Genomic DNA, 139,836 nt, shown 5'->3' with positions numbered 1-139,836 from the left:
GAAAAACACCGGAAAACTAACGGAAAACACTATGTTATACTGAATACCGGAAAAACATTAAATACCGGAAAACACACTAAATACCGGAAAATATCCTAAATAGGTAACCCGGAGACTGGCACCCTAAATAGGTAACCTGGATTCTGGGTTAGGGTTAGGGTTAGTTTCCGGTTTATAGTATAGCCCTTCTCCGGGTTACCTATTTAGGGTGTTTTCCGGTATTTAGTGTGTTTTCCGGTATTTAGTGTTTTTCCAGTGTTTTCCGGTATTCAGTATAACATGGTGTTTTCCGTTAGCTTTCCGGTTGTTTTTCAAGTGTTTTCCGGGATATAGTAGAGCCCTTTAATTTTTATGGGGAACTCTTTGGTTAAGAAGATGGAGCGATTGTTCTGGGCATTCATTTCAGTGAACATCTAAACAAAGAGTGAAATAAAATCCTTTTTTGTGAAATTTTAAATTATTGCTGTTCACTTTGCTGTACAGGCTGTCCTACTTAATTTGAATAAACAGTTTATTTCATCTGTTTTCAGATAAATAAGAGCTTTGGGTTGATATCCGTACTCCAGAAGAAAATAAATAGGGATAAATTTAAGAAGCTTATTATCAAGATCTTGTTTGAGTATTACCAAGCAATTAATTAACCATCAGTACTGATTTTTGCATTATCTGTCAGATTTTGTTTTACATGTTTTGTACAAATTTTCATCACTGATTTGCCAGAATTTGGTAGGCCAGTACTAGAAATTAACACCTCCCCCTTCCCTGTGTACCTATGCCACTAGCCTTAATAATTTATAGGCTTAATGAAAAACAATATTCTACTGATCATACCATCATAATCTGGATCTGTATTTTCATCTCTGCTTCCACTTCTTTCCTAAAAACAATAAAAATTATTTTTAAAAATCAGTTTTATGTCATAAATGATATCTATAAATCTATAAGTCTTTAAACTTGATTATTATATATTCTTTTGAATTTTTAAGTACTCTAAAATTTTAAACTCAAATTTATCACCTTACATGCCTCTACTTTTCGTGTTATTTCCGCTTCTGAAAGATAAAATTTAGAGATAGGTTGCCAGGCAACAAAACATACACCCATAGCAGCTAAATCATCCAAACGGTTGACAAGAGTTGTCACATAATTATTATTTTGTAGGTAATTGGGCGCATTTACAAGACTTTCATACAGATCAGATTATAATTTTCGTCGTTCGAGGGTTCACATGGTTCAACAAAATAAAACAAGGGCCTTATCTCCGGAAATTAAAATGAAATGGGGTTTAACGTCCTACTGTTCTGCTCCAACTGTGTGCTATGAGGGAAATTTTACCCAGGCAGCGGCACTATGGCCTACTCTTATATCGATTTCCAACTGCCAAGGGATCTTTTACATGCACGCCAATGTAAACGCGGGCCTGAGTTTTTTTACCTATCCGAATGACTAGACAACTGTCAGGCCCTCCGCCCTGCACCACTGACAGGGGGAAACCAGGCTGGAACTCTCAATGAACTTTCTCGGCCAATGCAGGGATCGAACACGCGACCGTAAGGCTAGCGAGCCAGCGTCTCACTCACTTAGCCACCATGGCTCCCCCTCAACTCTGGAAGTAATTGACAGACACTGTTGAAATTCATTTTACTAATTTAAACAATGCATAGAAACATCATACAGATAGGATGATAACTTTTGTCCTTCGAACTTTCACAAGGTTCAACAAAAACAAGGGCCATAATTCTAGAAGTAATTAACGGAAATTGCTGAAATTCGATAGGGTTCTTCGTTTCACTAATTTAAATCATGTGTGACCAAGTGATAAAATCACAAATTAAGAGTCTTGCTTGGTCCAGTCGATTGTCACAAGTTGCCTCACTTTCATGTGTCTGCCATTTTATTATCGAACAAACTTGTAGCAACAGTTTTTTGAACGCCCAGTCAGAGGTGATTTAATAATGTTTATTTCATATATTCCATTTACTTTTAATACTATTAATTGACATCTATACATGTAGATTTATATTTGTAGTGCAAATACTTTAATATAAGGTCAATATATTGTCATTTACTGAAAGAAGCACTCGACTAATGTACCACGCTGCTCACAATCTTTGACCTATTTGTTGATTGGTAATAGTTTGTATGACAATTGTTGTCTTCTACTGTGATATTAGACAGTATTTTATTTATCCTAAAGTTATATGTAACAAGTGGTTGCCATGCAAGATACGCCCACATTTTGCAAGAGATGGACAGAGAACGAGCTAAAAAAATGATGTGATTTTTTGTACAAACAGGGGCCATAATCCAGGAAGATATGGTCTGATATGGACGAATATCGAAGAAACCGAGATCTTTGGGTTATGAACATACATTTCAAGTTTCATCAAAATCGGATAAAAATTGTGACCTCTAGAGCGTCCACAACCTTCGTATTACATACATACTTTTACACAATTTGTGTACAAAGAGAGGTCATTTTGTTGACAGAGGATGAGCCGAAAACGTGATTTTTCGTACAATCAGGGCCATAATTCAGGACATTACGGTCTGATATGCGTGAATATCGAAAGGAACCAAGATCTTTGGGTTATAAACAAACATTTCAAATTTCATCAAAATCAGATAAGCTAAAAACAAAAACGATTTTTTGTACAATCAGGAGCAATAATCCAGAAAGTTATGACCTGAAATATGCAAATATCAAAAGTGACTGAGATCTTTGGGATATAAAGATATGTTTTGAGTTTCATCAAAATCGGATAAAAATTGTGACCTCTAGAGGGTCCACAACCTACGTAATACGCACTCCTACAAAATCTGCGTACAAAGAGCGGCCATTTTGTCGAGCAGTTTCATTTCGATTTTATAGAATTTCAAATTCAACCTTCATTATGGTGGAATGGTGGTATATTTAAACGTTTTTTAAAATCGGAAAAAAATTGTGACCTCGAGAGAATCCGCAAGCTAAAAATGCGATTTTTCGAACAATCAGGGGCCATAATCCAGGAAGTTAAGTTCGGGTATCCGCAATTATCAAAAGGAACCAAGATCTTAGTGTGTAATGGTGATATATTCACACGTTTTATTTAAATCGGATAAAAATTGTGACCTCAACAGGGACTACACGCTAAAAACGTGATATTTTGTTCAATCAAGGGCCATAATTCAGGAAGTTACGATCCGATATGCGCGAATATCGAAGGGAACCAAGATCTTTGTGTTATAAACAAACATTTCAAATTTCATTGAAATCGGATCAAAATTGTGACCTCTAGAGGATCCACAACCTTGACTTACCAGATGTTTACACTATTTGCGTACGAGGGGCGGCCATTTTGCCCGGCAGTTTTGGCTTGATTTTCACGAAATTCGAACTCAAGCATCATTACAGTGTAATGGTGATATATTCAAACGGATAATAATTGTGACCTCGAGAGGGACCACAAGCTAAAAACGTGATTTTTCGTAAAAACAGGGGCCATAATTCAGTAAGTTATGATTTGATATGTACGAAAATGAAAAGGAACCAAGATATTTGGGTTATAAACATGCATTTCAAGTTTCATCAAAATCAGATGAAAATTGTGACCTCCAGAGGGTCCACAACCCCGATACACAATATTTTGACACTATTTGCAAACGAGGGGCGGCCATTTTGTCCTTTAGTTTCGGTCCGATTTTTACGAAATTCGAACTTAACCATCCTTAGGGTGTAACGGTGATATATTCACACGTTTTTTTTTAAATCGGATAAAAATTGAGACCTCTATTGGGTCCACAAGCTAAAAACACGATTTTTCGTACAATCAGGGGGCATAATTCAGGAAGTTATGGTCCGATATGCGCGAATAACGAAAGGAACCGAGATCTGTGAGTTATAAACATAATTCAGGAAGTTATGGTCCGATATGCGCGAATAACGTCAGGAACCGAGATCTGTGAGTTATAAACATACATTTCAAGTTTAAACGAAATCGGATAAAATTTGCGACCTCTATTGTGTTCACAAGCTAAAAACGTGATTTTTCGTACAATCAGGGGCCATAATCCATGAAGTTACAGTTTGATACATGTCAATATTGAAAGGAACTGAGATCTTAGGGTGATAAACCTATATTTCAAGTTTCATTGAAATCGGATAAAAATTGTTACCTGTAGAGTGTTCACAAACAATTGTGGAAGGACGGACGGACAAGGGCGACAACAATATATGTCCACATGAAAATGTGGACGTATAAAAATTGTGACCTCTGTAGGGTCCACAAGCCAAAAATACGATTTTTTGTACAATCAGGGTCCATAATCCATGAAGTTACGTCCGATACATGCCAATATCGAAATGAACCGAGATCTTAGGGAGATAAACATATATTTCAAGTTTAGTTAAAATCGGATAAAAATTGTGACCTGTAGAGTATCCACAAACAATGTGGACAGACGGACGGACGGACAGGGGCGACGACAATATATGTCCACATGAAAATGTGGGCATATAAAAACATATTATGAAAGCCATGCATTTTATGATTAGGGGAGACAACTCTTCTATGACCCCTGTTTCATCATTAGCCATGTGTTTGGGATTTGTAGTATACAGGCTTAAATAGACTGGTTACCGGTGTGCATGTCATATAGTTACTTGTTGAGTGTAATTCTTTATATTTAATTAAATCTCTAAATAGTCAATTAATTATTAATACTATAATGGTGTTAGGCTTTTGACTTTATCTACATGTAAATGTCACAGAGTTTTCAAGTAATATACAGGGACATGAGGCATGTGCAGCAATTAATGTTTGTCAGCCTTTCCTTCACATTGTTGGATTATGTGAATATTTGTTAACAATTTAAGGACTTTGGTTGACTGAGTGGTCTGACACATGAGCTTTGGATCGTAGGGTCTGTCAATGACGATCCCACACTTTTAGGATCCCACACTTGTATGTGACAGGATTGGGGTCGCCTGCCTAACCTTGCGGGTCTTATCAAGTAATTTCGGTTCCTACCATTGCTAAGATCCCCTATATGCAGGTGGATATGTGCATGTCCCCGAATGGCCTAGCTATGTTGAGTGGTTGTTGGCCCAATCTCTCTCTCTGTCAACTTAATGTAACAAATTCATTAACGTTTGCCTTTTTTGTACTTTCAGGGTTGTTACCTCCACCTTTTTTTTTGTTATATCATAATTCATTTTGTGGAAAATTAAATCTTATCTTATTGGCAAGAATTACAACATAGTTATTGTTGTTTCCTCTTGGTAACACATGCATAACTTTTGTCATTAAAGCATTCACAAGAACCAACAAAGTTAAACAAGGGCCATAACTCTAGAAGTAATTAACGGAAATTGCTGAAATTCAATCAGTTTCTTTGTTTCACTAATTTAAATGATGCACATAAATTTCAGACAGATCGGATGATAACTTTTGTCATTCACAAGGTTCAACAAAGTGAAACAAGGGCCTTAACTCTAAAGGTAATTAACAGAAATTGCTGAAATTCAATAAGCTTCTTCATTTCACTAATTTAAATGATCAAACTCTGTCATGGTTTTGAAGTACCTGTTTTATCACTGTCCATCACTTAGAATCAAAGTTATCTTGTCTCAAAGCAATGACCAATAAAATTGCTTAGCTCTACTTAGCTTTAGTGGGAAATGGTAATCAAATGGCTTATCGGATCGCTCTGCTTCCCTGAGTAGAAAATACGTTAGCCCAGTTTTGAGATGATTTACTAAGATCAGATATTTTGGGCGGTGATTTTAGTCTATTTGCACACGGTATTGCACAATATATTTTCTGTATTTACACGTCTCATCCAAGGATAGCTTATTTTCTATAAAGGTCTAAATTCATCAAGAAACTGTAGATGAACAGATGGATGGACATGTGGGTGTATAAAATTATTATTACTCAAGCATCATAAGAGTTTACTTACTAGACAGTTTTTTATCCTGAAAAGTAAACAATTATTTTATGTAAATTTACTGTAAACTGTTGTTACCTCTCAGGTTGTCCCCAAAAATATCTAAAATTATAAAAGAATCTATCTCATGAAGTTATGTGTTGGTGTGCAAATAGATTTCACATAAAATTAATATTATCAAGTCTTAACTCGCACATAGCTAGAAATTTCCATGCATAAATCCAGCAGGTCTATACAAAATACAAGAATTTGTCTAATTTGGAGGATTTTTTCTTTGTGAGTATAAAGTCTTTGAACTTTCGTTTTTGTTTGTTTAGTTAGGACTACATATCTTAAGAACCTAAGAAAAAATTTATATTTGTACATTTTATCCTGAACGTTTGTTGTTATGGAATTGGGGAAATATATTAAGAGTTGCTGGCAGACATTGCTGTAACAATTACAAAGTTTAACCAGCGGCTGCCAGGCAGCATAGGCCCACATTTTGCAAGAGATGGATTGAGAACAAGCTAAACAAAAAGCGATTTTTCGTAAAATCAATGGTCATGAACTTACGATCCGATATGCACGAATACCGACAGGAATCATGATCTTTGGGGTATAAAGATATATTTAAAGTTTCATCTAAATCCGATCAACATTGTGACTTCTAGAGGGTCCACAACCTTGATATACCATATATTTACACTATTTGCTTAAGAAGACCGACCATTTTGTCCGGCAGTTTTGGTCCAATTTTCACGAAATTTGAATTCAACTATCATTTGGGTGTAACGGTGATATATTTAAACCTTTTTTTTTAAATCGGATAAAAATTGTGACCTCTAGAGGGACCACAAGCTAAAAACAGGACTTTTCGTACAATCAAGATCAAGGGCCATAATTCAGGAAGTTATGATCCGATATGCGTGAATATTGAATGGGACCAAGATCTTTGGGTTATAAATATATATATCAAGTTTCATCAAAATTGGATCAAAATTGTGACCTCTAGGTGGTCCATAACCTTGATATACCATATATTTACACTATTTGCGTACAAGGGGCGGCCATTTTGTCCGGCAATTTGGTCCGATTTTCACGAAATTCAAACTCAAGCATCATTACAGTGTAATGGTGATATATTCAAAGGGTTTTTTTTTAAATCGGATAATAATTATGACCTCTAGAGGGATGACAAGCTAAAAGCGCGATTTTTCGTACAATCAGGGATCATAATTCAGGAAGTTACCATCCGATATGTGCGAATATAGAAAGGAACCAAGATCTTTGGGATATAAACATGCATTCCATCCAAGTTTCATCATAATAGGATGAAAATTGTGACCTCTTGAACTCAACCATCATTAGGGTGTAACAGTGATATACTAAGACGTTTTTTTTTAATCAGATAAAAATTGTGACCTCTAGAGAGACAACAAGCTATAAATGCGATTTTTTGTACAATCAGGGGCCATAATTCAGGAAGTTACGATCCAATATGCGTGAATATCGAAAGGAAACAAGATATTTGGGTTATAAACATGCATTTCAAGTTTCATCAAAATTGGATCAAAATTGTGACCTCTAGAGTGTCCACAAGCTAAAAAAAAAAAACATGATTTTTCGTACAATCAGGGGTCATAATCCATGAAATTATGGTCCCATACATGCCAATATCAAAAGGAACCAAGATCTTTGGGAGATAGACCTATATTTCAAGTCGGATAAAAATTGTGACCTGTAGATTGTCCACAAATAAATTGTGGACGTCGGACGGACAGGGGCGACGACAATATACGTCCACATGAAAATGTGGGCGTATAAACATTGACTGAGGACTTCTCAATACACCCAACAAAAGCAATGTCATCTTTTTCTGCGCTAAAAGCCGTGTCGACAAATGCTGCTGTGCAAGTTGGAATAAATTCAAGAAATTAAAATGCCAACAGAATGAGAAACATGTTAAAAAATTACTGTGTTATAATCTTGACCTGAAGATTTTAATAGGGTTCTTTTACCCCATCTACAAGAAGACCTAAATAAATAAAAATAATAAGAAAATAAAATCTGTCAAGAACTCTTGACCTGAAGATTGTTCACAAGAAACTTAGTTACCGACACCGGACATGGCTGATAACAATATACATCCTCATTAAATAATAGGGATAGGAGAATGAAGGGAGATAACTGTATTTTACCTTTATTAAAATTTTATTTTTCAGTTGGTGAGGAGTTGGAAGTTCATCTCTAGTATTGGGTATGAGTTCAGTTAATAAAGTGTCTGAAAGGTAGATTAAAAGTAGGACATATAAGATAAGTTGATAAAATTGACATTAAAACATGATATATGCCATCATTGTTAACAAATCCTGCCAAGATAAGTTGGCAGGCAATGAAACATATGCCCACAGAAGCTAAGTTGTCCGATCAGTCCATAAAGGTTATCATGTTTTTTATTCTTTTGAGGGTAAGTACTTATTCAAGGCAACAACTCCTGAACTAATTATCATAACTTTAAGGGGGGTTGGATGGCCAAATGGTTAGCACGTGCGCAGTGCGCTGTATCATACGGTCTGTCATTGAGTCAACTGGCGGGGTTTCGATTCCCCGGTTGTACGTGACAAGGAGTAGGCAGACAGATGGACAGGTATGAAGAAAATTATTTCATTAATTACCTCCAAATGTGTCACGTAACATTTTTGCCATAATTCTTTGTTGAGCTAAGGTGCAATGATTTTCTAATGATAATATCACAGGATACCTGTAAAATAGACATCATTTTACAGTACAGGCCATAAAAAAATATATTCTGATTCTCAGACAATCCTTCCAAGAAATCTGATGCCGGAGGGAGGTTTTTAATTTTGTCAAAGGATCAGTGTACTACTACTGGGCTAAGTAATAATAGGCACTAAATTTATCTCATCATGTCGTTGATAGGAATTTTAAGTTTCATCAAAATTGGATGAAAAATGTGACCTCTAGAGTGTCCACAAGCTAAACACATGGGGCCATAATCGATGAAGTTACGGTCCGATACATGCCAATATCAATAGGAACCAAGATCTTTGGGATATAAACCTATATTTCAAGTTTTGTACAAGCAGGAGCCCTAATCCAGGAAGTTACAGTCCGATATGCATCCATATCAAAAGGAACTGAGATCTTTGGGATATAAACATATATTTTAAGTTTCATCAAAATCAGATAAAAATATTATACTATTTGTGCAAAGTCTCAGTCTGATTTTACAAAATCCGAACTCAACCATAATTATAGTGCAATGGTGATATTTTAACAGTTTCAGCAAAATTGGATAAAAATTGTGACCTCTATAGGGTCCAAAACCTTGGTATTACATTCTTTTACACTATATTTGCGTACAGGGAGCGGCCATTTTGTCTGGCAGTTTCCGTCCGATTTTCACAACACTCGAACTCAACTGTCATTATGGTGTAACAGTGATGTATTTGCATGTTTTTTAAAATCAAATAAAAAACATAACCTCTACAGTGTCCACATGCTAAAAACGTGATTTTTTTGTACAATCAGGGGCCATAATCCAGGTAGTTACGGTCTGATATATGCCAATATCGACAGGACCCGAAATCGTTGGATTATAAACATAAATTTTAAGTTTCATTAAAATTGGATAAAAATTGTATTGTGACCTCTAGAGTGTCCACATGCTAAAAACGTGCTTTTTCGTACAATTAGGGGCTATAATCCATGAAGTAATGGTCCGATATATGCCAATATCGAAAGGAAACAAGATCTTTGGTATATAAACCTATATTTCGAGTTTCGTCAAAATAAAAATTGTGACCTGTAGAGTGTCCACAAACAAAACTTGAAAGGACAGGGGCGAGGATAATCTACGTCCACATGAAAATGTGGGCCTATAAAAAGCAACTTTGTATCAGTGAATAACTGAATAAGCTATATATATTTTGGGAGAGATCAAATTGCAGAAAGTGAAAATCTTAAACAATCATTTATAGCTAATATTGGCGTAAATAAAGTACTGTACTTACTCTGACGAATAGAAAGCATTTTCTTTTATAACATGTAAAACATCCACTAGTTTAACTTTAGTAGTTAAAGTTTTCCCATGATAAATCATTGGTGTACCATCAGGGCCATCATAACAATCCACTAAAAATTGCAAATTATAAAGAACGAATGTTAAACATGTTACCGTCTCATTTGTATTTTTCGGACAAAATCTAATATAAACTCAGATTTTTTAGTTAACAAAACTTAATTACGAACAAAATCAATCTATCAATGATATATAAACTTCTGGCATAGGATTAATGTGCAATTGGGGTTCTTCCTAATGACTACCCAAACAGTTTCAGGATGTTTAAAAAAAACCATTAAGTAATTATCAGAATTTGTTTTGATTGTTTGTCTCATGACCTATATATAATATTAACATTAGCCTCTAGAGAGTCCACAAGATTTTTCAAAGTGATCAAGAGCCATAACAATTATAAGAAATCGTTGAAAATGAATAGGATTCTTCGTCTCATGACCTTAAACACTGTGTAAAAATCTAAAGTCAATCGGATGATAACTTTAGCCTCAAGAGCGTCCACAAGATTTTTCAAAGTGATCAAAGGCCATAACTCTAGTAGTAATTATAGGAAATTGCTGAAAATCAATAGGCTTCTTTGTCTCATGACCTTAAACACTGTGTATACATCTAAAGTCAATCAAATATTAACTTTAGCCTGTAGAGCGTCCACAAGATTTTTCAAAGTGATCAAGGGCCATAACTCTGGCAGTAATTATCGGAAATCGCTGAAAATCAATAGGCTTCTTTATCTCATGACCTTAATCACTGTGTAGAAATTTAGCATCTAGAGCTTGTGACGCCAGACTGCTGGACAGCGGCAACAACAATATACGACCACATTTCAATGTGGGAATATAAAAATACATATAAAATTTCAATCAACAAGACATGAAATTAAAAACTTATGATATTAACAATATTTCAAACTTACATTCCACACATCGACAGCCCATTCGTAAACATCTAGCATAGGGTTCTACTGAGGATTCACTAGAGATCTGATTACCAGTAACATAGCTGTACAAAAAAAATGTATACCGTAAATAATCAAAACTACAGGGTTTCATCATGACTGTGATTGTTGAGATACATTGATAGTTTGATACATTGTCAGGGATGTAAATATGGAGTGTGCTGTGGGATTGTTCGCATATCTGGGGATGCCTAGATTGTTTTGTCCTGTGGTGTCTTCAGTTTAAAAATAGGCTACTTCCTACTTTCTACTGACTTGGTTGAGGGAATTCCCTTTGACTCACTTGATAGAGGTGATACATAGAAGTTAAAACTAACATAATATCCAACACAGTATATGGATACAATCTCTTGAAAATTAAACTAACAAGCCAACAGTGAGGCTGATGTCCCCCGCTGAAATCCCAAAATAAATAGATGGCATATATTAATTAATCGCACATTTATTTTTTTCAAAAGTATCGAGCAATCAAACTGTACACTAAGTTTCATATCTCTAGCTACCAGATAGAATCAAGATTATCTTGACACAAAGCATCGACCAATGAAATTAATTAGTTCTGCTTAGCTTCAGCTCGAAAAGTTAATCATTGAACTCAGTCAAGACATTCACCTAATAAACATCTACATCAAGTTTAACCATTCTACCTCAATTAAAAGCATAGTTGTTATGTTCCAAAGTCTTGACCAATCAAATTGCTTATCGCTCCTTAGCCTAAGCAGAAAATTCTCACCATCAAACTTAGTCAAGGTAATGATATGATGAATCTATATTCCGAGTTTCATCGCTCTCATTTCATTATAACCAAAGATATCGTACCCCAAAGCATCAACCAATCAGATTGCTTATCGCTGCTTACTGTAAGCAGACAATGTTCATCATTGAACTCCATCAAAGCATTCACCTAATAAACGCCTATATCAAGTTTGAACATTCTACCTCAATTAGAAGGAGAGTTATTGTGTTCCAAAGTCTCGACCAATCAAATTGCTTATCACTCTGATTACCCTCAGTAGAATATTTTCATTATCGAACTTAGTCAAGGTATTTATGTAATAAAGCTATACACCAAGTGTCCTCACTCTCACTTAATTAGAACTAAAGTTATCGTGTCCAAAAGCATCAACCAATCAAATTGCTTATCTCTGCTTATCATAAGCAGAAAATTCTCATCCTCGAACTCCATCAAGGCATTCACCTAATAGACAGCTACGCCAAGTGTGAATATTCTAACTCAATTAGAATGAGAGTCATTGTGTTCCAAACTCTCGACCGATCAAATTGCTTATCGCTCTGCTTACCGTGAGCAGAAAATGCCCATTATTGAATTTGGTCAAGGTATTGATGTAATGGAACTATACACCAAGTTCCATCACTCTCACTTAATTGTTTATCTCTGCTTACCCTAAGCAGAAAATGCTCATCTTCGAACTCCATCAAGGTATTGACCTAATAAACACCTACACCAAGTTTGAACATTCTAGCTCAATTAGAAGGAGAGTTATTGTGTTCCAAAGTCTCGGCCAATCAAACTGTTAGCGCTCTGCTTACCCTGAGCAGAAAATGCTCATTATTGAACTCAGTCATGGTATTGATGTAATGAAACTATACACCCTGAACAGAAAATGTTCATTATCGAATTTAGTCAAGGTATTGATGTAAATACCAAGTTTCATCACTCTCACTTAATTAGAACTAAAGTTATCGTGTCCCAAAGCTTCAACCAATCAAATTGCTTATCTCTGCTACCCTAAGCACAAAATGCTCATCTTCGAACTCCATCAAGGCATTGACCTAATAAACACCTACACCAAGCTTGAACTTTCTAGCTCAATTAGAAAGAGAGTTATTGTGTCCCAAGGCGGGGGACAAAAATTAGTTAATATACAGACTTCTAATATTTTATTATATGTTTCTATATATAATTTAAAGTCTCTTATTGTTACAAAATGTATCATTAAGGAGTATGGATTCCATGCCTATGGTGGGGGTGAGGGGTCAGTTTCCAACAGAAACAACCTGTCACAATACCTGTGAAAAATAATATATGTCATATAAATTTAGTTTCATGTCATTTCCATGACAACTTGCTAAAACAGTTTGAACTGTGAGCATGCATGCCTAAGTGTGTGAAGTACTTGCGTTAAACATACATTATGCAAGAGCTAAATCTGCCGATTGCAAGTCTATTTAGGCTTCAGATGTTATAGAAATTATTAATTAGACCTTTATTTACACGACAAGCTCAAAATCAACTTTGTAGACCCACGGATGGCTTGGATACAGCTTGGATTTAAACAGTCGTCCATTTAAAATTAAATCAATAAATGGCGGACCAAGCTAACATTAGTCGCTGATGTCACTACCGGAAACTGGTGATGAAAGCCCTGCCAAGCGAGGTTATAGCCATTGAGCATGTTACTTAATAATCGAGAATATGTGGGTGGAGTTATCGTCTGTCAATCAAACGATCGTTAATTCTCATAGACAGTGCAGCCACAATTGATGCCTATTTCTAGTCCAAACTTCCAACAGTGACAATTCCGTTCAGAACTAAGTAATTTGACTGAACATTTTTTTTTTTCATCATCTATTTTTGAATTATTATAGCAAGAATGGCCAACGCTTTATAAAACTCTTAACTAATGTATCTTTAAATAATCGCACATATCAATATATTATTATTAATCATGACACTAAATCACTAGTTTTCTGCTTTTGTTATTTTTACTTATGTGAGCAAGTAAATTAACTTTATTTAACTTACGTATTATGGGAAGAAGCTATCCAATAAGCACATAATGGTTGATGCATGTCATCTGTTATTTCAGTAGTAGTGTAGATATCATTGTCTTCACTAAATAAGTAATCTACAAACTGAAAGGAGTTGTCTAAAAGCTGACTAAATATCAAATAAGTACTCAGTTGCTCATATCTTAAGAGAGATAACTCTGAAAATAACTGGTGCAATTAGTCGCAAATTAAATCAGTTGTAAAAGTGTAAGGCAGTGTCCCCTCACAATAAAATTACATCATTTATATTCAAAATTCTTAGTCCACTTTGGGTTGATTTGGTTATTCCAAGCTTTCTGTCCACTTCCACCTAGGGTGATATCACAGACGCAAGGCCAGTCGTGAATGAGAGGCCAGTCTAGCATAGGGTGAAAAAGGTACAGCTGGTTAAAGGCAAAATCGTGCCTTTTGTGATACAGTGTCCAATGGTACAGTTAACGACCAGTCCTATTCCATTCCAAAGGTGATGTTCTTGGGTACAAGTAAGTGGAATATATGCAGGTCACAATTCTATGGAAATACAATTACTGCATATAATTGTATTCCATAGAATTGTGACCTGTACATTCCAGTTCAATTACTAAATGCCAGTGAAACAATTTAAGTGGAATATAGCCTAATCAAGACAGCTGGGGAGTTTGCCTGCAGATATAGTCAAGCCTGCGTTGTCACTCGAGTCCATTTTTTTAACACCACAAATTTGTATTATTAATATATATCAGATTCATCTCATCCAAAAAATTTGTAAAGATCAAGGAATAACTTCTATTTGTCTTAATCAAGGTTAATAACTAATAACTCTACCTCTTTTTCTGTAAAATGAAGATCACTAATAGAACGAAGAGGGTCATTTAAAAAATCCTTCATCAGCTTTCTCGCTTCCTCTGGATTGAATTCAGTCTAAAAAAATTATAATAATGGATTACTTTATAAAAATAACATATTATACATCCACTAACTTGTAGTGTACAGCATTTTTAACCATCTGACAACAGATTCTAAAAGAGGGCTGAATTGTAAACACTGTTGATCCACAAAATTCATTTTTGTCACATTTAAACTTAAAAATGTTATTAAATTGGTTGCCAGGCAACAACACATATGCCCACAGCCACTTAGTCATCCGAGCAGTTAGAAATGCCCAAAATGTGCTAAAGAAATTTATGAAAGGCAGGAAAGCCAAATAAATTTTTTCTAATTTGTCTACCGATGATGTAAACATCTATTGAATTGGTCTATACCAAATAGTACACATTAACCAATAAAGTTAAAATATATCTGTATATTAAGATATCCTCATGTGATACATCTTCTGGTTGTTACCAAGCTCCCATTAAAAACAATTATTAAATTAGAATAGTCAATAATTATGATAGTTTCTTTTAAATAATATCTGTACATACTCCTTCTATTGTGCAGTTAATTGACTCCCCATATATACTGAGCGCCATGGAAAATGCATCACTTAGTTTTTCGTATAACAAAATGATCCTGTAAACATATCTTATTTATTTTGCTTCTTATTGTGAACAATATTCAAATGGGAACACATCAATAACAACACATTTGTACACTTATGGATGTTTAATCTGTAATCAACGGTAAAAAGTCAGAGGGGTCAAAACCAAAAGTACGACGCAGTTGTCAGTAGCGCATGTGTCCTCCACAGGCTCTTACGCACGCTGTGCAGCGACGTCGCATGGAATTTACCAATGTTTGAAAGAAGGCCTGGGGCAAATTGTTCCATTCTTGGACAAGAGCAGCTTCTAAAGCAGCAATGCTGTGCATCTGTGGTCTCCGATACAGACGGCGTCCAATCTCATCCTAGACATGTTCTATCGGTGCCATGTCCGGAGACATGGCTGGCCAGTCCAAGACATTGATGTTGTTAGTAGTCCATAGTAAAACGGGCGGTATGCGGACATGCATTATCCTGTTGGAAGTGCTGAAGTTGTGGGTGCGCTCGAAACATCGGAACAACAATTGGTTGCAAGACATAATCACGGTAGGCTACAGCATTAAAGTGACTTCTTACACTTCCCCCACCCCATCGATTCGTTTCGAAGACGCAGCAGTCTGCAAGACGTTCCCCAAGACGTCTCCACACACGTTGACGGCCATCAGCATGATAAAGATGAAAGCGACTCTCATCACTGAAGAGCAGACTTTGCCACGCTGACAGTGATGATCCCTGAGGATAGCTCCAACATAAGGTTGTCGTGCACGGAGTCCTACTTCTCTTAGACGACATCTTACGGTGTTGGCACTTACTGGTCCTTGTCTTCCAACGACTGCTGCACCTGTTCGAGTCGCTGGGCGGAATCTGTCATGCAGATGAGTGACCCGGATGTAGCAGTCTTGAGCCTGGGTTGTAACGCGTTGTGGACCAGGACGTTGACGGTCACGTGTTGATCCAGTAACTCAAACACGTTCCACCAACCTTACAATAGTGGACTGATGACAATTGAAGTGTCTGGCAATAGCACGTGTAGACATGCCAGCCCTGGACATTCCCATGGCTTCATTCCGTTGATTTTCAGTAAGTTTCGGCATCTCTAGCTCGATTCCTTCACACGTCCAACAACAAATTACGACAGATTGACTTTTCACAGTTCATGTACTGCACATTAAGTTGAAAACATGCTTTTAAAAGGCTCACACACAATGCTGCATGTGAATATTGGGTTGTTTTTTTTGTGCACACGGGCCGATATTTTTTGTGTTTGGGAGCATTGTGTGAAACAATAGTTCATAGTATTGCATAATATTATAGATACAAAACCACCTAGTAATAAAATATTTGGGGAAAAAAAGGGACGCATTTTCCATGGCGCTCAGTATATTACATACAGACCAGACAATTATGTATTGTTTTTCATTGATAATATACCACAAATAAATTCTTTAAATGTATGAAAAGTCTCCAGGAGTCCCACTGACCATTACAGAGATTAAAATATGGATCAAATCTGTGTTAAAGGACAATATTGGTGTCAGTCATTATAAAATATGTGATAGAACTGGTTGAATACATTCCAAATATAATTTAAACACAGAGATCATTGCTACGGGAGATGTGTAACAACCACGTGAAGAAACGGGAAGTGACGCCAAACATGACAAACACGAGTTGTCCTTCTATATAACTGACTGAAGTAACGAGCGATAACAGACAAACGATCGAATTTCATTTCACTGATAATTCTGTTGAAGTTGAAAAGTTATTATATGGGACGGTGAGAGGGTATCTCACAATTTGGCTGTCACTAGATAAGGGACACGAGAAAAATAGAAAAATCCCGAGCATTCCCCCGTTTTTATTCATTTTGTTCTTATCTTTTATCTTCTGACGGCCAATTCTTTTTTTGAATTGTCAGATATCCTCTCATTGTCTCATATTACAACTTTTCATCTTCAACTGAATTATCAGTGAAATGAAATTTGATCGTTTGTCTGTTATCGCTCGTTACTTCAGTCAGTTATATAGCAGGACAACTCGTGTTTGTCATGTTTGACGTCACTTCCCGTTTCTTCACGTGCTTGTTACACATCTCCCGTAGCAATGATCTCTGTGTTAAAATTATATTTGGGATGTATTTAACGAGCTTTATCACATATTTTATAATGACTGACACCAATATTGTCCTTTAAATGTGAAAACCACATGAATCAAATTTATGACATATGTGCATGTATTTTAAAAGAGAGACAAGATCTTATCTGATAACATTATTTTCATTCACAAAGATTTTAGAAACTCATACCTTTTGTTCATTGTTCATAAACTCTCGAAACTTCTCAAATTCGATCCTTTTTTCCTCATCCTTAGCTTTAGTTTTTGAGGTGACATAGGATGAGAAATTAAGACCAATAACCTTTAAAAAATAATCCATTGATCTGTGTATAGTCATATCTAAACTTGACATAATTGTGGTCTTTTGCCCTAGATATGCAAAAAGCTTTATTTGAAATAAATCTAATACTGATGGGCATGTATTGGTTTTATAATAAAGCCCATATATAAATTTTCATGTTTTTTCAAAATCTAACAATAGGTCTATAACCTTTATTGTTTGAAAGACATGTAGTACACTTCTATTTGAGTTCTCATCAATGAGATCTTCGTTCAAGATTGGAACTGCAAGCAAAATGCCAGTAGTTATTTTTATAGCATCTAAGTTGAAGTTCTCCATCAAAATATAAAAGACAAACTCTATGAAATATTTCTGTGTTTTCAATTTCTTAAATTAATAATAAAATATGTTTAAACTAAATAGTTTGAGATAGAAGAATTAAGTCTCTTTGACTGGTGTGGTCTATCATTCTATCCATGATTCTCTAAAGGGATCACCAGCTGGGGACCCAAGGTATGTACACTATTAACTAGACAACATAGGGGTCAATTTTAATTCATTGCACTTATGCACAAGAGAATTACTAAAAATATATTGTAATTTGTAAACATATATTAGCCCTGAAATGACCTAGTTCGTGTTGAGTGGAGTTAAGCCCCATTTCCCTATCTCTTTCTTTTCAGTTCATAATATGCCCAATCAACAGCTTTAATATATCTCAGTTAATGTGCTTCACTTGTATTGTGAACATGAGAACTGTACAACCAAACTACCGACACAAGGATATCTAAAAGTTGAATTCAATAAATTCTATTGTAAAAGATGGAGTACATAAAACTGAAAATTACAAATCTGTAGACATCAATACCAGCTGATGTAAATAGCAAGTGTAATATTTTGTGACTGTGTACCACCAAACACTTGTAGACAAGCTGTAGAGGTGTTATATGTTTGGTAGCTGGAAGTGGTTCTTTTAATTAGCATCAGTTATTTCACTGATAATCATGTGACATTTATAAAACCTACCAGTACGTACAACACCATAGTGCCGCTGTCCAGGCAAAATTTCCCTCATAGCACACTGTATAGCTTATGCCCGTCTTCATTAGCCCAGTCGGTGCAGAACAGTAGGAGGTTAAACTCCATTTCATTTCATTTCATTTCCGGTACAACACAAGCTAAATATTATTGACTACAGTACCAGGTAACACAATGCAAACATTAAACTTATACTGACGTAGGATGAAGTACCCAACTTTACACTACAAGATGGTGCCTGTACCAACAATCTGAAGAAACCTGATATAAAATCCGCCAGTGAGCTAAGTGAGGTCGAACTCACTGTATACAAGGTGTATGGAACATGACAGTTTACAGATGCAGTGATTTGTAACACATTATCTAATATTAAGTTAGAACTGTGACCATATCAAATACCTATAATATAAATTAAACTACTCTAACGCACTCTAACGGTGCCATCATAGATCTATTTTACTGATAATATTTTTTCTGTATTTTTACTCTTTTCCAAACATCGGATACCTACTTTTGTCAAGGCATGTTTAACTGGCAAAGTTCTCATAGTATTTAACTACTTTGTCCCTTGTTTATTGTTAGTCCCAAAATGACCTAGTTTATGTCAAGTGGACCTTAAACCCATTTCAACAAGCAGTTACCATGCAAGATACGCCCACATTTTGCAAAAGATGGACAGAGATCAAGCTAAAAAAAAGAAGCGATTTTTTCGTACAATCAGGAGCCATAATTCAGAAAGTTACGGTCCGATATGCGTGAATATCTACAGAAACCTAGATCTTTGGGATATAAACATATTTTAAGTTTCATGAAAATCAGATAAGGAGCGGCCATTTTGTCTGACAGTTTCGGTCAGATTTTTACGAAATTCAAACTCAATTGATGTGTAAAGGTGATATATTTAAGCATTTTTTAAAATAGAATATAAATTGTGACTTCTAGCGGGTCCTCAAGCTAAAAATGTGATTTTTTAACAATCAGGGGACATAATCTAGGAAGTTATGTTCAGATATGCATGTTATCGAAAGAAACCAAGATATAAAGATAAATTTAAAGTTTCATCAAAATCGGTTAAAAATTGTGGCCTCTAGAGGGTCCACAACCTTATTATACCATATTTTTACACTATTTGCGTACGAGGGGCGGCCATTTTGTCCGACAGATTTGATCCGATTTTCATGTAATTAGTACCCGGCCATCATTAGGGTGTAACAGTGATATATTCATATGGTTTTTAAATCGGATAATAATTGTGACCTCTATAGGGACCACAAGCTAAAAACGCAATTTTTCGTACAATCAGGGGCCATAATTCAGGAAGTTACGATCTGAAAGGAACCAAGATCTTTGTGATATAAAGAACGGTTTTTTTTTAAAATCGGATAAAAATTGTGACCTCTACAGGGTCTACAAGCTAATAATGCGATTTTTCGTACAATCAGGGGCAATAATTCAGGAAGTTACGATCCAATATGCGCGAAAGGAACCAAGATCTTTGGGTTATAAACTAACATTTCAAGTTTCAACAAAAGTGGATAAAAATTGTGACCTCCATTGTGTCCACAATTGTTAAAAACGTGATTTTTCGTACAATCAGGGGCCATACTCTATGAAGTTACAGTCCGATACATGCCAATATCGAGAGGAACCGAGATCTTAGGGAGATAAACCTATATTTCAAGTTTCATTGAAATCGGATAAAAATTATGACCTGTGTAAAGTGTCCACAAACAATTGTGGACTGACGGACAGGGATGACAACAATATATGGTCACATGAAAATGTGGTTAAAAACAAAGTCATGGGTATCACAAAATCATCTTTTATTCTCTAAAGAATTAGGTTTTTAGACTTACGAAACGTTAGATACTATAAAAGAGGGTTTTGTGATACCCATGACTTTGTTTTTAACCACTCCTACTACTGGTGTCACCGTATCAAGTTTATTACGGTCATATGAAAATGTGGTTAAAAACAAAGTCATGGGTATCACAAAACCATCTTTTATTCTCTGAAGAAGTAGGTTTTTAGACTTACGAAACGTTAGATACTATAAAAGATGGTTTTGTGATACCCATGACTTTGTTTTTAACCACTCCTACTACTGGTGTCACCGTATCAAGTTTATTATGACTTCGATCCCATCTAAGTTTATGTTATTCAAATGGTTTTCGATTCCTCTCTCTTTATATATTTGGATTCACATGAAAATGTGGGCGTATAAAAATATGAAAACAATAAATTATAAACAATAAAAGCCTACTTACTCTAGATGGATGGAGAAATTCATTAAATAATAAACAAAACTCATTGAAAGATAATCTGTCACGGAGTTTCAATTTCTGTAAACAACATAAAAAAGCATATAGTTTCAAGCAGACTTTTACCTGTTGAGTGTTCACTAGTTAATGCAAAATGAACAAGGGCAATATCTCTATAAGTAATTAATGGAAATTCAATAGACAGAATTTTGTTTTAAGGATGTGTACTAAATTATGGAAACTGCTCCTAAATAGGGCAATGGTTCCCAACAAGTAAAGGTAGACAAACCTTACAGAACTGTTTTAATTCTTTTGAAGATATATTAGTTCTTACAAACCAGGCTCGAATTTCATTTAAAGTCACACTGAAAAAAAATAAAATCAATTAAAACAACTCTGCCAAGTAGGTCTTGATGTCCATATAATTTGGGCCTACTACAATACTAAAACTTCCTAGAGAATAGTCAGTACTACATTTATTCAATAGATAATGCCAAAACATGAACCAAAATCGCAGCCAGGGAAGTAGAAATGGTTCCACTACTGATGTCTTCCATCTTGCTCCAATAAGAATTATCATATTGTCCTTCCAGCTACATAAGCCTGGACCTATATGTTGCGTGATGGCATCTTCCCTTCAACACTGAGTGTACCAATGCATGTTGGCCTTAGCATAAAATACTGACTTAGAAATGTTGTTTTCGGCCAATTCAAGTCATGCACTGTTATCATAAATGCACAAAGATATTTTACATCAAACTTATTATTTGCATCTAAATATAATAAGTTTTGAAACAAGAAAGAATAAAACTTGAGAAGAAAGAATAAAACTTGAGAAGAAATGTTGTTTTTTTTTAAACACAGGCAAAGCCTAAATACTATCTTTACCTGACTGAATCTGTTAAACCAGCACAATAAGAAGCATATGCATCTGGTGGTAAAACACTATGAAATTGTTTCCATATCCATCTGTAAAATGTAGTTCCAAAATGATTGCACATTCGTAATCTACGCAAAAAGTCACTCTAAATAGACATGTTTGAGGGGTATAGGTCATTAGATGTAATTTTAATATCAACGTGAAAAGTGAACAATTTTGATAATAGCCATTAAAACTTAATCTCTGCACATATTTCAAGTGCAAATTAAAAATACAAGTCATCAAATACACCTGATGGACTTTAATGTATGTTATAGTAGGCTAAACCTATTTTTAGAATTTTAACCTCTGTCCCACATATGGCCAAAACTGAAGGTGAAAATGGGTATATTTTGTACATTTTCAGTGTGCATTGAATTTCGAGACTGAATATTTGGAAAAGTATATATCCCATTGACTCAGAATCTTCTGTAAATTGATAAAAGACAAACTGACATTAGCTATGCCAATTTTGGAGTTTTTGTATACAATACATAGTGACTTTGCCAGAGGCTGTGGAAATCCTGAAAAAAAAGTGAATAGTTCATTCGTTCCACATTTTGCCACCGGGTTGTACGAACTGTGTGAATCGCACACTAAAAGTTGTCTTAGATTACAAAGTTAGAGAGTTCTACTCCCATAAATGTGAGTTTAAAGCACCCGAAAACCTGAAAAAAATTACTGAATTTATGATCTGTTTCAGTACCCTAATTTCAAATGGCCATATCTCAGCGAGTTTTCAACCTAGAGAGGTATAATTTTGGATTTGTTACCTTAAGTCCATATACTATAACATATATTTTTTATAATTTTTGGGGGGGGAGGGGGTCATGTTCCCAACTTTCGGAAATTTGGTCCACTTGACATGGAATGACCCACCTAGGAGGTTCTGGGTTCGATCCCGGTGTTGAACGAAAAAGTCCCTTAATATTTTCCAGCCTGGTTTTGGGTGGTATGAAAACAGAGGTCCTGTGTATACGTTGTCGTTGGTAATAACTGCAGGTAAAAGAACCTGTGACAGTAGAATTTGGGGGAAACACAAGATGTGTATCCATCTTCATTAGCCAAGTTGCTGCAGAAAAGTACGACGATGAACCACATTTCCTTGCATATTATTTCAAGTAGCCCCAACTCTGATCAGTCTCATGCTCTGGCATAAATTTCCTTCGTTTTGGTACGAGATTGAAAAGTAATAGGCCCATGGCTCACATAGGAAAATTGTAGTGGTAAACTGCCAGTAAGCAGGAATCTAATCAACAAATTAAAAAAATCAATTCAAAACCGGTTATAAATATTGTATTTTTAAAAGCCCTTTTGATAAATACAACCTATTTGCGATATGGCACATTTATAATGGGAACTGGAGGACAATTCTTACGTATCTTTCTGTTCTAAATAATTATTTCCGGATACAGCAAAACATAATTTATGTAAACCTTGGTGTAAAATTTTAAAGTTGTTTTCATCTTTCACTGAAAAAAAAAATATACCGTAGGTTTTTAATATTTAAATGTTAGAATATAATTAATTTTCTGAAATCTGTATATCTTTATTTAGCCTGTAAACTTATATACACTGTCATCCGTTTGATGTTTGATGTAAAATGTCTTCTAGCCAACTTGCCTTCAGGCATATTAATTGTAGGCCTACTTATTGTCCACGGTTTGTGTAGTGTGGTCCTCCTGTACTTTCTGTTAGCTACTGGATGATTAAATCCCTAACCCTTAAATTTTATTGGTCAATAACATTGTCAATGGCGTGACAGGACATGACTTACCAAGAAGTGAAAGAGTTTTCAAGTTGAATTCTGCACCATATAATAAAACAAGACAGAATTTCCCATCTATTTTGTGACTTTCCTCCAAGCATTTATCAAAATCACTACTTTTCTTTCCTGTCCGTATATCCTTTACTTGTTTTAAATTAACTGCAAGAAATAAAATATGACACTTTTCCTGATTTTGAAGGTCCCTATAATAACCATTATTCACTTAAATGTTCTCAAACAAAAGGTTATAATGAGTTTTATCAGGCTGTTAGCCATCATTGAGCTAAAAACAATTTTAGTTAACTAGTGGCAAACCATTTTAGCTGTTTAAGGATCGAAAGCTAGAGAAAAATACCTTACTTTTAATATATATATTTGAATTTCAATAATTATTACATGAGATTTTATTGTTACAATGTTAGCTTTCAAATTTAAGAAAAAGTACACCAGGCCACCGATGTCAATAAGCCACGGAATAGTCAAATGTATAACCAGCGGCTGCCAGACAGGATACGCCCACATTTTCGAGAGATGGATAGAAAACAAGCTAAAACGAAAGTGATTTTTCCTACAATCAAGGGCCATAATTCAGGAAATTACAATTCGATATGCGCAAATATCGAAAGGAACCAAGATCTTTGAGTTATAAACTTACATTTCAAGTTTCAACAAAATCGGATAAAAATTGTGACCTCTATAGGGTCCACAACCTTGATAAACCATATATTTTTACGCAATTTGAGAACGAGGGGCGGCCATTTTGTCTGTCAGTTTTGGGCCAATTTTGGAACTCAGTCGTCCTTAGGGTGTAACGGTGATATAATAATACATTTTTTTAGATCGGATAAAAATTATGACCTCTATAGGGTCCACAAGCTAAAAACGCGATTTTTCGTACAATCAGGGGCCATAATTCAGTAAGTTACGGTCCGATAAGCGCGAATATCGAAATTAGGAACCAAGATCTTTGGGTTATAAACTTACATTTCAAGTTTCAACAAAATCGGATAAAAATTGTAATCTCTATAGGGTCCACAACCTTGATATACCATATTTTTACGCTATTTGAGAACGAAGGGCAGCCATTTTATTTATCTGTCAGTTTTTGGCCGATCTTCACGAAATTCGAACTCAGTCTTTCTTAGGGTATAACGGTGATATAATAATATGATTTTTTAAATCGGATAATAATTATGACCTCTATAGGGTCCACAAGCTAAAAACGTGATTTTTCGTACAATCAGGGGTCATAATTCAGGAAGTTACGGTCCGATATGCGCGAATATCGAAAGGAATTGAGATCTTTGGGTTATAAACTTACATTTCAAGTTTCAACAAAATCGGATAAAAATTGTGACCTCTATATAGGGTCCACCATCTTGATATACCATATTTTTACGCTATTTGAGAACGAACGGCGGCCATTTTGTCTGTCAGTTTTGGGCCAATTTTCACGAAATTCGAACTCAGTCTACCTTAGGGTTTAACGGTGATATAATAAAACGTTTTTTTAAATCGGACAAAAATTATGACCTCTATAGGGTCCACAAGCTAAAAACGCGATTTGTTATACAATAAGGGGCCATAATTCATGAAGTTATGGTCCGATATGCGCGAATATCGAAAGGAACCGAGATCTTTGTGTTATAAACATACATTTCAAGTTTCAACAAAATCGGATAAAAATTGTGACCTCTATAGGGTCCACAACCTTGATATACCATATTTTTACGCTATTTGAGAACGAATGGCGGCCATTTTGTCTGTCAGTTTTGGGCCGATTTTCACGAAATTCGAACTCAGCCGTCCTTAGGGTGTAACGGTGATATATTAACACGGGTTTTGAAATCGGATAAAAATTATGACCTCTATCGGGTCCGAAAGCCAAATTCACGTTTCTGCGTACAATCAGGGGCCATAATTCATGAAGTTACGGTCCGATATGCACGAATATCGAAAGGAACCAAGATCTTTGTGTTATAAACTTACATTTCAAGTTTCAACAAAATCGGATAAAAATTGTGACCTCTATCGGGTCCACAACCTTGATATACCATATTTTTACGCTATTTGAGAACGAACGGCGGCCATTTTGTCTGTCAGTTTTGGGCCGATTTTCACGAAATTCGAACTCAACCGTCCTTAGAGTTTAACGGTGATATAATAATACGTTTTTTTAAATCGGATAAAAATTATGACCTCTATAGGGTCCACAAGATAAAAAAACGCGTTTTTACGTACAATCAGGGGCCATAATTCAGGAAGATATGGTCCGATATGCGCCAATATCGAAAGGAACCGAGATCCTTGGGTTATAAACTTACATTTCAAGTTTCAACAAAATCGAATAAAAATTGTGACCTCTACAGTGTTCACAAGCTAAAAACGTGATTTTTCGTACAATCAGGGGCCATAATCCATGAAGTTACGGTCCGATAGATGCCAATATCAAAAGGAACCGAGATCGTAGGGTGATAAACCTATATTTCAAGTTTCATTGAAATCGGATAAAAATTGTGACCCTGTAGACTGTTCACACACAATTGTGGACGGACGGACGTCCGGACGGACGTACGGACAGGGGCGACCACAATATACGTCCACATGAAAATGTGGGCGTATAAAAACAATTGAATAATTATGTCTGTTATATAAAAGCACAACAACCATTAAAATGTCATTTATGATTTATAATAGTTGTCCTATATTACAAATGAACTGTGTACAATTTTATTGTTGTAATTTGTAGGTATATGTAGGTGTAATCATGATGGGTCTCAAAATATAAATATTAGGACAAATAAAATGTGTACAATTTTATTGTTGTAATTTCCTTAGCAGAGTATATGTAGGTGTAATCATGATGGGTCTCAAAATATAAATTTTAGGACAAATAAAATGTCAATATATGTAAAAAATCACGCATAAAATTAAATAGTATTTCTGTAATTGATAGGCCTACATGTTATTATAAAGATACTTTTTATGGTGAACTGAACCATGAATTGAAATAAAAAGTTTTTTTGTGGCATTATGCAAGAGCTAAATCTGATTATTGCAAGTCTTAATTTAGGCTTCAGATGTTATAGAAATTATAAATTAGATCTTTATTTAAACAACAAGACCAAAATCAACTCTGTAGACCCACGGAAGGCTCGACTACAGCTCGGATTTAAATAGGATTTCACTAATTGATTAAATCAAATAAGGGGTAACCTGATGAAAATACGTCAGTTAGATCGAGGCTAAATGATAGAGTGTACTTAGCGAGGCCGCTGTAAAGCGTTTCCGTATGCCATTGAAAACTTTACTTGATAATCGAGATATGTAGTTAGAGTTAACGCCTGTCAATCAAACGTTCGGCGAAGGTGAAGACACATTTCGCTACCATTTCTAGGCAAATATTACAACGATGATAACTATGTTCAGAATAAAGGAATTTGACTGAAATTTTCAATATATTCTCCCTTTATCATCTACTTTCGAACTGTTATAGCACGAATGGCCAACTCTCTATAAAAATCTCCCATAATGTATCTTTAAAGGAGCTACTAAATCTCCTAGAAATAGACACAAATGGGTCGCAACGCATATAATAATGTAATATGAATGTATATAAACTGATTCACATTCAACCGTTTCTGTTTGTACTGTAATTTCTAATCAGTTATGTTCGGCGAAATACGTGAAGAGTCCAAATTGAATGGCAGTTATTTCAGTCTACACCGGGAGTATTCTCCTGGGGCCGGTTGCTCAAAGCTCCGTTATCTTTTAACGATCCGTTAATATGGAGTTAACGGATCATTAACTTTAATGGAGAGAAAGGTTGTTGCTGGAAGCCCCGTTAACTTTAACGTATAGTTAACTTGGCGTTATATTTAACGGAGGTGTTGGTCTCCGTTATCTGTTTAATGATGGCATTAGTTGGCTGTAGCTAAAAGTCATAGATTACATTGTACCTATGTAATTTTCTATTGAACATTCTAGAGGGCTGGGCGATGCGGGCCTATTCCATTTTCTATAGGATGAAATTCTATACTATTTTACAGACTTTTGGTGGCCTGTAGGAAATAATGGCCCCATAATTCTGTAGTATCCCATAATTTTTCCTACAGATTTATGCTAAAATTTCTAAAGGAAAAAATAAAGTATTCTATGGTGTTTTCTGTAGTAAATTCTAGTTATCTTTTTGTCTTTAATCAAGTTTTGTGAACAGACTGCACAGTTAGTTGTCTCACTGTCTTCAGTTTATTGTTAAAGGAAGCTAAATCGCTAACATTTGGGACCTAGAAATTGACAAAAGTGGGTCGCAACGCATATAATACTGTAATATGAATGTATATAAACTGATTTACATTCAATGGTTTCCGTTTTTACTCCAATTTCAAATCAGTTATGTTCGGCGAAATAAGCCAGCAGTCTCAGCGAGTGCAGATTTCTAGCGTCTGGTTATTCCAGTCTACATACGCCGTTTGATTTGGTGCAATGTGTCTAGCCTCGTCCCTCGAGTCTCTTGATACAACTGGGGCTGAAGCGCATTATGGTACACGATTCGTGTACCAATGGTAAAATATTTATTTTGTCTTAAATATTGGATATCAAAAGCCCATCTTTTTCCGGTAAGATCACAACATGAATGTTGATTAAATTTGACAAATAAATCGTGTTTTCAATGTTGAAGATTTTGGATGATATTGAGTTAGAGACTTAGCTACTTTTTAATACTAACTTCTATGAAGTTGTTATACACGTACATTGAATTCAAAAATTTAAAATTCAGCCAATGAACAAACAGTATTCTCTTGGATTAACTTTAATGAATCCGTTAGCTAACGGATAATGAAATTGACTTTACAGCAACAGAAAGTTAACGGACCGTTAACAAACAACAAGTTACCAAGATAACGATCCGTTAAACTCTAACGGATCGTTAAAATAACTTAGTTTTGAGCAACCGGCCCCTGAGGGATATGTTTGGCCTCATTCATCAAGTCGTTTTATTACTAATGGCGCTCTAGCTGGCAGGCGATTCGTGTGCCAATTTTAAAATTTTCATTTTGTCCTAAATATTGGATATCAGAAGCCCATCTCTTCACGGTATGATAACAACATCAATTTTTGATTTAAATTGACCAATAAGTCGTGTTTGCAAAGTCGAAGACTGTGGAGGCCGGATATTGAGTTAGGGACTTGCCTCCCTTAACTTTTGGTTGGGTAGGTGTGATCTATTTAAAATGTCATATTCTCAGTCAAGATATATGAAATAAATTCCAGATTGACTGAAAGGTGATTGAACGAATGACAACTAACCTAAATTCCCCGTAATCCAGTAATCCAAGCACGCTTCCGGCTAAGTGGAAACAAGCGGACTGTAGGAGTAGGACGTAGCCTACTTATGACAAATATAACGCGAGCGATTATCATTATTAATGCATCGTTTCGTTTTTAATTCACTCCATCATACCACTGTACGTGTATCTGCATTTGCAATCTACAATCTGGCTTTTCCATAGTCTGGGACGGAAGATCGTTTCGGACGAGACGAAAAACCGTGGCCCCATGTACACGTTGACAGTGTGTACATACATTCTCATTTTAGACCAGGAGCCCGGGGGGTTCAAACTAGCTGAAAAGCTAACCAAATACTATATGTGTCACTAGGTTCTCTATGGATCACTGTCAAAGGATATGAACGTCTACCGCGCCCATTGTGGTGGGTGTGGTCAAGAGAGGCAAAAGAATTGGATCCAAATTAACTAAGCTAGACTAGCTCGTTCATTAACCACATAAAAGTTGTTGCAAAATATAAAGCATATCAAAATGTATTGAGAATGCCCACTGCTGTGAAGTTTTTAGGGGGGGGGGGGGGCACACCCGGCAGTAGGTGTTTTAGAGCTATGGTCGGCAAATTTTTTTCGGGGGGGGGGGGGCAAAACCTTTTATCGGGGGGGGGGGGGCTAGGGTTAGTGTTGACCCCCCCCCCCCCTTGCCCCCCTCTGACTACGGGCCTGACTGCCACTGCCAGAAATTTTAGGCGGTGGGGTGTCCGCCAGACTAAAAAAAACAGGTAGCCAAAAACTAAGCTAGACTAGCTCATTTACTAACCACATGAAACTTGTTGCAAAACGTACAGCATATCCACATGTATCGAGAATCACCGATGCCAGACATTTTCAGTGGTGGGGTACCGCCGTCAGACGTCGCTAATTGACCCACCCCAAAAGCTAAGCTAGACTAGCTCGTGATGCATGTCAATATGCGGAACATTTTGCAACAAGTTTTATGCGGTTAGTAAATGAGATAGTCTAGCTTAGCTTTTGGGGTGGGGCAATTATGGGCGTCTTGTGGGGGTGCCCAACTACTGAAAATGTCTGCCATCCGTGATTCTCGATACATGTGGATATGCTGAACAGTTTGCAACAAGTTTCATGAGGTTAGTAAATGAGCTAGTCTAGCTTAGATTTAGGGGTGGGACAATTGGGGACGTCTGGAGGGGGTACTCCACCACTGAAAATGCCTGGCATCAGTGATTCTTGATACATGTGGATATGCTAAACATTTTGCAAAAAGTTTTATGCGGTTAGTATATGAGCTAGTCTAGCTTAGCTTTTGGGGTGGGGCAATTGGGGACGTCTGGCGGGGGTACCCCACCACTGAAAATGTCTGGCATCGGCGATTCGGGATACATGTGGATATGCTGAACATTTTGCAACAAGTTTTATGCGGTTAGTATATGAGTTAGTCTAGCTTAGGTTATGGGTTAGGGCAATTAGGGGGGTCTGGCGGGGGTACCCCACCACTAAAAATGTCTGGCATCGGTGATTCTCGATACATGTGGATATGCTGTACATTTTGCAACAAGTTTCATGTGGTTAGTAAATGAGCAGTCTAGCTTAGTTTTTGGCTACCTGTTTTTTTAGTCTGGCGGACACGCCCCACCGCCTAAAATGTCTGGCAGTGGGCATTCGCAATACATTCTTGATATGCTTAACATTTTGCAACAAGTTTTACGTGGTTAATAGACGAGCTAGTCTAGCTTAGTTTTTGGATCCAATTATTTTGCCCCTCTTGGCCACATCCACCACAACGGGCGCGGCAGACGTTCACATCCGGTGATGGTGAACCATAGGGAACCTAGTGACACATATAGAAATTGGTTAGCTTTTCAGCTAGGTTGAACCCCCATGGCCCCTGCTCTATTTGCTGTTCAACAGATTTCATTTTAAGCCAAAAACGAAACTTAAATTCGTGAACAAACAAGATGTTTTTGAGTGAATTATAGAAACAATTTGGACTAGCTTCAATTAGCGTGCAGAGGGGGCGACGGCCCCTGGCACTTATTTTCGGTGGGCATCGAATCAACGAGTGCAACTAAAATTATGTGGTTTTTTTTTAAAATTTGAATTATCGCTGTTAATTTCATAATTATGTTTTTACATATTTAAAATTTCTTCCTTTCTCACATTTCGTAATACTATAGGTTGAGTCTAGGACGCATATACAATCAAGGAGCTGTCCCTAGACATTACCAAACCTCTACACTGCTCCAAGTCGACTCTCATTTTAATCTAATTCGGCAGGGACAGCTTCCTTGTCGAAATATAATGATAATGAAGCTGGTGTGTATAATTATATTAATATAACAACTTAAGCTGGATAAGTAAACTGAAATCTATAAGCTGTTCAATGGCATTTAAATCTATAAGGAAAATAAGTTTTCCTCGTCTTGAAATACCAATTAACGTTAAATGTTGCGAGCTAGAGCAGGATATCAAATATTTGTCGATTTGCCTGAGGGTTACAATTTATTTTGGTCTACAAATGGTTAGAGAAAGTTAATTCCTTCTTGACTTTCAAAGTCTAGCCTCAGCCGCATGGTTAGTTAAAACCCCTCTATTCCAAAGTGAAAACAACCCTTCAGATACGAAAACCTGCGCTTGAAATATATCTACCCTACTTTAATACAATCTTGTCGATTAACTTTTGAGCTTCTTTTTAATCCGCCAGATTTTCTTGCTAAAGCAGTAGCAATGTGTATACATATCATGCTTTTAAGGAAAGGGGAGCACCTGCCTAGTCTGTTTTTCTGCTGCATGTTCTTACTCCACGTTTGATCATTGTACATGTATGTACAAGGTTTTACTTCATATTTTCATTTCATTGTTACACTTTCATTGTATCATCCCATACATGTATATATCTCATTATATTTTCATTTCATTATATCATGTTATTGCAATATATTATTCCATGTAAAATATATTTTTGTATACATGTATATTGATGTATGTGTGTGTTTTGTATACTGTTCTTAATGGACGTAATATGCAAATAAAAAGTTGAAGTTGAAGTTTTTAAGTTGTTGTCGAAAACGGTCATGGTCTATAATGTTCATTACCCAAGCAAATGACGTGGTAGTGAATTTTGGTGGAAAATAACTACAAGATGTACTTGCAACTAGATCTATATATTGAAAACCGAGACTGTGGTGTGACACGTCGCAAGGTAACTTACAAATAATATAAAGAAGACTTGGAATTTTTTTTTGGTTTTTTTTTTTAATACTTTGCAGTCATTTTAACAATCAAATCGTAAACCTTTTTTACCGATCGGCGACAATCCCCTTCATCGATCGTTGCAATGTAGGCTTACATATTATAACTTCAAATTTGGATCTTTAAAACTATTATTATAGTCGAAGTCCCATTTATAATTCTTCTAAGAATGTATTTTAATTAAGACTGATAATATTTACAGGGATTCGTAGAAAACTGACCAATGGTGACATTCGGTTGATATTTTCATCAACACATGTAGAACTACATGTATAAACAAAAACAACCATGTAAATTAATAATGCAATATAATGACAAATCCGTAACATATCAAGCATTGCAACCAATGACAACTCTACTGCTGGTGGGTCATATCTGGTCATTCAAGTGATCGGCTCAAGTGACACTTTATATGGCCGTTACATTAGGGTTAGACTTTATTGCTATAACATCACATTGTAGATTGGATAGATTTATTACATCAAGACATTCAGTGTGGACATCATACGATATACATAAACACAATATAATAATACACCGTAATGTACATAATTATAAGAACGTACAAATAATGTACTATGTAGGCCTACTCACTTGTCATTTCAGGTCTAGCTCCTTGCACCCTTACGCAGATCAATTCCTTCGTTTCCATAATTACTCTTAATGTTAAATTTTCGGGCTTCCGTTTGGGGCTGATGATGGTAGCTACAAACCCCGTCTCTAGGCATCGAAGCACCCTGTCCGTGTCCCTGTTCATATAATAATCCTCTTGGCTGTCGCTACCCCCATTTCTTAAACAGAACGACATTCTGTGATTTTGTCACATTACCCTACACATCCAAAACAATAACGGGGATAATACCGAACCCTGTCTTACACCTCGGTTTTCTTTAAATAAAGCCAACAAACATCATTTCACATCTCTTACCAATGAAAAGTGGATAAAAATTACAAAAGTAAATTTGCGCATGAATTACTATATTGCGGAACACGGATATGAATTAGATTGTTGAGTATTATCTTGTGTCGCCTGCTATCTAAGTTTTAGGTTAAAGGTTAAATCGTGAAAGTTGAAGGACGAGTAATATACAATATCGTATAATAAAGAAACGCCCTGAATCACCAATCTACTATATATGCTTCATTTAATAATACTAACGGTATCTATAAAATAATGATTAACAGAAAAATAACCCTACTATTTAAGTTTGTGACTTACATTTATGATAACAGTGTGATGATTATTGGTATGTTTTGTGTGGTAATTTGTTGGGAAGTACATGTCTTCCTTTCTCTTAAAATAAAAGAATTAAAAAAAAAAAAATAATAACAAAGAAAGAAGAAAGAGGAAAAAAAAAAAAGCACATAAAGAGCAGGTTTACAATGAGCCATTTACAAAATGGCTGTTGCTTTAAATCTGTCTATATTACACCAGGAACTTTGTCTTCTTGTATCAGAATCTGCATAGTTTTCAGGAAGTTACATGCGATATGAGAGTGAACAATAGACCTATATTGAAAGTTATAACTGTATATTTCAATGATGACTTGGTAGATTTTTCTCACATTTTTCATAATTTTTTATATGATTTATTTTTAGTAGCCCTGAAATGACTGTATAGTAAAAAAAATCATGCCAAATATATATCCTCAAAACCTAATGTCTTTTTAAGATCATATTTTTTTTTATCCACCTAAAAGGAAAAAAAATACTGTTTTACATATTGTGCTGATCATTGTTTTAACAAGCCAGCTGCAGCACTGGATTAAGAATGTACACCGAGAGGGCAGGGTTGACCTCTGGTGGTCTGGTTAGCCCAGCAGTATGTATTAAAATATATATATGATACATATTAGTGTGCAGGCCCTCAAATGTCAACAGTGGATGGATTTGAAATGTACCCTGAGCATAGCAAGATACACACATTTGGGTTTATTATTGATTATTTTACTATATTTAGGTTTCAGATATATGAATCCTGTTTACTATCAATTGTTGTCTTTATTAAGAGGGTAAGGATTGAGGGAATATGGTGGCCCATGGTCGCAATAGCGTTTTTTGGGTTATTTTTGGTATTTCATTTAAAATAATAAAAATATTAGTACAAAAAAAAAAAAATCTTTTTAAAATGAAAAAAAAAATCTATATATTTAAAAAAAAATAATAAAATATATTTTAAAAAAAATAATAAAATATATTTTAAAAAAAAGAAATAATATTTAAAAAAAAATGAAATGAAAAAAAAAAAAAAATTGAAAAAGAAAAGATAAAAAATAATTCCCGAAGTGGCCCATCGTCGCAATAGTGTCTTGAGTATCCAGACCCAGTATACAGCTATCATTAGACTAGAGCGACCAGAAACATTTTGTGGCCCATTGTTGCAGTAGTATCTCGATTATTATGTGTGGGATCTATGAAGAACGTACAAACTCGAACGACAAGAAACGAGTCTGTAGTTATCTAACGTCAACATAATTGTAGATACTTCAATTTTGATTAGCTAAGCACTAAAATAAATCTAATATTATCTATTATCCAATCAAATACTAAAATTTGAATTTTATCTTAGTAAAACAGGCCACAGACGAAGTCCACGTAGGCTATCATGCTCTATTATGTCTTTTATTATTTAAATTGATTTTGTCCGCCATCGCACTTTCGCACCTCTTACCCCTTCCTGTGGTCGTAGCAGGGGACTATAGCGATGACCTCAGGGAGAGCAGGGGTTTCACAAAAACTGAAGCTAAAATCACTAACATAGATTTTAAAATCAAAGTGAAATTTTAAATTTATGCGTTTCACGAAGATCGATTGTAACTTAAAATTTAATTTTAATAGATTTTAGTTAAAATTACTTGTGCCTTGATGTGAGGTAACTATAGACTGGTTTCTTGTTGCTCGAGTCTATACCATACGTTCTTCATAGATCCCACACAGGATAATCTGAACGACAGACCCACGATGTTTGACAGGTCACCCTACTCCTTGTCACGTACAACCGGGGATTCGAAATCACGCCAGTTGACTCAATGACGGGCCTTATGATATGACAGGCTTTATGATACAGCGCGCACGTGCTAACCATTCGCCCCCCCCCCCCCCCCGGCTACTTAGTAGTAGTAGGCCTATACTTCGAGGATTAGTTTCAAAGTTGTTAACTACTTTTGAAATTCGACCTCAGGGAGACCAAGTGTTTTAAAAACATTACATAAGCCTTTTGAGGGGAGAATAGGCCTTGCGCACTAGTACTCAGTAGTAGGCCGAATGGTGTCATTAAAGTCAATGACTTCAAACGTCATTATGTATGTAGGCCTAGTTCTAGTTAGACTGGATAAACTAGTCTAAATGACGCTAGGCTTCTATAGTCTATTAATTATACATTTCTATTGACTTGCATGTATAAATACATATATCCAAGTCCATAGACGTCATGGGTGGAAAAATTGTGTTTCACGTGTTGATATCTGTTTACCGTTTTCCTTTCGGAAGGGGAGATAACTACAAACTCGTTTCTTGTCGCTCGAGTTATGCCACATAGGATAATCGAGACACTATAGCAACAATGGGCCACGAGGTATTTCTGGTCACTCGAGTCGAATGATAGCTGTCGTAGGCTGATTTTATACTGAGTCTGGATAATCAAGACACTATTACGACGATGGGCCACGTGCAGAATTCTTTTTTTGATTTTTTCTATTTCACTTATTTTTTTTTTTAATTAAAATGTTATTTTTTTTATAAATTTTTTTAATCTTAAATATTTTATTAATTTTTTTATATAGATTTTTTTTTATTTTAAAAAGATTTTTTTTTTTCTTAAATTTTAAAAAGATTTTTTTTTCTTTTTAATTTAAAAAGATTTTTTTTTCTTTTTAATTTAAAAAGATTTTTTTTTTCTTTTTAATTTAAAAAGATTTTTTTTTTCTTAAATTTTAAAAAGATTTTTTTTTTATTTTGTAAAACAAAAGAAAAAAAAAATTTTTCTTTTTTTTTACTTTTATTTATTATGATTTTAAATGAAATACAAAAAATAACCCCAAAAACGCTGTTGCGACCGTGGGCCACCATAGACATATATATAGGCACTCAAATTATTGTCTGGATGTCAAAATTATATATGCCCATATGAATTTTGATTATTTGGCACAGTTTTGATGAAATCCATCAAGTGGTTGAAGAGTAGAAATTCGAAATGACCAAATATTTACCTCAGGTGGATGGAGAAACTGCAGCAGAAATAATAACTCACATCCTTTGGGCTAATCAGCTAAAAGATAGAAAGCCAGGCAACGAAACATACACCAAAAGTCAATTGTATTTTAACTTCAGCCTTTAGAGCATCAACTAGCAATTTTGGACCATGGACAAAAGTGACCGACGAATGGATGGATGGGCAGACGACCACAATTACAGCTTATATTGATGTACCAGTTCAATATTGAAATTGGAATCTTCTATCCATTTTTTCTAGAAAACAGCCACAACTGGTGAAGGCGGAATAAAATCTACAGATATAATATTGATAGATAAATTTATTGTTAAAAGACATACAAGTATGTTCCTTCCATGTTAATTACAATTTACTATAGTACTATAAATATAACTTTATGTTAACAATGTTAAATATTGTTCAGATATAGGTTTAGCCAAAATAATACTCAATTCATAATCTTTATATTAATCATTTAATGAAGAAGAAATCTGTATCACGATTCACAACTGATGTAAATACATAAGGCAGCATTACACACATGATTATTTCTAACATATATTAGGACTTTCATACATTAATTTCTTCATCACTTTCTAAAATACATTTTACACCACTTAGTCAATAGGCTATTTATAATAAACATATTTGTAGATATTCGTTAACCAAAAGCAAATGAAACTAAAATATATACGCACAAATTGAAAAGTGGTGTCACCACACAGTTGCTATGGATATCCGAGACTCATCTGTTAACCAGTTCCACAGAATTCTAAGTGCTACAATCTTTACATCTGAAATTCAGTTCCAAACTATCGCTCTACTTAGAATATGAGACACTACTTCTCATTTGCGGAGTTCACATAACAAAGAAATGAAATGAAATGGGGTTTAACGTCCTACTTTTCTGCACCATAAAGGCTAATGAAGACAGAACAAACAAAGACAGACATGTATACTAGTCACTATTTAGTTTCAGGTGTCTTGGTTTCAACTATTCTTAAAGCAATGGCATACAATATATTCTGCACATGACTGTACTAAAACATTCACAGTTATAACATTGATTTAGGTAAGCTTGCACTGGTTGATGAGGAAATATCATATATCAATGTCTAAATAATAGATTCTACTTGATTGTATTTGATCTTTGGTATAACACTATATATATGTCACTGGTATAAAGGAGGGTGGTATTAATGCTTAGCCAAAAAAGCTGTGTCTATACAACTAAAATATCGAGTAATATTGACCAGAAATACATAATAAATATTGTTTCTTTCTGAACAAATTGTATATGTTTAATGCTTGAAAAAAAAAACGGATACGTTTTAAAATGTTTGGGTGAAAGGAAGATAATATATAAATCTTATTTTCAGGTTAGCTGGAAATGTGAACATATTTCTGTTTTGGCAAAGTGAAATTTATTGATGAAAATTCCAAATCATAGTTAACGTATCTTGTTCTTCGAGAAATTTTTTTTCCATATTTTTACGGTATTAATATAGCTTAAAGTGTTATGTAATCTTGCTTCGGTAGTTAACCGATAAATGTAATATGCATACAAGTATTATGCACTCTTTCATGTTTTCAATGGTAATATATATTTTTTTTAAATGACCAATTACTCAAGCATATAAAATGGCACTGTTACATTCTACGACATAATTATTATGTTGCATTTTAAAAGCACATGCATGGGAGGTTAGCACATTAGCCCTGTGAAAGATAGGAGGAAAATGTTTCAGCTTATTATATTTGCAAACGAAAAAATACCTATATGATATATACGTAGATAGTCTATATAACCAAAAATACCTTGTTAAAGTATACAGTACATATAATTACATTAAACATCAATTGAATAATTTTCTTTTTATATTTTTATACAAATATAATATATACACAACTTATATCACAATACTCTAATACTTATAATATTATCTATAAAACAACAATGTAAAAATAAGCCACTATAAATACATACTTTCTTTTGAATCAACATGGTATTTTAATCACTATCATAACATATTGTTTTAACTCAAATTAACTTAAATACATATTCAAATTACCATTATGTTTGTTTTACAAGGTCTATAGTATATCAGATCTGATCAGATCTCGACTCCGTTGTATAAATCAAGATCTATTACATGTAACCAAGCCAGGATAGGTTTAAATATTTAGACACAATTACACATACGTATTTGTAGGGCTACTGACTCCACAATTGACAGTATTATCCATAGAGCAAAGTATGTTTACTTTTCCTGGAACAACCAATACCACTTGCCTTATCTGCAAGAACCACAGCACTTCAGATTAGAATTTAGTGTTGCCATTTCAGTTTTGTTGTGTGTATGTATTTAGACTTTCAGACCATACATAATAAAAAGTTACACAGTCAAGTACACATAATTTTCTATTGATATTCTACCACCATCTTCATCTTCTTATAATCATCGGACGACGTCTGAGCTATGAACATCAAGGCCAAGATGGTATACAATCTACATTTTTTGTTTTCATTATCTAAATTACACTAGAAAGGTCATTTTGGGCTTTATTTTAGTTAAGAAAACAGTTTGTTTGCCTTCATTGCGTTGTGACCTTAATAGATTTCATCGTTTTTTAGATGAAAATAATTAAAGTAAATATTGAACAAACTATCAACCAAATGATCCAAACCAAAAGTCCAAATACAAAGACTAATAGATGAATTTAACAAAATCAATGTACGACAGTAGATTGATTTGCCATATATCAGAGCAATACCATAATCAAAGTGGTACCAGGTGTCCATCAATGGGTCAAAAAATTTTTTTTTTAATTCTTCAGGAAGAATTATGAAATTTGTACCACCCTTGCTTGGTAAAATATTCTAAGTATTTAAAAACAAAAATCATTTGGTTGCTTTTCTTTCAATTTTTATGTTTTGAAATTTTAAAGAAAAAACAAACATCACTTACAGCAAGGATTATATCAGGAACCTGAAGAACTAAAAATTCCACGAGTTTGGCTTTTAGTGGTGGAGTGGAGTACACAGAAATACCTCTAAACGATATAGTCATTAACAATTGAATATATTAAAATATACATTTACTTACAACAATATTGAACAATTAAAAAATATTTTTTCATTAGTTTCATAATATTGATATTAAATTGGTCATGTATTGTACAAACATGTAAATTGTGGTAGAGAATGGGGTCCAGGGCTGTTTAATTGCCATTTTTTTGTGGTGGTGGTGTGTGGATGATCAAGTAAAATTACATTGACTAAATCCGATCTGTAAAAATCAGACATCAAGTAGAGATCAGTTATTCGACATACTGACAATCAAAACATGTTATTATCATTTGGTGGTCTGATGTGGATGGCCAGAGTATAAAGGAATTATTGTCTTATTTTGTCAAATATGCTTTGAATGAAAACACAATATATATATTGTTCAAATTGAAAACAATTCTTTTGACTCACGAACATGAAGATTTTTTTCAAATTGATCAATTGATTACTGGAAATTGTTGAATATCCATAGACTTCTTTGTCTCATGAAAAGTTGTCTCAAAAGTTAATGATGACTTGGAGAGCATCCACCGGCAATTGTGGACGACAGACAGATGGATGGACTGGGGGGGGGGGGGGGATGACAATAGAAATGTGGGTGTATAAAAAGTTAAACAGCCATGGAGGGACTATATAGGTAATGATATTGTATATTTTTCTTTCATGATCAATTACATATTATTTGGTCACAATAAGATCACTATCAATATGAATAATGATTGCACTTCACTATCATTATTCATATTGATAGAGAAAGTTTACATGTAGGTTTTGTCTCGACAAATGCTTAACATTTTAAAAATATAGACAGACATTTTCACAAACAATGTCACCGAATCCTGAATCACAGTAAAATTTCAAAATACTTTGAAGCATTTAATATATTATTAGTGCAATTCATGCAAAAATTGCCAGCATTTTTTATAATAGAAAATAAGACCAGACACAATAACCATATGCCAAGTTAAACTTTTATGCAGTTTCATAGCAATGTATTATGACCACTTCAAAAGCCTTTATGAACACAACACTTATGGTTGAACAAATATTTCTTATAAAAGATAATTAGAATTATTACACATTAACCAATATCATTAACACAAAAGATTGTGACATAAAACAACCAGTGAGAATAATGATTCATTCATTAAACATAAAGAGAAGAAAGATTGACTTGTTTTAAATGCTGATAACACATTAATGCCATACCACATGTGTGTTACAAATATAGAAAGTTTAAATGTTAGACTGACGTCTGTACACTTTTTGATGTCTTGTTGCAACCCTGAAACAAAATGTCAATATCATAATCCAACACATGAAAAACAAATTTATGGATGACATATGGAAGACAATCGAAGGTGTCTTTGTATGACAAATGAAAGATAAATCTACCTTGATGATGTCTATGTAATTATTTCTTATTTAGGCCCAGTTTAATATCTCATACATTAGGCTTGATTTTTTTCAAAATACTTGACGCTACTTTGTTATTATGGCTCGTTCCACTAATCCAAAAACAGAGAGAAAGAGAGAGAAATGGGGTTTAACGTCCATTCAACACAAATAAGGTCATTTCGGGACTAACATGGTTCAATTTATTTCAACAAGGCACCTGTTTGTAGGTGTCTTTAGTAGTGGGAGTAAAACCGGAGGACCAGGAGAAAACCAACAAGGTTGGACAGGCAACCCTACTCCGTGTTATGGCAATTGACTCAATGACAGACCTTATGATCTAAAGCCTACGTATCAGACCTTTCAGGCACCCAGCCCCCCTCCAATCCAACCCACTCCCCTTCTTGCAACCAAAAAAACAATTTTTAGCAAAATAAGTAGGAAAAGCAGGGGGAAGCTCGTCTTGACAGGGAAAAGTAAGGCCATTATGAAACTAATGGACTGAATAGCATGTCTTGTTAATGGAATTTCTTATACACCTGAGTCCAGTACAACAAAATATAAAGTTATTGTGCCACTTACTTCTTCTGTCGTCTTTCCTCATGTTTAGCCAATAATCTCTCTTCTGTTTCTGCTAACTGTGACTTCATATCAGTAACATTAGAAGCACCTTCTGAAACTTCTAAAGCCTCAATTTGTGCATTCAACATTTCAGTTCTATCTCTTAATTCCTGTATAGATGCATAGACATCACCATCTTCCTCCTATATAAATATGACAAATATTAGTAGAAACAAAAAAGTTGAAATGGATTAGAGTTTGATGTCATTTTCAGGCTAACATACAGCATCATTTATGTCTCCTCTTCCTGACTTACAAGTACAACAAGAATCGAATGGACAATTTTGCCTGCAAAGCATCCTCTTTTTTGTTTTCAAGTATTAAAGCAAATTTTTAAATTTATAACCAGGGCCCTGTTTCACAAAAACTTAAGCTAAAATCACTTAAATAGATTTTAACTAAAATCAAAATGAAAGTTTGAATTTTATGTGTTTAACGAAGATCGATTGTAACTTAAAATGTGATTTTAATAGATTTTAGTTAAAATTGCTTACGGTGAAAGCAAATACGCCTCAAAACTGAAAACTGTTGACAGACTGAATTAAGGGTTACAATATCAATGGAGAGAGTTTCATACGTTGTAGCAATGTTTGCCCATGGTTAGACAGTTGTAAAGAGATGAAATAAATGAGTTTATTGCAGATTATTTGTTTTGAAATGCATCAGTGGATTGGCCTTGAACTTAGCATTTGATTCACGACCTTAATTGGCATTTGATTTACTCACAGGTGTCAATGGAAATAATGTGTATCAATAAACTAAATTGCTTGCATTTCGTAGTTTTATGGTATTTTGGATAAGAGAAACTATTGAGAATTGTCACAAACATATCATGATATTTGTGACTCAAACGAATAATCTAGGTTGTAAATCTTTGCCGTATTTTAAAAGTATTTATCAACTTTGAAACTAATACACCAAAAAGCCAATGTTCCGATGCCTAGATTTGAAATGTCATCCCAAAGACTCTTTCAATGATATTTTGAAAATGCCAGTGCCTATCTATCTTACTCAATAAAAATGATTTTTTTCCCCCAAGATCAAATAGCTTTGGCTACTAAAATTTCTCTTAAGACTTCATTAAGAAATAATAATAAATTTATGATATTAAAATTTAATTTCAAATAGGCCTATAACATTTTTCAATAAACATATTTGAGATTATTGATCATCTTTTTACAAATCATCATAACCCCCAAAACATGAGTAAATACTACATATGGTATGTCTAGTATTATAGACCATGTTAAACGATTGTACAAGAAGATATTTACCTTACAGATAAGTGAGCTCTTCTTTCCATGACATTGGATATAAATAAATGGTTTTCTTTTAGTGTTTAGTTTACTGGGGTTTTGAGTGGGTTTTTTTCTCAAGAGTTCTAATATGGGGCGTCATCCAAATGCTTAAATTGCCTTACAATAAAATAAAAGGGTGGACCGTAGCTGTATTTTCAATGCTATGAAAAGAAATTGAATGAAAATTGTTTTTATGAAGGATGCTATGTTAAAATTATTTGACCCAGGCCGTTCACAATATTATCATTATTCCAACTATATCTATATGTTGTAATAGATCTAACAATGTAGCCCTAATCCATTGTTTGTTAAACTTAATGTTGTGATTTTAAGTTAGGAGAAGGTGACAGCTTTCCTAAGTTAAAATTGATTTTAGTTAAAATTGTCCCTAAAATAGTTTTGTGAAACGCTACTATTTTAAGTTAGATTAAATTTTAACTTAAAATATTATTTTAAAATGCTTAAAATCGTTTTGTGAAACTCATCTATCTTAAGTTAGGATGAAATTTTAATTTAAGACAATTTTAAGGAGATATAGGTTTTTGTGAAACAGGGCCCAGGACGTCACTTTTCCATGCTACGCGTATCTGAATGTACCTTAAGGAAAAGACATCTGTTGCCATAAATGTATACATCATTTTAAGCTTCTTTAAATTCTACACTTTATTGTATTTCAGTCTACTGTTTCAAAAAATCTAAACACAGAAACCGAAGCAGTGATAGAGAACATATCAAAAGTGTATTTAATGGTAAATACTACAGCAATGGTGACAATTGGGATTAAAGTTAATCTAATATCACCCCCAGATCTACATTTCTCCTCATTTTAAATCTGTGTGTGAAACAGCTGTCCTTACCTCTGGATTTCTCATATCAATATTTATAAGTAAGGCAGCCAATTCTAATTCTTCATTATAACCATTAAATAGTGGTACACTTCTATAACCTGCAAAATAATCTTACTATTAAAGATACATTATGGGAGATTTTTACAGAGAATTGGCCATTCTTGCTATAACAGTTCAAAAGTAGATGATGAAAGAAGAATATTTAGAAAATTTCAGTCAAATTACTTTATCCTGAACATAGTTATCATCGTTGTAATATTTGACTAGAAATGGTAGTGAAATGTGCCTTCACCGTGGCTGATCGTTTGATTGACAGGCGTTAACTCCACCTACATATCTCGATTATCAAGTAAAGTTTTCAATGGCATGCGGAAACGCTCTACAGCAGCCTCGCTAAGTACACTCTATAATTTAGCCTCGATCTAACTGACGTATTCTCATCTGGATGCGTCATATTTGAATTAATTGATAAGTGAAATCCTATTTAAATCCGAGCTGTAGCCGAGCCATCCGTGGGTCTACAGAGTTGATTTTGGGCTTGTTGTTTAAATAAAGATCTAATTTATAATTTCTATAACATCTGAAGCCTAAATTAAGACTTGCAATAATCAGATTTTGCTCTTGCATAATGAATGTTTAAATATTGATTTCCACCACTGATATTCAAAGGTATGCTTTGGAAGGTGGGGGTGGGGGTGGGGTAGACAGTATCTGTGTTATTGGTAATCAACAACCAAATACTAATAGTAATTATCTGATTAAAATACAGATCTATATTTCTTTTTTTTTTATGCTTTCGATGGACTCTATTACATAAAGATCGGACTAGTTGTAGTGGAAGGTCACATCAGAGGTCATACGATTGGCTTTTGACAGACAGTTTTATTGGCTAATCCCTCACATCATCCAGAATACGGGTTATATAATAACTCTTCCAGATCCTAGTGTAGTAAAGACAAGTAAAACGAAATTTTGAATATAAAAAAACGAAATGAAATAGGATTGTGTTTTAATCAGACTATAATAGTGTAAATGTTATAAGAAGTATGGTAAATAGTTTCAGCCATCCCAATTATGCTACCTAGTTATACTATAATGGACATCAATTGAGTTTATATCACAAATTACCACCATCGTCTGTCAAAGTATCAAAAGACTGAAAACTGAGAATAAGTTGGTTTGTGTACAAAGTTTCATAAAGATATCTTGAATAGTTTATGAGATAAGCTTTGAAAATTAATTTATTTTATGAAGCATTGAACAATCAAATTACTTATCACAATGTATTTTAACCAGAGTATTTATTAAGCTTACTTAAAGATGCATTATGTAAAAGTTACATCTATTTCTAGCTTCAAATGTTATGTGAATTATTATTTAAACATTTATTAACATGACAAGCCCATAATCAACTCACTTGGCCAACGAATGGCCTCGATTTTAAGTAGATTAGAACAATGTGGCCATTTAAAAGTTTAACGATAAAATAGATAATCAAAGAGTTAAACTTAATAAACAATCTACTCCACATTTTTGTCAAAACTTTAAACACTCATAACTTCGCACAGAATAAAGTAATCTGACTGAAATTTTCAATATATTCATTTTTCATTATCTATTTTTGCACTTTTATAGTAAGAACGGTCAGCTCTTTATCTAAATCTTACATAATGCATCTTGAAATCATTGTAGCGATTTAATTAAACTAAACAAACATTTCCATCAGTCTCATTCAATTAGAATCAAGGATATTATATGTCCCAAAGCATCGACAAATCAAAGCAAACATTTGTATCGGCAACTTAGTAGTCAGGCAAGTGAATAATTAGAGTGGTACTTGCTGTGCTAGGAAAGCTGTACTATATATTCAAAGTCAAACTAATCTACTGACCAAATTAGTATGATGAGGTTACTCTACCTGGTCTAATACGGGCAAGAGGATAAACAGCTTGACCCAGAAAATTTGGATCACCAAAAATATCTTCATCCTGTACTACAAATCTTATAATAGCTAACTCTGGACACATAATATCTAATACACAACACTCATTCCATACAGGATTAAGGCCATTATCAACTACAAAAATAATACATTTTTATCAGTAAGTATACAAAATATTTAATATGTACTTGCACTTTTCATAAGAAATACACTACTTTAACCCTTTCTGTGCCCATTTGTTGAAATTTTCCCAAAATAAATAGTTGACACTTATTAATTACTTGTGCATTTATCTTTTTATGAAGCATGGACAATCAAATTGTTTATCACTCTGCTTAACCTGAGCAGAAAATGCTCATCACAGAACTTAGTCAACGTATGGATGTAATGAAAGTATACGGCAAGTGCAAGTTTTATCACTCACACTCAATAAGAATTAAGGTTATCATGTTTTAAAGTCTTGACCAATCAAATCAAATATCTCTCCAGAAAATGTTCATCATCAAATTCAGTCAAGACATTCAACTAATGAACATCTAAACCAATTTGAAGATTCTACCTCAATTAGAATCAGAGTTATTGCTCTTACCTTTTGTACCGGTTTTAAACTTCTGAGTATCACATTCTATGCCGGTGACTTCTATTTCTATAAAAGGACTGGCTATACCCCGCCCCGCTTTTACTAGATGTCGAGCTCCTATTATCTGTTACACACAAAACAATGTTAATATAAAATAGTATAAATATTCTACTGGATAAAATAAAAGATAGGTTGCCAGGCAACGAAACATATGTCCACAGCAGCTAAATCATCCAGGCAGTCAACAAGAGTTGTCGCATATTTTTACTTATTTTTATTTATAATACACTAAAATATGATTAAGAGTAACAACTTATTAAACATACATTATGCAAGAGCTAAATCTGTCTATTACAGGTCTTTCTTTAGGCCTGAAATGTTATCTAAATTATTAATTAGACATTAATTAACCTATCCAGTCCATAATCAACTCTAGATGGTTATGCTAGCCTTCAATTGTTAGTGGATTATGAGCCGATTTACTGCATAACTTTCCTTCACAAGACTATGCTGTTTGTCGTACTGACTTTAGTAATGATGATCGAGGCTAGGCGGAAATTTTAACCGCTTAGTTCTCGGTTCATAGGCCATAACTCTGGCCCTAATTATCGAATATCATTGAAAATCACTAGACTTCTTCGACTCATGACCTTAAACACTGTGTATAAATTTAAAGTCAATTGGGATATTAACTTTAGCCTCTAGAACGTCCACAAGATTTTTAAAAGTGATCAAGGGCCATAACTCTGGCAGTAATTATCGGAAATTGCTGAAAAATCAATAGAATTCTTCGTCTCATGCCCTTAAACACTGTGTATAAATTTAAAGTCAATCGGATATTATGTTTAGCCTCTAGAGCATCCACAAAATATTTTGAAGTGATCAAGGGCCTTAACTCTGGCAGTAATTATTGGAAATTGCTGAAAATCAATAGGCTTCTTCATCTCAGGACCTTAAACATTTTGTATAAATTTAAAGTCAATCGGATATTAACTTTAGCCTCTATAGTGTCCACAAGATTTTTCAAAGTGATCAAGGGTCATAACTCTGGCAGTAATTATTGGAAATCGTTGAAAATCAATAGGCGTCTTCGTCACATGACCTTAAAGTCAATTGGATATTAACTTTAGCCTCTGGAGGGTCCACAAGATTTTTTGAAGTGATCAAGGGCCATAACTCTGGCAGTAATTATCCGGAATCACCAAATATCAATAGGATTCTTCATCTCCTGACCTTAAACACAGTGTATAAATTTAAAGTCAATCGGATATTAACTTTAGCCTCTGGAGCGTCCACAAGCCCAATTGTGGACGCCGGCCGGCTGGACGGGGGCGACGACAATATACGACCACATTTCAATGTGGGCGTATAAAAATCTAATTCTCAGCTGCTCAGAAAACCTGGGCATAATTTAAAATTTACTAATATTACAATTGCTTGTTGCTTGGTAAAATATGTAATTGTCATTTTAATCATTTTTTTCCTTTTGATGTACTGTGTCCACCAAGTCCAAAGAAATGTCTTTCAACCTGCTGTATTTAAGGCGTAGGATAAGTTACAAATCTGAATAATTCTTAAAAAAATCTATGACCCGGTTACAATGATTTCCACAAAAATCCTGAAGAGAGTTTCTTGTTTATTAATCACTGGATCGTTGAACACTGCAATAAGTAGAGCTATTTATATCTGTAAGTACCCATTTTATCACATTCTACAGAATTTAAACTACTTACAGTTATAGTTACTGACAAGGGTTCTACATTAAGTTGACTTAGAAATTTCTTCTCAAAAGGATTGAATGCTTCATTGCGCATCATTTCTGGTTGTAAAACATAGCCACAACTTAAAAGAAACAACCATACAAATCAATAAATCATTAAATGGGTCACTTTACTGTTCTTTCTAGTTCATCAATATAGTAAAGATACATTCATATGTTACAATTTATATCTCAACAAGTTTGTCATCTGTTTATGCCTGCAGACCTCTGTCAATGTTTATACTTTTAAGGTTTGTACAAACCAGCACAGCCGAGAGAATACCAGTACATTCAAGATCTGACTGATAAAACAGAAGTTTTACATCTCCACATTTTTGCTTTTAGTTTTAGGTTTGTTAATACTTTATAACCTACTAGTTACCTACCCTCCATTTTGTCTGAAGCGTCCATGGTTAATCTGCATGGGTTGATCAGGAGTCTGGTAGTTCAAAGCTAATATCTGTGAACCACAATTCCATATAGGTACGGGATCATAGTTAGAAGAGTCTACTCTCTGTCCTTTAGGATAAACACGACTTAACTGACGTCTATGATACGTAAAAATGTTAAGGTAATCCATAGAATAAAATCAAAGGTGGAGGGCTTTATTCAGGATTTTTCTGTAGAAGCCTGGTAAGTAATATCAAATAAAGTATACTTTAAGATTGGGTGCTTAGTTGTTGAGAAAACAATAGGACCTTTGCTAGTGGCTGTTCCACTTGACAATACCAGTCTAAAGATAGGTTGCCACACAATGGAATATGCACACAGGAGATAAGCTGAGCAGTCCACAAATGAAACATAAAATCTTTATACTAATGCAACTGGCGCAGTGACAACATTCTAGGCATAATATAAAGGGGAATAACTTAAATGATCAAATAACAATCCAGGCAAGTTTGGAAAATAATTCTGAAATACTCTTACATTTACAGTGTTTACATGGTTTATTTGACAGTAGGGTTACTCCTAAGGCCTAGCTACAAAGTAAGAATTGTGAAAGGACAGTAGTATTGAAAAAATTCTAACACATGAAATAAATGAATACACATGTGAAATAACAGATATTAAAGGATATATGAGGAAAAATTTCGCCTTGGCTTTGTTCACCCATTTATCAACCTTGGTTTCAGGAAAAGATGACATTTCATAATATGATCCTGGTATGTCTGTAAATTTAATAAGGTTTACTTTAGTACAACACTGAAATTATGTCCATTGAAATAATCAACAAGTTAACAATATGTTCTGGTTATAGCTTTAATAAACTTCACAGAATTGAATGCGTTATATATTCTGTTGTTACTTTAATCATTGAAAGATAGTTGATTAAATACTGATTGTGTAATCTATATTTACCTTCAGGTACAAATGGAACAGCTCTACAATATACAACTAAATCTGAGAATTCACGAGCTATTCTTTTAGTTCTCTCTAACAACCTCTGTTCACTCGTCTAAAATTTACAAATAACACATCATTGAAATTCAAAATAAAATAGCTAGTTGGCCGAGTGGTTATAGATCATGGGTTCCACGCCAGCTGTATATGCCGGTCGTGACCGAGGGCTATGGAAAATGACCGTAACTAGATGTGACCCATCGGTCATTTTGCACTCCAGGAAAAAACAGCCATTTTTCCAAAACCCAATTTTCAAAAATTTCAAACATGGCTACGATCGACGTCCACTATGTAAGTATAAAATTGTACGGCCAGTACAGAATAATGCACAGAATAAGCCAAATAATCTTGTGATTGGTGTTGTAGAGTTGTATACCGAGTGTTGTGTTGATAATTAATGATGAGTGTCTGGTAGTAGAACAATAAAAGTTAATTGATGTTTGGGAATCTTATCAATGGCGTGAAGCATGCTATTCTTAGTTAATCACGTATTGTCCACGTGTCATAAGAATTTTCTAGAGAAAAGCTGTTTACCGCTATTACAGTCACGCACGATTTAAACGAGATTATTATGATCTTAGAAAAAAGGGCAATAGATTTGATATGAAGTACTGTCCTTCAAATCCAACCAACTGTCATATTAAATAAAAACAACATAGAAATTACATAAATTCTCAATAACATGTGTTGGGAAAAAAATTTTATTATAATTTTTTTATAGCGGTATTAAGGCCTTGTGGGAATTGTAGAAATAAAATCTATGAGATTAGTTAACTTGCTTACTGAAAAATTAAGAAAATTACGTATTCCAGTGCTACTGTGTAGCAATATTGATAATTCCATGTGTTACAAAATGTTGTGTATATACATGTATGGTAACTTTTATACACTGCAATATTCTAGGGTGGGCTAGTGTCGCTATCTGTTAAGTTAGTTATCTGTTAGTTATTTAGTTATTCATTATTAGGATTTACGTCACAATTTTGCGGTTTCGTAGTGCCGTAAGAGATGGTCTAAAACCAATAAATGTGTGATATATGCCGTCGATAGATATATATTTATCTTCATTCAGTGTGTTTTCTATAGAGCACGTGGTAATAACGTGTCAGCTACTGGAATGGTTTTTCTACGGCCAATTCAGCTATTCGATTATTTAAGTAGCCAAACAGGAATATTTAATTAATAAATAATTATCATAAGCCTTACTAATATTTCATTTTTAAGTCCAATATATAATTTTTTGTGTACCCCATGCTGACAAAGTGGTATAGACATGTGAATTCACAACACCCTACCATGAAAAAACCCCATGAAATATGAATTTACTTTGCAAAATTTTCGTGCGTTATCAAAAATGACCGGTAGTGAAAGCCCTGTTATAGATCATAAGGCCTGTTGGGTTTGTATGTGACCAGGAGTAGGGTTGTCCATCTGACTTTGAAGTTTTTCTCTGGGTAGTCAGGATTTCCTCCAAATTCTTAAAGATTGGTCGGTTGCAAGATTGGTTGCCAGGCAACGAAACATACATCCAGAGCAGCTAAATCGTCTGAGCGGTCGACAAGGGTTGTGGCATATTTATTCTTTTGTAGGTAATTGGGGGCATTTACAAGACAATATCATACAGATCAGATTATAATTTTTGTCATTTGAGGGTTCCCAAGGTTCTATAAACTGAAACAAGGGCCTTAACTCTGGAATTAATTTACAGAAAATTTTGAAATTTGACAGGCTTTTTCGTTTTACTAATTTAAATAATGCATATAAATTTCATACAGATCGGATGATAAGTTTTGTCATTCGAACGTTCAGAAGGTTCACAAAGTAAAACAAGGGCCATAACTCTAGAAATAGTTGATGGAAATTGCTGAAATTCAAAAGACCTCCATTTCACAAATTTATATGGTGCATATAATTTCATACATATTAGATGATAACTTTCATCAATCGAGCATTAACAAGGTTGAACAAAGTGAAACAAGGGCCATAACTCTAGAAGTAATTATTGTAAATTGCTAAAATTCAATAGGATTCGTGGTTTCATTAATCTAAATGATGCATAATACATTTCATATAGATTGGATGATAACTTTTGGAGTTAAAGCATTCACAAGGTTCAACAAAGTGAAACAAGGGCCATACCTCTAGACGTAATGTAAACAACATATATCAATTCTATAACAATCGAATGATATCTTTGGGTGTTAGAGTGTTCACAAGAAATTGAGGAATGGACGGACGGATGGACTGAGGGACGGACGGGGACGACGGCAATATACGTCCACATTTCCATGTGGGACTATAAAAAGCTAAATGTAATTGCAAGCTAATTATTGAATTAAAAATATAAAATATTTTACTCCTGAGATGACCTGGTTTGTGTCGAGTGGATGTTAAATTCCATTTAAACTCTTTCAAATCCAAATATTCATTACATATGCTCTGTCAATGTCTAGAACTGAATAATCATGACATTAATTAAAAAAACTGCTGTTTTGTATCCCTGAATGAATGAAATAGAATCATTCATGTTCTCCATGTCTGCATCAACAGTGTAAATGAAAACAGGCATATGCCATGCATTTCCGCCTACTCCTCATATTTCAACTGTTAAAGGGTCTTTTCTGTGTCCACTAACAAGTCGGCGGATCCTCAGTTTGTCACCTCATCCTAATGGCTAGACGATTTTCCCTGCCAAACCTTTCATCCTTCTCTACTAACAATGATACATGGACAAAATAAAAGAGAAATTTGATATAAAGATGGTATAAAACATAATTATAACCTCACCCTTAAAACAGCACTAGATGAACATTCATTAATTCTTTCTATCCAGTCCAACATATCAGCTTCTGTATCACAAGAAACTTCAAGGGGATGGGCTTGACTTCGAGAAAGTATACGGAAAGCAAAAGGCCTGCCAGCACGTGCTGGTAAAACTTCTGTAAATATATCAGGAATACTGTTTTATGACAAATAATCAGGCAATATTGATGTTGGAAAAGATAGGTTGCCAGGCTACAAAACATACGCCCACAGCAGCAAAATCGTCCGGACTGTCAACAAGAGTTGTCACATATTTTTACTTTCAGTAATGAAACATTTATTACTAAAATCTGATTAAGAGTAACAACTCATTAAGTAATTATCAGAAAATCATTAGAATTTGTTTGGTTTTATAAAGTTCTGCCCCATGCTAATGTTTAGTTATTCAAGTTATCAAAATTCATTGAAAATCAATCTAATGTCAATCGGATGATAACATAAGCCTCTAGAGTGTCCACAAGGTTTTTCAAAGTGATCAAGGGTCATAATTTTGGCAGTAATTATCGGAAATCGTTGAAAATCAATAGGATTCTTTGTCTCATGACCTCAAACACTGTGTATAAATTTAAAGTCAATCGGATATTAATTTAACCTCTAGAGTGTCCACAAGATTTTTTAAAGTGATCAAGGGCTTCTTCGTCTCATGACCTTAAACACTGTGTATAATTTTAAAGGCAATCAGATATTAACTTTGGCCTCTAGAGCGTCCACAAGATATTTTAAAGTGATCAAGGGCCATAACTCTGGCAGTAATTATCTGAAATCGCTGAAAATCAATAGGCTTCTTCGGTACACGACCTTAAACACTATGTATAAATTTAAAGTCAATCGGATATTAACTTTAGCCTCTAGAGCGTCCACAAGATATTTTGAAGTGATCAAGGGCCATAACTCTGGCAGTAATTATCTGAAATCGCTGAAAATCAATAGGCTTCTTCGTCTCATGACCTTAAACACTATGTATAAATTTAAAGTCAATCGGATATTAACTTTAGCCTCTAGAGCGTCCACAAGATATTTTGAAGTGATCAAGGGCCATAACTCTGGCAGTAATTGTCGGAACTCGCTTAAAATCAATAGGATTCTTCCTCATTTTATGACCTTAAACGCTGTGTATAAATTTAAATTCAATCAGATATTAACTTTAGCCCCTAGAGCGTCCACAATTGCTTCTGGATGCCGGACTGCCGAACGGGGGCGACGACAATATACAACCACATTTCAATGTGGGCATATAAAAACCTGCCTTTTATGTTATAAAGCCGTTTAAGATATGACATGTTTGATGATTATTTGCAGACAGTGTACATTACCTGTACGACAACCTTGTACATCTATTGAACCTTGTTGCAAGGAACCTAATGGTGTAGATTCTATAGCAGCTGTTTGTTCTTCTATTTCTTCAACATAATTAGAAGGAAACCAGTGTTGTCTTTTGTTGGCATGGTCACCTCTCCACCTGAAATATATTACATATGACAATAATTCGACGTTTACCACCAGTGCAAGTAAAGCAGAGGTAATATTAAAGATGCATTATTTAAGACCTAAACTGCCTGTTACAGGTCTTTTTTCTGTCTTCAAATGTTATATAAATTATCATTTAGACATCTATTCACATGACAAACCAATTATAATCAATTCTCTAGATCATCAGATGGGTCAGATATCGAGTGGATTAGACAATGACCACCATATCTTCGTTAAACAATAATATGGATGTCGTTCACAGCAACTGACAATTGAAAAGTGTAAAATGGACTTGAAAATAGAGACAATTTAGGCTATTTCTTGTCAAAACATCAAACATTCAGGATAAAGTAATTTGACTGAAAATCTACTTTTGAATTATCATAGCAATACATCTTCAATGGTTTGTATGAATTCGAACATTACAAACTAGCTTTCTTAATGAGCCGGTTTTACCCCTCACAATATATCTGTTTCAACTTACCAGCCGCCATCTTGTTTTGAGACATTTGTTATTATAGCACCTTTACAGAAGGAGAGTTCATCAGTACGATTAGCAGAATAATCATGTAGTGCTTTTACACGAAGCTATATCATATAAAATGAAATATTCAAATTAGGAGATAAATACTTGCTATTTAGAATAATAATAGATGACTGTTCCTGTAAATATAATACAGGTCTGGTGCTTCTGATGTAAATTAAACTGCTTAATATCAACCAGTCCAATAATAAATAAACAGTTCACATGGTTTTGTCATGCTCATTCTCCTGATCTAAGATTATTATTTACTTGTTAGTTAATTTTGCAACAGTGACTGTCGAAAATATGGCATGAATAGGGTGGAAATATCAGTTTTTAAGACCCTGGGATTAATGCTACCTCCTTGATAAAGGCCCAGACTATTAGATAGTTTCTGTTAGATAGTTATATAGTAAACATTCATTTTAAATGGAACTGATTCTAATAATAAATTTTCTATTTCACACTGTGACCTCTGCGTTGACATTACTCTAAGTTTAACTCACTACTTCTTAAATTTTCTTGAAGAAGAATTGACTTCTCACTAAAGATAGATGGCAAAGGGAAACAATATGAAAGAAAAGGTAAACTAACTTTAGTTGTAAAGTCATTAGGATTGATGTAGAGATCAGGAGTACCGTAAATACCAGTATCATCTGGGGCCTACAAAATACAAATAAAACAACATATCCCTCTTACAATATATATATATAAAACAGGAGGCACATTGTATAAGAGCAAATGAACAGTTAAAAGAATATGAAATGAATGTCTACAATATTAAAATCATCTAATTATTACAATCTCCTTATGATATTTATGTTTTTAAATGATACTAGCCCCAATGCACCACAAGGCTAACAGTTTCTTTCTATTTTCAAATTTAATGAAGACAAAGATGTTTCTTTTTAGATAACTGAATGGAAAAAATCTAGGTAAGATGGCATTTTGAGTTTAATGTCAAGGATAAGAGCAAACAAATATAATTCATGAAATCAATAGAAAGTAACAGGAATTGTAGAATCTTTTCTGATAACTGCAGTCACTTAATTTCATGTACTAATATGAGGGAAATTTTGCCCATAAAACCGTGCTATGATCTACCCATTTTTTGAATTCCAACTGTCAAGGGTTATTTTATGTGCATGTTAATGTGTACGTGTACATTTTTTTTTTTGTACCATCCGAGTGACTTGACGTGTTCCTTGCCAGGACCTCCATCATGCATCATTTACAAGGGAAAACCGCTCTGGAAAACCCTGAAGAACTTTTACGACCAGCACCAGGGTTGATGAAATCTGATGTGTGCTGGTTTATCCTATCCATGTTTGTTTTCCTATCGTTTCTTGCATAAGATTTACTGTTTAACATATCTTTGCTTTAGTGTGTTACACTTAATTTGCAATGAGACGTCTTCAACATGATGAACGTCTACGTGCTATTGGCATGCTTCATGCGAAATCGAGGACAAACAGACAATCAGCTTGGGTGTGGGTCTGTTATGGTGTGGGGAGGAATCACCATGACTAGCAGAACAGACTTGCATATTGTTCAAGGAAGGGTCACTGGTGTGTACTACCGTGACCACCTCCTGGCACCGATAGTTCTGCCCTTTTCTCCAACGTGCAGGTCGATGTTTCATCTTTCAAGATAATGCTCATGCCCACCGCACTCGTGTCATGAATGATTACCTCCACCGTCAATATATTGTCCATATGCTTTGGCCAGCCATGAGTTCTGACCTTTCCCCTATAGAGCATGTCTGGGACATGATCAGGAGACGTGTTCGTCAACGTCAACCGACAACACTGCAAGAACTGGCCGTGGCACTGCAAGAGGAGTGGGTCAGATTGCCTCAAATCGTGATTGGACGGTTGATTAGGAGCATGCCACAACGAATTGCTGAATGTCTGAGGATTAGTGGAGCAATTGCTCATTATTAAGACAAAAATCAAAAATGTCCATTTTCCCTTTTGACAGTGTATCCCTTTGCGAGTGAAATGGGGCCATCAGATAAGCCGCCCATATGAACTATTTATGTTCATGTGTAGGCAATTGGCCGGTTATTAACATACACTGGTTACCTCTAATAAAAACAGCAGTGGATTTCCGAAGTTTTGTATTGTTTCTGAATATCCCCTACTTTTTTTTGGAAGAGTATATATAGGTACATACCATATCTAATTGTTGTACTATTTCTTCATTCACCGGATAACGTAGTTTCATTTTCTTGTAAAGTGGATGTTTCTCATAATATGAGACAAGTTCTACCAGACTTTCAAACTGGGCATTACCGATCATAAATAATCTACCCTCTAATTTTATACGACAATGTTTGATTTTACCATCAGCTCTGAAAATTACAAAGACAAAGTTACAAGAGAGAGAGAGAAATGGGGTTTAATGTCCACTGGATACAAACCAGGTCATTTTGGGACTAACACATGGTTCAATTTTATTTCAATAATTAGCTTGCGCGTAGGGGTCTTTAGCAGTGGGAGGAAACCAGAGGACCCAGAGAAAACCCATGAGGTTGGACAAATGATTCTACTCCCGTACAACCGGGGCTTCGAAACCACGTCAGTTGACTCAATGACAGACCGTATGATACAGCGCGCACGTGCTAACCATTCGGCCATCCACCCCCCTCCCATACTTACAAGAAACACATCAAATTGTATACAATTATCATCCAGTCAATATTCAGATGTTCAAGGATGTGTCATAGATATAAATTCTTTTATTTGTAAATGAATGGTATTCGTGAAAACCCCACCAATTCCTAAAATTCTGCTCAAAATATTGGGTAGTTAAGAATTTAATTAAAATCACATTACAATTTCATTTCATTTACATTTTTACATAATCAATTGTCCTGTTTCTGCAAGGGACAGTTCTATGTACATGTATATCAATTACAATACTATAACTCATTACAGGGCTTGCCTTGAGATGTGAGTAACTACTTATGTGCACCCTATTAAAGTTATCATGCTCCAAAATATCGATTGGATGATGGGGAACAAATAAAAAATGATTTTAACCACATTAGGTTTTAAAATATTTCCATAATATTTTTAAAGCTTGAAAGCTGCTTATGTTACCAAACTGAAAATGGACTTGAATCTGTTTGGACTATATTTCTTCTAATGACAGACAGGGCTAGAAATTCATGTGAATCTCCGAATCTAATTCGAGCAAGGATTCTCACAAGAGCTTACGCTGCGAATCTACATTGCGAATCTACATGCATTCCCGTAAAAAATTTCTAAAATAAAAAAAAAAATCGCGGAGAATTGTCAAGTCCGACTGTTAAATGTCAGTCAGGGTCAGTGTTCATAATGGCTGTATTTTGTCAGCTTTAGCCGATTAATGTTTAATCTAGCCGACAGGTAAAACAATGAATACGCCATAATGGTATAATAAATAATCAACCTACATTTGGCTAAATTACAACGGGTTGATTATTACTTGTTAATGAAGAAGTCATACTTTAGTGAGAATCGGCCATATGGGGGTTCATAATCCTAGTAATTAGCACATTTAATGGTGATTTTGATAATTCAGTAAAAAAACAAAACAAGCTTTCTGATTATTCATAAAAGATTCAGTAAAATAAGCCACGTGGCGAATGAAGATGATCTCGGTTTGCGAATTGTGCGTCTTCCACGCTTCATCTGTGGGAATTCCAGCTACCGGTAGATATTAAAATAATAACTGTTATCATACAGTTCGTTCGTCGTGAAGGTTTGATGAAACACGATATTACCATGTTTTTTTATCGTGGAATTCCGTGATTTACCGAGTGAACACCGAGCGAATATCGAGTGACACGATAGCACTGCCTCGGTGTTGAAAACACGGTGTGACTTGGTGTTTTAATTAAACCATGCCTCTGATCGTTTATTTTCGATGAAGTACGTGTGCCTACGTGTGAAGATTTGCGTACGCGTTTCTTTGATCTGTTATATCATGGGCCGTATATACCGTTATATCATGCGATAATTCTGTTATTTTAACCCGGGCATTTTCATTTTGTCTTCTTTTAAACAGAAATATGCCCATACCAACACATTATTACTTCATTAATATGTTAGACATTTGTAAGACTTGCATCGATGGACTATTACAAATTCAATCAAATTAAAGAACCAGCGGCTGCTAGGCAGGATACGCCCACATTTTCGAGAGATGGATAGAGAACAAGCTAAGAAGAAAGTGATTTTTCCTACAATCAAGGGCCATAATTCAGGAAATTAAAATTCAATATGCGCGATTATCGAAAAAAATCAAGATCTTTGGGTTATAAACTTACATTTCAAGTTTCAACAAAATGAAGGGCAGCCATTTTGTCTGTCAGTTTTGGGCCAATTTTCACGAAATTCGAACTCAGCTGTCCTTAGGGTGTAACGGTGTAATAATAATACGTTTTTTTTAAATTGGATAAAAATTATGACCTCTATAGGGTACAATCAGGGGCCATAATTCAGGAAGTTACGGTCTGATATGCGCTAATATCGAAAGGAACCGAGATCTTTGGGTTATAAACTGACATTTCAAGTTTCAACAAAATCGGATAAAACTTATGACCTCTATAGGGTTCACAAGCTAAAAACGCGATTTTTCGTAAAATCAGGGGCATAATTCAGGAAGTTACGGTCCGATATGCGCAAATATCGAAAGGAACCAAGATCTTTGTGTTATAAACTTACATTTCAAGTTTCAACAAAATCGGATAAAAATTGTGACCTCTATAGGGTCCACAACCTTGATATACCATATTTTTACGCTATTTGAGAACGAAGGGCGGCCATTTTGTCTGTCAGTTTTGGGCCGATTTTCACGAAATTCGAATTCAGTCGTCCTTGGGGTGCAACGGTGATATAATAATACGATTTTTTAAATCGGATAAAAATTATGACCTCTATAGGGTTCACAAGCTTAAAACGTGATTTTTCGTAAAATCAGGGGCCATAATTAAGGAAGTTACGGTCCGATATGCGCAAATATCGCAAGGAACCGAGATCTTTGTGTTATAAACTTAAATTTCAAGTTTCAACAAAATCAGATAAAAATTGTGACCTCTATAGGGTCCACAACCTTGATATACCATATTCTTACGCTATTTGAGAACGAAATTTGAACTCAGTTGTCCTTGGGGTGCAACGGTGATATTAGGCCACACAAAATAAATGTCTTGTTTCTCGGGCAACTGACAGCTGAAACTGTAGGGAGGGAGGGCGGTTTCTTTTTTTTTTTACTCATTGATGGTGCAAAATAAAATTTGGCTATTGCTGAAAATTGTTGGGGCGGGAGGGCGGTCTTTCTTTTTTTTTTTTTTTAAATGAGAAAGTCATTACTTGTTTACGTTTTTGCTTTCCGTTATATTCAACTTTATTGTACATACTTAAAACATAAACCCAAAATCAAGTCTACTAAAACACTGAGACTGAACACTGACTGAAAGGAAAATAATTTTCCATATTTAATTCACATAATTGAAATTGGTTTAAAATAAAGTTCCATACGACTATGTAATAGCCCTCCATAAAGACAACAATATTTTTAAAAACTAAGCCTCTTTCACCAGGTGTATCAAAAATAATAATCATGGTAAACAGTATTTAAAACTAAATCTAGTATCGCCGGTTTATTTATAATTATTTACCGAATTCCAACCAATGCATGTCACACCGTGTCATCGGTATTGGAGATTGCCGGAAATACTGTTTCTTGGGATATTCGGTGTGTTTCTCAGAATATTCGGTGTGTTTCTCAGGATATTCGGTGTTCTATCCGGTGTTTATATTTAATGACTATTTAAATCTAACTAACAACTGGTCAGTAAAACCATCAAATCGGTAATCCAATTATTATTTTCCGGATTATCGAAACTACCGTAAATGTGCTAATAATGACCCAGATTCTAAGGTATGCATTATGACGACTATCGTCATCGTATCGTATTCTTAGCTATAATTAATTAACCTGTTCTACGGTTCATTATTTTATCAATAGGATTTTCCAAACAAAGACCGACTGAAGCCGGCAATAATGAGCCGATTACGATCGAATGATTGAAATATTGTCGCCAATGACTTTTAACACGAATCAAATTCTAGTTTATCAGGGGAGGTAATTAATATCACGTGATACAAAATGGAGGTTCTTTCGATATCAATAAAAAAAGGCAAATCTGCCAAACTTCGCCATTGTTCGGATAAAAAAGACAGCATGTTCATCTGAATCAGTTTTAATACATTTGAATAGATATACATGTATGGCGGATGTAGGTACATGCGGGATATTTTTTTTACGACTTGCTTGTCGATGTGCGGGCGGGCGTTACATATTTTTTTTTTTTCATCAAGACTAATAAATAGACTGCACGCGCAACCAATTTTGCGTGCGGGCGGTGCCCGAGAAACAAGTTATTTTATTTGTGTTGCCTTATAATACGATTTTTTAAATAGGATAAAAATTATGACCTCTATAGGGTCCACAAGCTAAAAACGTGATTTTTTGTACAATCAGGGGCCATAATTCAGGAAGTTACAATCCGATATGCACGAATATCGAAAGGAACCGAGATCTTTGGGGTATAAACTTACATTTCAAGTTTCAACAAAATCGGATAAAAATTGTGACCTCTATAGGGTCCACAAGCTAAAAACGTGATTTTTCGTATAATCCATGAAGTTTCGATCCGATACATGCCAATATCGAAAGCAGCCGAGATCTTTTGGGGATAAACCTATATTTCAAGTTTCGTCAAAATCGGACAAGAATTGTGACCTGTAGAGAGTCCACAAACAAATTGTGGACGGACGGACGTATAAAAATTATTCATCGCGATTTCACAGAGTTGTTAGGATTTGGTCGGACCCCCACCCCAGTCCACCCGCTACATGCAATACCAATTTGTAACGAGTAATTGTGATTACTGTGTTACGGTAAAACTTCTGTTTTTAGGAATGTGGATATGTGGGATTGTTCAATTTTTTTAAATCGGTACAGACATGAAGGTTCACGAATGCAGAGCGTCTTATGAACAAAATGATGTTTAGTCAACATATTTGCAGTTGACATATTCTGTAAAAATAATTCCTTTTCCCTACACCGGTGGTAATCATTTCATTGTATTGTGCACAAACGTCATTCCTTAAATAGCCCCAAGCCCCTTTAACAACTTATAAGCATGCTTTTTCTGTTAGGCAATTTATTCTACACTCTTTTAGATAGGCAATTTATTCTACACTCTTTTAGATAAACAAAGTGGCTACGTGCAATTTTATTCCTTGATCTTTTATACACGGGGCATTTCTGTTATTCAAACCAATCTTCACGTGAATGACAGTTCATCAGTGATTTGGGGTTCATGTGGAATAGGCTCTTCGATCGAAATACAGTTATTCTTTTCTAAAATAAAACGAGTGCCTTGGATTTTTGTGTGGATTTGATAGCGGTTATATATTAACTAATATTCTCTTACATCGGAGACTTGTGTTGCGTTCAGTTCATTTTTACGGTAAGTACGAGCTTACGTCTGACTTGAAAGTGCTTTCGAATCCCGTTGCAAGTTCTATTTATGTCTATTTCTATTTGCAAGACTGATAACCAAAATATCTTTATAGTTTGCAATTTAAAAGTCTATCTTTGCCGAGATTCTAGAGTAATTCTTAACTATACACTCTTAATAAAGTAAATATACAAAACAATTTGAAGACAGCATAAATATTTCATCTGTGTAATACATGTATAGTCTTATGCATACGTTTCCTTTAAAATTTACTAGACATGCAGCTTTACATGACTGGTTGGAAATATAACCACATGTATATCGTGCAGAATATGTGAACAAGCATGTTCTCACTATATAACGTGGCCTAATGCGTCCGTATAATTAACGAAAATATTCAACATTCATAACATCGTGGCAGTATATCGTTTTGACATCGATTGTTTATGACAAATAAATACCGTTAATTTTGCATGTAAAATTACACTGAGGCCTATTGTGTCACACGACTATCGTGGCACACGATAGCGACTGCTACACCGAGTTATTTATCGGGGCGTTACTGTGGCAATTTTCAACAAAAAAACGACACGATAATCGTGTTTCGTCAAACCTTCGCAACGTTTGTACTGTACATTGATGGATTCACTGACCAGTTGTAAGGTAAATTGAAATATTGATTGAATATAATCCCCTGATAGAACACCGAATACATGGAGAGAGAAACGGTGGATATTTTCCCCGACTGAATCTTCAATGCTGAATTCCAATGACACCTGACATATTGGTGGAAATTAGGTCAATAAACCAGTTCTAAATAGCATTTACCATTATGATTTTTTATTTTATACACATGCTGACAAGAGGCTTAATTTTAAAAATATTATTGAAGGTTATATCATAGTCGTACAGAATTTTATTTTATAGCAATTTCAGTTATGGTTGTCACATGATTATTGTGCCGTTTGTCTATCATCGACGAATGAATAAAAACTTTTGCAAATTACGTGACTCTTATGTGATGGACAAAAGACTACAAATTGTGTTATGAAGAAATGCCATCATGCCGTATCAGCTTATTTTGACTACGACATTTCCTGATATTGGCAATAAACACCATTTTGTTTTTTATACGCCCACATTTTCATGTGGACGTATTATGCCGTCGCCCCTGTCCGTTCGGACGTCCGTCCGTCCACAATTGTTTGTGGACTCTCTACAGGTCACAATTCTTGAAATATAGGTTTATCCCCAAAAGATCTCGGCTGCTTTTGATATTGGCATGTATCGGATCGAAACTTCATGGATTATGGCCCCTGTTTGTACGAAAAATCACGTTTTTAGCTTGTGGACCCTATAGAGGTCACAATTTTTATCCGATTTTGTTGAAACTTGAAATGTAAGTTTATAACCCAAAGATCTCAGTTCCTTTCGATATTTGCGCATATCGGACAATAACTTCCTGAATTATGGCCCCTGATTGTACGAAAAATCACGTTTTTAGCTTGTGGACCCTATAGAAGTCATAATTTTTATCCGATTTAAAAAACCGTTCTATTATATCACCGTTACACCCTAAGGATGGCTGAGTTCAAATTTCGTGAAAATCGGCCCAAAATTGACAGACAAAATGGCCGCCGTTCGTTCCCAAATAGCGTAAGAATATGGTATATCAAGGTTGTGGACCCTATAGGGGTCACAATTTTTATCCGATTTTGTTGAAACTTGAAATGTAAGTTTATAACCCAAAGATCTCGGTTCCTTTCGATATTCGTGCATATCGGACCGTAACTTCCTGAATTATGGCCCCTGATTGTACGAAAAATCACGTTTTTAGCTTGTGGACCCTATAGAAGTCTTAATTTTTATCCGATTTAAAAAAATGTTCTATTATATCACCGTTACACCCTAAGGATGGCTGAGTTCAAATTTCGTGAAAATCGGCCCAAAATTGACAGACAAAATGGCCGCCATTCGTTCCTAAATAGCATAAGAATATGGTATATCAAGGTTGTGGACCCTATAGGGGTCACAATTTTTATCCGATTTTGTTGAAACTTGAAATGTAAGTTTATAACCCAAAGATCTCGGTTCCTTTCGATATTCGTGCATATCGGACCATAACTTCCTGAATTATGACCCCTGATTGTACGAAAAATCACGTTTTTAGCTTGTGGACCCTATAGAAGTCATAATTATATCACCGTTACACCCTAGGGATGACTGAATTCGAATTTCGTGAAAATCGGCCCAAAATTGACGGACAAAATGGCCATCATTCGTTCTCAAATAGCTTAAGAAAATGGTATATCAAGGTTGTGGACCCTATAAAGGTCACAATTTTTTTCCGATTTTGTTGAAACTTGAAATGTAAGTCTATAACCCAAAGATCTCGGTTCCTTTCGATATTCGCGCATATCGGACCGTAATTTCCTGAATTATGGCCCCTGATTGTACGAAAAATCGCGTTTTTAGCTTGTGGACCCTATAGAGGTCATAATTTTTATCTGATTTAAAAAAACGTATTATTATATCACCGTTACACCCTAAGGACGACTGAGTTTGAATTTTGTGAAAATCGGCCCAAAATTGACAGACAAAATGGCCGCCGTTCGTTCTTGAATAGCATAAGAATATGTTATATCAAGGTTGTGGACTCTATAGAGGTCACAATTTTTATCTGATTTTGTTGAAACTTGAAATGTAAGTTTATAACCCAAAGATCTTGGTTCCTTTCGATATTCGAACATATCGGACCGTAACTTCCTCAATTATGGCCCCTGATTGTACGAAAAATTGCGTTTTTAGCTTGTGGATCCTATAGAGGTCATAATTTTTATCCGATTTAAAAAACCGTATTATTATATCACCGTTACACCCTGAGGACGACTGAGTTCGAATTTCGTGAAAATCAGCCCAAAATTGAAAGACAAAATGGCTGCTGTTCGTTCAGTTCCTTTCGATATATGCGCATATCGAATTGCAAATTCCTGAATTATGGCCCTTGATTGTAGGAAAAATCACTTTCTTGTTAGCTTGTTCTCTATCCATCTCTCGAAAATGTGGGCGTATCCTGCCTGGCAGCCGCTGGTTAGACATAATTATTAATTAAGATTCAGAGGATTCGCATATATGAGAACCCTCTTAGATTCTCACAAAAGATGACGAATTTCTAGCCCTGACTGGCTTACCGAAAAGATATGGCATAGGTGGTTTGATCTGTAACGCTGTTCCGAACTAAAAATGCTCGATCAAAATTTACTCGTTTTAGAAGATCTTCAGCAGTTGCCCGGCTCATACCTTCATGATACCATCTGAAACAGACAAAAATCACTATGAAATAAAAATTGAAGCAGCATGAGATATGAAAAGGGCTTACATTGTACTCCCTCTGTTTGTGATACACTTGCAGGTTTAGTGGCCAAATGGTCCGTAACTGATTCAAGTGGTTGTGGGTTAGATCCTGTTCTTGTACGAGACAAGGAGTAGGATTGCCTCAGGGTAGTCTTGTTTTTGTCTGACAGCTAAAAACTCCTGCACTAAAATACAGCATTGAAATAATGATCCCAGTTTGTGCTGAATTGACATAAATTTCGATTATGCTATCTCTCTCTCTCTCTTCTGACTGAATTTGAGGTTCACAGCTAATAGATGAAGGGGTCAGAAAGAGGCCAATACCTTGGATACTGCCTTATTTTGGATTAGCAAGATATTATTTCCGGTGAATGGGACAACATTTTTAGCAATATCCCAATTTTAACTTATTATTCTAAAGTGACTTTACTTATAAAAACCATAAACTTTAACTGTATTTCTTATGTTTGAGATTCTAATTTTTCGGCACGTAAATTGACTGACATATAAGTTCTACAGCTGGTCAATTTCACTGCCAGTCACTTATGACTGCTCTTTATTTATTTTCTAACTCCAAAACATGTTATGAATAAAGAAGCTTACTCTTTGCCTTCATGACTTTGTGGCTGTGGGACAGGTTCTTTAAGTATCATGGTAAATTCTGGACTACGTAGTGGGAAATGACGATAATGTGTGATAAGATTATATAAACTGTCAAATGTGACTTTATCAATGAGATAATACTTGACTTGGCCTCGTTCCTGCCGAGATCTAATTCTACAGTGGTTAGCAGTACCCTGCCGCCTGCAAATAAAACGTATTAATCTATAATATACACAATTTGGCCGATTTATAATCTAAACTGTCACAGATTATTTTAAAAGAGAATGCAATACTTTATTTCAATAAATTTGTATTTACCAAAACGATAATGAGAAGTCTCCAACAAATGTATCACTTTCTCGAACCAGGAATGTTCCGTCACCAAGATAACAATACTGTTGTAATAATTCTTCAGCTCGCCGTCTGCCCCCTTCCAATCTACCATGAAACCATCTCTCACTAAAATGTAATTCCTCAACTGCTCTTCCCTAGAAATAAAAATCTTGATATAAACCCAATACCAAATGATACAGATAAATAATTCAAAGTCAATAGTCTGTATTTAAAAGTAACACTTATATCGGTTGTTTCATTATGAAGACATCTTCTAGTGTATTTTTTTTACATCTTTTGTTATTCATGGCGAGATAATGCATTCCAGTGTGATTCTGGTATTTAGTCCAAAACTGTGTCACGGATATTGGCATGACAAGATCTTAACTCTAGTGGAGTCCATGCCCTAATATATGTATTTCATCATGTCTGAAAGTTTTCTCATTTTCATTTTTCAAAAATGTACAAAAGATCTCATTTTTCAGCCAAACTAGACATAAACCAGTAAAGCAGGCATTCTGCTAGACGCTAAGTAAGTATTAAGTGCGATGACAATGGTCTGTCTCTAGTACAACTACACAGAATGTACTTACATCTAACGAACCATCATCATCATCATCAACTTCTTCCTGGTCAGCTTGCTGTGTCTCTTCTGTATAATATAACTTGTTGGAATTTAACACAAAAAAATGGGGATGCCACGTCTGAAAAGAAATGTCAATTTGAAATAGATGTATCAAACAAAGTCTGCGTAATAAAAATCAAAATAGGCATTAAGAGAATTAGGTTTAACATCCACTCAACAAACATTAGTCATTTCCAGACTTCCAATAATTCCCTTGCGTAGGGGTGTTTAGAAGTGGGAGGAAGCCAGTGTGCCAATAGGTCAGGAATGGGGTTAGAGTCCTGGTTATGTACAAGTCTGTGTGGTTTTAATCCGGTGAGTAATAGAATTTGCAGATTATTGCTGTGTCTTAAACAGGGGGTTGAGTTGATGAATGGTTAACGTGTGTGCATTGCATCATTAGGTCTGTCATTAAGTCGAGTGTCGTGGTTTCCAATCCCCACTTGTACATGACAAGGAGTAGGGTCACCTGTCAAACCTTGTAGGATTTCTGCGGGTTTTCCGGTTTCTTCCAACTGCTAGAGACCCCTACGCATAAGTGAATTATTGAAAAAAAAAATTAACCATGTTCATCCCTAAATGACCTAGTTTGTATCGCCTTAAACCCTATTTCTCTCTCTATTCAACTGACCTATTTGATTCTTTCCACTCTACTTTATATACTTTTAAAGATATGGCAGTTTAAAATATGACCGATTTCAGAATATATTAACTAGTAGCAGTATCAAAATGGCAGAGAATCAAACAGATCAGTTCAATAGATGTGGTTTTTTTGGTTTAAAAAGGGAAGGAAAAGTTGTGTGTTAACATTATAATGTATTCCTTTATGGTACTAGTCATTGTACTCACATGATCTAATGCATTTTCTAAGTACATCATACCATTCTTTACTGACAAACTTAAATCTGCTTCAGCAGCACCTAAATTATACACAACAACCACATTAATATAATGACGATCACCATTAATGTAAACATCCAGGAACTAATTCATTAATGGAGATCTCTAACGATGGACTAATTACCAATGACTTTATGAATTGTAAGTATGTGTGCAAAATAACTAACATTGTTTTATTTGTAAAATTAGAAATCTATGAGTGGCGAGTAGCCGTCCCAGATTTCTCTCATGAAGCGACTAGTTAGTTTTGTTCATTTCAAACTCATCAGACTTGAATGAAATTGTTCGGATGTTCTCTTTATATAGTCGCCGGGGACCGGAGCACAAAAAGGATATCGGATGGATCTGCGCAGTGTTGTATCACCGGAGCAACTGATTCCATTTAATGGTGAACAGAGAGACGGCTAAAGAATTGCCGTTATAAAATGCTTATTTGCATAGACTCTAAGGCTCCCAACCAATTTGACTGTGTGGTTTAAAATAATATAAACAAGTGGGAGTTATATTTGGATAACCGGATTGGGTTGTTGAATTTTGTGATATGTACAAATTTTTTCTAGTATTATATAGCATAATTTGGAACTCGTCAAGACATGCATTCTTAGTCTACAACTTTTGGCAATTGTGCTGTCGGGTTATATTATCATAACGTGATAAAGATACCTAGTTGTCTTCACTAAGTTTTGGAATTGCCATACATATCGTGGATGTTGGTGCGGTAAGATGGCCGGGTCTCTCATTTGAGGGATTGATCAACTCTATCTATAGATGATTTTGATTCCATGTATATCACCATAATCGCATAGACCGAAAAAATATTCTGGTCCTTATACGCCTTATAAAAATATGAACGCTCAAAGCCAAGTGAAAATTATTTTAACCTCACCGTAAAGAAGTTCAATTGTTTATATAACCGTTTATGACCCCACCATTGTCCAATTTAGTAAGCCCTCCCAAGAGAAATGGCATCTATTATCCTATTCGGAAATAGCCCATGCCGTGCACCCTCCAAAAAAGCCAATCAAATCATTTAGAAGGCTGATATACGAGTAGAAATGTTACGATACAAATAATTGGGCTTTCCGTGACTGATCCCGACTGAGACATAAATGATATGTCATGTTGGATAATATATGAACCATTTTAAATCGAAATGGATTCACACTTAAGAACTTTTGCAACGAACGGCTATACAATTTCATAAGATTTAGTCCCGAAGGGTCCCCACTTTCTTTATATTTATATATTGTTTTGTTAGGCTGTGATTGATAGAAACAATTCAATGTCTGCTGTCAAGTTTGAAATCAATCCCTGGTGCTATATCACATGAATACTAGAGCCCAAATGGGCTTAATAACCAACTGGTAAAGTGGGTTAGGCTACCAATAGGCTAATAATTTCTCTCTATGAAAAAATGTTTACACGTGTGTTCTTGTGGCCATTCCCAACCAAATTATTTTAAACATGTCTACATAGGTACTTAAAGATCAATATTTCTACAAATATTGTTCATGTGGTAATAAGAAAATGTATAAATTTTCCCTTTTACGTGTCAAAAATGTAAAGCTCTATTTAATGGACAACAAAAGGCGGGATGACATAACACTGTAACCCAGGTATTGTTTAATCTTGTGTATCTAGGACTAATTTCTTTCACATTCGTTTAATATCAAATCTTTGTTTAAAAATTCGTAAAAATCGTTTAAAATCACCAAAAATCATCTAATTTGTACATGTGTCCAGTTTAAGGCTGACTGATTAATTTTGATAATGACTGTCCAATTTACAAGTATTTAATTTCCTGATCACTGTTCAAAAATTAATCATTATACATCATTAATCAATTGGGTTGTTTATTTTTTAACAACGATTGAGAAATTAAACACTTGTAAATTGGACACTCATTATCAAAATTGAATGGTCAGCTTTAAACTGGACAGAAGTACAAATTAAACGATTTATGGTGATTTTAAAGTTTTTACAAATTTTTAAACAAAGATTGGATATTAAACGAATGTTCAAGAAAGTGCTAGATACACAAGATTAAACGATACCTGGGTTACAGTGTAACCCCCTTTGAGCTGATAGGCTAATACCCGGAACTGCAAGATTACAACTACTAAACAATCAAAACATCTTGAATGTAAATGAAGATGGACAGATTGCTTTAATAACTTATCAAGCACTGTCTGTTGCCACATTTTTATGTATTTTACGTGTTTTTACAAACACTGCAGAAGGGAAGAAAAGCAAATATTTCTTGCAAACCCCTTAACACAAAAATATTAACTAAACAAAAAGAATAAATAATTAAATTATGGCGATATAAATTACATACTATCATCACTAGATACAGTATATTTCCATTCATTACCATCCACCCACTCTGGTAACTTTTTATGCTGTAAAACATTGAAAAGAATGCAAATGTATTACACAATTCCATAAAGCATAAAGAACTTTGTCAACTTTTATGTCATTCTATAGAAGAAGAACATTACCTTATATAGCAATGTTTATGAACAGGATAAAAATTCATAATATGTATGTATGTGACAGAAAAAGTAACAGACATCATGTGGGCATCAACTTTAATATACCCTTTACATCTAAAGTGTTACCGAGAATAAAAGTATTGTACCTTAATAATTATCTTAAATTTTAACTGACTAGGTGATGGTAAACATGTAGCCTCTTTATCAACAGGTTCCATTAGTAAAGTGTCTGTAAATAATCAACAACTTTTAACACAAATATTACTACAATTAGAGAGAGATAGAATAATGGGGTTTCAGGATTAACATACGGTTCAATTTTATTGTATACTTCTGAACCTCTGTTCATATTTTAATATATACTAAGCAGCAAAAGGTTGGTATGTTACTCTGAATAGATGCATTGCATAAAACTTGCCAAATTTTTTTATTGTATAATTGTGACCACATCTCCAACTTTACCTGAGCAATAAGGCTCCTTCCAAAACACAAGAATTGAACCCAGGAAATGTTCTCAAAAACGTAACCTGACTTCTGAGATGGTAATGTGTTCTCCATGATTTTCATGTAACTCATGCTGCACATGCTGTTCACCGGGACCATCCCTATAAAATGCACCCCCATAAATGGTTGAATCATTCACACTACAATGTCAGCAGCATGCCACGACTCACGACATCTCAGAGGAACCAGGTGCTTGGAAGACTCAATTCTGGCCACACTGCCCAAGCCGTTGCCAATAACTTCCAATATTCTGACCATCTACACGCTTCAGCAACGCTTTCGGGCCACCAACACCACAGATTATCGCCCCCGAACTGGTAGACTAAGGGTTACCACCAGATGACAAGTACACCATGTTGTGCGATAGCACGTGCAGAATTCCTTCACACAGGCATCTGAGACAGCATGTCAGACATGTTATGAGGAATATTGTATCCTACTGTATGTAATTACCACAAATATAACGACAAACAGGTACACTGTTCGAAAATTTTTTCATATTTAATTCATGTACCGGCTTGAAATTCATGTCAGTAATATTCCTGAATAAATTACTGTATTCGATTTTTTAATAATAACGACAATATTTTAAAAATCAAGCCTCTGTCAGCATGTGTATAAAATAACAAGTCAACAGTGAGGCTGATGTCCCCCGTCGAAATCCCAAAATAAATACATGTAGATGACACATATTAATTAGTTGCACATTAACTTTTTCAAAAGTATCGAGCAATCAAACTATACACTAAGTTTCATCACTCTATCAAATAGAATCAAGATTATCTTGTCCCAAAGCATCGACCAATGAAATTGATTAGCTCTGCTTAGCTTCAGCTCGAAATGTTAATCATTGAACTCAGTCAAGACATTCACCTAATGAACATCTACATCAAGTTTAAACATTCTACCTCAATTATAAGCAGAGTTGTTATGTTCCAAAGTCTTGACCAATCAAATTGCTTATCGCTCCTTAGCCTAAGCAGAAAATTTTCACCATCAAACTTAGTCAAGGTAATGATATAATAAATCTATATTCAGAGTTTCATCACTCTCACTTCATTATAACCAAAGTTATTGTGCCCCAAAGCATCAACCAATCAGATTGCTTATCTCAGCTTACCCTAAGCAGACAATGTTCATCATCAAACTCCATCAAGGCATTCACCTAATGAACGCCTACACCAAGTTTGAACATTCTACCTCAATTAGAAGGAGAGTTATTGTGTTCCAAAGTCTCAACCAATCAAATTGTTTATCGCTCTGCTTACCCTGAGCAGAAAATGTTCATTATCGAACTTAGTCAAGGTATTGATGTAATAAAGCTATACATCACGTGTCCTCACTCTCACTTAATTAGAACTAAAGTTATTGTGTCCCAAAGCATCAACCAATCAAATTGCTTATCTCTGCTTACCCTAAGCAGAAAAAGCTCATCTTCAAACTCCATCAAGGCATTGACCTAATAAACACCTACACCAAATTTGAACATTCTAGCTTAATTAGAAGGCGAGCTATTGTGTTCCAAAGTCTTGGCCAATCAAATTGCTTATTACTTTGCTTACCCTGAGCAGAAAATGCTCATTATCGAGCTTAGTTAAGGTATTGATGGAATGAAACTATACACCAAGTTTCATCACTCTCACTTAATAAGAACTAAAGTTATCGTTTCTCAAAGCAGCAACCAATCAAATTGCTTATCTCTGCTTATCCTAAGCAGGAAATGCAACATCTTCGAATTCCATCAAGGCATTGACCTAATAAACACCTGCACCAAGTTTGAACATTCTAGCTCAATTAGAAAGAGAGTTATTGTGTCCCAAAAAGTGTGACGGACAGACGCCCAGACAGACAGACAAACCCATTTTAATAGTCCTCTGCTTTCTTCGAAAAGCGGGGGACAAAAAATCATAACAGTAAATACTATTTAAAACTAAAACTAGCTTCGCTGGTTTATTGACTTAATTCTAACCATGTCATCGGCATTTGAGATTTACAATCTATTATTAATGACTGTTTCTCGGTGTAGTCAGTGTTCTATCTGAGGATTATATTCAACTAAGATTTAAATTTAACTAACAACTGGTCAATGAAACCATTAAATAATGATCCAATTATTTTAATATCTACCGGTACACCTGGAATTCATACGGACCTTCGAAGGCACGCAATAGATGCACAATCCATTCTGAGATCGTCTTCCTTCGATTGCCACGTGGCCTATTTCCTCAAGGCAACTTACTGGACCTGTTATGAATAATCAGCAACCTTGTTTTGTTTTTTTACTGGATTATCAAAATTACCCTTACTAATTACTTGGATTATGAACCACATGGCCGATTCTTACTAAGGTATATGACTGTTATTGTAGCCGACAAGCAAGTTAATTGACTTTTTAATTAACATGTAATAATTAACCCGTTGCAATTTAGCCAAAAGTATATTGATTTATGATACCATAGTGGCCGGTGCATTGTTTTAACAATTGGCTTAATTGAACTTCAAGCGGCTAAAGTCAACAAAAAACAGCAGATTAAGATCCCTGCCAAGGACCTATCCTCACCCCTCAACAAAAAACAGCTGATTAAGATCCCTACCAAGGACCCATCCTTTCCCCTGTACAGTTTGACCAACAACATCAGAACTGGCGACACAGGCAATGGAGAACTGTTCTGTTCACAGAGGAGACTCTCAGTATTGCGTATCAACTGCAGATGGCAGGACCAGAATATGGCGTTGACGCAGCCAGCGTTATTCTGACCAATGTGTCATGGAACAACTCATGGGGAGGTCCAAGCATAATGGTTTGGGGTGGATTCGGCCTGAACCAGAGAGTGGGTCCTGTGGTGTTCCAAAATCTTGGTCCAGGGAGAGGAGGCGGCATCACAGCAGTGCGCTACATCGATCAAGCTCTCAGACCCCACATCATACCACATTTCGCACGTCTGTGCCCACACCGCCATTGTTATTTGGGACTTTCTACAGCAGAATGGTGTCAACATTATGCACTGGCCAGTCCTTAGTCCGGACTTAAACCCGATTTAACATCTTTGGGATGAAATTCAGAGGAGACTTAATAATGTTATACCGAGGCCAAACACAGCTGATGGATTGTGCCAGGCTTTTCTGAGAGTATGGTTCCAGGTGCCAATGGCGTTCATCAATCGTCTGGTCCACTCATGGTACAGATGCTGCGCTGCTGTTATTGGCACTCGCGGTTGACAGACCAGATATTGATGTATAGACTGTGTACAGACTCTAAACCTTCTCGTAATGTCTTGAATTATTCACTAATGTGTCAACATACTGTTCACAAAAACTTGCTTTGATCCATTTAGTAAGTTGTTTTCTAGAATGATTTGATTAAAGTGCTTCTCTGATTTTGAAATCATACTGAGGTTTTTTTTTGCTGTTTAGTATATGAGCTTAGTAGGATGATAAATTTGACCCCTATAGATAATGTCTATAGATCAAGCCAAAGTGTTTAGAGCTTGCCCTCCGCATTACCAATCACAATATCACATCAGATTAATTCAATTTAACATGTTATGATGAACACCCTCTGTCTTGCTTTCAGCAACTATTGTTGCCAGTGAGACAGTAAAATTAAGTCCAACACTAAAGATCTCAATCTATTATAACAAAAAAATGTACTGACCCCCAAATATTTCTTTAAATGCAGTAGCCATATTTCTTTGTTGTCCTAAACTACAATGGTTCTCAATGGACAGAATCAGAGGATAGCTGCACATGGAAAATTAAATTAAACACAGAATACTGAAATTATTTACAGGTTCAGTACAAAAATGTATAAAATTAGAGTATCAAATGTCTGCACAGAGTTTAATGTAAAGTGCTTCAATATATATTAAAATAAATGATAAGGGTGTACATACAATTATTTCATATGAAAATCATTTAAATATGAACATACTCTGATGCCACCCATGCATGGTCTTTAATGGTCTTGAGAACATCATAGAATTTTATTTTAGAAGTAAGTGTATGACCATGATAGATATATGGATAACCATCAGGTCCATCCCAACAATCCACTAAAATAAACAGTTCATAAAATTACATTCACCATACAAAATTGCATTTGACTTTACAAAATTTTACATTTCACCACACAAAGTTTACATTTTACCACACAAAATATACATTTTTCCACACAAAATATACATTTTTCCACACAAAATATACATTTTTCCACACAAAATTATACTTCAACTCACAAAATTGCATTTGATCTCATAAAGTTACTCTTCACCTTACAAAAATTACATTTCAATAAACAAAATTACAATTCAATAAACAAAATTACATTTCACTTTACCAAAAATTATATTTTCAACCCAAAAATAACATCTATCATAGTACTTACATTCTAAACATCTACAACCCATACGTAAACATCTAGCATAGGCTTCACAAGATGATTCACTAGATAACTGATCTCCTGTTAAATATCTGTAAACAAAAAAGATAGGTTGCCAGGCAACGAAACATATGCCCACAGCAGCTAAGTCCTCCGGGGAGTCAACAAGGGTTGTCGCATATTTTTCCGTTTGTCAGTAATGAAAAAATTTTCACTTCATCCATTGATCCTTTGCATTTATTGAGCCAATAATTTTGTGGTAACGACTGATAGACTGGCGTGTATATAGTTTGCCAGCCAATGACAGCATACGATACAGATAACAGTGGTCAATGTTGCCCAATATTAACCAGGATTATTAAATTGATTAAAGATACATTCGTTAAGAGTTTAATAAAGAGTTGGCCATTTTTGCTATTATAATTATTTAAAAATAGATGATGAAAAAAGAAAATATTGAAAATTTCAGTCAAATTACTTTATTCTGAACGAAGTTGTCTTTGTTGGAAGTTTGGACTAAAAATAGGCATCAACTGTCTCCGAGAATTGCTGGTCATTTGACAGACAATAACTCCACCCACATATTCTTGATTATTGCAAGTAACATGCTCAATGGCTACGGTACCCTCGATTGGCAGGCCTTTCATCAACAGTCTGCGGTAGTGATAAACGTTAGACCATTTATTGATTTAATTATTAAATGATCGACTGTTTAAATCCAAGCTGTATCCAAAACATCCGAGGGTCTGCAGAGTTGATTTTAAGCTTGTCATGTAAATAAAGGTCTAATTAATAATTTCTATAACATCTGAAGCCTAAATAAAGACTCACAATAGGCAGATATATCTCATAACTAATGTATCTTTAAAGTATACCTAAATAAAATGTAAGAGGGTTAAAGAAGGTAAGTCTTTAGCACAATATCATCCAGTCTCCGAAATTGCAAACAGGACTCATTGGTCAATTTAAATCAACACTGATGTTGTTATCTTACTGTGAAAAGATGGGCTTCTGATATCCAATATTTAAGACAAAATGAAAATTGGCACAAGAATTGCGTGCTAGAATGCTTTTGAGGACCATTTGTAATGAAGCAATTCGATGAACGAGGTTAAACATACCCCACAAGAGAATACTACCAGTGTAGACTGGAACAACCAGACGCTAAAGACTGTCATTCAGTTTGCATAATTAGCCGAACATAACTGATTAGAAATTACAGTAAAAACAGAAATGATTGAATGTAAATCAGTTTATATACATCCATATCACATTATTATATGTGTTGTGTCCCATTTGTGTCCTTTTCTAGGTGCCAAAGAATAGCGATTTAGTTCCTTTAAAGTTATCACAATAACTGGATCACAATAACTGGGTTAAAGAAACTAAGAACTTAAAAGTGATGATGACAAGGATTAGTGTGGCAACTTTAACCCCTGTCTCAAGAAGATGTAGATTACTGGCAACTCTGTGATTAATACTCCCTTAGACTCATCATTTAAGCTACACTGTGTGATAATATCATTAAATGGGGTTTACAATCCTACCGATTAGGCTTAGGAAGACAGGCTTACGAGGAGAATTTTTCCCAGACAGTGGTGCTACAGTTTACTCTTTCAAATTCCAAATGTAAAGGGTTCTTAAACGTACATGCCAATGTGTACACAGGACCTTAGTTTTTTGTCCCATTCAAACACCTAGACGCTATTCTCGCCAGGCCCTCCATCCTACACCACTAACAAGGGGAACTGACACTTGAAAAACCCTGGGAATTGTCTCACCAGTAAGCCAGCACAATCACTGAGCCACATCACCTCCCGACTATTATTAAAGGTGAAGAAACATATTATGGGAGATTATGGTTTATAAAGTTTTAACTTACGTATTATGTGAAGAGGCTATCCAGTAATGGGACAAAGGATGAGTCATGTCTTGGGGATCATTTGCGCTATTCCATAATGTATTTTCAGGTGAAAATAAATAATCTAAAAACTAAATAAGAAAGCAGTATAGGAACTAGCAGTTTAAACTCTATAGCAGGAGTGCTAAATCACTCATAACTATTAATTTTTTTAACATGTTAACAAAGCATTTCTTAAATTTTATACAGATATTCTCCACATAAGAAACAAATTTTAAATTCAAACATGAACATGTAACCCTGAATTTTTTCCCAGTTTCAAGAAAATTAACTGCAAATGATAGTGGACAAAAAAAGAACAAGCTAAAAAAAAGTCTAACTGAACAAAATACATAGATATTATTGATCATTTTACCTCATATTCTGTAAAATAAAGTCCACCTGCTGCTCTAACTGTATCATCTAGAAAATCCATCATTCTTTTCTTCACATCACTAGTATTTACATTTATCTCCTGGTTAAATATAGTTCATTAATATTTCATATTCAAATGATATTTTATAAACCAAAGGTGAAACCCAGTAAATTTTGAGGTGGGGGTCACCATTTAAAACCAGCTGTTGAGGGTCAATTGGAAGTAACAGTAGTACATAATAAGCCTTCAAAGGTTACTAGTCTCTCAATCCCACGAATATGAGTGAAAAGGGGGATTTTGCACTACAATCTTCATTGCATTTAATCATGTCATGATTCTACTCACAGCACCTCAGTTTTTGGGACTGAGGGAAGTGAATTATATGTGTCACTCATTGCATTCAGGACTCACAATCAAGCATCACCTAAATAAACCCGTATTAATAACCAAAACGGTTAATTAATCACCAATGCTGAGACATGTCAAAGGGAGATAATAACTTGTTTAACAAAAGTAAAAGAAAATTTTTCTTTACATATATCTGCATAGGTAATAATCATATTTAAAGATTGTGTAAAAGCATACTTTGCTGTGATATTGTTTAAGCAGTAAACATAGACTGATTAACAAGTAAAAGTAACAAAATTCTCAATTACCTTTTGTTCTTCCATTAAAAAAAATTTGAACTTGTCCACAGACATTTGTCTGAAAAAATAAACATTATGTATCATGATTTTATTCAAAATACCCTTCATGACCTCTTTATATAAATTATCTCCCTTTTAGAAGAGCTAACAGTGGATTTAGGATGACAACCCAGTATTTAAAATGTGATATGGCAGCTGTTTACATCACATACATCTGTCTTATGACCATTATATACACTTACTTTTCATCTCCAACTTGATCAAAATATTTATCATTATTGTCTGTAATAATCTGAAAAGGTAAAATAAATAAAATATACATGCACACAGACAAGTTTGAGACTGACCCACATAGACAAGTTTAAGATTTAAATCATACTGACATGGATAAGTTTATTATTCATTATTATATAATGTACCATACTCATATGGACCATTTCATCATAAATTAATACTCACACTTGTGACATGGACAAGTTTATGGTATAAGGTAGCAAATTGTTCAAATACAACCTCCCCTTTACTTGCTGTATCAACCTCCTGAAATAAATAAAAGTCGAAATGTAAAATATGGACTGCTTACACCGTTTTGCAATCAGAAATGATCGTCAAGACTTTCGTAACATTAATAATACACTCAAATCCATTAAAAACGTAATTCCAAATTCAAAGTTTATTTACTGCAACAACTTTTAACAAATGTACATAACAATTGACAAAAGCAAGATAACAAGCATCTGTGGACAATTTCATGAAAGAATTCATTACAAATGCACAAAACCGAAACATCAGAGAAACATGAAACAAAGCTGGGGTCATCTGAAGTCAATATCGGGTATGTCCACCCTGAGCTCTTACACATGCCTAAAGTCGCCTTGGCATGAACTGGCACAGATGTCTCACTACCCGCTGTGCGATTGTTTGCCAATGATTTTGGAGTACCTGTGCCAACTCTGCAACAGTTTGTGGTACATGGCTTGAGTGCAAACCCGTCATCCAAGTTCATCCCAAAGGTGTTCGATCGGGTTCATGTCGGGAGACATAGCAGGCCAATCCATAACACGGACATAATGATTGTTCAAAAAGTCTCTTGTCAACCTGGCAGTGTGGGGTCGGGCGTTGTCGTGCTGGAAAACCATCTGTCGACGGACGCCATGTTGAGCCAGCAATGGAAGCAACACCGGACAAAGGATGGCGTCAACATAATGTTGAGCGTTGAGATTGCCTTGGACCACCACCAACTGGAACCGGAAGTTGACGTTGATAGCGACCCAAACCATGACGCCACCTCCCCCGAAATGATCCCTTTCAAGCACGCAGTTAAGAGCAAAGCGTTCATGTGACTTCCATCAGGAAAACTGAGGGTGAATCGGGATTCATCCGAGAAGATGACATTTTGCCATGGTGTGTTGTGCAGATACCCCTGATTTGCGGCCCATTGCTGTCGATGACAATGCAAAAGGATTTGACCTTGGTAAAGTTGACGGCAGCCTAAACCCAAGAGCAGCCTGGCGCCTTGGACTGTTTGAGGACTGTGCTGACGTTGCCGTGTTCCAACAGTTCCCCTGGCAGTAGCAGTAGTGATGAATGTTGAAATTTTGATCTGTATTTAAAGGGAATGCATGTGCCAAACGTGTGACATGGGACTGCTTAAAATCGTGAAAAAAGACAAGTGCTGAGTTTGCACGAAGAAGTGCATTACTGAGAACTGATATTGGGTTCAAACCCAGAACTCCACAAAAAGAGACCCATCACAAGTTTCACTTATGTGCCATAAGATAGGAAAGCCCAAGAAAATGTTTACCAGAAATATTTCACGAATTAGGCATTGCGTTTTTAATGGCTTTGAGTGTAGGTTTACTACACTGAGATAAGATATCCTGATCACCGTGACAACCACATCAGTGGTAATTTATACCAAGCATTACTAAATGTGAAAGTTTTCAGACAATTACACATGAATAAATGTATTTGAGCGTTATCACAAAGCTTCAGATAATAATGTTATTCAAGCCAAATATAAAAGTTTCATTAATAAATATATCATGAAGGACTAATTTACCGCAGAACTGGACTAAAAATAGCTTTTTTACCTGAAATTTCTCTCTTAATTTTCCTGTTGATGTTTTGTAATTGATCCTGGGTAACCATGCCTTTAAATTCTTTAATGTTACCCTGTAAATATAAATTTAATATTTCTTTTGTTTAGATGGTTTGCTGGTTTGTTCATGTTATAAACCCTAGAAATTGGAACTTTCGATGCTTTAGAAACATGTTTACAACCATAATATTACTTTAAAGGTAGTAAATAAGTCATATATTCAATTAGTAGACATATATTGCGGTATATTTATATTGCGGTATGTTTATATTGCAACACATGGTTTTCAAAGTCTGTCAAACTTTAATCCCTTTGGTCTCGTTCTACACGTGACAAGTGACACTTTTCAGGTTGATTTTTCAGGATATAACTTTTCTTTCATGTGTTTGAATATTTAATTGTACAATGGTTTTTATTCAAACTAAGATGACTTCAAACATGTAGGTAAATTTTTAAATAACCATAATTAAGTAGTTTATTCATATAGGATGAAATCATTTTATTTATCAGCATGGCTCAGACAGTAGTAAACACTGTGATAAATCCAGGCTCAGATATCAACATAATAAGCTTGTAGATATCTCTTTATATATTATTCTACATTACAAAAGACAGTCTTCTGGACCCAGGGCAATAAAACTAAGTTTGGTTCAACTTTCAACTGCTTGGTGCTAGTGCTCAAGGTAAAATATGTAACTGAAAGTAGTATCAATATATTCCTTTTGACGTACAATGTCAACCAAGTCCAAAGCAATGTCCTGTATTGTATTTAGGTTTAAGGGTGAACACAAATTCAACTAATTCTTAAATGACCCCAAGCCCTGGTTCCCCATCCCAATTTCTAAGACCCTGTCCACTATTCAAAAAATCTCTTAATCTAAATAAAAATTATTCAAACATACTTACACTTCTGAACCAGATTTTTCCATCATATAAAACTCCTTTCGTAACCATCTGAAATTTAGAATATATCCATTATTCAAATAGAATCATTTCTAAAAGTACTAACAACAAAAACACAAGCAGCAATTTTATTCAATCTCACCTACATTTAAACATTTTGATTAATATACAATACTACATGTACAATGATTTTAAATGTGCAATACTAAGGGGTAGAATTTATTATGGCCAGCCACAGCTGCTTATGTCTAAACCAGGGCTTCCACTTCAAAATTTTACCAGGCGGTCATTTTTCACACGGTGAAAGTGGTGATATCTTTGGCACATAATAAAAAACAACAAAACAACATGCTATTGAAATGTAGATCGGGTTTAATTGGGTCAAGGACAGTCACACGAAATTCAAGGTAATAAATAAAGGAACACGTGTAATCATTTATCATCATTTATTTTTCTATTTATACATTCATAAAATATAACAATAACAAGAGACATTCATTCATTGCAAGTACACTATTTGTTTAATTTATTTACATCATCCACCGTATATACTCGTTGGACCTCTGATGGAACTGTTGTGGTATAACATCTTTAAATAGTCAATCTTCTGTTCAAGTGACGTTTTATGGTCACTGGAAGCAGCGTGCTCTTCCAGAGTCGAATTTCTAAAATTCGGGGAACCAGTTATATATATAATGTTTCTGCCAAAACAATCTTTTAATTAACCAGTGCATAGTGCATATTGCGTACGTGATGAGTTACATGTAGACTGTTGACTATTTCACCATACATGGGGAAAAAGTAGTTCCGAATGATTAATGCATTTAAATAATTCAAAGTCATAAAAATGTACAATAATTAACATACTTCTCAAACTTACTGTATCAATAAATTAACTCGATTGATATTTGGGGAGGTCAAACAATATCGTGCTAGTATTTTCACTCGATAACATGTAAAGATAATTGGACATATTTCAAAATGGAGGCAAGCATAAAACTTCACTGTGTCAAGCAGAGTAACGTCTATCAATTGTTAAATAAAAGAAAATAAAAAGGATTAAAAACACACCTGACAACACATATTTTGTGTGGGAATATCATATCTTAACCACGGGAATGTTTGTGACCATTGAGATTTTTACGACAGACTTTGGTTTTTGGAGTGGAACTGTCTTCATCGTGGGCCGATGTTGAAGAAGGGAGATCGGATTTATTGACGACAATATCATCATCTCACTTTCTTTTGTTATTCTGAGAGGTTTGGAATTTCAACCTTTTGAAATGATGTAAAGAATGATTAACTCTAGTTATCGAGTGAAGACATCAAAGTAAAGCTTTTACAGTAAATATGGCTGCACGAGCAATGAAAGTAAGCAAATATGCTGTAACAACAACTCGGTTTTAAGAATGATCACACAGTACTAGGCCTTATAATAAAACAATACACGACTAATTAAATTGATTAATTTTTAAGCTTTTAATCTGTTTAATGTTGATCCTCCGTTTATTGTTATTAGAGCAATATACACAAGGATAATTAATTGGCAGTGGTTTCCATTTGGGGACTACTGAAGACTGTTAATTTTATTATACCCGACAGTTTACATGCCCGCAAAATGACGTACGGGTCTGATCTAGTTTCGGTCATTTTCAAAAGCCCTCGGTCCCGACCGGCATATACGTCAGACATGGAACCCATGGTCTAAACTCTTCTTTAAAAATTACATTAATTACAATGTCAAAGAATTTTCTCCCTGAATCTACTGACATACATGATACCACATTCATTTTAAAATTTCCTTTTCACAAACACCATCACAGTTCAGTATGATACTTCTACCATTTACAGAAATATCAATTAAAGTTACTGGTATGCAAAAATACTTAGTAAATTAGTTTACCAAATACTTATTAAAAAATATTAAAAAAAATAAATAATGTTAATAATTCACATTGTTTGCCCTCCAACTAAGAATATATATACAATATATACAATATTAAAATACACTAAGATCATTTCTGTTTAGCCTTTATTTCTTGTTTTAATTACTGACTTTTAATGTGTCAGTCTAGTTTTTTTGGCAGCCTTTGCAAATATTTCCTTTGCTTTTCTTTTTGTAATAATTTTGACTGCGGTTGGTGCAATGTCTAATTTTTGTTTCCTTTCTTGGGCAAGTTTCTTTTTATTCTCAAGAACTTCTTTGTACTGTTTGTATGAACTTTTTATATTTCTACAAAGAGTACTATCCACTCTTTCGTGTAAGAAATCGTTTTTCTTGAAGAACTGCACTGCACTCTTTTCAGCTGCCTTGAGACCATACTTGATGTTCTGTATTGAATTGTATGTAGCTATGTTTATCCTCCCCAACTTGCTATCAATAATGTCATTTATAACATTAAAGGAGCTTTCCACTTTTTTTTTTTTATAAACAATATTTTATTCACAGAAAAGGAGCTTTCCACTTGAGGACCATGAAAGCAGCGCAAGACTGCCTTCACCATTTTTGATAAGATTAAGAATGGATATTTTTTGTTAATTTCATCCCTACCCCACCAGGTATCTATTCCTTCCCCTTCTTGAATATCAGGAATTGTGGCTGTCTGAAATTTTCTGACCTCCATGTCATATTGATCTAGCTCATCTTCTGCTAATACATTAGTAACCAAGGTTGGTACTTTTCTTAGATATGTCAGAGATAGTGAATAACCCTAGAATCTGGATGTATTGCAGAAACCGATTTCAGAAAACAATTAAATCGGAACAAGATTGTTGTCAAAAATGGGAAACAAACTCAAAAAATCGGGACCGTACCAGACAAAAAGCGGAAATCCACTTTAAAGCGGGAAAAAATCATGTCTGTAGTGTTAAACATTGTGTATAATAAATTTAAATAAAGTCAATCGAATATTAACTTTAGCCTCTAGAGCGTCCACAAGAAGCTTCAAAGTGATCAAGGGCCATAACTCTGGCAGTAATTATCAGATATGGTTGAAAATCAATAGGCTTGCCAGACAACGAAAATATGCCCACAGCAGCTAAGTCGTCCGGGCAGTAAACAAGGGTTGTCTCATTTTTTTTCTTTTGTCAGTAATGAAAACATTTACAACACACTAAAATCGGATTAAGATTAACAACCCATTCAGTAATTATCAGAAATCATTAGAATCTGTTTTAATTGTTTGTCTCATGACCTTGAACAGTGTGAATAAATTAATATAAACTTTAACCTCTAGCACGTCCACAAGATTTCCCAAGTGATCAAGGACCATAACTCTTGCAGTAATTATCTGAAATCGTTGAAAATCAATAGGTTTCTTCGTGATCTTAAACACTGTGTATAAATTTAAAAGTCAATCGGATATTAAGTTTAGCCTCTAGAGTGTCTACAAGCGATTGTGGATGCCGGACGGACTGGAGTGACAATATATGACCACACTTCAATGTGGGCGTATAAATACGACATAGATTTTAGGTACCTTTCAAGGTGAAGTTGAAACGATGCTGCTTTAGTGTCACGTACTAAGTATTCTAATCCTCTTACCCAAACATTGAAGTCTTCACGGCTGTTAGCTGAAAAAATATTTCTATTAGTCAATGTCAATATATATGAAATGAAATGGGGTTTAACATACAACTTTTCTACACCAGCCAGGCTAATAATAATGACAGGTGTGTGCCATGCAATGTGCGATGACTGGACATCAGTATTTCTACATGTATCTACACTTCATCGAATTTGAATCCTCCGGGGTTATTTTATATGCGTGCCAATCAGGGATGCTACTGCGCCTGTATATATTCCAGACATACAGTATGCAATTTTCCAACCGTCTGACTCGGAATATGCCCAATTGGACATCAAGATATGGTGAATAATAATAATATTCCAAATTCCAAAATATATTGACTGTACTAAGTGTATAACTATTACTAACTCGATTATCGTTGATAAAAACCTATTAAGTGATCAACGTATTTATCGTGTTATTCAGTCTGTATCTCTACCTTGATTAACTACTTAATCGTGAAGTTGAAGCTGGTACAGGAATTAAATATGAAAAATAGCGAGAAGACCTAATTTTTTTATACTAATCATAAACATTATTCAGAAATTCATATGCTACATGTACATAACATAAGAAATATTTCTAGTTGAAGTCCATTAAAGGGAATGGAAGCTTACTGACTTTATTTCCTGAAGCGGACAACTTCTAGTGACCTTATTCTGTTAACCCTAACTAAAAATTCCGACCTGCAACATTTTGAAATAGCATCCCTGATGCTTGCTCCTTTGCAATTAATAAAAAAAACATGTGGTCTGTGCATATGGCTGATTAGTTCAATCGTATTTTGTGTATGTTTTTAATCGTAATATTCTACTTTAAAATAGTGTTGAATTATTATGTGTCAGATATGGTGAGAAATGATTCCTTGTGGTGAATAAAGAAGAATCATTGTGAAAAATAGTTGGGAAGGATTCAAAAATTGCCTTAGAACAGAGGTGGAAAAGAGTGGTATTTTCATATTGCAGCTATATAGGGACGAATAGGAATGGTCATCGGACAGGGTCCAATCAGAGACCGTTCCTAAAGGAACTACCCTGGTGCCAATGAATACACGGCACATGTTTTTTGTACAATCTTTTGAATATGCTCTGTTCCTTGCTAGGTCCTAAATAAAATCTGAATGCTATAAATAAAGCTGAAAGACATACTCTAAATTTGTGGCATTTAGTAACTGGATAAAATAATAAACAACAACACAATCCGATTAAAATACAGATCTATATTTCGTTTGTTTTTTTTTATACTTTCGATGGCCTCTCATACAATGATTAAGATCAGACCAGTTGTATTGGAAGGTCGTGTCAGAGGTCATACGAGCAGCTTTTGACCCTATGACGTCAGACATTCGATCAACTAATCTGCGTTGATGTTTCTAGTGGGTTACCGACAGTTCTGTGCATCTTATGCCAAAAACTCGGCATAACAGACCGTTTCATTAGCTAATCCTTCACATCATACAGAATGTGGTTTATATAACAACTCTTCCAGATCCACGTGTAGTAAAGACAAGTAAAACAAAATGACTATAAAAAATGAAACAAAATAGGATCTGTGTTTTAATCAATTGACAACAACACAAATTTATGGAAAACAGCTACTAATATTTACTTCTATTATATGCCACATGTTGACGAATATTCTATCAAATTTATCAATTTGTGTCCTAGTTTAACATAAACTGTTGAATAAAGAAATCCAAATTAATTACTTACCAACAATGGAGAGAGTTTTCAGCTTAAATTCATTTCCATAAAATATTATGAGACAGGCCCGACTATCACATTTGCGAGATTCTTCAAACCATTTTTCAAAATCTTTAGAATTTTTGCCAGCTCTTATTTCATGAACTTCCCTAAGATTAACTAGAATAAAAAAATAATAGCAACAAATAAAACACTGTATAGTAAAATATCAAGTGTTTACCATTCTACTAAAATATAAACAGTGAACATGTATATAATTTGTCAAATTCACATTGGCTATATCCAGAATACTAAACAATTTAAGCTTCACTGTAATAGTACTGTTGGATGGGGTACACTACACAATGGAACTATCAAAATAAATGGCTATATCGATATTGCAAATACAGGTTTTCTACAATACACATTGCAAAAATAACAAGCCGTCAGTGAGGCTAAGACCCCCCCCCCCTCAATCCCCCTAAAAATAGATGACACATAATTGCACACAACTTATGCTGGCTGTCTACAGTACAACTAGCCCCACTTGAGAACAGACACTAAGCTAGTTAAATCGTTTAAATGGCATTTAGTAATTGAACTGGGGTATACATGTACAGGTCACGATTCTATAGAATACAATTACTGCTTATTACTGAGCGACATTTCGACTAGGCTTCTCTAGTCATTATCAAGCAATGATAAAATATGAAAATATGACAGACAATATATACACCTCAGTCCATAAAAGAGAGACACATACTAGTTGCCTCCCACTTTCAATTTCTAAGGCATAGTCCAAACCTTGACTATCATTATACATGTAAATAAACCTTTTGGTATTAATTCGTACCTACATCATATTAAACCAAGTACGAACAATCCAAACCATTAGACAAATTGACAAATAGTGGTAACAGGTGTCCGGAAGAGTAAGCTTACTCTGTCTGGTGCCACACCCGCCATAGCTGCATCCAAACTATACTATTCAAAAAAAGTAGGGGATATTTGATTTTGGGGGCATAATACTAAAATATGCAAATGACTACGAAAAAAGTCACTATAGAACCTAACAGAAGAAACATTTCCAGTTACATGTGACGCCCAAACGCACCAATAGCTACCGCATGGAATGCAGGTGATGCTTGGGATCATCATGGGGGTCCAACCCAAGATTTGCACAACTCTGACTTTGAATGTTACAGTCATTGTGGCATTGAATTCCAGGGTGGAAACATCAGTTTAATTGTTTTAGTGACCAGAAAACAAATTTTGATATGCGTCGGCTTACCCAAAATGAAAGGTTACGTGCCCTTGGCATGCTACAGATCGGTACAACACAGGCGGTTGTGGCGCGGACGATGAATGTTTCTCAGTCTGTCATAAGCAGGCTATGGTCCAGATACCGTGATACACAATCTGTACAGGACAGACCACGCTCAGGTCGACCAAGGGCGACAACTCAAGCCCAGGATCGATTTATCCGTACCTTGGCCTTGAGAAATCGTGTCATCACAGCAAATCAGATCAGCGCTCGTTTTCAAACAGACACTGGTGTGAGAGTGAGTGGCCAGACGATTCGGAATCGACTGCATAGGGGTCACCTTCGCGCCCGACGTCCTCGCGTGATCCCTTGTTTGAGAGATCATCACATTCAGGCAAGACGTCGTTGGTGTAGGGATCGTCAACACTGGGATAATCGACGCTGGAGCAATGTGATGTTTTCAGATGAGTCAAGGTTCACTGTTGATTTTTTGGACAGACGTAGGAGGGTTTGGCGTCGTCGAAACGAGCGCTTCCAAGACGTTAACGTCATCAGACATGATCGATTTGGGGGTGGTTCTGTTATGGTGTGGGGAGGCATCACTGTTGCTGGAAGAACGGCTTTACATGTTGTTGCAGGGCGTGTTACAGGCCAGTACTACCGGGACAACATCTTGGCAGTCCATGTTGTGCCGTTCGCACGACGTCATGGCCGCCGTTTCATCTTCCAGGATGACAACGCAAGATGTCACAGGGCCAGGATCGTTACAGGTTACCTCCAACAACAGAACATCACCACATTACCTTGGCCAGCACTGAGTCCCGACCTCTCCCCCATCGAGCATGTCTGGACAGAGGTTACGTCAACGTCAACAACGTCCTGCCAATGTCCAAGAACTTGCTGCTGCGTTGCAACAGGAATGGGACAATCTGGACCAAAATGACCTTAGACGTCTCATTAGGAGTATGCCACGTCGGATCAATGCTTGTTTGGCAAACAGAGGAGGATTTACCCGTTACTGACTTGGTTGTGATGCTGTGGTAACTTTGCTGTTTGACCCCGGGTATCATTTTACCCTTATAATGGTCAGTCTGTGCCTTACTTAGTCTAACGATCATTTGGAATAAATCGATGAATGTGAACTTCATTTCATTTTGTCATTTGTTTCTTTGTCAGTTTCATTAGGTGACTTTAATAACACTTAAAAATCAAATATCCCCTACTTTTTTTGAATAGTATATTAGATGAAATCTCGGTAAAATAGTGTGATTGGCCAATGGACTATCGGTATGCAAGATGCACGTGATGAACAGTGTTAACAATGTAGTAGACATAATCAGGGAGATAGTATACGCGTCAATTAAATATATCTAGAATAATAGCCGAGAGAGAAATGTTATATTTACCAATCAAGTCAATATGGCGGCCATAAAACTTTTAAAAAGTTTTTATAAGTTTAGTGCGCAAGCATCCCTGTGGTTGAAGCTTAGATGACAAATGCCTCGATCTACTTAAAAAATCAGAATAAAGGGAACAAGCTCTCGCGTAATGAATTAGCTGAGACACAAACACTCCATAAGCTGGTGATATTGGAATGTTACTACTAATAAATGGAAAGTTAACAATCGGAAAGTCAAAAGTCAAATTTAACACTTAGTTTATGGCAATTGTAAAAATCGAGACGCAGATCCAAGTAGGAAGCGTACATGTAATTGTCATTGTCAGTAGTGTTTTTAATTTCGAGCTCATCAGGATATATAAATTCTATCTAACTACTTTATGGAATCAACGACAAATCTAAACTTGGGCACCCCAACCATTTTTATTTTTATTTTACAATGCTCTACTCCTGAGTGTTCCAACTTTGGATTTATATTTAGCCTTATAACCCTCTCACGGGTGTTACCTCAACACCTTTGTCTATATACTATCCCTTTATTGTTATGACAAGTAACAATGTTACAAACCAACCAAAGGTATCGTAGTTCGCAAAATTATGGACACTAGCACTTCAATCTAAACAATAAGTTGTCAAACCTCTGTACAACCCTGGTAAGCCAGCTACTGACCCCGGTAACAAATTCGCAAACCCTCGCCAAGAGGCCAACCCCGGTAACCCTGCCAAGTTGCCAAACCTCGGTACAAAGCCAGTAAGCGAGCTACGGACACCGGTAACAAATTCGCAAACCCAGCCAAGAGGCCAACCCCGGTAACCCCGCCAATTAGTAACCAAGGAAAAAGTTAATGCTGACCAACGGGAGATACCCCTTAATTACATGTATCTAAAGAGAATCTAATTTAACTAAGGATTATAAAGTTTAATGCTAATAACAACAGTCAGTAAGACCAATTTACCTGAAAATTAACACAAATTGATTAATTGATTAATAGATGACTTGTTACGGAGTAAATACAATGATTTATTAGGTTTTAATAATGACAAACGATCAAAGAAGATGAAATTTGATAGTCGAAAACACTAAGGATTTATTCTAATTCCATTTAATAAAGTTGAAAAAAAGTTTATTTAGTCTTTCTGTGTCTGACATATGTGAAATGGAGTAGAATCGCATTACAAAACAGTATAATAGTTTTTGGATATGGCAGCCATTTGGGGCAGAGATCTATTCTCGAAGTATGAAGTAGATGGATCTCTGTCTGCAGAATGAAATGCACATTTACCTTTTGTAAGGTATCAAACTGCTTATATCTACTTTATTTAGCCAAAACAGAAAATACTCTTGATTTATCGGGTGGGACAATTTACCCAATATTACCCAATACCACCCCAATACGACCTCAATATCACCACATACTACCTAATACTACAACATAATGATGCAAAATAGAGAGTTACATGTATATCGCAGGCTGTTCCATTTGCCTCCCTATACCAGGGATGGGATTTCCCCGTATATTCCGGATTTGTCCAACGCTATTTTCCAAACGCCCAAAATTGTCCGACCGGGAATATGCCCAATTGTACATCAAGACATGGTGAATAATATTCAAAATTCTAAAATTAATATAGTGTATAACTACCACTCAACCAGATTATCGTTGATAATAGGCTTGATTGATTACCTGTAGAAATAATATATCATGATCAGCTACTCACAACTTAAATCCTGACTACCGGTAATAAGAGAAACAACAATTCCAGTTTACTCCAAGTTATGCAAACAACTGACAAACGATAGCGTCTGTTGCCCCGCCCACTCCACGCGTCATGACAATACCCAGATTGTAGCCATTTAGATCTATCAGTAAAATAATACAATAGCATTTTTAATACCAATCAAAAAAACAATGATTTTGTCAACTACAAACAACTTCATAAAGAAAACGGTAACAACTCACTGGTAGATAATTAACTATACCGGTAAAATAATACAATAGCATTTTTAATACCAATCAAAGAAACAATGATTTTGTCAACTACAAACGACTTCATAAAGAAAACGATAACAACTCACTGGTAGATAATTAACTATACCGGTAAATTATAACAATGGGCCAATCACTGAATCCATGTTGAATGAAAACCGTCGGTAATTTAAAACGGTTACTAAAAGACAGTCTTGCTCAAAGAAAACCCCCCGATGTATATAAAACACCAGTGAACATTCCATCATTCTTAAAAATTATTTATTCAGAATGGCTACGAGACGAACCGCTTATACCGCTAAGGAGAAGTTGAGGGTAATTAGTTACGCTGAAGCACACGGTAATAGGGCTGCGGGTCGTGAATTTAGTTTGGGGGAGTCAAACGTGAGACGTTGGAGGGCGATGAAGGGGAAACTTACCGACATGAAACCTAGTAAAGAAGCGAATAGGTGGAGCGCCGCACGTTATCCTCAAATTGAGAGAGAATTGGTATTCTGTCAGTTTAACTGTAATCCCGCCCATTAACGCTGTCATTGTAACAGACAATACCCATAGCCTATGGTATAATGAGCGTGTGCTCAATGGAAATTACCCTTCTAATAGCCAATGAAAACTCTTTGTCTGTCGTAAGCCCCGCCTTTTCGTCAACTTGACTGATATCACCGTTGACGACACACTGTTTGGATTGCCGACAGTGGCTAACTGTACCGGTAAACGGATTAGCAGAAATATATGTCATCAAATACGCAGGAATAATAGAAATATTAACGATAATTTTGCAGATATTGTTAGCACTGTCGTTTATGACTAACGGTATACGGAAAAGCCGGAATAATAGAAATATGACTAACGGTATACGGAAAAGCCGATACCGTATCTTAAATGGCCGCCATATTTATTGCACGAAAAATGACGACATCGGAATGTCGGAATAGCAGAAAAATATGTCATCTAATTATTTACGATATCTTTGCAGATATTTTAATAACACTAAACCGCTATTGACCCATATTGTTGCCACTGTCGTCTATGACTAACGGTATACGGGATATCGGTATGGGAAATGGCCGCCATCTTTATTGCTGTTGTCGATATGATCAACTTCAGACCTCGATGTTGACACACAGAAAAGCCAAGATTTGCTTAATACTATGTATTAGGCGCACCCCTTCTAGAAAATAAAATACCTGGTAAAAAAAGTGCGCCTTATACACCGAAAAATACGGTAGGTAATTAAGTGATCAACATATTCATCATGTTATACCGTCTATACACCTATCTTGATTTACTACTTAATCTGCCATGATTACTGACAATTCATCAATCTAATCTTAAACAGAAGTCATTGCTTCCCCTTTGTCGGACTATTCATCAATCCACATATTCATCTCGTGATTTCTCAATTGTCGGGCATTTTAATCGCAATGATGTGAGCCGACAGCATCTATAAACTAGTCATAGATGTCACATATCATAAGTGTATATAACACCCTAAATCAATGGACAGTCATTTTGTCTGCGATATCTTTTACGTCTTTTAAGACTCCATATAGAAATTCTCATCCACAGTGGCACTTTCCTGTGATCTCGAGCGCCGCACGAAAATTGCTTAACATATAAGGCAGCGCTTACTATAAAGCTATGTGCTGTGAGTCACGTACGCCAATACGCTGAAGTATTATTATTTCGAACGCTTTTCTTTCATTTGCTGCCGTATAAACCAAGACATGTAATTTAGGAGGAATATTACTGGCAGGTACGGATCAGCAAACTTTCATTCAATCGTATTACGAAAACATGTAATTTTGTAGGGCATATTACTGACATACATTTAAATACCATAACCATACGGGAATTAAATATGAAAAATAGTGAGGTGTTCCTATTTCTATTACGCACGGACTTGAATATTTTGTTGACATTTTATAAAGAAAGATAGGTTGCCATGCAACGAAACATACGCCCACAGCAGCTAAATCGTCCGGCCAGACAACAAAAGTTGTCGCATATTTTTACTTTTTCAGTAATGAAACATTTATAATACACTAAAATCTGATTAAGACTATATAAGAGTAACAACTCATGAAGTAATTATCAGAAAACCATTAGAATTTGTTTGGTTTTTATAAAGTTCTGCCCCATGCTATTGTTTTGTATACAAAACATTTAATATCATGGATTTAGCTGTTCAAGTCAAAAAGATTCATTGAAAATCAATATACTTGTTCGTCTCAAGATCTTAAACTCTGTGTATCAATCTGAAGTCAATCGGATGATAACTTTAGCCTTTAGAGCGTCACAAAGTGATCAAGGGCCATAACTTTGGCTGTAATTATCAGAAATCGCTGAAAATCTATAGGCTTCTTCGTCTTATGACCTTAAACACTGTGTATAAATTTAAAGTCAATCGGATATTAACTTTGGCCTCTTGAGCATTCACAAGATTTTTCAAAGTGATCGAGGACCTTAACTCTGGCAGTAATTATCGGAAATCGCCGAAAATCAATAGGCTTCTCCGTCTCATGACCTTAAACACTGTGTATAAATTTAAAGTCAATCAGATATTAACTTTAGCCTTTAGAGCGTCCTCCCGGATCGACGGACCGTCAGACGAGGGCGACGACAATATACGACCACATTTCAATGTGGGCGTATAAAAAACAATGTTCTGACACCACAAGCTATTCTTATTTCGGAAGTTCTGCATTCATTTGCTGCCGTATAAACAAAGACACGTAATTTTGAAGGAATATTACGGCTGTGAATTTGATGCCAAAACATGACCAGCAAGCTTTCATTCAATGTATTACGAAAATGCTTAATTTTCTAGGAAAGTTACTGACATAAATTCGTCTCATGACCTTAAACACTGTGTATAAATTTAAAGTCAATCATATATTAACTTTAGCCTCTAGAGCATCCACCCGGACCGACAGACTGTCGGACGGGGGCGACGACAATATACGACAACATTTCAATGTGGGCGTATAAAAAACGATGTTCTGACATCACAAGCTACAGTGTATTCTTATTTCGGAAGTTCTGCATTCATTTGCTGCCGTATAAACGAAGACACATAATTTTGAAGTAATATTACGGCTGTGAATTTGATGCCGAAGCATGACCGGCAAGCTTTCATTCAATGTATTACGAAAATGAATAATTTTCTAGGAAAGTTACTAACATAAATTCGTCTCATGACCGTAAACACTGTGTATAAATTTAAAGTCAATCAGATATTATTTTTAGCCTCTAGAGTGTCCACCCGGACCGACAGTCGGACAGGGGCGACGACAATATACGACAACATTTCGCCCATCCACCACCCCCCCCCTCTTAAATTAAGAAAAACAAGTAACCATATACAATGTACCATATTTTATTCCCAAAATGACCCAACTCTCTCTTACCGCTTGAAAGTGATAAGGCGTGGGGTCGTCTGTCAAACAAGGTGGATTTTCTTTGGTCCCCCGGTTTCGTCTCACTGTTAGACACCCCTTCGCACAAGCAAGTTAATGAAATAATATTGAACTATATGTTAGTCCCGAAATTACATAGTTAGTGTCGATTGTTTGCATTTATTTTAAAATTAATGCTTTAACAAAACAAATTGCATAATGTTTATATTCAACTATTAACTATTTCAGGTCTATATTTCAATAATTCGCTTGCGCATATAGAGGTCTTTAGCAGTGGGAGGAAACTGGAGACCTGTGTCTTTTCATTTAGGTGGTAATGAAATCGCTGCGACATTGTCACCGGTGGATATATACTGTAGAATAATTAGAATTTGTTCAATAGTGACAATATTCGAAGAATTGGTGAAATTTTGACAAGTGAAGAGTTTTCAAAGGCACCTAGTTTAGACCCGGAATCATTTAAAAGACAAAGGAATAAGTCATTAAAAGACAGATATAAAGATAAATTTGTGTGCTTTCCTGACATATTATACCCAAATGATTTTTTACAGTACTGCGTGAAGAAATATAGAATAAGTAGACTTTTGAGTAGTCAGTAGGCTACGAGACCATTCAATGAAATTTTTTATATCAACCTCTAAAATACTCTTTTATTTGGATGTTTGGCTGTTTATTTTATAAACTTATTTTACTTTCATTTTAATGTATTTTTAAATCTTTGTTAATTTCTTTTAAAGGAGCTAAATCGCTAATATTTTGAACCTAGAAAGTGACAAAAATGGGTCGTAACGCATATAATGATGTAACAGGAATATATATAAACTGATTTACATTCAATCGTTTCCATTTTTACTCTAATTTCAAATCAGTTACGTTCGGCGAAATATGTCAGAAGTCTCTATCGGATGAAAATTTCTAGCGTCTGGTTATTCTAGTCTACATAGTATTTATTGCGCATACTCTCCCAATATGAATATGCCGTCACCGTTTCACATGACTTGTTGAATGTCTAGACTCGTTCTCCGAGTCCCTTGTTAGAATGGGCCTGAAACGTATTATGGTACACGATTCGTGTACCAATGGTAAAATGTTTAGTTTGTCTTAAATATTGGATATCAGAAGCCCATCTTTTCCCTGTAAGATCACAAGACCAATGTTGATTTGAATTGACAAATAATTTGTGTTTTTAATGTGGAAGATTTTGGATGATATTGAGTTAGAGACTTAGCTACTTTAAAACTCTTTTTATTTTATGTTATGTTATACATGTATATTAATAATATTGGATGAATAAACTATAGCGGGGGCATCTATCTATAACAACTTGTTTTCCTTATTTTCACTTTGTCTTCTTGGAAACAAACTGCAAAGCCAACAAGATGATTAATCTATTTATCAGTTGCGTAAATATTTCAATTTTCTGCAAATTATCGATTATACGTTGCAATTATTATACTGATGTGCTGCTAATTGGCGATATTAGGTTTGTATTTTATAATATTGGGTAGTATTTGATAAGTATTTGGTAGTATTGGGTTATTATTTGCTTGATTTGGGTGATAAAGGGAGGAAATGGAACAGCCAGACATCGTTAATCACATTTGAAGTACATTTCCCACGATATATCTCACTATTTTTGAAAAAATCAAGAAATATGGTTATTTTGCACCATTATGTTGTAGTATTGGATAGTATGTGGTAATATTGGAGTGGTATTCGGGTGGTATTGGGTAAGAAATGAAATGAAATGGGGTTTAACGTCCCACTGTTCTGATGAAGACGGGCATATGCCATACAGTGTGCTATGCAGGAAATTTTGCCCGAACAGCGGCACTATGACGTACTTTTATATCAAATTCCAACTGCGAAGGGATCTTTTACGTGCATGCCAATGTAGGGGACCTCTGTTTTCCGTCCCATCCGAACGACTACACAGCTGTCCTTGTCAGGTCCTCCGTCCTGCATCACTGACAAGGGAGAACCACACCGACAAATTTGGATGAACTTTTTCGGCCAATGCAGGGATCGAACACCCGACATCCAGGCTAGTGAGTCAGCGTCTTACCCATTTAGTCACCGTGAAATCGTCCCGCCATGATTTATCATCACACTCCGTTACAATTACACCATGTTTGAACATCCTAGCTCAATTAAAAGCAGGAGAACCCATTTTAATAAGCCCCTGCGTTCTTAAAAAAATATATATTTTAGCCTTCAATGGTGATTATTTTTTTTAATGATAACGTTTTTGTATCAACAAGAAAATAGACTAAAGCAGTTTCAAAACACCCACAATTTTTATCAAGCTATCCAAAATAAACTTTCAAAACAGCAGGTGAAAAGGATTGCCTCTAACATCATTTTGTCATTATGAAAATCAGAAACTAACAAACTGGAATTTATTGCCAAAAATAAAAAGACAGCGGTTGCCAGACAAGATACACCCACATTTTGAAAGAGATTGATAGAGAACAAGCTTAAAACAAAAGTGATTTTTCATACAATCAGGGGCCATAATCCAGAAAGTTATGATCTGAAATGTGCAAATATCAAAAGGGACTGAGATCTTTGGGATATGAATATATATTTTAAGTTTCATCAAAATCGGATAAAAATTGTGACCTCTAGAGGGTCCACAGCCTTTGTATTACATACTTTTACACAATTTGCATACAAAGAGTGGCCATTTTGTCGGGCAGTTTCATTTCGATTTTCCCGAAATTTGAATTTAACATTCTTTATGGTGAAATGGTGATATATTTAAACGCTTTTTAAAAATCGGATAAAAAATTGTGACCTCTAGAGGAATTCACAAGCTAAAAAACACGATTTTTCGTACAATCAGGGGCCATAATCCAGGAAGTTATGGTCTGATATGCGCAAGTAGCAAAAGGAACCAAGATCTTTGGGACATAAACATATATTTTAAGTTCAATCAAAATCTGATAAAAACTGTGACTTCTACTTCTAGAGGGTCCACAACCTTGGTATGACATACTTTTACGCTATTTGCGTATGCGGGGCGGCCATTTTGTCCAAAAGTTTTGGTCCGATTTTCACAAATTTTAAACTCAACCGACATTACAGTGATCAAACGTTTTTTAAATCGGATAACAATTGTGACCTCTAGAGGTACCACAAGCTAAAAACACGATTTTTCGTACAATCAGGCGCCATAATTCAGGACGTTACGAAACGTAATGCTTGAATATCAACAGGAACCATGATCTTTGGGTTATAAACATACATAACAAGCTTCATCTTTGGGAAATAGACCTACATGTATATTTCAAGTTTCGTCAAAATCGAATAAAATTGTGACCTGTGGACGGACGGACAGACAGGGGCGACAACAATATGTCCACATGAAAATGTGGGCGTATAATGACAATAATAGCAATTCTTACATTTAATTACATGTATAGTGGACTCTGTCAAATCCAACATCATACGGTATCGTCCGAATACTCAGTTTTCTCCAAACCGGAATTATTATTGCAACTTCGAAAACCGGAAGTATTATTGTAATGTAGCTTGGAATCCCCAGAACGTTATTCCCTTTAAAAATGATAAACCTTTCTGTACATTCAAAATTTTTTTACATTAATTTTTATTTCATTTAACATGCGTAGGCATTTTGAATAGGTCAAGCCTGTCGTTAATTTATCTTTTTCATCGTCTTCAGTTGATTGCACACTTGTCTTTGGTGTCACGTGTTCATTGATAATCTGTCGTTCTATGTCCAGGTTATCGTCACACAGTTCGGATAGATCCGTAGGGTGAACAAACTTGGGTATTCAGGTTCAATCGGCATGCGCAACGAATGTTTCCAACAGGTGCTGGGAATATTTTCGTTGGAAAATTTGTGGGTATTTGTCACAACTGTCTTATAAGAGATTATAAAATTATCAAAGTAATCAACAAAGACCTATGCGAGCGAGTTTGGTGATTGCCTGTTAATCTTTCGTGGCTTCACACCCACCGATTGAAGGCCGGATTATACAGTGTTGATTCAAATGGAAATCATGTGATGGGATGGCCGATTGATGTCGTAATTTGGAATATTCAGAGTACGGATTACTCAAAGATTTTTTGGCTGAAATAATAAGGAAATAAATTGGGACATGAAAATGATGTCGGATTTCACAGAGTGCCAGAGTATTCAGAGGTCGGATGTGACAGAGTCCACTGTATTTATAATATAACACGAGCAGAAAAGAACATGGATACCAGATTTATTATGATTGACACAGATAATTGTTTTGAATTGCCAATTTTAATATGGTAGGACTAGGAGCATTGGGTTGATTCAAAGAGGTTTTTCTTTTCTACATACCGGTACCGGTATTTAGTAAACATGTACGGTACTAATCATCAACTGGGTAGTAAAATTATGTGTGTCTAATTGTTCATGAAGTTGAGAGAATTCAGCACACATCTTTATCATATAATAATCTTATATAAAATTAGCCACACAAATGTGGAAACTTGAAATATGTCCACAGCTTACATTAAATTTGGATGTTGATCAAATTTGATGCCTTCAAGAAATCTAATCTCTATCATGTACAGAAGCTTGAAAAGATTGGCAGCCTCTATCGCATTCACAGGGTTTTAGGGAAAGGGGTAGCCTACAGTAAATGGAACGGAAAGTCATAGAAGGCTGAATATTTAGAGGGTTTGTCTGTCATCTGCAGAACAGAATGGTGCAGAATACTGAATATCAACAGGGTTCTACCCCTCACCCCCGTTTTACCCCTAATGTATCCTACCAAATTTGTTAAAAATCTAATTTAAATGAAATTTAACGTCCTACTGTTCTGCTCCAACTGGGCTAATGAAGACGAGCATTCGCCATACAGTATGCAATGAGGGAAATTTTGCTCGGGCTGTGGCAAAATGGCCTACTCTTATAACAAATTCCAACTGCCAAGGGATCTTTTATGTGCATGCCAATGTATACACAGGTCCTCGGTTTTCCATCCCATGCGAATGACTAGGACAACTGTTCTTGTCGGGCCCTCCGTCCTGTATCACTGACAAGGGGAAAGCATGCATGAAAATCCTGCTGAACTTTCTCGGCCAATGCAGCCTAGTGACCTAGCATCTTAGCCACTTAGCCACCATGGCTTCCAAAAATCTGATTTAAACTATTCTATTGTGTTTAATGTTTTTAACAAAGGGGACATAGCTTCAGAACGGAGAGTTGTGGAACATTATGGTTCATACAAACTTTGAAATAAATCTGATAACAAGCAGTTGCCATGCAAGATATGCCCACATTTTGCCAGAGATGGACAGAGAACAAGCTAAAAAAAGCGATTTTTTGAACAATCGGGGGTCATAAACCAGGCCATTACGTTTCTATACTTGCAAGTATCGACAGGAACCCAGATCTTTGGGATATAAAAATATATCATCAAAATTGCATAAAAATTGTGACCTCTAGACTAGAGAGTCCACAACCTTGGTACCAGTATTACTACATATGTTTTGGTCCGATTTTTACGAAATCCAAGTTCATCTGTCATTGTGGTGTAACGGTGATATATTAAAACGTTTTTTAAATCGGAAAAAAATTGTGACCTCTCGAGGGTCCACAAGCTTAAAACACGATTTTTCGTACAATCAGGGTCCATAATCCTGGAAGTTACAGTCCGATATGCGCGAATATCGAAAGGAACCGAAAATAAGTTGTAAACATACATCTTAAGTTTCATCAAAATCGGATAAAAATTGTGACCTCTAGAGTGTCCACAAGCTAAATACATCAAGTTACGATCCGATACATGCCAATATCAAAAGGAACCAAGATCTCGGGGAGATAAACATACAGAGTGTCCAGAAACAAAATGTGAATGGATGTCCAGAGACGATGACAATATAAGTCAACATGAAAATGTGGATATATATATATAAAAACTGAAGCTTCACAAGGTCACAGAATGATTATTATCAATAGTGATTGTTCCCTCAGTGTGGGCATATTAAAGCATAATTATCTTTTGTTTAAAATCTAATTTCAATTTCAGAAACGTAACAGTAAGCTTACATAGACGTTTAGCAGAATATCAAAAATCAAATTGAATCTTTCCTAGCTTTATTAAAATGAAGAAAATCAATAATTATTAAAAGCGGTATTCCTTGTGCAATAAAGACAATAAAACTTAAATATATTTTCCATTACAGATGTGAATATAAAATCGATATTGGAACTGTAACATAAATACGTGTATAGAATTAAAGTGAGTAATATAATCCGCATTGATTTCAGTTCAGATATAACCACAACCATTAGCAAATACTGAAATACATCTACCAGTATTTCTGTTTGCAATTCCTGTATGAAGATGATTAATGACAGTCAATGAACCATAAGCCCGCAAACAGCTTATACAAACAGCTTAGCTGTCAAAGCTATTAAACATACATTATGCAAGAGCTAAATCTGCCTATTGCAGGTCTTTCTTTAGGCCTGAAATGTTATCTAAATTATAAATTAGACATTAATTAACTTATCCAGACCATAATCAACTCTAGATGGCATCGCTAGCCTGCGATCTTAAGTGGATTATGATCCGATTTACTGCATGACTTTCCTTCTCGATTAAACAATTAAATGGATAATCGAGACTATGCTCTTTAACGTACTGACTTTAGTAATGATGACCGAGGCTAGGCAGAAATTTTATTCGCTTAGTTCTCGGTTCATGGTGGATCAATTTGAATGAAATTTTCAGCAAATTGCCTTTACGTTATCTAGTTTTTAATTATTATAGTGAGAACTGCCAACTCGTTATCGAATCTCCCATAATGTATCTTTAATAATGGGGGTCGCTGTTTACATAATTTAAAGTCTTGAACTACATGTAGCTTCTGGATGAATTTCAAAAGGGTTCATCTTACATGTACTTTATGGCAACAAGTTCACAATTAAAATCTCAAAGCATCGGATCGTAACTTTTGTATGCTCTAGAACGTCCACAAGCAATTGGAATCATATCCCAGTGGTAGGGTACCCCACCATAAATAAATATACTATTCAAAAAAAGTAGGGGATATTTGATTTTGGGGGCATAATACTAAAATATGCAAATGACTACGAAAAAAGTCACTATAGAACCTAACAGAAGAAACATTTCCAGTTACATGTGACGCCCAAACGCACCAATAGCTACCACATGGAATGCAGGTGATGCTTGGGATCATCATGGGGGTCCAACCCAAGATTTGCACGACTCTGACTTTGAATGTTACAGTCATTGTGGCATTGAATTCCAGGGTGGAAACATCAGTTTAATTGTTTTAGTGACCAGAAAACAAATTTTGATATGCGTCGGCTTACCCAAAATGAAAGGTTACGTGCCCTTGGCATGCTACAGATCGGCACAACACAGGCGGTTGTGGTGCGGACGATGAATGTTTCTCAGTCTGTCATAAGCAGGCTATGGTCCAGATACCGTGATACACAATCTGTACAGGACAGACCACGCTCAGGTCGACCAAGGGTGACAACTCAAGCCCAGGATCGATTTATCCGTACCTTGGCCTTGAGAAATCGTGTCATCACAGCAAATCAGATCAGCGCTCGTCTTCAAACAGACACTGGTGTGAGAGTGAGTGGCCAGACGATTCGGAATCGACTGCATAGGGGTCACCTTCGCGCCCGACGTCCTCGCGTGATCCCTTGTTTGAGAGATCATCACATTCAGGCAAGACGTCGTTGGTGTAGGGATCGTCAACACTGGGATAATCGACGCTGGAGCAATGTGATGTTTTCAGATGAGTCAAGGTTCACTGTTGATTTTTTGGACAGACGTAGGAGGGTGTGGCGTCGTCGAAACGAGCGCTTCCAAGACGTTAACGTCATCAGACATGATCGATTTGGGGGTGGTTCTGTTATGGTGTGGGGAGGCATCACTGTTGCTGGAAGAACGGCTTTACATGTTGTTGCAGGGCGTGTTACAGGCCAGTACTACCGGGACAACATCTTGGCAGTCCATGTTGTGCCGTTCGCACGACGTCATGGCCGCCGTTTCATCTTCCAGGATGACAACGCAAGATGTCACAGGGCCAGGATCGTTACAGGTTACCTCCAACAACAGAACATCACCACATTACCTTGGCCAGCACTGAGTCCCGACCTCTCCCCCATCGAGCATGTCTGGGACATGCTTGGACAGAGGTTACGTCAACGTCAACAACGTCCTGCCAATGTCCAAGAACTTGCTGCTGCGTTGCAACAGGAATGGGACAATCTGGACCAAAATGACCTTAGACGTCTCATTAGGAGTATGCCACGTCGGATCAATGCTTGTTTGGCAAACAGAGGAGGATTTACCCGTTACTGACTTGGTTGTGATGCTGTGGTAACTTTGCTGTTTGACCCCGGGTATCATTTTACCCTTATAATGGTCAGTCTGTGCCTTACTTAGTCTAACGATCATTTGGAATAAATCGATGAATGTGAACTTCATTTCATTTTGTCATTTGTTTCTTCGTCAGTTTCATTAGGTGACTTTAATAACACTTAAAAATCAAATATCCCCTACTTTTTTTGAATAGTATATCTCCAAATATCTCGACAATTACACCACAATATTTATATACACCAAGCCTTATATCAGTTTCAAACATTTATAGTCACTAAATAAATGGTCATGTTGTACTTAATAAGCTACATGTATGACCATTTAATCATCCATAAATAATACACTGAAAGATGGTTACGAATGTCGGCCATAACAGGTTACGTGCCCTTGTTTTGAAAGCAGTCTCGCTTACCCAGTCTACCAACCATTCTACGTTTGATTGACAGGCCGGGATAATCAAGACTACTTTTTTACGAAACATAGCAGAAAGCTGGAACAAGAAATTGAATTTAGAAACATGCACGTTGGGCAACTTGACAATTGTTTTAAGAACCTTGTAAAAGTATAATGAAACTACTGCTAGTATCATGTTCTTGCCCAACGCAAGTATTTCAGAGATATTGTTATTTGTACTTAACCAAAAGATGCCGCTCCGAATGGTACAGTTAATGATAAAGCAATTTAAAAAATAAAACAAACGTAATTTCTAAAGCTGCTGTTATACTGTAACCAATAAGCTAAATATTACTGCTATTCAGAATCGTCAACAATAGATTTTTTATGGATGTAATAGTTGATAGATGTTTAGAGAATTGCAAGTGCTATTTATAGTATCATAGACTCTACCGCTTGAGTATTATCATACTGGGTAGTAAGCGAAAAATCAGTTCGAGACAAGCAACTGAAGTGAGTACATTCGCCTTGTCGTCAAGTTGTCAAGACCAACTTTTTGTACAGAAAATTTTGGGTGCACGGGTCACCCAACCAGGAGTAGCCTAGGCCCAATCTAGTTCAGCTCTGAACATAGGTCTCATTACACTCTAGCTACGAGAACGTAGCTAAAAACGTTGAGATATACTGATGTGTTTGTTTTTAGCTACGATTGGATGCCTTTAGTTCCAAGTGGCAAATTCAATTTCTTTATTAATGCATGTAACATCTTTAAAATAGATAAGTTTATGATATTATGATTAATTAAACTTACAGAGGCCAATGTAGTGGCACAACTGTCGCCTAACTCCAAATATTCGCATTTAAATTAATGAAGCGTTGTTTTTGTCTGACATTTCACTGCCATCGAAATCCATTCATAGTTATTGTGCTTTCGATTGTCCTTTTGATTGGCTGTTATAAAGCCTTATATTTAGCCCCGCCTTCATGATGACAGCATATCGTTTATAAAGATGGCGGTCTTAGTAACCTCTTAACGCCTCGATTTTAAAAACGTTGATTTGTACCCGTTTCAGGTAGGATTATATGCTTAATTGTAGTTGGGTGTTGTAGAAATATTATAAATAACAATAATCAATCGTTGTTTTGATTAAAACTATTGTCAATTTTGTTTAAAAATGCCGGGTGTGAATCGCTCCCGCAGCTGCAACGTTATAGGTAATGGGCTCATGTCTTATCTTGAAACACGGAGGGTTGAGAGACTAAGGTTTGTTATCTAATTACACTCACCCTGTACGTTACAAAGATTTCAATTTTTTTCTTCCAGGCTTACCTAAATTTCGTTTCATATTATATGGCTGAGTTCGTAAATTTGTACGTTACCCTTTCAATGAAGTCAGTCTTGGCCGTAAGAAGAGAGGGACGTATTTTTCAACAGCGTGTTTTGTCACTCATACTGGTTCTAGCGAGGTAAGCAAGGTCTTACACGTATTTTCTCACTTAGATGTTCAGTTACATTGTTCAGGCGCTCACAGGGACTGACACGCGACCATTTAGCAGTAAAAAGTTGTCCAGTAAAATTGACTGGGAAGCCAAATTTTGTCGACAAGGATTCAATAGAAGAGTCCTGAACGTACATGTACATGAGATCTACGTTCAGAGTTGAACTAGGCCTAATCCTATCATCTATATATGGCATTACAGAATTAGTCTCAATCAATCAATGGCAATGCAACAACTGCTATTGGGCTACTATAATTTGTACAATTATGACAATCATCAATAAGTCTAGATCTACCTTAAATGATATAAGATCAATAATAATATTAAAAGTATTAGGCCAAGTTACACGAACCTACTCCTTCAGGACGTCCACCAACACTTTTGATCCATATCAACTGCCTGGTTTCTAATTTGACTTTTAAAGTTCTTCTTTCTGGTTTCTTTCTATAGAAAAACAAGGTTGTCACTAGGCCGATTTCTAATGGTCGGAGAATTTCAACTATTTCTGGTTCCGACAGCCCCCCACCAATGCCATTAGCGATGGGTATGGGGGCAGCCATTTTAATTTTTTACCTTCTCCGATTCCTCCTCTTTAAATAGCCTAATAATGGAAACTCTTTCTTTTTCCTGAAGTTTGCTTTGCTACACCACAGCTTTTGTCGATTAGGTCATGGCTAAATTTATCGTGTTTCCCATAGACGTTGAGTATTTAAGACTTCTGTCATCCTACATGTGCTGGAAAGTAAATAAACCGAGAGTGAGATGTTATTATCTACTCTGGCCTGCCACAATTTTATCTTCCGGGGTTCTCCTCATGAGGTCACAGTTAAAGGGAAGTAACTCTATTTAGCAAAATCTTTTCGGAATAAAATTTCGGACTAATCTAAATTTCTGTCAAAGAAACGAATTATTCGCGTACATCTGTAACCCAGCCTAACCATTTAAAGCAGAGTTATTAATCCAAAGGTTTATCTACATTTTAGTCGTTTTAATTATTATTATTTGGTCGTAATGATGCTTGTTCATTAATACGCGGACGCCAGATCAACTCACCATCCTTGATACAGACATTCTATGCATATTCCTACGAGCCCGATCAGTTTTTATTGGAGTAGGGGGGGGGGGGGGGAGAAACGAAATGCCCGAAAAAAAAAACCTCTCATCGCAGCGATTGTTTATGTGGCTTTGCAACTGAAGTCATTGTCTATACCCACTTGCATTTCAGATTACGGGCGAAATAATAATAATAATAATCCTTTTCCATAACGCTGAACATTCAGTCAGTCTGACTGCTCTGTACGTGGTGCTTAAACAAAGGGACTACACAAATGTGAGTAACAAGTAAAAGTAAAACGATAACAAATATTGAAAGTCAAATATAAATTGACAATGAATAATAGGATAGGCCTACATTTATCAAATTAAATAGATAATTAGGGCCTGCTGTCTTATAATCTGGAATCTGATTACTTTTTTGATATTTCTATTCTTGTGTAGGCTTATTATTACATGTAAAACTGTCCAGTTACATCATTAATGGTATTGTAAAACACGCATTGCAAATTTGATAATACATGTATGCTAATACTAAAACTGTAGAGAACAATATATTGACCGCAGCTGTTGTTATTAGGGGGGGGGGGGGGTGGATGGCTGAATGGTTAACGTGTGCACGCTGTATCATCAAGTCTGTCATTGAGTCAACTGGTGTGGTTTCGAATCTCCGGTTGTACGTGACAAGGAGTAGGGTCGCCTGTCCAACCCCGTGGGTTTTCTCCGGGTCCTCCGGTTTGCTCCCACTGCTAAAGACCCATACGCGCAAGCGAATTATTGAAATAAAATTAAACCATATGTTAGTCCCGAATGACCTAGTTTGTGTCGAGTGGACGTTAAACTCTCTCTCTCTCTCTCTCTCTCTCTCTTCTCTCTCTCTGTTATTGATAGTGTACGGTCATTTTGAGATAAACTTTAATTTTAAAGTGGAAACAAAGCGCTGACTTATTACCGCCAAATAGAGAATTAGGTAACTAACGGTTATGCAATGTGTTTAAGCCGTTAAAACAACCACTGTTTTACAATGTAAATAGATTTGAATTTTAGATTTTGTTTCCCACCAACTAGACCGTTTCTTCATTTAAAGTAGCAGGATCACCCTTGTCAAATCATCTATACAATTTTCCTTTATGTGGAAATCTGAAGAAATCCATGGTAACACCATCGTATCAGTTTACAAACAGTACTTAGACAAGAGAGTGGCGGTTAGCAATTTTAGACCGAGAAGATACTTGTTAGGAATCCGCCGAAATAGTCAAGATTTCAACTTGCATTTTTTTTGTAGGTCTGTACACTTGAATCTAAACCTCTGGACTTATACGAAATACAAGTGAAACCCTTTCTTACATTTGGCCATATAAGTGGCGGTTTTCGTGCTCGAGGTTTAGTCTTTCAAGAACATCAGAGATGAGGATCACATGATATTGTGTAGTGCATCTCTTTCTAATTGTGCTGTGCATTTTCAATGTTATTAATTCTTGCAATAAAAAAGTAAGAAGAAAATAATAAATCCAAACTTGATATAAAGGGCTTTCACAGAAATCGTTATCGATTGGCCAAAACCCGGTGCGTGACAGGTCTGTCTGATTCACTGCGTTACTAACATTCAATTCTTTTCTGTTTAAAATATCAAAACTATATTCTTTTTCTTTTGTACATTGCTATACGGTAAACGATTATACCATATATGCTTGCGGAAGTCATTTAAATAAATAACGTCGTCGTGATATTATATGAACAACATATTGCGGAAAACATTAATATTTAAGCTAATGGTTGTAATATATATGGTTATCACGCCTCACACTATAGAAGGAACCACAGCCATTTCCATTGCATATCAGTGAAATGAAATGAAAGATGTGGACTTATATAATTTGGAGACGATCCTATAAGGTTGTTGTTTTAATCATTATTAACGAGGGGAGACTTTTGCAAGTAAGATTTCTTTATATCCGTGTATAACGATTTTCGCTTGATAAAATTAATGCAATTAACAAAGAGAAACTCTAAAATATGCCTTGCCAGATGAATTTTAGATAATAACTTCTAGAGTTATAGCCCTTGGTGACTTTATAGAATCTTGTGAACGTTCAAATGACAAACGCCTATCGAATATAACAATGCCCACATTTTGCAGAATGTCAATATAAAATATTTCCGTCTCTCAAATCACCTGTATTGCACGCTCGACAGATTGGTATAACTGTAAGAATAAAAATCGTTTAACAGATTCTGATTATTTACGATTACAACAGGTAATTATGGCGCCAACGGCATTTAAAGATACATTATGGGAGATTTTTATAGAGAGTTGGCCATTCTTGCTATAACAGTTCAAAAGTAGATGATGAAAGAAGAATACATTGAAAAATTCAGTCAAATTACTTTATTCTGAACATAGTTATCATCGTTGTAATATTTGCCTAGAAATGGTAGCGAAATGTGTCTTCACTTTCGCCGATCGTTTGATTGACAGGCGTTAACTCCACCTACATATCTCGATTATCAAGTAAAGTTTTCAATGGCATACGGAAACGCTTTACAGCGGCCTCGCTAAGTACACTCTATCATTTAGCCTCGATCTAACTGACGTATTTTCATCAGGTTACCCCTTATTTGATTTAATCAATTAGTGAAATCCTATTTAAATCGAGGAGCCATCCGTGGGTCTACAGAGTTGATTTTGGTCTTGTTGTTTAAATAAAGATCTAATTTATAATTTCTATAACATCTGAAGCCTAAATTAAGACTTGCAATAATCAGATTTAGCTCTTGCATAATGCATGTTTAATAAGAGGATTTATAAAAGGGGCTGTTCTTCTTTCAGGTATCAAACACAGGTCTACCTTTTGATTACCGGTAATTAAATTCTCGCATGTTTTAAGAACGTAACATTTTCTCTGGAATGGAAACACAGCGGGGACGAAGTATTAATACTCGAAAAACAAAATATCATTTCGGAAAGCGTTTCAGAAGATTGAAATGATTTCTATGGGAACTCCACACTTCGCAATTTACGTAGTGTCTAAACCACTGTATATTTATTTCACGTGAACAGATTCCAGATTATTCGCAAAAGGAATGTAAAGAAGATAAATAACTGCAGCAAGAAACTTTCTGTCAATATGCTGTTGGTAGATGATTTATACCACGAGCGGCGGATATCTACAAAAGTTCGGGTTTATCAGTCCGAGAGCCTAAAAATAACATGTGTAATTTTGGTATTCGTTTATCTAATATATTTAGTAATATGTCCACTTATAGAGACATCTAGTTCGCATTTAATAGAATGTAAAAATGGCGGTTCGTACAGTAAAACATATGGATTGCGGGAAGTTTCAATCAAGACTAATAGAAAAATTCCATGGACTGTATATAGAAATTATTTATTGAATAATCCTTCTATTTGTAACAGTGTTAAGTACTTCTTTACTATAATTGTTGTTAATTCAGTACCCGGTAATTTTAAACAACGGGAACGAATGAGAAATACCATTGGAAATCGAACAATTCTACCGGCACCAATAAGAATTGTGTTTTTTATACTGGGTTCTGTGTTAAATGGTTCTTTGCAAAATCGGATAAAAGCTGAACATAATAGATATGGTGACACGATCCAAGTTGATTTTTTAGATACTAATGAAAATTTGACATTAAAATCTGTGCTGGGTTTAAAATGGATAACAGAATACTGCCAAAACACAGAATTCGTCATATGGTTGAACGATGACACAACGGCTGATATTTTCTACCTTCTTATTAAATTTTTACCGTCATATACTGGGACTACAAAAACTATTTTCTGCATAGTACACCTCTCGGAAAAAAAAGGAAACCTAACAAACCCATGGTTCATATTTGACACCCGTTTTAAAAGTAAGACTGGATATTTATTCTTGAATTGTGTTGGACCTGTCGCCATGATTAGTTCCAATATTATTCCTATTTTATACAATGGTGCCGCCCACTTTCCGAATGATGCAGAAAATGTGAAGTTTTATGACATTAAAGATGCTGTAGGACAGAATGTGTACACCCAACACCATGAATGTTTTAACAAACGACACGACCCTTGTTTTTTTATAAGTGGACCAGAGGGAACGCTGTTAAAATATTGGGAATACGCTTATGAAAAACGATATGACTATATATCTGAAGCTGTTGATAATCTGGATGTATTTGAAGGATTTTGATTTTTGTTTTCTTCTTTATTTGACCACCATGGCCTTTTGATAAAATCTTCGTTGTTTTCCATTTAACCTACTAGGGTCGTTGAAGCCGTCCTACAAAAATCGAATTGAATAAAACCACGCACAATATATAATATACTTGTCTGAAATTAGTCGCAGCGAGTGCAACGACGACCTTCATTCCAATCGTCAACATCACTGAGCACGGATTTCTGTTTACTTAATGATGGCCATTGTCATCAATCGTTTGAGAAGCAAGCAATTTTACTACAATACATCGCCTATTATTTCGACTATCGGTATTAGGCAATAGAGGCAATCTCGGGTGCATGCCACTTCGATTTGGATTATGTGTATTTATAACATCCATATTGTTCTTTTATTTGCTGGTTCAACCTCCCTCTTCCATGCACTGATATGTGCAGCCATATCTTATTGCTTCATCTCGGCATCACCCTACTCTACCGCATTGTCACTAGTCACCGAATTGTCCTTCTATTCTGGTTATATTACTGGTTACTACTCATGGATTGTAATACCCGGCTAACAATCAAACTATAATATTAATTTTTGCTCGGGTGTCACTACCGTCACACCCCTATGTCAAGAGTTGGTCACTGGATTATAGGCCTGTAGCATCCCACAATTATATCGCCACAACTACTACATAAATACCTCATGGTTTATTAAGACATTAAAGTAATATAATATATTCTAGAAGAGAGAATAGGGGGATGTGACCAAATGTGATAATATATTTATTGCCGAAATTTGGGAAACAGAGTAACTCACCAACTAACCAACTATACCTCGATTTAAATACCCTTGACCATCGCCAAGAACGGTCGCATTATTGCGTCTTTCTTGTAAATAATTGTTTTGTTATTCATTTTGAATGAAGCCTGTATCATTAAAGAACCACAGAACCAGGACTATACAGCGCAATAGAACCTTACGCCCCCCCCCCCCCCCGGGACCCATTCACTTGATTTGATATTTATTGTTTATTGCTTTCAATATTTGTGTAGTTAGTGTCTTGTCCGCAGGTCTGTCTTATCAGTTTGTCTTTGCGCGTAGTGCGGTTCTCCTGTACTTACTATTTTATACGATCACATTTCAGTGTGGGCGCATTATGCAATATGTTGTGACACTGTCTACCCGTCCGTCCGTCCATCAACGATTGACTTGTGAGACGGAAGAGTTTTCTGTCTTTTTCACACATTAAGTGTGAATCATTGGTATCATGAGAGAACAAACCCTTATATCGTATTTTATCCCCTTTACCGTAAACTCTGCGAACTGATGGAGCCTACAGTTTTTAATAAATTTTTTTTTCAAATTGGTGTAAAGCATTGGAAGTAATATGAGGACGAACCCTATCCATATTCAGTGTTCCGCGACCTTCCGATCCGTTTTTACACGCCCTTTCCAAAAATCTGTAGGGGCTACTGGTTGATCTGATGTTCTCTAAAATTTTAATTGTCATCAGTCTGGTCTTTTTGAACTTTCTATGACTTGTTTATCCTATAACTGTTTGGGCGACTTAGCTGGTGGTGGGTGTATGTTCGTTGTCAGGCAACGTGTTTCCTTATCTTCTAAAACGGCGAAGGCAACGATGTAACAAAAGGCATAATCAGGTCCATCTCCGGATGACTTAGATGCTGGGTGTATGTTAAATATTAATAATATGCCCAAGCACGGTACACAGTCTTCCTATACTTTACCTAATCAAACCCAATTTTATCGCCTAATGTTATTTGTTGTATATATCATTATTTATTATAAGAATAATGTTCATAGTTTTTTCTATGTTCAGCCACGTGGTTCAGCACTGTATAATAGCAATAGTAGTTCATTATGCTGAATGGCTTTTACAGTTTATAAATAATATATATTATTCATTTTAGCAGATGAATCAATCAGAAAGTCATTAGATGTATATCAACACTAAAATGTATAAACTACACAATACTTTAAAATCGCTGTGGTTTTTGTTCAATGGCCAAATGCTGAGAATTTAAAGACAATGTGTACTGTTAAAGGTGATATTTCATACATCTTCGAACTTCAACCCAATTTGGGTTTCGTTTCTTTTTCCCGTTTCAAGTATTATAATCAACGCGTATTGCATATCCCTGAAGCAAGGGACCGAGAAATTCCTCTCTGGCCATTGCTGGATTGGCTTCTGATACTTGATCTTTTGAGGGAGTGTGTATATTCTTCCCGTTCAACAAAATGTATCCCAGGTACAGCAACATGACAGCCCTTCGTTTAATCTGGGGTCTTCCCTAAAACTTTGGACAGTGATTTAAGGTATTAAAAACGGTTAAAGTATTATTCGTCTCCAAACAGTATTGTTTACATTGTATACGTGTTGATAGCCTCGTTTGTCACGCAAATAGTTTTTCTACAATATTCTCCTATGCACTTGTTAATTGGGCTGCTTGGGCATAATAAAATCCAGAGTCGTAACGTTATGTAAACATATTTGGTCCAATTTGGAGCTCTGTTAAAAGCGTAATGATATTGTTACGCAGTTAGCTATTGGTTGTTAATCGGGCTATTGTCCAGTCATAATTTGAAACAAAAATTTGCTTCTATTACAGCAGTGTTAAGTGGGATTAGCTCTAATCAAACGAAACAATTCGAGGAATATGTCCGTATTGTGAAAGAGGATAATATATGAAATCACTCTTGTTTGTACTTAACTGAATACGCGAAATAAACTAAGCTACACGCATTTAGACTAGACAGCTATTATTTCACCTGGATACGCATTTAGACACATTCTGGTGCGCATTTAGACTATCCATTCTGATAGACATGTTAACTTGTTCACATTGATTCACATTTAGACTTTTCCATTCTGACGTACATTTATACTATTTCACTTTGATGCACATTTAGAATATTCCATCTTGCTGCATATTTAGAATAGTCCATCCTTATTATACAAATTTAGACCATTCCATCCTTGTTATACACATTTAGAATATTCCATCCTTGTACAAATTTAGAATACCATCCTTGTTATATACCATTAGAATTATTTCAATCTTACTTTCATCACAATCTTAACTGTTAGATATCAACTCCATTTTTTACCTTTGGTTTACTGATTTGATCTTGAGAGCGCCTTTACTGGGCACCATTTCAATTAGTTTTATATGACGTCCGTATAAACTGGATATTTCTGTCATCAGACATTTTTTAACATTAAGATGGGTTTCTGTGGTGTACCGTTCGGATCAGTTCGAATAATTTGTCGCCTGGCGTCGGGTTTTGGTGTTGATGTACATAAAACGTCACCGAAGGGCTCAAAACTTTCATTCAATGGCACTTTATTATATCCAACGTTTTTCGCGTGTAAGTCACTATTTGAATTGCCTTCAGTGCAATTTCTGACTGAATTTCGAAGTGGTTCAATACCTGAAACAAAGGAAAACATTATAAAAATCATAATGGATAACACTAAACATACATTATGCAAGAACTAAAAATGTCTATTGCAGGTCTTTCTTTGGGCCTGAAATGTTATCTAAATTATCAATTAGACATTAATTAACCTATCCAGACCATAATCAACTCTAGATGTCATCGCTAGCCTGTGATCTTTAGTAGATTATGAGCCGATTTACTGCATAATTTTCCTTCACGATTTAACGATTAAATGGATAATCAAGACTATGCAGTTTATCGTACTGACTTGATGATCGAGGCTAGGCGAAAATGTCCATCGCTTAGTTCTCGGTTCATAGTGGATCAATTTGAATGAAATTTTCAGCAAATTGCCTTTACATTATCTAGTTTTTAACTATTATAGTGAGAACTGCCAAACGTTATCGAATCTCCCATAAATGTATCTTAATGAATTTGAGTGTTGCACTTATATTTTGCACATATTTACTGAACACTTCCTGTACTTACGCAGTGCTTTTCCAAACGTTCACTCCCATACCAAATGTGCTAGTACACACGCATTTTACAACAGGTTAATAGATGGTTCAGGTATGGTAGTAGATTGGGGGCCCTTTAGGTCGTTTTTGATAAACTGACATTAATTGCATAGGCTAAATTTGTGCATATGCTAAATGACCACTATTTACTGTCAGTGTTTAAAACCATTCCTCGCGCGAGTGGGGGTGGGATGGGGGGGGGGGGCTAGAGGGGCCCCCCAGTTCGCCCTGAGATGGCTAAACAATATTTATTTGCAATGTTCAAAATCATATATCTAAGTTACAGTATGTAGGATATGATGCGTAAACATGCTTATAAATATAGCTTTCAATAGTTTTTCTAATCGAATTCTTTCGTCTTACCTGAGGTACCCTGGTTTCTTAATCGATGTCTACGATGTACCCAATAAACGATGACGAAAACAACAATAAGAGTCACTAGAAATAGAACACCAATACTGATAGCTAAAATAAATCCAACAGATAAACCGCGGACGTCACTGTTAAAAGGCACAGTCGGACCAGGTGCTGAAATTAAAATGAAAAAAATGTGATGGATAACGGTAACAAATTTGAACCTGAAAACTTGAAGCACTTCAGAAACGATCGGGTGTGTTGTGAGTGGCCAGACAAAATGGGGTTTGTCGTCATTCTTTTCTACACCAACCGGGCTAATCAAGACGTGTATGCGGTTTTAGTCCGATTGGGTTTGCTACGATGTGCTTATTTAGATTAAGTAGTGGTGTTTGGCGTCAATAAATATGTTTTCAGGGTCACAGATTCAATTTCTGCCAATTACAAGATGGTGGCCATTTTTTTTTTGGGGGGGGGGGGGCGGGAAAATGGGACGATGTGCTGATATTGATTAAGTGGTCATGTTTTGTGTCAGTATGTTTTCTGGAAGCAGATTCGATTTCTGCCATTAGCAACTGCGTGAAAAGATGGTATGTTCACTTATTCAGCATATTACCAAGATGGCTGCCGTTTGTGGCCGGGCGTTTTCTAAACACATTACTGAAACGGTTTCTGAATCCAATTCTGCTATGTATAAGCTTGTAGCACGTTCTGGAAGTCATTGCCGTGTTTGACCCATTAGGTATATCAGCTCAGTGGTCATCTCGGATCAGTAATTTTCATCGTTGGATAATATACCAAATGGGTCCGACACGGTACCGGGTTTCAGGAATGTGCTACAAGCTAATAGCCTACATAGCAGAATTGGACGAAGAAACGTGTAAATAACAAAGACAAGTAAATATAAGATAATAATACGTTTAGAAAACGTTCTGCCGACTTGAAAATATGCTAAACTGATCATTGATCATTTTACGCACTTGTATATGGCAGAAATCGAATCTGCGCAACCGAAAACATATATATTGACACCAAAGACAACTACTTAAACAAAATCAGCAAATCGTTCGATTTTTCCGCCACAAGTGGCAGCAATATTGGCAATATGCTAAATATGTGAACATGTCATTATCTTACATAGTTGTAAATGTCAGAAATGATATCTGCGCCCCCGTAAACATATATATTGACACTAAACACTACTACTTAATCAAAATCTGGACATGTCCCAATTCCCGCCAAAAGTGGCTGCCATCTTTGAAATATGCTAAGTATGTGAGGATATGATCAATTTACAATATTGTAAATGTTAGAAATGGAATCTGCGATCCCGAAAACACATATATTGACACCAAACACTACTCTTAAACAAAATCCTCACACCGTCCCATTTTCCCACTAAAAATGGCCGCCATCTTGGGACTATCTTCATGAAGTGATGGAAAAAAATTGGAAATATAGCCATGACCCCTGTCAATACTAATACAGTGCCAAATCACAGTTGATATGTCGATAACATTATAAGTTGGAATATAATCGAAAATGGCTACCCTCAGATAATGGCCTCCCATACCATGAAGACCTACTCAAAAAAACTGTCAATCTGATTAAATACAGATCTATATTTCGTTTGGTTTTTTTTTTATAAATTTCCGATGGCCTACACTACATGAAGATCTGACAAGTTGTTGCGATAGGTCGCGTCAGAGGTCATACGAGCGGCTTTTGACCTATGACGTTTGATTAACCAATCAGCATTGATGTTACTAGTGGATTACCTGCAGTTCCGTGCAAAACACGCCTAAAGCTCGCCGTAACAGATCGTTTCATTGGCTAATTCCTCACACCATTCAGAACATGTCAATGATAACAACTCTTCCAGATCCTTGTTTAGTAAAGATAAGTAAAACGAAATTTTGAACTATAAAAAACGAAAGGAAATAGGATCTGTGTTTTAATCAGATTGAAAAAATGTCAACATTGTTTTTTTGTCATTAAACATCGAAACCTTCAAAATAAAGGTTGTTCCAGGATTTCTACCAGAAAAACAGACGGATTTATATTAAAGATCGGACTACTTGCTATTAGGAGAAATTTACCCAGACACTGGCGCTACAGCCTATTCTTATTTCGAATTCCAATGGTAAAGGGTTCTTTTATGTGCACACCAAGGTGTACAGTGGACTTTGTTTTTTTCGTCACAAAGCTGCATATGGGATTCCAAATACTGTTTTATCCAGTTTTATTTACAGCTCATTTAACCTTTACAATTACGTCAGTGATAATGCATGTTTGAACATCGGTCGGAATCTTGCAACAGCCCCGAAGATGGACGATGATTCACGATAAAAAAATTTGCATATTGACTTGAATAGGACATACTTATTATAACTAAATAAATAACAATAACAACTTACTGTGACAAATATTCTCATCTGAGTTGTTCCCACAATCATCCTGACCGTCACAAACTAATGCTGGGTTTAAACATTTACCATTAGAACAGGTGAACATATCTGTCCTTGTACAGGCTGTATTAAACAAAACAACACGTTTGATTAAAGGAATGTACATTGAATTTGTGCGATTCGTGTGATAAAACGAGGGCTAAAACGTTAGCTAAAAGAGATAGCTAAAAGATCATTCCCAACTTCTCTGTTTCATTAGCCAAGTTTGTGCGTTAAACCCAATTTCACTTCATTCTTAGCTCGTAAAGTATTGTATGTATATATTTATGAATGTCTGTATATTAAATAAGGCATGCGGTGTTCCACACTTTCTTGTCCCTCCACTTTGGTGTCTATTAGCCCAAGTTGAATTACGTCCGAACTGCTACTAAATATTTTCAACTATCTAAACGGTGGTGAGTATAGTTATCGCCCAATATTTTTTCAAAAGTTGAGAAACTGGATTTACTACCGAAACTACTACCGTAGAAAGTTGATGAACGTGATTTAGTTGTTTTGTATCGTGGCCTTATTTCTGACCCGTATCAAGGTCAGCATCTTTATCTTAAAGATCACTGAACATAATATAATTTAGTTCACCACCCGTTGATATTTTTTTATATATTATACAAAAGTGTCATGAATATATCAATGGTTGACGTCTATTGCGACCAGATGTAGGAAAAACATTACATCTATTATTACCAATTTCTATACTCACGACAATACTGGTTGTTAAGGATACAGGCGCCGCTTTCACAAAACTTGTATTCACGAGGCCTGTCGTAACAGTTTTTGATATCTCGGGTAACACGCAACCACATTCTGGCTAAATAAAATAAAATAAATTATAATAAAAGTTAAATATGTTAAGAAAGAGAGAGTTTGGGGTGGGGGTGGAGTTATTTTGAAGACTGTTGTTATTACATAAAGGCGTACGTACGCATCTTGTCTTGGTTTTCAAGAAGAAAAACAAAGGGATTAGGGACTAAAGTGGGCTAAAGTTCCTTGAACATTATGCAGTTCCACTGATAGTTCCCGACTGCTGGAACGACGCCGGAATTTGTTCAGTTAGGATTAAAATCATTTTTCCGCCAAAATTTTTTATTTGTAACCTTTTTACCACGTTCATCATAAACATGAAACTTATGAAAACTATAATTACCCACAACGTAAATTCGTCACATATTATGCCCACTTGCAGGTTTCAAGCAGAAGAAGTTTAGGATTTTAGCTCTTCTGTCAGTTTTGACCGAATTGACGAGTTGCCTTCAAGTGCCAACTCACCTGCCCCCTGATATATGTTGACAAGCATTGGGTGTGACTGGACAGAAACACATGGGAGATGTACTTCACATTAAAGCGGAAATTGCAAATTTTCTAAGAATGTCAAAACGTAATTATTTCTATGTCTTTTGCTCAATAGGTTGTCAACTCACAATTATACGATCATAGGTGTCATTCTCACACTTAAAACTCATTTACACAGGAAATAATAACACAATTACCTCCCAATTACCTCCCTTGTTTTCTATTCTCCACCATGGAGTAGCTTTTTCAAACGTTTGAAAATGAAGAGGAAAATGATATTTTTGCCAATTTCTCAGCTGGCAATAGTGAATTATAGGTTTAATAGGATTATTCTTTAACAAGGTAGGACTGTTTATGGATATCATCTATTTTCAGGATTATTTTAATAAATTTTAAAAATATAACTTATAAATTTGCAATTTCCGCTTTAAATGAAGGCAAATATAATTTGAAGAAAATACCAACAAAATATGGTATCTACTCAAATCATTATCACTTATGTTACAGTAACTTAAGACACCTAAATATCAAGAGAAGACATTAGGTAGGTATGTGTGTATAGGTATTTGGTGCGGTGACCTTAGTTTACCTATATCAACTTTTGTTTAGATTTAATATATTTACTTACTTACACACTAACACGTGCGGAAAATGTTGGGTAATTATACACGCGCAAGACTGTCAGTTTATATAGATGAAGGGCGTTATTTTTAACATTTCATCGGGCCTACGCGATATATCTATGTATGTATATATAATTTTGCCTGGGGAGTGGTATTTGGATGTGTGAATAAATTATTAGAGATATATATTTCTACCACCCATCGGCATTGCTAGCACTCTGGTAGAGTGAGGCCGATGGAGGGATAAGAGCAGCTAGTCTTGTCAAAATAATGTCCAACATAACAGAAATATGCTACATACCATCATAATAAGAACTGCATTGCATTAAAATAATGCATTTTTAAAACTTTTGATCTGGCTTGTCAGTATATCACAAAGTAATGAATAATTAAATTTTTCCGACAAACCAGTTTTTTTTCTTTCTTTTTTTTAAAAAAAACGACAGATAGTTATCAACTGATAAATGATTCACGTCATGTATATTGCCCTCATGCTTTTATAAAAGCATTCACTTTGAAGATTGGAATAATAACAAATATATAAAATACATCTCTATATCGTACACAATGATCATATACCATTGCGATTTGAATTTATATAATAAAAAACGTCACGGTACCTATTAGCAGAGTTAATTTAAAGGAGCTGTCTACATGTAGATTAACGTATAAAAGAAATCTTTGCTCTAGTTTTATACAGCTACTCGAATCTCTGTTAAAGGAAATACAGGGTTCTCAATTCCACGCGGGGTTGGTGATATTTCCCCAATTCAACACTATATAAGAACCTGGGTATATATTATGCTTTGTAATCGTCGTGATTATCAAATCAGAAAATCTGGAGATTGAGATTGGATCTATCGAATAGTGCAATTTGGTTATTTCTTCACATTATGTTGTGTGGTTAATTCATAACTTGTAAAATCTGGGACAGACCTGCTATATATTTGATATAAAACATAACCATACAATGTGAGCAATAGATCAGTTCGTTAAGACACACCAAGAAAGAGAGTTAGGAATTTAAAGTCTTAACAAAACTAAAAGAACAGACACAATCCTTGAATGACATTTAGCGATTGAGAATAAAAAAAAACACAACATGACATTTTGTGCTTGAAAACGATAGGAGGACACTTGTCGAAACGCCGTAATAAAACCAGGGGTTGTGAAAAAAATATGTTGTGCATTTTAAAAGAAAAGACGCTGTAAAAATAAAACCTCCAAAAAACTAAACGCAATTTCAAATTTGAATTCGCGAAGATATACGTATTATATATAATGTCATATTCAGCTTAATCTGACTTTATGATTCGATGAACAGCTTTATTATAAACTTTTACCTTGCGGCTAAAAGGCATGAATTATTTCCTTGCAGCTGTATTTTTAAAATAATATCTTATATCATATAGTCGCGTTTAAAGTCTTTCAACGTGAGAAGAAATTTCATGTTTATCAGTATATTAGCCTGCCACAAGTAATTTACATGGTATGTATTTATATTATAAATAATAAAACATTATTTATAAACAATATTTTGATTATAGTTTATCATCCATATAGCATGCGCACATTTATTCTATTATAGAAAAATGCAATATATATTACAAACTCCTACCTTTCAATATGACATTTTTCAATATTTTGCTTCATAAATCACAATATCCCATTCTTGACTATTGGATATATATGTGTATAAGTAAGTGAGTTTGTATGATTACTAGAACTCTTTATTTAACCACTTGAAACATCTTGTATACCGTGACCCAAAATATTTCAACCGCAATTGTCCTGTCTCTTTTTTTTCTTTGTTTCGTAGAAGGATTTTTGAGACTAGATAAACTAGTCTGAAACACTGGTATGTGACATATTGCACTAGTAATGAAAATAGGTCTGGACGAAAGCATAAAATATAAACGCCTGAATTCTTCTTATGAATTAAATTTCAAACATTGGATATAACTGAAGGGGAACTTTAAAACTTACTGCGACGGTGTGTTTTAAATCATCTAATCTCACCTCTAAGTTCTTTCTCTTTATTAAATTTGAAATAGTTTTGTATTTCTTTCTATTAAATCGTATCAAGTCATTTCCAATCAACACATAGTGTAAACATGCCTATAATATCCTACCAATTTCCATATTTCTAAAAATATAACTTTTGACGTGAATCTCAATTTCTTAAATTATTTGGCAAAGAAAATTATGGCGTTTTTTTTCATAAAATTTCAAACCACAATCTGTTTTTCGCATCTCATCCCCACTATGTTTTAGACTCGTTTTTATATTATTAATGATATTTGATTATGCGTATATGCATTCCGAAATATCAGGTCCGAAATGACCTTATTTTCTGAAAATTGGGTTACTGGCATAACGTTAAATTAAAAATCTTCACATCTAGATGAACACAACGTCAGAGATTGAGAAGGGTTAAAAGATATATAGTATTGATATTGGCCACAAAATATAAACGGACTGTGTTGAGAGAGAGAGAGAGAGAGAGAGAGAGAGAGAGAAATGGGGTTTCACGTTTACTCGACACAAACTAGGTAATTTCGGGACTAACATATTGTTTAATTTTATTTCAGTAATTCGCTTGCGCATAGGGATCTTTAGCAGTGGGGGGAAATCGGAGGATCCCACGAGGTTGGACAGGCGACCCTACTCCTTGTCACATAGAACCGGGGATTCGAAACCACGCCAGTTGACTCAATGACAGGCCTTTTGATACAGCACGCACGTGCTAACCATTCGACCATCCAACCCCCCGTGTTGACACAGGGTGTACACTTTACTAGTAATTACTTTAGCAATGCTGTAAAGATAGAGCTGGCACGATAGCCGGTGTCCAAGTCGCCGTGTCCAGTCCAGTCAATTATAATTATAATTATCATAGTGTCTTGAAATGAATGTCATAAAAAATAATTATACACGTATGTCAGAAAACAAGAACTAAAAAAACGAAATGGAATTTGTGTTTTAATCAGATTGACAAGAGCAGAATCTGTCCATATACAATATTTCAAATTTACTTATCTATCTCTCTCAAGAATTTATTTAACACACGTGCATGATCAACATCCCAAAATAATACTTTTAGACATTTTTAGAACGATTTTGATTAATATATTTTTTTTTGACATTTGTCTATAAGAGTACTGACACCTTAGAATAGCGACAATATTTTATTCAATTATACTCTCAATATGACAAGAATCACTGTCGAGTACAATGATTTTATTATAAGATTATATATATGTAAAGGTGCTCTAGATATTTGACCTTATATACAGCACTTGTTATATACGAGGTTAAGCACCTATTTTACATACATTTACATTAAAGGGGTGTATCACTGAATGTTTATATAGATTAATTCTCGTATTTCATTTATATTAAATCTCCATATATTTTTGTTTATAATTCCACAGGAAATCTTTTAAAACCAGATTATAATAATATTAGCATTATTTGGAACTGATATATGAAGGATTATTTGACTGGTAGAATTTAAGATTGGGGGTGGGGGGGGGGGGAGTAACTTGAATAGGGTTGTTTATGAATCTAAGCACAGAATTAAATGTTATGAAATGGGGTTTAACGTCCTATTTACTTTTCTGAACCGATTGGCTAATGAAGACGGGGTCTCTAAGTACGAAGCTCAAAGACTGATATTAATATAAAAAGCGTAGTAAACACAAGTGAATCTATTTGCTACGAAACTAGCCATATTAATAATCTAAGATGGAATTATTAATATTCTACGACAATGGTTCTTTTCGTAATATTTGAAAAAAAAGAGACCATTAAGACCGCCTTCCGTTGGTGTGCAGACAAAACCAATATATGGAATTCCAGAAGAAAGGACTTTGATTGTCTTAATTTGTCCTTTCACGGTGTACCTGCCCTGCCCTCTTGGGACCAAATAACTTGGACGACAAGCAGTAACCTGTATCAATTTGGATGAAATCAATCAGGCAATTTAGTCCAAAATACGTAAATGTGTCAAATAAAGGTACCCCTACCACATCCTTATAGCGAACAAATCTCAGTGATCGCCAGCTTTTTTGCACAAAATCCTTAAAATGCTTTCAGGGAACTTTCCCCTGTGTGGTGCTTATATTTCGTTCCACCCTTTTGGCTCCAGTCCTTTCCATTTAACAAACGGATAAGCCTACCAAATATCAAAGAAAGCTATTCAACCATTCTATAGAAGCTGTTTGTTTTAAAGGTAACTTAGATGTAACCATGCCAAGCAACTTCATTTGAACAAATCTGAATAAAAACACATTGACAACTTGGCTGACAATGTTTAGTCGGTATGACTATGGATAGAAGAGACGACATTGATCAGCTCCTTTGATTTGTATTTACGAATGTTATGATTTAACATTACCAATATCCAGGTATATTCAGATACTATTAAGTTTACAAGAGCATTAATTAACACACTCATTCAACCGACACCTAGTTGAGCCTCCTTGAACTACGGTCAAAGTAGCTGCAAGTACTGGTGATAAGTAACTAATTCTTTTCGTAATATCTGATGACAGAAAAACATGAGAAACAGTATAATAACAATACGACTTTATACGATTGTACACCGGACTTCCGTTATGTTATATTGCAGAATGATATTGTTAATGTAAAGATGAATCAGAATGACTCTATTTCATATCCTGTAATGAAAGAAACCTTTGTCCACTATATAGAGCCAATTAGATATTATTCTTAATAAATATTAAATAACTTGTACTTGAATTTGGCGAGAAAAGAAATTTACTAGATTTTAATTTTCTCAACAGGAGTTTAGGGCACACCAAGAAAAAATTCGCGGGAACATGCCCTGAAAAGAACACATGCAATATGAATGACTGCAGGGCAGCATCGATCAAGAGGGAGTTCGGTGGGGGTAGCTCATGGAGCATGAATACGGCTTTGAAAGAACAGAACAATTTGTCAGTTTTTGAATGCTTTTGCAACGCAACCCTTCTACCGCGACTGACTGCCATGTTTTGAAGTGGTGATGCCACATACAAAAGTTTGTGTGACATGCCCAGTATTATAGAAGAATAACGTTGCCAATATTATTTCAAGGTTCACTGTACAAATTGCATATAATACCTGACAAACAAGCGATACTGTATCCATCTGTGTCTCAACATTTGAATCAATTTGTGAAATACATTCGCCACGTGCTTTAATGACTCAATTTTAGAGGTTGGAGATCTAAATTGGACACTGTGTCCACAGTGGGCTGAGAGTACAATTTACAGGAAACGTGTAATTGTACATCTCTTTAGAACTTTAACATTGATAGACCTTTTAAGGCTCTATTACTTTTCGTCTATAGTCCACCTATTAAGGGGGGGGGGGTCTCGGTGGCTAATTGGGTAAGACGCTGGCTCGCTAGCCTGGCGGTGAGTGTTCGATACCTGCTTTGGCCGAGAAAGTTCATCCAGATTTTCCGATATGGTTCCCCCTTGCCAGTGATGCAGGCCGAACACACCCACGAAGCTTTGTCCACAGTGGGCTGAGAGTGACCCCTTCCGTCATGCCTGCTACACTGTTTCCGTAGTGAGCAGTGGTCGGCCAGAGCGTCTAAATGAAATTTAGATGATGCGTGATGAATGCCATCGTATTAGATCTGAAGCAGACTCGACTACTCTTAATTCCCAAATCTACATTGCGATTTCCACATATTTTGAACCAGGGGAACCAGTTAATTAACAAGATGACAAAATGTGTCGAAAATGGAATTAGCTGCCTCCAAAACGTATTTTTTGACACCAAATGTGGTCATTTTGTAAAATTAGAACTTTTCCGCCAAAACTGACCGCCATCTGGAATTATTTCCCTATATTGACTCCGTGGTATAACTAATCACCATTCAGCTGCCCCGAAAGAATATATTTTGATACCAAACTCAATCATATTATGATAAGTGAATAAAAATTGGCATTTTCCAGTAAAAACTGGCGGTCATTTTGGATTTTTGCCAATTTGACCCAATGGGCACGGATTTCGGACTGGGACTTTTTTTGGGTGATGATATAGGTACATGTATAGACATGTAGCAACTGCCTGGAATGGTACAGTACGAAATTTAGTTAAAATGCCTGGACTATATGTCAGCAGTTCAAAATACGTACTTTAGATTTACAATTTGCAATTTCCATTGCTCCACAATACCAATGTCACAGTGTTAAAAATATATAATACACTTTTCAATAATACAAATACAGTATAATAGTTATTTTGCACATTATATTTCTCCATTTTGCATTATAGACAAATGCACAATAGAACCTAGCATATTACAACATACCTTATATGGGATCTACGACGAAGCTCATTTGCATATGTCAGTAGAAGGGGTAGAGATCAAGTTGGCATACAATAAGATAAATCGGCTTACCAAGCAATAAGGGCGACACTCAGCAAACCTCGGCAGATTCCGTTATAGAGCAGGAGCCCGGGGGTTCAACCTAGCTGAAAAGCTAACCAATTTCTATATGTGCCACTAGGTTCCCTATGGGTCACTGTCACAGGATATGAATGTCTGCCGCGCCTGTTGTGGTGGGTGTGGTCAACAGAGCCAAAACAATTGAACCCAAAAACTAAGCTAGACTAGCTCATTTACTAACCACATGAAACTTGTTGCAAAATATTCAGCATATCCACATTTATCGAGAATCACCGATGCCAGACATTTTCAGTGGTGGGGTACCCCCGCCAGACGTCCCTAATTGACCCACCCAAAAGCTAAGCTAGACTAGCTCGTTTACTAACCGCATAAAACTTTTTGCAAAATGTTCAGCATATCCACATGTATCACGAATCACCGATGCCAGACATTTTCAGTGGTGGGGTACCCCCGCCAGACGCCCCTAATTGCCCAACCCCCAAAGCTAAGCTAGACTAGCTCATTTACTAACTACGTGAAAATTGTTGCAAAATGCTCAGCATATCCACATGTATCGCGAATCACCGATGCCAGACATTTTCAGTGGAGGGGTACCCCCGCCAGACGTCCACAATTGCCCCACCCCAAAAGCTAAGCTAGACTAGTCCATTAACTAAATGGATGAAACTTGTTGCAAACTGTTCAGCATATCCACATGTTTCGCGAATCACCGATGCCAGACATTTTCAGTGGTGGGTTACCCCCGCCAGGCGCCCCCAAATCTAAGCTAGACTAGCTCATTTACTAACTGCATGAAATTTGTTGCAAAATGATCAGCATATCCACACGTATCAAGAATAACCGATGCCAGACACTTTATAGTGGTGGGGTATCCCCGCCAGATGTCCCAATTGCCCCACCCCAAAAGCTAAGCTAGACCAGTCCATTAACTAAATGCATGAAACTTTTTGCATATCCACATGCTCGGCTGTATGACGGTAAGTGAAATGTTATTCGGCTATACAAATGCGATGCGGCACCGGTTTAGTTATTAGAAATACTTGCCGCTTTTAAAAAGAAGTTATCAAAATTGCGTCGTTCGAAGCGTGTGTAGAATTTTTAGTGCAAAGTTGTCTTTGTAAAAAACTTGTTTGAAGAAAATCGGATAAACTTGAAAGAAAAACAGCTTTAGACTTTGAAATATTTGTATGATAAAACATTCTTCAATGGCGTCGTCATGGGCAACGCCGTTGGTAATCCAGGAGCTTGAAAATAGTTCCAATGACGGACTTCGTCATACAGCCGAGGCATGATGTAGGGTATTGGAATCTGCTGAGGTTTGCGGAGTGTAAGGGCGAATCAAACTAGCATGCATTAAGTAATTCGCTGGATGACCATGACTTCTGTGAAATCATGCGCTCGGTATGTCTAACCCGAGCCTTCGATAAGCATCAAATTTTAAAGGACAATATTGGTGCCATTCATTATCACATATCATATGTGATAGAGCTGGTTAAATACATTCCAAATATAATTTTATCTCAGAGATCATTGCTACGATAGCTGAGTAATACAGGTTTCCTGAATCGGAAGTGACGACCGCCAAAGGAAAACACGAGTCACCTCTCTATATAACTGACTGATGTGACGAATGATAACAGATATACATGTACGGGCGAATTTCTGCTTACTAATAATTCCTTCGAAGACCAAAAGTTGTTGTGTGAGACTGTGAGAGGATATCTGACAATTCATAAAAAGAATTGACTGTCACTAGATAAGTGAACACGAAAGAAAAACAGAAAAAGTCCGTGCATTACCATGTTTTTATAAGGTATAGAATGAATATAAACAAGGGAATGTACGGATTATTTCTATTTTTCTCGTGTTCTCTTATCTAATGACATTCAATTACTTTATTGAATTGTCAGGTATCCTCTTACAGTCCCATATAACAACTTTTGGTCTCCGAAGGAATTATTAGTGAGCAGAAATTCGCCCGTATATATCCGTTATCATTCGTCACATCAGTCAGTATATAGAGAGGGGACTCGTGTTTTCCTTTGGCGTTCGTCACTTCCGATTCAGAATAACTGTATTACTCAGCTCTCGTAGCAATGATCTCTGAGATAAAATTATATTTGGAATGTGTTTAACCAGCTCTATCACATATGTGATAATGACTGGCACCAGTATTGTCCTTTAACGTATAGGATATTATTAATCCTACCCGAGGTTGATATGATAGAGAAGATTTATATCTGACATATACAACGTCATAGTTTTAATCATAGTTTGATCGTTTTCCGAATGTCTACATGAATGAATACCGACCCTTACTGACAATGTCGATCGCGTAAATTATTAATTTCCGTCCTATATTAGGGTGACCCACCATAAATAAATATCTCCAAATATCTCGACAATTACGCCACAATATTTATATATATGCCAAGCCTCAAATCAGTTTCACACAATTATAGTCACTAAATAAACGATCATGTTGTACTTAATAAGCTATGACCATTAATCATCTATAAATAATAGACTGAAAACTGGTTCCAAGTGTCGTCCATAACACCCAGCCACTTTTGAGTAAAAGATAGGTTACGTGCCCTTGTTTTGAAATTAGTCTCGCTTAACCAGTCTATCGACCATTCTACGTCTGATTGACAGGTCGGGATAATCAAGACTACTTTTTTACGAAACATAACAGAAAGCTAGAACAAGAAATTGAATTTAGAAATAAGCACTTTAGACAACTCAACAATTGTTTTAAGAAACTTGTAAAAGTAAAATGAAACTACTGCTAGTATCATGTTCCTGCTAAAGAAAAGTGATTCAGGGATAGTATTTGTACTAAACCAAAAGAAGCCGCTCTTAAAGGTACAGTTAATGATAAAGCAATTTAAAAAATAAAACAAACGTAATTACTAAAGCTGTGTAATAACCAAGAAGCTAAATTTTACTGCTATTCAAAATCGTCAACAATAGATTTTTTACGGCTGTAATAGTTGATATATTTGTAGAGAATTGCACGTGCCATGGCTATTTATCGACTCAAAGAGAGTGCGGGGTAGTCAGAAATCAGTTTGAGACACGCAACTGAAGCGTGCACATTTAGCCGTGTCGAGACCAACTTTCTGTAGAGTCCACGGGTCACCCTACCTCAGGCTATATATATATATAGTCCGGACTTTTTTTCCGTATTCAAATGAGCTTCGTCGTAGAACCCATAAGCTATATGTTATAATACGCTAAGTTCTATTATGCATTTGTCTATTATGCAGAATGGAGAGATGTAATGTGCAAAATAACGATTATACTGTATTTTGTATTACTGAAAAGTGTATTCTGTATTTTAACACTGTGACAATGGTATTGTGGAACAATGGAAATAGCAATTTGTAAAATTAAAATAATTTGGACTCTTCCATTAAAAGTCTTGCTCGATAGTTTCCGCCAAATTACGAAAATTACCGAATTAATCACGTGAATGCATTGTTTGTACTGTCGCCATTTTGGAGTGGATATAAGTGCAATTGAATTGAAAGCAAAAACAAAATGGATAGTAATACGTTATCAGACGAATAATCAATTATTTTTAGCCAAAAGATTGACGGTGGAATAGATGTGAATGCAAATTCCGACGAGGATCTGCTGCTAGTCAAAGGCTGAAGAAAATTTGAATCAAAAGGCAGTCTTTTCCGATAATTCTGACAGTGAACCGTGAAGGTTTTCGGTATGTTCTGAGTGTGTGGAGAAATAATCGAAATGTGGACGAAAAGAAAGATATCTTTGACATGGATAACCGATCTAAATACGCCGTCTATTTCGGTGCTGAATGCTACAAACGGTCAATAAAATAATTACTTGTCAAAATAATAAAAATTTATTTCTGTGTATTATTTGTATTATTTCCATCATCAACGTCATCAGCGGTTGATATGAACCGAATATATCAACCTGAGATGACGACATGGCAGGTTGATATTTCACGACGTCATCAGAGGTTGATATGAACCGAATATATCAACCTATGATGACGTCATGACAGGTTGATATGAGATATAACTGCTATGCACATCAAAGAAAAAACTACCGCTAGTTGTATATTTCATAACTAACGCCCCTCCTTCACTTCAACTTTAATCTTTTTATCTCTTTTGTTCAAAGTAGGGACCCACGGTGGCTACGTGGATACGACGTTGAATGAGGTCTCTAGATAATAATATATAGAGGTTGATATTTTTAAAATGTTCAAAAATGTATTTGAACACACTTTATATATTTTAAGTAAATATTGTGAGAACAATCGGCTAAATTTTACTCAAACTTTCATTAAACTATCTCTATATAAGCCATGAATTAGACGGCACAATAACTGTTGACTTGTGAATGTGTACCGACTGATATCTACTAACCTTGTTCTTGTTTAAATCACAAATTGTAGTTCGTCTATTCATAGCAATTCTCTCCCTGTCTCTCTTCTCCCCTTTTGCATGCCGATTTTGTTGATTTTTTGGTCTAGAATGGATGAAGAGGGTTTGAAATAACATTTTCTGCCAGGTTTTGGTAAATATTCATGATTTTGAGGCGGAAGGATAATGGGGTTATCAGGTTGGCTACGGTGACATGTACGGCAACTAGTTACATGTTTTTAGTATGCTTCTTCAAGTTTGTGTATCTCAAAATTTTGGTGGTCAACCTCATACAAATTTTAGTGCAAATACATGACCATTTGTTCCTCTGTCTGTAGTGAAAAGCATTCAGCCCAACGAAAATTTTGGGAAAATTGGAGGTGGGCAAAGAGGCCAGAATTAATATTGAAGTCAATGGGGAAATTAATGGTGGCCTGCCTCCTTGTACTATTCGGAATACCTATTTATCTCCCAGCTGTCTAGTCGTTCGGGTGGAACGAAAACCCGAGGTCCCGTGTATACATTGGTATGCACGTATAACATCCATTGGCAGTTGGAATTAATATAAGAGTGGGCCATAGTGCGTCTGCCCGGGCAAAATTTGCCTCATAGCAAACACTACGGCATATGCCCGCCTTCATTAGCCCAGTCGAAGCAGAACAATAGGCCATTAAACACCATTTTATTTCAGTTTTTCAAAGTATGTAAATATAAATGTGCCAGAAGATTAAATATTTGAAAAGAGAAATCAACGTACTTTTTAGTGATAAGTAACGGTATGTTTACTTGAAATACCCCCACCCCCGTCATTTAATAGAGTTTTTCTTTCCTGACAATGACAACTGTATATCTGTCGGACGGGACGAAAAAAAACGAGATCCCGTGTACACATTAGCGTGCACGTAAAAGATCAATTGACAGTTGGAATTCGATACAGGAGTAGGCCGTATACAGCGCCGCTGTCCGGGCAAATTTTCCCCATATAGCACATTGCATGGCGTATAGCCCGTTTTCATTAGCCCAGTCAGAGCAGAACAGTAGGACGTTAAACCCCATTTAATTCCATTTCATTAATCGTTTTCCGAAGGTCTACATGAATGAATACCGCCCCTTCTACTGACAAGGTCGATCGCGTCAAGTATTAATTTCCGTCCTAGTCCGGACTTTTTTCCCGTATTCAAATGAGCTTCGAATCGTCGTAGATCCCATATTAGGTATATGTTATGATACGCTAAGTTCTATTATGTATTTGTCTATTATGCAGAATGGAGAGATGTAATATAATGTGCAAAATAACTATTATACTGTATTTTGTATTACTGAAAAGTGTATTCTGTATTTTAACACTGTGACAATGGTATTGTCATTGTGGAACAATGGAAATAGCAATTTGTAAAATTAAAATAATTATTTTGAACTGCTGACATATGCACTTTGCACCGTGAACATTGAAATAATATTGGCAAAGTTATCCTACCGTACAATATGGCAGAGCGAATTTTCCTTTCATAAAAATCGGTTATTTTTTGCTTATAGACCATTTCAAGACCCCCCCGTTAACGGCCATTGAGCTTATTTAAAGTAAAAATATTACATTCAGATTATTTCACAGGAGGGTTGTCTTTAATGTAAACTTATCTACTCACCGATATTATACATTAGTTATTCCTTATCTCAGAAATGTAATCAGCATAAGCTCCCGTAAAACATAATATATAAGATATTACTCTCTATCAGTATAAACAAAATCCTTTGTTGGTTATTCCGTTTAAAGTGTCCGGTTGCATTGTTAACAACCAGAAATACCCTACCCATTCACAAGTTATACAGCTGTTGCCCACTTCTTAAACACTTCAATATATTTAACATATTTCACAACAACATAATATTGATTAATCTGACTCAGCGTTACTATACATAGAACTATAATACAAAAAGTAATACACTTAAAGTAATACAATTAAAAAAAAAAAATTATTAATAATCAAAGTTTTGCTTTTTTAAATAGGATGTCATTCTTAAATGAAAATCTGTCACTACTGGTTTACTGCCCTGTTGTTGGTTACCTGTCGACGCTCAATTAAAGCACTAACGTACTCTGTACAGTTGCATTTTAACATTATTATATTTTAATCTGGTTTTAACCTTACCAGTATCTGGTCTGTAAACAAATTAACAAATTCAATTTTCCAGACAAAATGTATTTACCCAATTCAGCGAATATTTCCACCAACAAAAAATGTTCTTCCACCAGATTTCGCTTTGTTTTTCCACCAATATTTTTCTCCACCAGATTTCTTTTTTTTTTCCACCAGATTTTTTTCTGTTTGTTCGGGTTTTCGACTTCCAAAGTTGCTGCTTACCCTATAAAGGTCGAAACTGGGTACGGCACCAAATAGAATATGGAGGACCATGGTTCTTCTGTCAGACGTGGAGAGCGGGCGTCGCAAAAACGGTCGCCACATCCTACTTATGACCCATGCATCTTTTCTTACTACATATCTTAGTAGCCTTGTGATCGTCTAGTATTTTCACCTGTCGTCTTTCTTCCCCTTCACGTTGTGTATTTACTTCTTACTGTTTTCTTAAGACGTTTGTCTTTCCAGGAATAAAAATGCAACAGTTCGTTTTTACATTTTATATATCACAACTGCTTACATATGGTACAATGCATAATAGAATAAAGTGATTCTCTCTCTCTCAAACCTCATCCAGTCAGACTCGCTCGGCGAGTCTGCTGATAGAAATTGCTACATCTTTCCCCTTCTGGGATCAAACTGATGTCCATGCAAGAACTCAGATGGTAATCTCTCCGGAATCTAATGAAAACCTGTCTTAAAAGTTTACCATGATTTCTTTTATGGGACTCATGGATATAACGCACAGAATAAGCTATCGGTACTCATGACCCTGAACCTGTGCAATTACTGATTATGATTGGTTACTTTAGCCAAATGATGCAATTAGTAAATTTCCAAGCACGTGTAATCTATGATATCCTTATTCCCACAAAACCAGCTAATGTTTACCAAATTATAACTCTTTTTAATGTAACCATCTGTCATTCATTCACTAAGTTGATTTAAGTACATACTACATATATGTGAATCTACTAACTTGCCAAAGACATTAATTAATGAAATATAATGCCACCATTAATTTCAAGAGCAAAAATTATAAAATATTAATACACGATTTAAATGCTTTGGGCGTATGTTTCGTTGCCTGGCAACCTATGTTTTAACTCTAAGAAAATACGATAATATTTTAACCTTGCTTTAATAACTTTACTCATGTTACTATGTATTTGAAGTTTATAAATAAATAGAATTACATACAAAGTGGTACATTTCTTTAAAACCCCTAATAGTTCACGTATTTGCAACACTCTTTTACTTAAGTGTTCAAAAAACGCAATTTAACAAAATTTAACTTTTAGTTATTTTACATTGTAGAAACCACATCTAAAGTCTATAATAATGATTGGTTATATTTTATCATTTGTAAGGAGCCCCTGGACACATTGGTGAAAGTATGAACAACAAATATGGTGGAATAATAAAGATAGGTTGCCAGGCAACGAAACATACGCCCACAGCAGCTATATTGTCTGGGCAGTCAACAAGAGTTGTCGCATATTTTTACTTTTTTTCGGTAATGAAACATTTTTAATACATTAAAATCTGATTAAGAGTAATAACTTATTAAGTAATTATCAGAAAACCATTAGAATTTGTTTGGACGGACGGACGGACGGACGGACGGGGGCGACAACAATATACGACCACATTTCAATGTGGGCGTATAAAAATGGCAATTAATGTATTTAAAAAATAGCCATGCAAAGCATGGAAATACGTCCACACAGCAGCAATTTGTCTCAAATAAGTAATCACAGACAGCAGCTTATCTGAGAGAGAGGGGGGTGGGGGTAACGCCCAGTCAAAACAAACTTTCGTAACTAACATATGAGCGTAGCGGCCTTTTAGCAGTGGGAGGAAACCTGAAGACGAGGAGATTACCAATGGGGATGGACGGGCAACCAGAAACCTTGTCATGAACAAGATGGCAATCGAAACCACACCACTTGACTCAATGGCAGACCCTATGATCTAAAGTGCGCACATTAGAACCACTATTCTATTCCACTTAACCCATATAGGATTTGTCATGTTTTATTTATTTTGTTGGGGGGGGGGGGCAGACGAACCCTGGAACCTGGAAGATTTCATTACCAAACCAAAAATAATAATTACGAACCAGTGTTATTTCGATGAAAGCTGTATTTAGGGGTAATATTACGACGATATCGAAAAATTGATAGCTGCGATCGGTCAATTAATGGCCCTTCAGAGGGAAGATACTCACACGTAACTAAGTAAGGCCAGCGGTCATCCATTGGCTGTTTTCCAAGGGTAATATCCTACAGCATTTCCTACAGCCTTGAAAGTTATTGTCTATTTTCTAGCTACTCTAAATCACAGTAAAACAGAAGCAAATTTAAGCCAACCCCTGTTTTGAACATTTTGTACAAACCTATCTGCTGTACATTATTATCTCAGTGTTACCAATTTTCAATTTTCTGTAGGAAAGCTTGGGCTATTTCTAAACCTGACAAACTTGTAGATCCCATTTAAGTTATATTAGCAATGAAAATAAGGGCATTTTGACTCATTTGAGTAGTTATGAAAGGATTAATTTCTACATCGAAATGGGGGAATCTAAAGATTTTCTGTGAATATTCCTGATTTTTAGACAAAATTTGGTAAAATTACAATACTGTTCACTGTGTCTGTGCCTTCTGGCTGAATAAGCTAAAATTGGGCATTAAATTAAATAAAAACTGAAAATTGAGAAATTTGCAGTAAAATCACAATTTTTCTCCAAACATGTTTTCATAATAGTTTAATCTTCATATTTTCAAAACTAAGGCACATCAGTCTCAGCCTGTCACACATAGACAGGCCACAGATCACTAATGATTTCCCCATTGACTTTAATGTTTCTGGTCTCTTAGACCGGCTCTAACTTTTCCCCAAATTTTCGTTGGGTAGACCGCTTTCTACCACAGATGGAGAAACATGCGGCAACCTCTTGCCCAAAACACGTATGAGCTTCACCATGGAAAACTTGAGATACTCAAACTGGAAGTAGAGACACGTAAACATGCAATTTTTGACCCTACATTTCAACCTAACCAACCTCTCAACTCTTGTATCCTTCCGCCTCAAACTCATGAATATTCACCAAAACCTGGTATTTAACATAGGAACAGAAGGCTGCAGATTATGAATATCAATTAGGGATCGATGAACCCAATGCTTGAAGCCAAATATGAAAAAATCTATTAAAAACGTTTGTCTTTATCGCGTTCACAAGGTTTTAACCCCGGAACGGAAAGTCGCAGAACGCTTAATATCGATAGGGTTCAATCTCTTATGACCTCAATGTTTCCCACCAAATCCGAAAGAAATCCGTATAAAACTATAACCGGCTTAACACCAATTTTTTTTTATAAAAAAATCTGTTTTCGACAAAAGGGGGGGGGGGGGGAGTCGAAGACCGTTGAATATCGATAGAGTTTGTCTTCTCATAACCCCAATGCTTCAAACCAAATCTGAAAAAATCTGTTAGATACTATTGCCTCTATTGTGTGAAAAACTGTAGCCTATATCGCGTTCACAAGGTTTTCGGTAAAGGGGGAATTACAACGGACCGAAAACTTGTGGAGAGTTGAAAATCAACAGGGTTCGTTCTCTAATCACCACAATGCTTTGATAACAAAATTGTTAAGAAATGTAGCCTCTGTCGCAATGTTTCCGGAATAGGGGTTAAGGGGGCGGGGACTCAGGAACCGAATGTCGTAGAACGATGAATATTGACCAAATTTAAAAAGAATCTGTCGAAAACTATCGTATTCAAAAGGTTTTCATGACGACAATATTTCACACCAAGTTTGAAAAACATGTCGAAAACTATCGCATTCACAAGGTTTTCGGAAAAGGGGGCATAGTAGGACCGAAAAGTCCTTTTATTCTAAATCGTTCAAACAGATCACGATACTGCCTTGTCTGTCCATCACACTTTTTGGGACAGAGAAAGGGTTTAACGTCCACTCGACACAAACTAAGTCATTTCGGGACTAAATGGTTCAATTTTATTTCAATAATTTGCTAGTGCGTAGGGGTCTTTAGCAGCGGGAGCAAACCAGAGGTGCCGGGGAAAACCGAGGTTGGACAGGCAACCCGACTCCTTGTCCCGTACAACCGGGGATTCGAAACCACGCCAGTTGACTCAATGACAGACCTTATGACAGTGGACCACAAACCCTTTAAAATCCTTAAAAAACACTATGTGATATTATTACTATTATTACACATTTCTGTAGCGCACATCTGACATATAAATGTGCTCATTACAAAGACATATGATAGATCAAGACAATATTACATATACATAAAAAAAACGCGAGATAACAAAGAGCATAATTGATAAAATATATAAATAAAAATTTAAATAAAATAACATGTAATTAGAAATTAAAATAGCTCTGGATAATCTATATAAAAGGATCATTGGGTAAAAGCCCTTTTGAATAAATATGTCGTTAGTTTAGTTTTAAAAGTAGCAATAGCAGTGACATTACGAATTTGAATTGGTAATTTAATCCATAACAGTGGTGCTTGTACATAGAATGACCGGTAACCATATGATGATAAATTATAGGAAATGAAATGAAATGAAATGGGGTTTAACGTCCTACTGTTTTGCTCCGAACTGGGCTAATGAAGACGGGCATACGCCATACAGTGTGCTATGAGGGAAATTTTGCCCGGACAGCGGCACTACGGCCTACTCTTATATCGAATTCCAACTGTCAAGGGATCTTTTACGTGCACCCCAATGTGTACACGGGACCTCGGTTTTTCGTCTCATCCGAATGACTAGACAGCTGTCCTTATCAGGCCCTCCGTCCTGCATCACTGACAAGGGGGAACCACGCCGGAAATAAATAATAGGATTGTTGTATAAGTAATGTTGTGTCAATTAAAAAGAAGAAAACAAATTAAAATCATGGTATTCGGCATGAGCCATTTGTCCAGTATCGTTTTCAGAAATCTGGGGCTCTTTTACTATACTAGGGAGCCTTGCCCCCGGAGTATCCATATTCATATTTTCTCTCCTGATTCGACATTTTCTTTCCGTTTTCATATTTTCAGCACCTCACAATATTTTAACATGAACACAATTGATAGACTGAAAGCAAAAGTGAATAATGCGCAGATAACCTATGTCGTTAAAGTAGCGATGCGTCATTGGCATTTGTCGATAAAATATCATATTTCTTATAGCCTATAATCCACGTTAATGTGTACCCAGATTGATTATTTAGCAATCAATTTAGAAAAAAAAGTCAACATACCAAAGTCAGATAATGTCCCAGCTTCGATTCAACGGATTGAAAACAGGCCTTTCATTAAATTCTCGTGGAGTTTGCAAGTGATTCCTATTGCTGAAAATGGAGAATCGGGATTTAGTTTTTAGGTGTAAACAAAATCAACGTTACTATATTTGATCTATATACAATACAACTTTCAAAACCAACTTTAGGTCACGAACATCCACGCCATTAATACAACTTTGCACATCCCCAAATCCACTATATCCAGGTAGGGTGGTTTTTTTCTAAAAAGGCGCTGTCTATACGTCAAAAGATTACCGGGGTTGGGTTTTAAAAGAAGGTGTATATATAATTTTAAAAGTTATGTTTATTAATAAATTTTCAAATACATAATCATTTCTTTATACAACAGGTGTACACATATTAAAACATGGTTAATGTGATCGTATTTTCTGGTGTTAAATAAAATGTCAAGGCAGTCTTACTATAAAAGCTGTGTTTAAAAGATACATGAACACATAAACAAACTATTTTAACAAAGGAATGAAAGAAATCGCCTTGGTAACATCAATAACATTACAGTCAAATGGACGCTAAGAGTTCTCAAGTATTAAATTTTGTTAATGTGACGTCAAGAGTTATTCATTTGAAACTTGTGTAAACCTTCTGTAAGAACAGCATTAGATATACCATCAGCTGCGTGTATACACGTCACTCCTGAAATGTAATATTCTAAATATAATATGACATCACTAATGTAATCAACGGGTTATAGGGCCTCCTCAGTGCAGTAAAGGTAACAATACTCTGAGTCTCAGGTCCGTGGCTCAAACCCTGTTGTGGGCCGAAAAGGGGCATCAGAATTGTGCCCAGTCTATCGAATGGGACAAGAAACGTGTACACAGTGACGTGGGGGTAACATTTTAAAGATGGATTTCTATGGGACAATAACACATGTACGTACACGTTGGCGTGCACATACAATAACCTATCAGAAATGGCATTCACAGAAAGGTTTTTAAAAATACCAACACAGACACAAAATGACAAATACGTGTACGCATTGGCGTGCGCATAAAAGACAATTTTTGGTTTCAAGAAAACCAGAGGAAACGTTTGGGCGAGACAAATGAACATTTTCTTGGTGTAGAAAGGGAGATAACACATACATAAACTGACAAATAACATAATTTATTTCATGAGTAAATATAGTTTTATACCAACCTAATTTCCCTACATCTACGATATTTCGCATTTCGTCATCAAAGAAAAGCATGTCCTTATATGGAATACCACTCTTGTTTTGAAATCTGTTGAAAAATGGATTTAAAAAAAATAATGACAGTTGTCAAGATTTAAAGGGTAATGGCAAAACCAGCATGAATAATGGATGGGGGGTGGAGGGGATTTAAATTTATATAGCTTCTGAGCTTTTGTCTGAACCATCTGAGATATGGAAACTTGAAGCCTGTTTATCAGATATTCGTAAATGGATAAACTACTAAAATCTAACAGAGAAAATTATTAAATTGACAATATCTCTTTTAAAGTGGCATTATGGTAGGTTAGATAAAGAGCTGGCAGTTTTCACTATAATAGTTAAAAACTAGATAATGTAAAGGAAATTTGCTGAAAATTTCAGTCAAATTGATCACTCTGAAACAAGATTTTAGCTCATGAAATTTAGGCCTAGCCTCAATCATCATTACTAAAGTCGGTACGATAAAAAAACAAAGTCTCAATTATTCATTTTAGGATTAAATCACCAATGAGCGTTGAGCAGCAAATCGGATTCAAATCCAGTAAATATCGCAGGCTAGCGATGACATCGAGAGTTGATTATGGCTGGATAGGTTAATTAATGTCTAATTAATAATTTAGATAACATTTCAGGCCTAAAGAAAGTAGACTGCTCTTGCATAATGTATGTTTTAAACAAACAGGTGCTGTAAAAAATCTTGGTGTTTATTTTGACTCTAATCTGGACATGAATAAAGAAATCTCGGCCGGGTGTAAAAGTATTAATTTTCAGATTTATAATATTGGAAAACTTAGATCATTCAATGATAGGGATACGACTAAAATGATGGTAAACACTATGGTTTACATCAAGACTTGACTATTGTAATTCAGTTTTGTATAATCTACCCGAAAATAAAACAAGCCAACAGTGAGGCTGATGTCCCCTGTCGAAACGAAATCCCAAAATAAATAGATGACACATATTAATTAATAGCACATTTATTTTGTTCAAACGTATCAAACTGATTATCAACTATACACCAAATTTCATCACTCTCTATCAGATAGAATCAAAGTTATCTTGTCCCAAAGCATCGACCAATGAAATTGCTTAGCTCTGCTTAGCTTTAATTCGAAATGTTAATGATTGAACTCAAAGACATTCACCTAACGGACCCTCAGCAGAAAATACTCATTATCGAACTTAGTCAAGGAATTGATGTAATGAAACTATACACCAAGTTTCATCACTCTCACTTAATTAGAACTAAAATTATCGTGTCCCAGAGCATCAACCAATCAAATTGCTCATCTCTGCTTACCCCAAGCAGAAAATGCTCATCTTCGAACGGGAGGATGGCCAAATGGTTAGCACGTGCGCGCTGTATCATAAGTTCTGTCATTGAGTCAACTGGCGTGTTTTCGAATCCCCGCCCATTTGTACGTAACAAGGAATAGGGTCGCCTGTCCAGCCTCGTGGGTTTTCTCCGGGTCCTCCGGTTTCCTCCCACTGCTAAAGACCCCTACGCGCAAGCAAATTATTGAAATAAAATTGAACCATGTGTTAGTCCCGAAATGACCTAGTTTGTGTCGAGTGGACGTTAAAGCCTCTCTCTGTCCCAAAAAGTGTGATGGACAGAGAGGCAGACAGACAGACAGACGGCGAGAGACAATTAAACAACTTCATGTACAACTTTATGTACTTTTTAAATGATTTTGAACTCCAGCAGTGACTAGGTTCGAAATAAATTGCATATCATGGTTGATAAATGTCCATACACTTGTGTGACCGTGTAGATATATGTGTACGCATGCGGTTGCTATGCTTGTTTATGTTGTCATTTCAACGCTGTGATTTTCTTTTCTTCGCAAAAAACAATGGCCTGTGAATGAAAATTAGTCTCTGTCCTATTCATATCAGTATCAGCCCCACTTGTATATTTTTTTAAAATATATCTCAATCAGTTATTTACGGTCCATACAGAGTTCAATAAATTGTAGTATTTTTATGCACTTGTTGAAAATCTTCGATTTTGACCAGTCTGATTATGATAGAATGACCTTAGCAACCATTATTGTCAGACCAGCCTTGAAATGAAATTTACTTAT

At 35.5% G+C, this 139,836-nt stretch overlaps 3 protein-coding genes and 1 long non-coding RNA gene across 6 annotated transcripts in view; all 4 read right to left on the bottom strand.

Annotated features, from left to right (window-relative positions):
* Positions 1-990: 990 nt before the first annotated feature.
* LOC130010466 (1-phosphatidylinositol 4,5-bisphosphate phosphodiesterase gamma-1-like) lies at positions 991-33,176 on the bottom strand. Its single transcript, XM_056100052.1, has 15 exons — positions 32,747-33,176; positions 23,607-23,756; positions 23,208-23,301; positions 21,799-21,879; positions 21,200-21,275; positions 20,917-20,991; positions 17,522-17,632; positions 14,562-14,657; positions 13,732-13,841; positions 10,923-11,008; positions 9,945-10,065; positions 8,586-8,671; positions 8,109-8,191; positions 5,941-5,956; positions 991-1,052 (listed from the first exon to the last, which is right to left on the bottom strand). The coding sequence occupies exons 1-15, from the start codon at positions 32,958-32,960 to the stop codon at positions 991-993; spliced, it is 1,461 nt and encodes a 486-aa protein (XP_055956027.1). The 5' UTR covers positions 32,961-33,176.
* Positions 33,177-36,666: 3,490 nt separating this feature from the next.
* LOC126815318 (1-phosphatidylinositol 4,5-bisphosphate phosphodiesterase gamma-1) lies at positions 36,667-105,134 on the bottom strand. The gene is made up of 34 exons (XM_050540889.2): positions 104,669-105,134; positions 86,012-86,161; positions 84,210-84,303; positions 80,734-80,781; positions 79,820-79,901; positions 78,186-78,266; positions 77,969-78,018; positions 77,736-77,784; positions 77,080-77,178; positions 76,686-76,795; positions 74,810-74,895; positions 74,357-74,477; positions 74,081-74,166; positions 70,068-70,150; positions 69,765-69,828; positions 67,376-67,446; positions 66,495-66,605; positions 65,887-66,056; positions 65,569-65,769; positions 64,803-64,925; positions 56,268-56,445; positions 54,687-54,755; positions 54,054-54,157; positions 53,413-53,558; positions 52,064-52,215; positions 49,235-49,331; positions 48,954-49,044; positions 48,262-48,432; positions 47,850-47,958; positions 46,126-46,240; positions 45,513-45,671; positions 43,604-43,692; positions 41,410-41,591; positions 36,667-40,717 (listed from the first exon to the last, which is right to left on the bottom strand). Exons 1-34 carry the CDS (start codon positions 104,874-104,876, stop codon positions 40,669-40,671), a joined length of 3,798 nt encoding a protein of 1,265 aa, XP_050396846.1. The 5' UTR covers positions 104,877-105,134; the 3' UTR covers positions 36,667-40,668.
* Positions 105,135-110,525: 5,391 nt separating this feature from the next.
* LOC126815333 (uncharacterized) lies at positions 110,526-131,221 on the bottom strand. Its single transcript, XR_007677872.2, has 6 exons — positions 130,730-131,221; positions 129,087-129,189; positions 117,041-117,148; positions 116,290-116,403; positions 113,882-114,046; positions 110,526-112,991 (listed from the first exon to the last, which is right to left on the bottom strand). It is a non-coding gene; the product is annotated as an uncharacterized LOC126815333 (long non-coding RNA).
* A 5,613-nt stretch (positions 131,222-136,834) lies between these two features.
* LOC126815330 (magnesium-dependent phosphatase 1) overlaps positions 136,835-139,836 on the bottom strand; it is a 6,751-nt gene continuing 3,749 nt past the window's right edge. For all 3 annotated transcript variants that reach the window (XM_050540915.2, XM_050540917.2, XM_050540916.1), the window contains exons 6-7: positions 137,710-137,795; positions 136,835-137,202 (exon numbers count right to left, since the gene is read on the bottom strand). In XM_050540915.2, coding sequence (XP_050396872.1) covers positions 137,117-137,202; positions 137,710-137,795 — 172 coding nt within the window. In that variant the 3' untranslated portion in view covers positions 136,835-137,116. The remainder of the gene's footprint in view (positions 137,203-137,709; positions 137,796-139,836) is intronic.

The sequence above is a fragment of the Patella vulgata genome, chromosome 3, assembly GCF_932274485.2.
Source record: "Patella vulgata chromosome 3, xgPatVulg1.2, whole genome shotgun sequence".
In the NCBI taxonomy this organism is placed as follows: Eukaryota; Metazoa; Mollusca; class Gastropoda; family Patellidae; genus Patella; species Patella vulgata.
Note: the sequence above shows the minus strand (reverse complement) of the source record. Positions and strands in the feature narration are given on the sequence as shown.

Coding starts and splice junctions, on each gene's coding strand:
- LOC130010466 (XM_056100052.1), bottom strand. CDS start 32,960: ATGTCGTTCTGTTTAAGAAATGGGGGTAGCGACAGCCAAGAGGATTAT. Junction 21,276..21,798: donor GGTTTAACAGATTCAGTCAG/GTAAAGATAGTA, acceptor ATTTTTTTTCAG/TGTGACTTTAAATGAAATTC. Junction 13,842..14,561: donor TTCATTTTACAGAAAAAGAG/GTAGAGTTATTA, acceptor AACTCCTTTCAG/TTTGTAGATTACTTATTTAG.
- LOC126815318 (XM_050540889.2), bottom strand. CDS start 104,876: ATGGCTGCCCCCATACCCATCGCTAATGGCATTGGTGGGGGGCTGTCG. Junction 78,267..79,819: donor AATTAAGAGAGAAATTTCAG/GTAAAAAAGCTA, acceptor TATTTATTTCAG/GAGGTTGATACAGCAAGTAA. Junction 47,959..48,261: donor CGCTTCAGACAAAATGGAGG/GTAGGTAACTAG, acceptor GTTTCTTTTAAG/TTGTGGCTATGTTTTACAAC.